General features: G+C 39.8%; 1 protein-coding gene across 7 annotated transcripts; it reads right to left on the bottom strand.

Moving 5' to 3' along the window:
* Positions 1-47,066: 47,066 nt before the first annotated feature.
* Positions 47,067-130,733, bottom strand: EYA1 (EYA transcriptional coactivator and phosphatase 1). Of its 7 annotated transcripts, XM_075141667.1 has the most exons (20): positions 130,603-130,730; positions 128,750-128,818; positions 120,560-120,571; positions 117,939-118,019; positions 115,962-116,031; positions 115,437-115,579; positions 113,786-113,806; positions 111,095-111,217; positions 104,525-104,607; positions 103,939-104,103; positions 94,573-94,579; positions 91,351-91,490; positions 90,126-90,209; positions 83,973-84,062; positions 59,286-59,344; positions 58,928-59,088; positions 58,604-58,718; positions 58,191-58,312; positions 56,097-56,197; positions 47,767-47,847 (listed from the first exon to the last, which is right to left on the bottom strand). In XM_075141667.1, the coding sequence occupies exons 1-20, from the start codon at positions 130,724-130,726 to the stop codon at positions 47,767-47,769; spliced, it is 1,851 nt and encodes a 616-aa protein (XP_074997768.1). In that variant the 5' UTR covers positions 130,727-130,730. The 7 variants fall into 7 exon arrangements, with proteins under 7 accessions (XP_074997767.1, XP_074997766.1, XP_074997769.1 ...); XM_075141666.1 differs by lacking the exon at positions 94,573-94,579 and having other exon boundaries at positions 47,067-47,847; positions 91,351-91,493; positions 103,917-104,103; XM_075141665.1 differs by lacking the exons at positions 94,573-94,579; positions 113,786-113,806 and having other exon boundaries at positions 47,067-47,847; positions 91,351-91,493; positions 103,917-104,103; positions 111,095-111,256; positions 130,603-130,733.
* Between the last annotated feature and the right edge of the window lie 13,446 nt (positions 130,734-144,179).

Below are 144,179 nucleotides of genomic sequence, written 5' to 3'. Positions count from 1 at the left end.
TGCTTCCATCAGCCTTGATTGCCCCTGAGCTCGGCTGCCCTGGCAGCACGGGCAAGCCTTTGGGTGCCGACCACATTGCACACCTGCGTCATCCTCCCTGCATGTCAAACAGGAGCAGCTGCCGGGGAGGGCAAGGGGAAGAGTACAGTCACCACATCCTTGGACCATGGAGCTGCCTCTCTATACAGCACTGGCTGAATTTGTGCTGTACCTGTGGCCATAGCTGGCTCACTCCAGTCAAGCTGTCAGAGGACCCATCCATGGTCTTGGAAAACAGGGGTCGCCTATACATCTCTTTAGGAGAGTGTGGAGTTGCATGACCTTAAACAAAAAACATGAGCATAACTTCTGCCCATCTACATCTCTTGATACTCATCCTAAACAAAAACAATATTCTAACAGCGGTCTGAGCATTGGCTTAGGTACCAGCAAATCCTGTACTTTAATGCTACTATCCTGGTCATTTGTTATGTGACTCTGGTACACTCCATTCATAAAATACAGAAAATACATTTTTTATTTTCCTAACTAGTAAGATCACAAGGACTATTTTCTAAAGTTTATAAATTGATTTGAGCATATTATATACTAGTAATTAAGCACTTACTTACATTTTGCCTCTCTTGGAAGTCAGTTGTGTTGCTAACTCAGATGAACAATTAGGCCATAATGAAACTTTATTTTCTGTATTTAGATTATCACCAGACATACAATAGTGTCCATTTGGACTTTTCATATATTTTACTATTTTTAAATATTAAAATATGAAGGTTAGAAAATGGTCTTTCTTTTGAAGCCTTCGCTATCTCTGTTGTCATAGGTCTCTCTTGCTATTAATTATGTAGCAATAGCTATACTGTCACATAAAATCACACATATAGAATGCACAATATAGATTTTTCATTCTGTTAGTGTATATTATATTATCTTCATTATAACAAAACATCTCTTCCTCAGATGACTCTCAAGAGAATGTGAACTCTCTGTTGTGATCTGAAGGGCTTGCATTATACATTTGCCTGGAGCTTTCATTATTAATAGACCCTCCTTGAGCACCTCTTAGCTAACTGACATTCATTTGAGACCACTGGATTCCTAAACTTCCCTGACCTTGCAGCATTAACTCATGGTCTCAAGTAGAATGGATAAATCAAATACAATATTTTTATTACGAGGTCTCAAAAGTTGTTAAGTTGACAGCAAAATAGAAATAAAATTATATTGAAAATGTTTCTCTAGAACAATATGCTTTTATTGCCCAGTTTATGATATTTTCCTATTATTTCAATTAAAGTGAAACAATGATTTATTCACTTCTAGCATGGTGTTAGTATTTTAAAGTAGAAAATAGTACTGAATTAATTATATTGTGTTTATAGTTAAATTTGCATAGAAAGTTTTTTTTAAAATTATTTTTATGAGTATTTGAACATTCAAACTAACATCACAGGTTTTTTACAGCAGCATTAGTCTTTGCCAGCTATAATATATCAGTCAGTACAACTGTAATATGAGACTCTGGTAGGGAAAGGTATTGGATTTGTTTTATGTCAAGGCTTCCTTCAGATTTTTCCATAGACTCCCTGTTGAATGGTTTTTCTTTTTTACCTGTCCTGAACCTCTCCTGTGTTTTGAGTCATTTACTCTAAGCACTTTGTTCCTTTGTTTCTGTCACTTGGAGAAGCAGAACCCGAGAGGAGAGGACACCCACAGAAAAATCCCAGCCCCACCGCAGACAACACCGAAGCCCCCTTGGTTTTCAGGGGTCCAGAACGTGACCTGCAGCAACATGCAGCAGGCAGCTGGCAGCAACTGTGGAAACCTGCCTTTTGGTGTTCATTCCATCACTGAAGTTCATGTTTGTACTACAAGCATGCTACTAAGGGCAGCATTTCTTGAACCCTCATAAGATACCCGGGTATCTGCAGCACACAATATATATCAGAGTCCCCAGGGTTCATTCCTCCTAGCATAGCTGAATTTCCAAGTGTCTAAGACTCATCCCCTTGCCTTGATGAGCAATTTGTCCCTCACAGAGTTTCTGCTAATTCAGGAGAGCGTAAGTCCCACTCAGAGCCCCAGGAGAATTTCACTAGTGAAAGTTCAATACGTGTGTGATAAATCAGAAGAGCTGATTTAATAGCATAGATGTCTTTGCCATGTAGTTAAGAGGAGATCTGCAGAAATAGGTGGGGACAATGCAGCCTTTAGGCAAATGTAGTCCTCTGTCTAGGTGGACATACTGTTTCACAGGAGCTCTTTTTAAAAGCTTTGCGAGCAGAAGATGCTTAAACTCTAGGCCATGTCCCAGCTACACGGCTAGTCCTGAGATCCCACAGCTGTGTCATATTACACTCTCTGGGGTTTGTATTTCTGTTTGAGGGATGTGATGTAGCATGTGTTCAGAAATACAAGTCCATAATTTTATTTTCAAGACACCGTTTTTCAATAGATTATGCAAAGGGTACTGTGTTTAGACTTGTGTTTATCAAGGCACTGTAAAAAGAGAGATGATAAGCAATGCGCAAGGATATTTGTGTACATAAGCTCTCCGAATTTTCCTTTGAAAGCAAATCACCCTCCCAAAGGCAAATAAGAAGGTTGCATCTGATGTGCCAACTTAGGAACCTAATTTAAGTGATTTGAATATATGCCTGGAAGTATCTTTTTCCACTCACTATAGAAAAAGTCCAGGGTAATTGTCTGGGATAAATTATTCACTAAGGTTAGGTTCCTGAACTTAGACAGTATGAGTGTCTCTATTGCCCATCTCTTTTATCTTCGTTAGACTATTAAAGGTGGGCAGCCAGCAGCTGGGGATGCAAAAACATAAGCAACTGCATCTGGTCAAAGAGTGAAAAAATTAAGCCAAAATATTTACAAAGGGACATGTCCCTGTTTTTAATAAAAATTCTTTTGAAAATGTTTTGAAGATTTGCCCTACTGGGAACAATTTCTTCACACTCCGTAGAGAAGGACATTGCTTCTGGAAGTTGTACCTATTTCCACTTACTCAGGACATGAAAATGACTTGGGATTAACCCAAGGTAGAATGATACCTCAGAAGGTTTCATGGTTTTTTGAATGTCTGGAAACCCTTCAAAGGGCACACCAACTCGCAGAGAGTTAGGGTAATATTAAAGCAACACAGAAATACTGAGCAAGAACAATACTAGCTCCTTCCCAGAGGTGTTTGTGGGGAATGACACATCTGTGTGTGGTCACTGGTGGCCCCTCTCCCACTGAGGGTGAGACGCCGTGGTTTGGAGCTGCCACGGAGGTTCAAGCTAGGGAGTGAGGGTGCAGAGCAAACATGAGGCAGAAGCACCATTCACAGCCCTATGCACAAGAAAAAATGGGAAATATCACAGTTACTGCAAAGTGCGGGCCACGGGACAGACCTGAGGTGCCGACCGGGTGGGATATAAAGGGTTTTGCCCTCTTTTTGTTCCAGTGGAGAATAAACTACCAGGCCTGTTTGGCTGATTTTGGAGAAAAGCCAAGGGTTTAGCCCATGGGGAATAAATTACACGCATAAAATATGAGGCATCAAGTAATGTAATTAGCTCAATTTAGATGCACTATTGACATGACACTAGTGCTTATTACTAATGAATACACTGGTAGTGAATCATTAATAATGGGAGTATCCAGCTACCGTACTTATGAATGCTTTATTGTGGAAAGGTGGAAAGTTCATTTAAGCTGTTGGATTTTGTGGGCCAGTTGTTTGCTTCACTTTTCACCTTTTTGATCAGCTATTCTGAATTAGGTTTGTGAACAAAAGAAAAGAATATGAGTTGACGTTTGAAGGAATTTGGGTGTCAAGAATAATGGGAATATCTTGAATACCTTCACTACATTTTTTTGCATCACACTTCCAGTTAAGTGCCAGGGAAGGTGGGCAGAAATCTAGAAAAAAAGGCGAGTAAGAAATAAGCAGACCTAGCAGAGGATATGCTGGAAGAAGAGCATTCAAAGATTCAGAGGAGTAGGAGACATTTTCAGGGATTTGCAAAGCTACAAAGACAGCCGCAGAGGTGTGGAAATACGAAATATAATGGCTGCAGGGTTCTGCCTCGCTGCATGGGCTGTATCCCGAGCCTCACTAAGGCTCTCATCCTAAAAAATGGATCTTCTCAAACAGCTGCACTTGTGGGAACAGGGACTTTGAGTAGGGACACTCCACAGATGTGCTGCGTGACTTGGGGTGTAAGGAAGGGCTCAGGTTTTGTCCAACCCTTGTTCATTAAACTTCAGCTGCGGCTTTTGGTGCCAGAGGGTTAATAGCAATCCCTGGCTCAGCAAACTGGTGGCTTCGGGGCAGCTCTGGTTTTTAAGGCAGAGCTCAGGGAGGGCTGGAAGCCTTCACAGTGGTGGCTGGGGCTGGGCAGACAAAATAGCTCCTGCTTTTCTCAGGAGGGCACCACACCGCCAGCAAACCCCATCCATCGTAGCCTGATGTTTTGCTGCTCAGCAGAGACCAGGTAGACCCAAATAGCTGGATTCGGGGAGTGATCTGTGTTTCAGGCCTCTCTCAGGACTTGCTGCTACATCCCAGGATAGCTGCTATTTAGTGAAATAAATCAGGGACTCCAGGTGTATCAAAACTGCATGGGTAACAAGCTTTGTATTGGACACTCTAGCTGGAGCCTCACCCAAACCACAATATTTTACAACCTGTTTGGAATCCGAGCAGTAGGATGCAGAGATGTGGGGTTTTGTGACAAACTGGCTCAGCTTCTGGTTTTGAAGCAATACAGTTGATGAGATTTTGCAAGCCCTGGATTGCATACCCCTGTTATGCCCTTGCTAATTGACTGAAGCTTTGCTAATGTCAACATTTTCCCATGCAAAAAGGAACATCTTTTTGAAAAACATGTCTGCCTTATAGGAAATAAAGTTTTCAATTAAAAATTGAATTTAAAAATTCAATTCAAATAGAAAAGTATCATTTCTCTAAATTTTGGGGTATTCAATGTTACTTTATCAGTTCAAAGCCTGGGCATCTGAATAAGCACCCACAGAGACTCTCCCCATGCAACCACAGTGCAACCTCCAGCAGCAATTTTGCATTTTCAAACCAGCCCCAAAATCTATCTTGGATTTCCCAGTTCCATTCTCCTAGGTACTTCCTTAGTACTTAAGACAAAGTTTCCTGTGAAGAGGTCACATGAAGGATGTCAGATGAATAAAAATTGTATAAATACCATCTTAAAAAGAAGAGTTGTCTCTAATAGCTACTTAGTTAATGGAAGATCTCCCTTTAATGGGGATGCCCCAGGCACAAAATGAATAGCTCTGAGCAAGATGACTTGTAGAAGCTTTTGTTTTACATAGCCCCACATCTTTTGTTAAATTTCCAGCTGAAAAGCAAACAGCTCTGTCATGAAGGCAAAATTTACTCTTATGTCAGTTTGTGCATTGTTTTTTCCCCTGAGATTCACCAATTGAAAATTACATTTGTTTGGGGGTAAACATTTTACGAGTTTACAGTCACATTTTGTTCTAAATTCCTAAGTATGGATCTGATTTGTGTGAACAGGATTGTATCTCTGCTGCAAACTCACCACCCCGAAAGGACAAACAGGTCAGGATGTTTCATGACCTTGACCTTCACTTCTGAACTCACTTTATTAATCTGCAGAACCAAACCCAAAATAAATATATTCAGACTGGCTTGGCGTTTTCAGCTCACACCCTGCACCCTGCACAGCCCCTTTTGCATCAGTTTTTCTCCTCTTTCTTAATCCAGAATAGTCATGTGAGCCGTAGGAATCCACTAACCCCTGATGTACCAGATTGTATCAAACTATTTTGACAAAGGTGGCAGGTTTTTAAACACAGTGGACCCCAAAATCACACAGTATTTATGATTTATGAACTGAAACAGTTCCTCTTGTAGAGATCATTTGCTTATGAGTAAAACAACAACTTATAGAAAGACTATCCTCTGAAAAAAAGTGGAACTGTAAGTGAACATGTGGTGCATTTTTTTTCATAGATTATGTATTAGTTTAGCACACTATATGAATTTGTAAAGGAAAATAAATAGACTTTAGGAAGCAAGCATTACTTGTAAACTAGATGATTTCTGTGTGTGCTCTCCTGGGTTCTCTTTTTTTCTTGACTTACAATATCTTAGAGGAGACTGCAAGTGATTCCCAGCTCAAAAGGCAGCCACAGAGGGTGCAGTATTTCTCCTGGAAGCCAGATTTTCAGTTTTTTCTGGCGTGCTGTACATCAGGCAGAGCGTTACAATCTGGACTGCAGCTGATAAAAATGGGAGTCTTCCTCTCCTTATAAACTCTCTGCACATTTGCTAGCACTTGCTATGATTTTCCCCAGCAGACTATTCCTGTGTGAACATGCAATAAAAGGTCCCAAATCTCCAATCAGATATGGGTGTATGGAGCCTGAAACCCAACAAGGCTCTGCACAAACTACAGCCCTGTATCCACCCCACGATGGCTCAGATTTCAGGATCAATGCTCTAATTATCCCAAACTTGAAAAGTATGCTAAAAAAATGGTTTTTGCCAAATAGAGGAGAAGGAAATGGAAAAGCCATTTCCAGTGTGAACAGACATGTCTATGCCATAAAGACAATTGGCGTTAGTTTCAACAGAGTTGTCAACTGTCACTGTCAACCCTGGGAGTGTTTAATCATTGCAGTAGTGATATATCCTTTAGTATGGGAGGTGCTATTAAGGTGTTGTATTTCCTTCTAAAAGCTTCCAAGAATCTCCTTTCTTAGAATGACTGCCCTGGCGTTACACTCGGTAGTTAGGAGCAAGCAGACTACTTATCATCCAGCATTCAGATTTTCAGTGAGTATTTTCTGCCACTTCGGTCATGGAAAGGTTTGACACAGGAGGGCTGTGTGTCCCCAATTTTGCCCTTGTTTTTCTTCCAGACTTCTTGCCTTCCTAGTCTCAGTTCTTGTTTATCCAAGTTCTGCTGCCCAAATGCCAAATATTTCCACTCCATGCACACAGATGAGCTTTACAGCATGTGCACAGTAAATCCAATACTTCTATGTTACATTAGACCTACTGCACATGTGCACATACTATATGTATGGTAAACGTGCAGAGAGTCTGATGCTTATTTAAAACAGTATGCTCCTGCATGCAGCACTTCACAGCCCATGCACACGTATTTCTTCACGGCCAATTCTTGACTACAGCATGCCTTCCCCTTTCTCCCATCCTGCTATCCACAGGGGGACAATTTTCATAAAAACCGTTTCCATTCTGGACCCCTGTGGAAGACGGTGTGTTGTACGCTGAGTTGCTGTGACAGCCCAGTTGCAAACACGGTATGGCAGGGCTGTAGGCTATTTTGAGCTTTTATAAAGACTTGGGTGCCTGAACATGAGCTTCAGAAAAATCTGGGCCCAACAGCAGATCCTGAAACATTTGAAAATCTGGATCGCAGTGTGTGTCTTCCGTCTGCTCAGCAATATGCTTTGAACAGAAAATTAAACAGCAATATTGGAAAGAAGATTGATTTCAGCTCTTCAGTAGCACCAGCTGAGTGGCCGGCTGGCATGGCCAGGGTCTCCCTCCCGGGGAAAGCGACTCCCCTCCGCCCCCACCCTGCTCTGCCGCAGCTGCTCGGGGGCCGGCAGAGCCCCGCGGGGGCTGCATGCCCGACCGCTGTGATGCCGCATAACTGGAGATCCTCCAGCGCACCCCACCCTGCCACGTCCCCGCGCTGCCACCCTGCCACGGCCGGGGCTTGTGGCATGGCATCGGCGGCTTCGTCGAAAGCCCTACAGTAGTGCTTGATTCATCTTTGCAGACCTGCTTATCTCTGGCAATTTATCTGTAATGCCTCAAAAAACTACGTATTTAAATAATTTGTATATATATTACTCACTCTGTTCAGTAACTACGTAGAGGATCTGAGAAATATCCACTAAACTGACAAGTGCAACAACCCTTAAATCTCAGTTTAATGAATTTGGAAAAGAATTGGCTACAGGGTGATTTCAGACCTGCGTTCACCACGTTACGTTTCAGCACAAGGCACATAAAGGTTCACACTTCTGCATAAAATTATTGGGGTTTTGTAATCACGTGCTGAAAGGTGGGCCAGGCTACTGACAGCAGAGTTTGGTTGCAGCCATAAATAGTCCTATATGGTTTCCTACAGGAGACAGTTTACTACCCAAAACACCTGTACAAATCACAGACATGCATATTTTTCAATCATTCTCTGAATATCTCACATACTACACAAACCAGCATCTGTACTGAGGATACTGTAAATTGTAAACTACTACTTAATAATCTTGTGAAAAGAGAAAGACTTCTCCCTCTCCCCCATTTTTCAAGGGTCTTTGTAGCTAGTTACTGTGGTCTGATAATATAGAATTCTGTGTATGTTATGAATATATTCATATATTTTGAGGGACAGCTGCAATTATTCAGTAGCTTTCTCATTTAGATTTTCATTGGTGAATATTGTTAATATTAATTTATGTGCATGTGAATGGTGAATATTAAGGTAAGTCAAGTATCCTGGAGTTTTATATTTGAGAACTTTAATATATTTCTTCATAATTCCAAAAAGCTAGAAAGTTTTACGAACCTTCCATCCTCCTACTGCCCCCCAGATTTGCCAACATTTTGCGCTCTTCATTACTGATGATAATTCACTTCCAGTGAAGAAGATGGATTTCTAACTAAGAGGAAGCCTATGCCATGGTTTTGTGATAGAATAACATTCTTCCAATCTTCAGAAAAACACAGGTAAGCTCACAGGTGAGCTATACTTCCGTAGTGGCTGTTTAATAATGCAATGGCTCTCCACCTCATTTTTCTTGTGGCATAGCTTAGCTCCATTGAAAGCACACTTTTCAGTCAAATGAAAATTTGACAGCCTAATTTATTTTTATTTTATTTACTTTTATTTATTTTATTTTATTTATTTAATATTCCCTCTGTTTTTCTTTGTCTCTTCTTCTTTTAATCGTTCCTCAGCAACTGAAAAATGGGATAATATTTATGTTTAAGCTAAACTCTCAAACCCATCGTGTTCAAATGGTTTTGAATTTGGGGAAAATTATTTCGCACAGGCCAGCAAACATGGCTGCCCTACAGAAGTGCCTGAAATTACCCATGATAATTGTTTTCATATTATCTCTACTCTAACTCTACAGTGATATATTTACTGCCTGTTCTGGCAGAGATACAGCAGCGCTATGCGGGCAAGTACATGGCAGACATTCCTGTGTTTGTAATTATGGTTCCTTGCACATACCAGATGAACTGAAGCATGGCACAAGTGCCTGTCTGTTTCTTCAGTCTAAATCCGTACACTTGCTCTAAGCTTTCACCAGTTTGGCAGAGGAATCTCTTGTATTCAGCCTTTCGTCTTTAGCATATAGAAATTTTTATTAAATTACAAGAGTGATGAAATGTTGAGACCATCTTCTGCACATCTGATACAAATCAAGAGGCCAAATTTTTACTCATATGAGCAGTTCAATTAATTTCAATGAGATCATTTTTATGGGCATAGTGGATAAATATTAGCAAAAATTGAGACTTGACGTTTTTGTTACATTTGTTATGACTGAATGTGACATAGTTGCAAAACTGGGAAGTGAACCTAGTGAAACTGTAAAGTACCACAAAGGGTACTACCAGGGAAATCCTGGTTCCAATGAAATTAATGGGAAACCTGATGTATAGGACAAGCATCAGAAATATGGTGTATAACCACAAGAATTCTCAGGCATATGCTCTTAGTTAAACAGTTTAGAAATTTTACTTCTTACATAAAATCTAATATTAAGAATATTTGTGTTAGTTTAGAACTCAAATAATTTGAAGAGCTCTTCATTTCAACAGATCACCTTTCACATGGTGGGTTTTCTTATTTGTGGTAGAGGACTAAAATTTGTTTCCACTGAAGAACATAATTGTGTTCTGTGTGAAGTATTGTAGGTGAATTGGGAGTACGTGATATTTTTTCTAATTAAAGCCAGGCTTTTGCCTAATTACATCTGAGTAAGGATTTCAAAACTTGGGTCTGACAGATTTTGTGTGTGTGTGATAATTTTATTGTGGCAAATAAATTAGATTCAGTCTTATGAAGCTACATTCATTGCAAGATGGGAAAACAGGACCAGGCCAAGACAACTTCATCTTTACAACAGCTGGAAACTCCTTGTGAAACTTAGTAGTCTCAGAAATATTTTGAAATAACCTCTGAGTGCCTGTGTCCAGGCTGAGCTGGAAGCTGGAATGGTGGATCAGAGTTGCTCCCAGATTTTCCAGCTATATCCCTTGTCTTCAGCTGGGGCTTCTGCAGAAAAACCTTGGGGATTGGGTTTAGGAAAAACATGTGATATTCATATATGTTGGAGCCTATAGGAAAAAAAAAAAGACTGCTGTGCTTGTTATATATCAATGCATTCTGAAAAGTATTTGAGTTCTCCTTTCAATAACCAGCCAGAAAATATTTACAATTATTTTAAGTTCCCCATAGTCTAAACAAATTTACTCATTAAAAACAACTGAGTAATAAAAACAAACATACCCAACCATGTAAACCAAATGCAAAAATCTGCCAGTCATTTGTGAAAATGGTTTTGATTTGACTATAGCTAAATTGGTGGGGGTATTATTTTCCCTCAGTATCACTGATGTGGTTTTACATAAAGGGTTTAATAAAATAGGTGGCATCAGTGAAATGCAAAAAAATGTGTCAAGGATGTTATTTTCACCTAACAATACTGAGAGGAAAAAGCAATAGGCACTGTGGATTTTTTTTAATCAAATATACTCTGTGCCGTCTCTTGTGAGAGAAAATCCAGAGCTACAGTGATAAATGCTCAATTACTTACAGAAATAAGTAACATAAATTGTACTCTAATATTCTGCTTTTCCCATAGTACACATACAGCTCTCTCTGAGCCTGAGCACACCATGGCAATACTATGAGGGTTTCCAGCGATCTTGATTCTGTAAAGCACAAATTTTATCAGCAGTAGAAAATACAACTCCCACAGGAATCTCTCCAGGAATAAATAATTGGTTTTTTTTCTTACACTTTGTCAATAATTTTATCTGTGTGTGAATTGCAATATAGTTCTCTGATTCATGGCAGAGAGAGAATTTTGTTGTTACAACAGGTTCATTAAGTGATATCTCATTATTTGTTGCTGGACCAGAAGTAAGAATAGCTGAAGTATTTAATGGTATGAAAAGTGCTGGGCAACTTGGGCTCCTGACTGTTTTGTCCACCAGAAAGGTGGACATTTTTGGTAATTGTTTCCTAAATACGAATATCACATCTCAAATTTATATCAAAACCTCATTTTGGGTAACATCAATTCAAAATGTTGCAATTCAAACCTTTAGTTCAAAAAAAACCCATATGGTTTCCAATTTGCTCAGCAAAAATACCATTTAAACATAATGAGTTTCAATATTTCCTAGCAAATATTTTTCATGTCAGCAAAACACCGTATTCTGTGGTGCAAATGTATTGGCGAAAATCTTTGTATTTAGCACATTTCCCACAAAATGAAATGCCAATTTGGGCTTATTCTGTGCCTAGCAACAGCATTTCTATAACTTTGTGGCTTTCATTATACTTTTCCAGCACAGTATGTTACTCAAATTAGAACAATACTTAATTAAGTACATTAACAAACATAGTGGGGCAAGTCTGCACAAATCTGGAACAAGATTCACTGACTTCCAGGGAGTTCATAAGGATTTACACTATTACTAACAGAGAGCAACATTTGGCTCTGCTTCTTTGCTTTACCTGCATATATAATTTGTAAGTCTCAAATTTGGACTCTCCCAGCCTCTCCACACATTAATTCCTTTATCTGATCATGTAAAACCTCCTCACTTAGGACACAGGGAGATTTCTGCTGCCACAGGTGCAAAGCCCTATTGGGTTGTGCTTACACCCGCACCCTTCAGAGCTCGGGAGGAGCGTTGTTGCCGCTTTGCAGCCGCCGTCCATCTGCAATGGGCCTGAAAACCGATGTCTGCTCCACTCTGCAGGCTCTTTGTGTAACCATCGCTTGGACAAAACCTTCACCTCCTCTTCATCCCCACGCCATCCCCTTGGGGTGATTTGTGCAAGCAGCCAGCAGCCCGCTCAGCAGCTCTCCTGCACCTCCGAGACACGCATGGGACAACGGGAAGGCAGTTGCATGTGGATCGCAAGGCACTTTGTTGTCCTCATTTGTTCATTTTCAGTGCTAAATTATTGACTACAGATAAGGGACCGCTTTTCTTCCCTGCACCTCCCCTGCACAGAGCAGTGCGGGGAACCTCCTAAGGAACTGGCTATGGTGACGCCGAAACTCTGGCACGACTTCATAGAGTTAGAGAAGAGCTGCCCATTCACGGAATTTTGCCCTCCCTGGCCAAACACATGTCCTCCCTTTCCAAAGTAGCTTCTCTCCCAGGGACAGAGGGAAAGCACCAGGGCGCAGGATTTGCTCCAATTCTGCCATCTTGATCCAAATTAAAATCATGAGTGAGGGGATAGCCTCTAACTGCCCCTTTTTAGGCTAGAACGGATTTAGCTGCAATTATGTTTACCGTGTTTTTAAGGAGATTTACATGTGGTTTTCTGCCATGAAAAAGTGCGTTGGAAAATGTGTAAAATACCACAGCCTGTGAGACAAGCAAATCCTTTCTCCTTCCGAGGCATCAATGACTTCCAGCCAAGTTAATGCCTGGTTGCATATGTCTGCAGTAAATCTTCACCTTCTTCAACACCTCCGCATGATTTGCTCTCTCTAGGTATACTGACACCTTTTCTCATGTGAGAACTTTATGGCTTGATAACCATAAAGGGACAGCTGGCTCAGCAGAGTGGTTACTGCTTACTCTCACCTCCTAGTTAGTAGGAATTTAAATATATAGAAATGCATGTACAATTCTCGCTTGTAACCTGATCTACAGGAAATGTTCCTTTATGTATAAACTTATTACTGTGGGGATACGTGCCTTATATCAGCAGTGGCTTTGTAAGTCCCTTTGTAATAATATAGCTGTTAGCAATGGGCTCAGTCTGAACACCCCTGAACTCTGAAAGAGACTGGATCCAGTCCTCAATCTGAGCCAATGGGTCAGGCCTATTTCCAGCTTCAACTGCCTCTGTGCACGCTGTACAGAAAAATAAAAGGCATAGGTAGGTATTATTTAGAAAAAAAGACCTGTGCTGAAAGTACTTTTGTGGCTGCTTTTATAAATAAGTAAAAGATCAAGGCATTAAAAAGATTCTCTTCATTTCTCCCTTTTCCTTTCTCAGTGTTGTGCTGATGATGTTTAATTTTGGAGGTGATGTGCTAAGAGCCCCACTTGCGTGGGGCTGGCATTCCCTGTGATTTCCCATCTGCAGGAGCAGCAGACTGTCTCGTGCTTTACCAGACCAGGCAGACCTGCAAGGACAGTGACTAATTACCTTCATTTATCATGCTTCCAGGCACTCTTTCAGGTAATCTGATTGAAATCTCCTACTTGTCAGTGGCTCAGGAGTCATTAGTTCACAGGATCACCACAGAAAAGTACTGAGGTTTTGGTATCTATTATTGCTGTGGCTGCTAAGGCACTTTATTACTCTAACACAGAGGGGATAAACTGCACATGTCAGTTGCTAATAAAACTTAAGTCTTCAGTATTGCCTTTAAAAATCCTAAATACAACAATAATTTCAGCTTTGCGGTTCCTGTTCCCTCATCTCTGGGATGGGAAAGAATAGACAGTACAGGAGAACTGGTTCCAGGTGGCCAGGAAAGGAAGGATAAGGGAGCAAGTAGCAGCATCACCATGTCTGACCTGGGCAACCTGTTGCTATTGAACTGTTTTCCTTTAGCTTCCCAGCAGCGTTATGGCATCCCTGTGTATGGCCTTTTCCACAGGGGAAGAGGTGGGGACCAGACACCCCCTCTCACCCGTGAGCCGCTGCCAGAGCTTTTCCTCCCCTCACGTTGCTGAAGAGAGGACCTGGCCACGAGGAAGGTGTTTAGTAGAGCCATAAAAATTGCCCTTCCTCTCCCGGGTGAGGAAAGGCACATGCACGGGAGGGGGACAGTGGCTGGAGCGCGTCCACCATGGCTCCCTCAGCACGAGAAAAGCTTTTCACTGTCACTACCTTTCGGCTGGCTGAACCCTGGGGAATCTTTTAGGAAAAAAAGTTGGAGGTAATGAGATGGAATAGCTAGAAGCAGCAGCTGTCATGTTTCTCAGAAGTCAGAAAGCCCACCACCTCTCCCAGCAATTGCAAGGACACCTCATAGTACGGTAACAAAAAGCTGTCTTTGCTTGATGGTTTCTATAGCGAAAATTCCTACAGCTGGGCTGCCCTGACGTTTTGAGAAGTTTCTTAAAAATTACCTTTTTCTGCCAAATTAGTGGTACCTGTTCTCAAACTTGTCATTTGCCAGCATGTTTTCTTTTCAGTTCAAGATGTGAAAAATATTCTTCCTTACTTTTATACACCGCTTTATTAAATTCTTCCCAATTCATGGGATGTGCCTTAAGTTCTGCAATATGAAATTCCCAATTATTTCATTAAAATTTTAATGCTCATGCTCCTCCCTTGGTAAAAGTCACAATGCTCTACCCAGACCCCGGGACTCCTTATCAGTTTTTTTTTCCCTAACTGAACAAAATGTTACCTTGCAATTCCAAGCACTTAAGAAAAGTGTTTGTGCACTTCGTGGGAGACTAGATTAATTTGTGCAGAAGGCACCTTCCTTTCCTCTGTTCCTAACTCTTTTCCTAACCTTTTTCAAAATTGATCCAAGACAAGAATTAATCTTTAGTTAGGGAGAGTTGTATTTTATTATGCTCGTTCTCTATACCATTAATTTGTACTTTAATCCCATGATTTGAGCACAAAAATCTTATGCATAGAAAGATGTCAGTTTTCAGGCAGTAAAAATTTTTTTTTTCCAATTTCAATACTCCGCAAGAGAAAAAAGCTCAATAAAATTAATTATTGTTTAGACAGAGATTTTATTTTCCTACTTGGTACATTCTTGGAATGGAAAATGTTGAATTGGTCCATTGACTTAAGATCTGAAATTTCCTTTATTCAATGTTCTAGAGCTCTGCTAAATATTTTTCAGCCAGATCAGTAGCAGTGTAAGTCTATGGTTTTGCTAGTCATATGCTGTATGGTATTGTGTTACCTCAATGATATATTTTGAATCCCACACACGTCCATTACTGTACAATGGGCGAGCACTTTCCTTTTGGCTGTGCTCGCTTAGATATTTCCTTACACTTGACTGACATCCTCAAATACTTATTCTGTTTGTTAAATACGTATTTATGATTTAAGAATACATTCCAAGAATGATTGCTTAAAGCATCAGGTACTTGGGAAGTTTGCAGAGCAAAGCCAGTGCATACTTGTACCCATTTCATGACTGTTTGCCAATATATACTGTATTTTCCTTGACCCATTCCTTGCTTTTACAGTTTAAAGCAGAGTTTTCCTGAAATAATTGTTTCTTTTTAGGGTCACTTCATAATTTGGAATGTAATCACTCGGACTACAGCTATTGGCTCTGTCTTATTCAAGTTCTGTACCTACAATCAAAACCTGAGTCCAGTCAAGTATCAGAGCTCATGACTGTCTACCAAACTCCTTGGGTCTCACACCTTGCTGATTTTCCATTCACTGAGTGGGCAGGAAGTGTTTGTGTCAATACTGTCCTACATTCCCTAGTGATTATTCTAATGCAATACAATTTATATTAAGGCTCTATAGTTCCCAAGCTTTTATATAGGAAAGAAAAATTGCAGCATTATTCACACTACTGATATGCCTTAGAATGGTGATAGGAATACAAGATCAACAGAAGCCAATGAAAAAATTCCACTTCCTGGGCCGAGAGAGGGAAAAAGCCTATGGTATGTAATTATTTCTATAATTCATTTTGAAAGATATTTTTCTATGATCTGACCTGTTTTCTTTTTGATACAGATGAAACTCCTAAAAAAAGCTGAAGTGAGATTACTAGTGACAAGGAAAAAAAATCAGTATGTGCAACATGAGGCTGTAGTAAAAGTCTTTTCCAAATCTGTATTTTACCTAACTTAATGAACTTTTCTTGAATGTCACTGGAATGTCTACAGTCACTGGACTGTGCATTCATAATAGTTTGCAGCAAGAAACAGAAGGTAGAAGGCTTTTTGTGTGATTTTATGGACTAGTCAAAGTTTCACCTATTTTGGAAGGCACTGACATCCTGCTACCCCCCCTGCTATTCCAGAAACTGTCCCACACAATTGCGTGACGTCTCACGCACAGTGTTATGCCAGATGTTCAGTGGGGCAAGAGGGCCTTTGCCTATCCGGCTATGCAGGAAAGTTCAGCTCTGAAGGGGAAAGGAGAGATGTCTCTTTTGGCCATTTAATCATCCTTGTACATGAAAAAGGTTGTTTGAAATGTCTCAGAGTGGTTCCAGTTGTTAGAAGGAGTTTTAGGAAAGATGGATTAGTGATATAACCAAGGTAATAACTGATCCAAACTGTACTTTATCCCTGAGGTAGGTCTACAACTTATCAAAGCAAGTGTATGTTTACAGGTGATAACACCTTAAAACCGAATCACTTTTTCTGCATGTAGACATGACTCTAAAAGTGAATACATTTGGCCTGATTCCAGAATCCTGACAGGTGGAAAGGGAAGGCAAACTCGTGGCTTTCACGTAAGTAGTAGTGCTACTCAGGGTTTGGGTGGAGGTGTGGAGGGGCAGGTTTTGTTTTTATTTTTGTAACAGAGGCCCAGGGTAATTGTCCTGAAGGATGTTCAGCAAGAAGAAGTGTGTCCGTTCCAGCTGGACTGAGCCAGGCGGACACTGCATTTTGTTTTCCTGGCGAGAAGCGGTGATGGCTCGCCACATCTGCTGCCCAAGGAAGGGTAAGAGACACAGGTCGTGCTGCGGAAAGGCGGGAGGCAGCGTGTGCTCAGGACTGGGATGCAGCCAGGGAATCCCACCCAGGGACCGCCGACTACACAGCTCTGGCTGGCAGCAAGGTCAAAGATCCTGGAGACACAGACCGTCACTGACGGTTTGATTTAAATTCATCTGTCTGGGCAACTTCTTAGGCAATTAGCTGTGCCTCATGGGTAATCCACAGATACATCCCTATGACCCACGGGGCTGAGATTGAGAAGTATAAATGATTTCTTCAGGCTGGAAAACAAAAGCCTGAAGCCATGTGAATATCTGCAGAGATTGTGTTTCAGGGCACAGATCATGTCAGTAATCATTAATGTGCTACCTTTAGGTATTGGAAGAAAATTTTCCAGTGTAGAGAAGAATTAGCTAGGTTAACTTTTTAGTGCTGGGAAATTATCAAGAAAAAAATAAATCAGCAAATACCTGTAAACACTCCTAATCTGCAGGTGAGATATCCCAAAACCACCTGTTGGATGAAAAAAAGCACAGCTATCAGAGACCTCCACTCAAGTTACAGTGTAAAAAATAAAGAATGAGTCTGTGTGACTGACTGTACCCTTTTTAGCATTGCAAACCCCAGAAAATTAAATTGATTTGACCTGACTCTATGATTTGTGTTATTTTTCAAACACATCTTTTTCTTGCTAAGAACGTTTTTTTCAGGAGTTTTGTTCATCAAATTGCAATTATTTTTATGTTATGAACCACTAGAGCCATCACAGATTTATTACTGTGATATGCGAATAAAGCAAGTGCAGCAGCTTCCAGTGGGTTCTGCTATCCCTGGAACTGGTTTGCAGCTGGGATGCTCCCTTCACTGCAGTGGAGTAATGCTGGAGCAGACTTTCACCACCACCTCCTGTTGCTCGGTGTCTGCGGCTACGCGGGTCCCCACTGATGTAGTAGGGCTCTGTGACGGTGGGTCACACCTCACCTGGAGAGGTACTGCTGCAGGATGGAGACCTCCTAGTACAGCAAGCACGGTCTGGGCAATTCCTTGGGAGAGTTTCTTAGCATTGCTTTAGCTTCTTGTAGGTTTTTTTTTAAATGTTCACAAAAGAGCTGAGGTTGGAAGGGACCTCTCTGGAGATTGCCAAGTCCAACCCCCTCCTATAAATGGTGTAGTCAGACTTTGCTGTCCCTTTCCGTAAATATCTGCTTTGAGATGCTTTTAATTAAATCATATAGAAGAAATCTACAAAAGCTGTTACAATCAACCAAAGCTGTTAAATACCTTCTTTGAGATGCTTTGGTTCACCAGCTGAACAGCTCACCGGCTGTAAACAAATGACATTTTGGGAACTCGGGATGATCTGAACGACTTGACTTTTGGCTTGTGCAGGCATGAAGAACATATTTACTCAAAAAGGGGAAGACTGGCTTCTCTCATGGAAGAAGGTCATTGAGGCCTGAGGCAAAGGTACATCAAAGCATGGGCAGGACATCAAGTACACAAGCACTGCCATTGACTTCAGTGGGACTGCTCCCGAGCTGAGGGTGAAACCAACAGTTAAATGCTTTCCCGGGTTTGTGCTTTACCTTGCACAGATTTTAAGCTATGATTTCAGAGATATGGTTCATTTTTTTAAGCATTAAACAATACTTCATGCTATTGCAGGCTAATGTAACAAGACGGGTTCACTTTATACACTAAATTAAAAAATAAATGTGTCCTCAGTTTTCACCTGAAGTTGACATTTCCCTTGCTCTCTTTGTGTATAAATTGCAAAGCGGTAGCCTAAGGGAAGGCATTTGAAGAATTCTGTGTTTATAAATGGTCTATATTATATTTTATATATGTAGGCAGCAGCTATAGTCTCCACTTCTAGGCTGGAGGGGAAGGCAATGGTTTCCTGCGTCACGGAGCCGCAGCTCCTGTCGGTAAGCAGGTACACAAAGCTCCCTTTAACTGGCTCGAAAGAAGCGGTGAGATGAAACGTGCCCACTGATGGTTAACAGATCTGTCCCTCAAGACTGCTTTTTGCAGAACATGGCATTTGTTTACACTCAGCTAAAGCTTTTAGTATTTTCGGGCCTATAAGAGGATTTGGCTGGTAGCCCTGCTGTTGATTGTCATATTCCCTAGCTAGAAATGTCAGTTACCACTTCTCTTTCTTCTTCCGTTCATTAAACTTTTTGTATATTTTCTCTATCGTTCCCAGGAATTAGTGATGACATGTGCCATTTGCATATTACTGTAGTTCTTCCAGGGGATGTGAGTGCACGCAGAGCTTGCAGCTTTTAACCCACTAGGGATTTGGGGGACCAGGAGCGACATAATATCATCTGAATATTATTTGTAGCATCTTGTCTCTAGAAAAAACTAGTGAAAAAATAAGAGCTGTTCAGCTGGAACTGAATATGCACACATATTGCTTTTCTTCCATGACCCACCACTGAGCATTTTCTCTGCAGATGACAGGAAGATATTTCTGGAAATCTATCACAGTATAACTAACTGGAAGGATCTCACAGCTAAAATTACCACCTTTTTATTACCGTGTGGCACCGAGTCGTCAGTGAGGCCACACAGCTGATTTCTCAGATTTGCCATTGAAGAACCCTCGCGGGTCATTGCTTCGCTATCACGGGCTTTCTCTCCTTCTCTCCTGTGCTAACGTACAGAGGAGAAACACTCTTCCCCTTTCCTTAGGAAAGAAGACCTTCATAGTATACAGAATACTCCACCGTGCAGGGCCGAGGCTCAGCCCACAGAATTAAAGCTTCAGTCATGGTCTGATGATGTAGCCCAGCTGCTGCTGATTCACTTTTGGTGGTTTCCACCCCAGATCTGTCCAGCCATTTTTTGCCCCTGGTTCATTCACAAACCCAAAGTAAAGTTCACTGGCACTAGTTACACCAGCAGAACTGAGGAAGCAATAGCCTCGGGGAGGAGGGTAGGAGCAAGCAGCTGGGCATCAGTGGCAGTTGACTTAATTTGCCTACCACCGCTGTCTTTGGCTTGTTGCCTCAATGAACTGGAGGGGCTTAACTACACTGGAGTCATTTCACACACATCTACCTAGCTAAAAGTTATGAGCTTGTCCTAGCTCATGAGCTAAAGTCCCTTTGGTGTCTAGAAAAGAGACAAGGACCTCCAGAAGGAAGTTCATCTGTCTTAGGTGCTTTCAGCGCAACTCATCTGACTCTGTCTCCCTGGGTGATGGTGAAAGCACAAATTAGAGCAACCAGACTGTATGGATTGGTCTGAGACATCCAGGGATCCAAGAGAGCTTTCAAGCCATTACCTTGTCCAGATTTTAGTAACACCAGTGAATACCCTGCAAGGGATTCATCTAGGATGTGTCTTCCTCCTTAATATGAGTCTTAGACCCCCCTTATTCATTTCAAACCTGCAGTGGGACAGAAGGAGAGTTTCTGCCTGTCATGCTCCCTCACATGTTTGCCATTCCCATTATAGCCATTAATCCTGTGTTTAGAGCCAAGCTGCCTTATCCCAGATGGCTAGATTAGACTATCTTTCTAACCTCAGATGGTTAAAATCTAGAGAAATTAATTGCATTTTTAAAGGATAAATATGGCCACACTGTCTTTAAACTAGTTAGCTCAGAGAATGTTAACAAGTAACTACAGCAGCAGGGAGCTCAGCCCAGGCTGCAAAACCTGCTTTTATAAAAAATGTTGTCAAATACTCAAGCCAGCACTCCCTTCAAGCAGGGTTGCATCCGCAGCAGTATCCAATAGTTACTCAAAACCTCAGGCTGTATCACACAAGTTACCTATGTGTGTAATGAAATGTGCATGATCCTACTCCCTGCCAGCCCCAAATGAGACTCCAGATACTCTTTGGCAAAGACTCTGCCCTAGAAAGGCTGTCGTTTATTAAAAGACCCACAGTAATCCCACCTCAATTTGTGGCCAGCGCTTGCCTTTTATGTATGATGAATTAGAAAGTGGGATGGTTCCTCCTCACACTACAGGTTTCATTTTACTCTTCTTTGTGAAAATTCCTTCCTTTCAACCTACAGACCTGGAAAGCATTTCAAAGCCTGTCCTATTCATGTGATAGTTTGGTAACTCCTCAAGAACTGGTGAATTCAAAAAGTGACACTGTTCCCCACTTTCAATTCCTGAAGCCTATCTCAGAGCCACTCAGGTTGTTTCCATTTTGTACCTCTTCTGGAATTTCAGAGATAACTGACTTGATCTTAGCTGGTAAAACAATGTAACTACGTTTCTAATAATTCAAGCGGAGCAGCTGAACATTTTCTGTGTCAGCATGAATACTGCAAAGGGAAGAACCTTCTGACAAAATCTTTATTGAAAATGCCCTACAGGAACTTGCACAAATTGCAAGTAGATGCTTACTTTTTTCAAACACACCTTGTTTATTTTGGTTTTTTTTTTCAGTGAAATAGTCCCTTTAAAAAACAGTTCTGTAACTCTTTTTAATTGCAAACTGTAATGTGTCAGGCTCTACATCCTCCTGTTATCCTCTGGACAATCCAGTGAAATCTCTGCTAGACACCGAATGCAACACAGCACAGCTGCTGTGGGATTCGGTTTCATTAGCCACTTCCTGCGGCTCTGTGCTGTTGCTGGGACTCTCAGCCATCCTCCTTCCCTTCCTTCAGTTCACGCCCCCCTCCTTTATTCTCAATAGAGTCATATACTGTAAGGTTCATCAGCTCCGGTGTCTTTTCTGAACAGTTTTCTAAAAAACCGGTACTCTTAAAGCATGCACAGATGAATGTATCCAGTTTCACAAAAGTGTACATTGGTTGGAAAGAGGGAAAATTCAGACAATGGCTTCGGGGCCAGCAGGTAGCAGGGCTGCATTTGTAGCTTGCACATCAGCAAATTATTTACATGGCCTGAAAGTGCAGTGAGAACATTGATGGAGAAGGGAAGGCACTGCCATAATTTTGAAGCACGGACGCAATTTCTGTGAAAATTCAGAAATGAGGGCATATGCTGAAACTGGCCACATTCTGGTCTCCGAGATGCTCTGCAAAGATAATAAATTGTTCTGGTTTCGTAGAGTGCAGTTTGGCTTGCTGTACATCCTACAGTAAGTTGTTTGCTGATATTTGCTAACTTTGGATAAGGATGTTGTACTTGATCTGTTTAGAACATAGGCTCTTCAGTGCAGGTGGTCTTTCTTCATGATTGTACAATATTAACCCAATGGAAATCGGTGGCTTGTCAGTGCTGTATGATAAGGACAGTAATGCTACTGATTTAACGGGAGCTTACAGCTGCCCAGGAATTTTCTCCTTTTATATTATTACTATTGTTCTTAAAATTTCACCTTTCAAGCTGGATTAGATTCCTGAAGGAGTGTTTTTTTTTGTTTTGCAGTCGTTCATTTGTCCTTTTTCTGTTAGTTTACAAAACACGATCTATTCGTTTTTAAGTGCACAAAATAATTTTTGATTTTATAACAAATATTAACATTTCTTTTTTTAAATAGCTGTAGCTTCTAAGTATTTTTTGGATAACGATTTGAATTTGGCACACAAATAGTTCCATGGTCTGAAATGTTCCAGCATTTCAACAGCCTGGTGAAAGTCCATTTTCTTTTGTCCAGATTATCACAGTTAAGTATATGCAGCTTTTGCAGAAAGCACAAAGTGATTGTTTTCCTAACTATCTGCCTCTCAATTTTCTCCTGCCTCTGTGCATGGTTGTGTAAGTAACCTGAGATGAGTGCTCAGTCTCTGAGGCTACAACTATTCTAGTAAATTAAAAAGTGGCAAAGAATGTTCCCAGGCACTGGGCTTCAATTGCCTGTACTCCTAAATTTTTAAAAAGGTCCCAGGGATGGTTTTGGCTCACGTCAAATAGCACTCTCCTGGGCAATACCCAGGCATGGTCTGAGGGCTAGCAAGGGACAGAAAGTCTTCCCAGTGGGCAACCTGAATGCAGGGACCCTGCTTTGGAGGGCAAGAGTGTGAACCCAAGTGCCAGTTGCACTCCCTGCCAGAGAGTGGTTCCAAGCATGTTTAGTTTATTAGTTCAGACACAATTTGAGTGGTATTAGGGGACCTCTACCTCTTTGATATTTGAAGGACCTATAAAATACCCCTCTCATTTCAAAGGAACTGTTAATGGACCCACAGAAACTTTGATGTACCAAGACACTTAACCAAGTAAGTAGTTCTGTGACAGTCAGCAGCGTAACTCATACTGAGGTCAGCTCCATCCTCGTCACATCTCTGGGTGGGAGCCTAAAGTATGTGAGCTTTGAGCTAAATGGCCTCACTGAATTTGGATCTTCACAGGACAGTCTCTTGTTACATCGTGAAAAGTATCTGAGGAGAAACAAGACAAATTCAGCCCAAATTCAGGAAGGAGGCCTTTTTTAGTACAACCGCTCTCTTTCTGTACTGAAATATTCAGTTTCTGGCCACTTGTACAGTTACTCTAGATCTAACTTGCATAGTGTAGAAACAGAAAAAAGGCATCAGATGACGCTTCATGTCACCTGTCTCAGCAGACTGATGACAGCACCCATGTTGTCATCCAGATTAGCATTTTCAAAATTGCACAGCTTAGGGACAAGGCCCATATGGATGAAGGCTAACATGGCTGACTCAAAACTGGCAAGTGTCATTCACATCTTAAATGATGTGAAAACTTATTATATTTGTCACTGGTGAAAAGAGAGAAAGTTTGTTTCACTTAATTTTAACCATCTGAAAGCTAGATCTCTGATTTAACTTAGCTTAGGTTTCCTTTGGGAGAGAAACTAGACTAAAGGGAATTTTTAGTAGCTCAAAGAGTGGTCTTGAAATGAAAGGCTTCTGAATGTACCTTGAAGTTGTTGTACACTAAGGACCTGACTTTTACATAGCTAGAAGTGAATCCTACTTTAAATCCTTACATGAGGATTTGGATATCTTTTGCAAAAATAGATGCTGTTCAGTTAGATATAATGGGTCTGGAGTTATTCAGTGAAATTGTGTGGTCTATGTTCATATTAGAATCATAGAATCATAGAATCATTAAGGTTGGAAAAGACCTCTAAGATCATCGAGTCCAACCGTCAACCCAACACCACCATGCCCACTACACCATGTCCCTAAGCACCACATCTACATGTCTTTTAAATACTTCCAGGGATGGTGACTCTACCACTTCCCTGGGCAGCCTGTTCCAAGGCCTGACCACTCTTTCAGTAACGAAATTTTTCCTAATGTCCAATCTAAACCTCCCTTGGTGCAACTTGAGGCCATTTCCTCTCGTCCTATCGCTTGTTACTTGGGAGAAGAGACCAACACCCACCTCGCTACAACCCCCTTTCAGGTAGTTGTAGAGCGCGATGCACAGAAGTTGCTGGGGGTACCTATCAGAGTAACAGGATAATCAGTCCAACCTGATATAGTAACAAGTAGACAGCAAATAGTCTGGGTGTGAAAGAACAGCCCTGCCAGTGCTGTAGAGCTTGATTATAAAAAGCTGGGCACATGGACTTAAAGACATTTTACCTCTCCTTCTGCTTTGGATTAAAAACCAGCAACTTTTTAGAAAAAAAGCCAGCAACTCAGTCAGACGAGGATTTTCTAAGTCCAGAGAGCACAACAGCCTCGAAGTGGGAAACACAAAAGTTAATTGCTGCTTCTCTTCTCCTACCCCTTCCCCTTGAACAATTTGTCATATCTGATTGAGGCTGGATGATTTTATAGTGCAGATGACAGGTCTAGGCAGGCAGCGCTGCTTGTACAGTAGGACTAGGAGGGAAGCCCAGGCAAATCTGTGCCAGCTCATGAAGTTAAAACAATTTTGCATATAAAAAGGAAACCATAACTAATTAACACCAGGCAGGTGGTCTAGCTGGAAAACTAAAATCCAAACTAGGTCACAAGGGAATACGGGACTTGGCAGATGAAACTGTAACTGAAATCATCTCCCAAGACCAGCCAAGTAAGAGCAGAGCCAACTACCCTTATGAAAAAAATGCCTGTGCCAGTCATTTCTGGGAAAAACAAGCCAAGGACAAATGACTGCAGCTCTCAGAATGAGCATGATTGCATTTAGTCTTCAGGGCTTTGTTTCTGAAAGGGTTTTTTGTTAAATGCCAACATTATTTGGTCAGATTCACAGCGAGATCAAAATCAGCCTTCATGGTGTTTTAAGAAAATCAGCAGGGAAGACGATTGGGAGGGTATCAAATATTAAAACAAAGAGGAGGGTGTGAAAATTTATGTTAAATTTAGGTGGAGCTTGGAGGAAGCAATAGACCCTGCTGAGTTACAAAAGCAAACGCAGATACCAGCAAAGTACAGAGCTGGCTATATATCAAGTACAGTATTGGGGATTGCGGCTGTTACCAAAAACGGGGGGGGGGGAGGTTTTGTTTGGAGAAAAGAAATAGAGAAAGTGAGATTTGTGAAGTGAAAGGCTCTGCTTTTATACTGAAAATAAGGACTGATCAGATACAAGTACAGTGTCTTAAAACTTACCGTGAGTAGCGTATGGGCTTTGGGAAACTGAACACCCAGATCACATTTTCAATTGGTGGCCCTTAGGGATACAGAAATTATTCCCTCCCCTCAAACTCCTGAAATGTAATCTTATGACATACCTAAATGTGAGAGCAGGCTGATGGGGACTTACCCGCATGCTAGAGAAATAGTTGATGGATTTGGACTCTTAAAAGCTTATGAAAGCTTACAAATGTGTAACGTAACAGCATGTACAAAGCCCCAGCGTTTTCTGCTGTTGCAGGTAGATTATTCCACTCACCTCGCTATACTCATGGTCAGAGTATGAGTAGTTCTCCATGTGAAAAACTTCAGCTATGCACTTAATGCATACTGAAAATACAGCCTGTAAGGTCAATTGACTGTAGTTTAATGGAGTCCTTTGGCAAGCAATTCAATGAAGAGCTAATTGTAATCAGCGAGCAGGAAAAGTAGCTCTTTAGCTTTAATCAGCCTCATGGTACCATTTATACCTACTACTATAAACACTATTATGGTAATTCTGTAACAATTCATGTTCATACTTTACTAAGATTATGATTGTTCTCCTTTACACTGCAATGCTCACATGCAGTCACTCACATATGTATAGCATTATACACACGCCTAAAATACAAAAGGCTAAGCTCTTAGCTGGTCAATACTGGTGTAACCTACCGATGCCAGGTGGAGCCCATATACTTGCATGAAATCCCTGCCTTGCAAATATTTTTCTGTTCTCTTTAAATATGTATAAGGCAAGGCATAAAATACTAAGGGATCAGGGTTTGCCTGTAAAGAAAGTTTGGGGCATGGAACAGTGTCTTCTGCCAGATCAAACTGGAGTACTTAAAGACCTAACTGTCCTCATTTCTCCATTGCAGGCTCACTGGACATTCTCCCAGCCTTCAGCTCCACATTATGCAGGCTGCTCAGGGTAAATGCAGCCAGATAAACTTCAAAACTCATCAATGTGGTTTGAGCTAACCCACTAACCCTGTGCTGAAGCCGATTAGGAAACATTTGCCGGAGACTGTATTGGCATAGCAAACATCTGTCAGGGTGAGTAACATCTTCTGGTACCACAAGGTTTGCAAGGTGAATGTGTCATGCATAAGAGAAATGTGCCCAGTCGTAACAACTAGTTCTTCCCTTAGGGAGACAGAAAGGAGAAGTGATTTGTCACAAAAGGCATAGGAAACTATTTCAGCTAGAAAACAGCACCATGGAGGGGAAGAAAAGCTAAGATTGGGAGGACATGAAAAGGATAAAGTTAATGCCAGAAGTTGGAGCAGCAGCATGAGAACACATTTTATAGCACTTAATGCATGAGAAGAGCTGTCAAGCTTCTGCACCAGGCTGGGAATAGACCATGCAGGAGTTAGCATCCATTTCATCGAGACAAAAGGAGAGTTTAATCCCCCTTTCATATCATGTTCTCACTAATTAACTGCTCCCAAGACATTGCCCGGCTAACTGCTTTTCTTGTGTCCCTTCAAAAGTCCTCAGTTCTTAAAAAATAACCTATTAAAAAAAAAAGAGCAATCTGACAACTGTGCAGCCGGCATCTCTTTTCTTTCCATGTTCTACTTTAAGCAAAATACTGTCCTTCCAATAGGCAAAACCCCTCTCCGAATGGGAGCTAAAGCAGCTGAGTACCATTGTTTCACAGCTCCATATCATCACTGACCTGCTGCAGGAAGCTACTCAAATCATTTGAGAGTCTTCTATAGTTTGTGCAGAGAGGAGTGGTGGACTAATTTATACAGTCATCATAATCTCTATAGAAACACTTCTCATTGTCTTGAGGGAAACATATCTGAATCTGTAGGAACCTTTATTGTTTATATTAAAATTATTCTCTTGGACAATTATCATATCTGTTGACTTGGGCATTCAGTTGAAACCGAACTATTAAAAAACACCCTTAGGTGATCTTTGTAAAACTTTTAATTATTGAGTTAAATAAAACATCAGTTACCTTTTAATGAAATATGTCACTGCATTCAGCCTTTCCCTTGGGTTTACCAAGTGTGTTCAAATAAACACTTAGAGACAGCTCTGTTATTATCATTATTACATTTATAGTGCCAGATAAGTGCCTGTTGTATTCTAGAGAGGGACAGATAGTAGTCTAAGTATGCTTGGGCTATTTAGCAATGTAAATGAAAATCACAGGAAAAGAGGCTCTCGGAGAATGAAACAGAAGAAGGCCAGTGTTTGGCTCCATAGAGCAAAGCTGATAGTCTGTATTACAAACTAACATTGCATGGCTACAGAAAAAGCTAGGCGCTTTAATAAGACCGCTAATTAACGTGTTCAGCATGGGTGACATAGCCAAATGATATTCTCTGACCAATTTCATAGAGGTGCCAGACCTGAAATACTCCCAAAGTACAGGAAAGCAATGCCCGGGGCCGGGCTATTCCTCTGCCAGGGTACAACTGCTGTCCGTATGGCACTGAGCCCAGGCATGCTGAGAATCCCATTATGACTTTGTTGTGCATGAAGTCCAAGGGAAGAAAGTGTCCAAAATGGCCTGGGAATCACATTATGGAACTTCATGAGGTTTGCCTGGAGGCCTTAGATGCTCCCATCCCTGTCAGGGCATATGCCGGCTGCATACGTTCATGGCTGTGACCCCTGGCAGGGGCAGAGGCAGCACTGGAGACAGCCCCTGCTTTGCGAAGCAGGAGTGGTCCTTGACAGGATGAAGTGTTTCACTGACGTAAAGCATCTTCTTTCTCTTTAACTAGCAGCATAGTGACAGGGTAACGTCTTTGCTATCAGAGTGCTGCTGTTTTGTAACCACTTAAAGTTAAAACAATGGTTATCCTGCGAGGGAAGCAATATACGCTTAGATGATACATATCCTACTGCTGGACTCGACCCAAAGCACACTTTGGGTGAAATCAGAGTCATCCCATTGGCCTCCCTGGGATTTGGATGATGCCAGTTTGGCTCCCTGACCACCAGGCACAGTTTGTACTGTTCATGCAGATTATATTGTTCCCTTTTTCAACTTGGTTAGCTATGCTAAAAAACTGGAGGCTTGAAGGTTATTTAAGAGGAGAAATTGATGATGGAGTCAGGTAGCTTGTATGCAGTTCTTTCTGGCTACAAGCCCTGTGTTCTTGAGGTAGTATTAAGCAATGGGAGACAACTTTGCGTTTAGCAGCAAAAATTTTAGGCCAGCTTCCCCACACAAGCTCTTTTTCCTCTTGATGACTGAACTGGATCAGGCCATTCTTCAACTTCCTTTCTGCCTTTGAGCTTCTAGCCACTGTATCTGCACAGCCTTTTCTACAAGGAGCAAAAGCACACACACACACACACACAAATGCACATACACACATCCAACTACATCTCACTTAATGTAGGGCCAAAGCCCTTCTGCCCAAATTGCTCACATTTTGTAGCAGGATCTTACACCCCTTTGAGTGGAGGCATAGGTTTGTGTTCTGGTTTGGGAGGCTGCTATCATTTCAGCTACATACTTCCACAGAGGCACTTAATGGTTTTTTCTGGCCTTTTTAAATGAAGGGTGGCAGCTTAGTCCACTTCCTTTGGTGAACTCATGCCCACCCTGTTTCAGACTGCCTGTTTCACTGTAGCCGTTCCTCAGACTGCATGATTCTCTCTATACATTGCTCTTTCATTTGGCAGTTTTTTCTGCACGTTTTGTGTATTTTATGCACTATGAAAATCAATAAAACAGATTGAACAATGAAATGTTAATGAATAACAACTGAGAGACTGCAGCTGTTTCATTTTAAGATGCTTTTAATCTCCATTACCATAGCCAACAGCATGCTCTTGAACGACAATAGTTACCAAGACAGACGTACTGCCCTCGTCACTAACGATAAATTGCTGAAAAACCTACTCAGCTGCAGCATTGCTATGAGTGATGCAAGTCCGTTCAGTGAAGCTCCTCCACCAAAATCAGGGAGTCTTTTGCGCAGGATCGGTTTCAAACACCCAGATCCGTGGAATCGTTCCATGAAGGGACTGAACCAGCGCAGCCCAGGCTCTTTCCATGTCTGTTTATCTGCCTAGGGACACACAGGAAAGTTAAGGCAAACCAGCTCAAGGTGGGAAGCCAGTGCACATAAATTACAGCATGCTAATCCCTTCCACAGATGCTCTCATTTAGGTGTAAAATGGTTTAAGGTTATTGAAGTTCCATGCCACCCTTGGTAGGATTTATTTACGTTTCCTGTAGGAGGCTGTGGTTTGATGTTACAAAACGGTCAACAGTGATAGCAGCTTAAGAGAAATTTCTCCAGTTAAAAAAACAAAACAAAACAATACATGGTCAAAAAAGATTTTTTAACTAATTTTGCATCCAGATCAGTTCACCAATCTTATTCACAATGAAGTCACACAAACAGCATGCTAAAAGCTCTCCTTTTTTCAGATAAATTTGTTCTGGATACAGTGAGGTTTTATGTCCATGTTTTACTCTAAGCAGTTAAAGGTAGTTCCATTGTAATCAATCTCGTTCAGTTCTGCCCTACTTACTAGCACAGTAATTGCAAAAGTAATTTCTAATGAATGTCCTAATTGGCTAAATATGTACAGGCATAATTAAGGCAGAAACAAAACAATGTCTATTCACAAGTTTTCCTCATCAACCTGTACTTCTGCAAACCCTTTAGGTTTGCACAGTTGCAGTGAAGCCTAAAGCAGAATCAGTGAATAACATGAAGCTGGTGCAGTCTCCCTGGTTAGTGAGGTATAATTCAAGAAGTATAAAGCTCATCTTACTGAGATTGGTGTATTAAGTCAGTAGGTACCTTGGACTCATAGCATCTCAGAAAACACCTGGGATTGCAAGTATCTCTAATCAGTCCTCCAGCTCAGAGACCTATGTGGAGATAAGAAAGTTAGGGACAAGACACGGTTTGGAACCAGAGTGTGAGTGAGTGTGTACGAAGTGGAAGGAAAGTGTGTGAGTTCGGAGTGGTAGCACTTGAACCCCCTCTAGGAGCTCCAGGAAACAGGCCAGGGTTTGACAATCTCAGGAATTAGACCTGGAGTTGATCCCCTGACGTAGGGATGGACTGGAGCTTCTTCCTGTTGTAGAGAAAACCTCATTAACCCTACAACAACACAGCAGGAACTACTGAGCTGGTACTGCCTGACCAAACAAGAGGCGATGGCCTTTATTCTGCACTTTGCTGTGGTTGGACACACTGCATAAACACTGGGTGATCTGCCATTTAAGGTACATGGGACTATTCAGGAATATTAATCTCCATTGCTAAAGAATGGGTCAACACAATTCCAGTGCATTTGAAAATGTTTGAAACTATTTAAAAATTCTCTTTCACTAAACCTATTATCTGTTTAGGATTATTTCAACATTAGTCAGTAACATTCTTTGAATAATACACTAGTGTCCAGCTCCCTGGCAAAACTCACCTTGATCTGTATTATCATTTAGACTCCACCTGAAAACATCATTAATTTAAATAAGCAATAGAGACTGAAATAAAATTCCATTCATGCTTAACTCTCCAATGTGGTTTTGAAAAACCTTTCTTCTTTAGCCAGTCTTATGTTACATGCTGGATGGTCTTTGCTTTGACCACCTCATAAAAAAAGGCTCATAAATACTTTTCATGTGTTATTTAAACTAGCGGTACTCCCTGAGGCACCATGCTTTTATTTTTAAAAATCCTTTGTGTATTCCTAAAGCATTTCTAAACCAGTAGCAGAGGTAAATGTGTATTTTAACCCAGGAAAGCCATGTTCTGTCAGTATCAGACCACAAATTTTCTTACTCCATGCTGATAAGACTAAAACATTTCTAGCAACTTCCACCTGATTTATGTGCTTTCCTTCTAAAAATCATCAATTTTTGAGTATGAGTGAAAATAACTGAAATGATTTTGCCTGACTAGATGCTTTCCAAAACCAAGAATGCATTCCTAGTATGCTACCATAGGCATAAGCAAGAGATCAAGAGCCTCTCCCCCTGCTGCTGTCTGGGAATCATAGAATCATTTAGGTTGGAAAAGACCCTTAAGATCATCGAGTCCAACCGTAAACCTAACACTGCCAAGTCCACCGCTAAACCATGTCCCTAAGTGCCACGTCTACACGTCTTTTAAATACCTCCAGGGATGGTGACTCAACCGCTTCCCTGGGCAGCCTGTTCCATGCTTGACAACCCTTTCAGTGAAGACATTTCCCCTAATATCCAACCTAAACCTCCCTTGGTGCAACTTGAGGCCGTTTCCTCTCATCCTATTGCTGGTTACTTGGAAAGAGATGGATGCCCACCTCCCTACAACCTCCTTTCAGGTAGTTGCAGAGAGTGGTAAGGTCTCCCCTGAGCCTCCTTTTCTCCAGGCTAAACAACCCCAGTTCCCTCAGCCGCTCCTCATAAGACTTGTGCTCTAGACCCTTCACCAGCTTCGTTGCCCTTCTCTGGACACGCTCCAGCACCTCAATGTCTTTCTCGTAGTGAGGGGCCCAAAACTGAACACAGGATTCAAGGTGCGGCCTCACCAGTGCCGAGTAACGGGGCACGGTCACCTCCCTAGTCCTGCTGGCCACACTATTTCTGATACAGGCCAGGATGCCATTGGCCTTCTTGGCCACCTGGGCACACTGCCGGCTCATGTTCAGCCGGCTGTCAATCAGCACCCCCAGCTCCTTTTCCTCTGGGCAGCTTTCCAGCCACTCTTCCCCAAGCCTGTAGCGTTGCATGGGGTTGTTGTGGCCGAAGTGCAGGACCTGGCACTCGGCCTCGTTGAACCTCATACAATTGGTCTTGGCCCATCGATCCAGCCTGTCCAGGTCCCTCTGCAGAGCCTTCCTACCCTCGAGCAGATCAACACTCCTGCCCAACTTGGCGTTGTCTGCAAACTTACTGAGGGAGCACTCATTCCCCTCGTTCAGATCATTGATAAAGATATTAAACAGAACTGGCCCCAGTGCTGAGCCCTGGGGAACACTGCTCATGACTGGCCACCCACTAGAGTTAACTCCATTCACCACAACTCTTTGGGCCAGGCTATCCATCCAGTTTTTCACCCAGTGAAGACTACGCCCGTCCAAGCCATGAGCAGCCAGTTTCTCCAGGAGAATGCTGTGGGAAATGGTGTCAAAGGCTTTACTAAAGTCCAGGTAAACAACATCCACAGCCTTTCCCTCATCCACTAAGCGGGTCACCTGGTCATAGAAGGAGATCAGGTTAGTCAAGCAGGACTTGCCTTTCATAAACCCGTGCTGACTGGGCCTGATCGCCTGGTTGTCCTGTACATGCCATGTGATGGCACTCAAGGTGATCTGCTCCATAACCTTCCCTGGCCCCAAGGTCAGATTGACAGGCCTGTAGTTCCCCAGATCCTCCGTCCGGCCCTTCTTGTAGATGGGTGTCCATTTGCTAACCTCCAGTCAACTGGGACCTCCCTGGTTAGCCAGGACTGCTGATAAATGATGGGAAGTGGCTGGGTGAGCACTTCCACCAACTCCCTCAGTACCCTTGGGTGGATTCCATCTGGCCCCATAGACCTGTGTGTCTAAGTGGTGTAGCAGGTCGCTAATCATTTCCCCTTGGACTATGGGGGCTTCATTCTGCTCCCTGTCCCTGTCTTCCAGCTCAGGGGGCTGGGTACCCGAAGAACAACTGGTCTTACTATTAAAGACTGAGGCAAAGAAGGCATTAAGTACCTCAGCCTTTTCCTCATCCTTTGTCACTATGTTTCCCCCCACATCCAATAAAGGATGGAGATTCATCTTAGCCCTCCTTTTGTTGCTAATGTATTTATAGAAACATTTGTTATTGTCTTTCACCACAGTAGCCAGATTAAGTTCTAGTTGGGCTTTGGCCCTTCTAATTTTCTCCCTGCATAACCTCATGACATCCTTGTAGTCCTCCTGAGTGACCTGCCCCTTCTTCCAAAGGTCATAAACTTTCATTTTTTTCCTGAGTTCCAGCCAAAGTTCTCTGTGCAGCCAGGCCGGTCTTCTTCCCCACCGGCTCATCTTTCGGCACATGGAGACAGCCTGCTCCTGCACCTTTAAAATTTCCTTCTTGAAGAATGTCCAGTCTTCCTGGACTCCTTTGCCCTTCAGGACTGCCTCCCAAGGGATTCTGTCAACCAGGCTCCTAAACAGGCCAAAGTCTGCCCTCCGCAAGTCCAAGGTAGTCCAAGGGAATGCTCTGAAGGAAGGAGGGATGCATGAAAGCAGCACCTGGGATGGGTGAGATCTTGCCTGGAGAAGAGTGTGACTAGTACAGGTGTGGTGGGCAGTGACCATAGGTGCGTAGAGCAGGTGGGTAGATGGGAATGCAAAATTTCACCTGGCATAAGAGACTTTCAGTGTTCCCCAGCTGACAAGCATAGATACCAGTAGAATTAAGTTGTACTGCAAGCAGAAGAACCTAGACTCACAAAGCATAGGAAACAAAAAATATACAGCAATATTGATGGAATATTACACTTAACAAAATCAAACGTAAAGTAGGATTTAAACCAAAATGATTAGAAACCAGACAGGCAGAATAGGCATTAGGCAATTGGATAAACCCAGATATTCCAGAAAATCTAGAGTAGTTCTTCCATGTTCCAGTCCTGCTCCTCATTTACCTTTCAGCAGGGAAAAAAGCCCCAACAAAACCGTTTTTGGATCACAGCCTGAGCATATTCTTCTTGGCAATTTATAACACGTGAGCTGATTGTATTATCATGAATTAAGGCAGAAATGACATCATCCTGAGTGAGATGGGTGTTCTCATCCCAACCTCCTTGAAAGACCCAGGCTGTGGTGCCCACACAAAATGCTGACAATAAAGCCAAGAGAGAGAAGGCAGGATTTCTAAGCTAAATCTTTTCCCTAGACACTGCTGCTGCGGCAGTGTCTCCTTCGACACGTGGAAGTCAGCTGGTAGAAGGGGTAATGTCTTCTCTTTTGCTCATGGAGTTTGTAATCTATGCCAGCACCTGACAGGCCTTTAAAGGTTCACATTTCTTTAATGGATAAATCCCTATTAAACAATTTTACATCCTTCAGAAGAATCTGCAAAGCACTAGCTCTTGCTAAGATAAATCACTAAGACCTGCTTACAGCTTTAGATGTAGCTGACTTGCTAGATACTACATTTTAGAACAAATGTTACAGAAAACTGTTTACATATTATTTTTAACAGTTGTTTAATCAAATGCTCATATTGTCAAGACTTCCTTTCCATTTATCCTCACAGTTTTAGAAAAACAAATACTGAGGAAAACAAAATAATCAACTCCTCCACTCCTTGCCCAGCCAGCCCAATTACTGGGTAACCAATCAGGCATGAAAAACATGAGGAAGAAAAAGAGATTTATGAACAGTTTAGGATTATATTTGGTAAGGGAGAGAGAAAAGTGGCTTCAGAACTGGTCTAATAACACTGGAATTGAAGCAGCTTTTTCTGTATAATTATTTTTTCTTCCCTCTCTCACACTTAGATCGTTCCTTTCAGACAAAAGCAAGCCTTTCACAACATCCTTACTATTTAGCTGACACTGTAGCTCTAGGATTCAATTCCAGTTCAAATGTCATGAAATGTGAAAGGCTGCTGGGCTGTAAGTATCTGGCACACACCTTGACAGTAGCCAACGTGGGAGCCGTGGCCCAGGGCAGAAGTGGAGTTATAAGCTCTGCTTGTAGGAGGATTTCTCCTCCCAATATCTTACCAAATTCAACAAGAGATGAGGTTCCTCCCTGCAGAGCCACCAGCCTCGAATTTAGAGTGGTGGGAGAGCAGAAAGTGTCATCTTCATGACTTTTGCTGTGTGGCCAACAAGGATGACTGTATGCTCTATCTTTTATTGCACCCTGCACACCACATGGAAAGCCAGAGGTGGGCCACAAGGGACATGGAAATTCAGCAGCAGGAGGAGGAAGAGGAGGATAAGAAGAAGAAGGTGGACTATTTCACAAACATCAGGACATCTGATTGATCCACTGGGATCTGTGGGGAGTAAAGAAAATAAAACAATTGAAATAATAGAAATAACACACAATTAAAATGGAAATGTACATACAATGAAATACTGACACCACCGAAAACATTTGACCTTTTTTGTATGTCTGAGAAGCACCCAATGCTTCACAACTGTAATCATACCAGTGTCCCAGCAGCTGTTTTGTGTACGATATTTTCTTTACTAAGAGATAAGAGACATTAGATAGAGTCGATAAGTCACTTCTTTAGCATGACATGGCGAATCAGAAGACACAACCCAGCCATCCTGGATACTGGAGCTGCACTGTTCTCCTTCCATACTGTTGACTCGCAAAAGGTATCAGCTTGAACTGAAAAGTGTTTTCCCATGATGTGCATTGGTTGGAGGGCAACGGTTGATAAGGATAGGGGCTTTTTGCCACTGGCCGTATTCATGCTTTACCTTCCTACGGGAGCTAAGGCAGTGTCTGGGGGATACACAAGCTGTACAACTCTGCACAGTGTCCAGAGTTTTAGCTCTAGCTCTGAAGGGGCTCAGGTGTCCCTGCAAGTGCAGCAGAGGAGCAAGCTGCAAGGAGATCCCTGATTCAGGAGAGGGTCATACATGGCCGCACTGCAGTCAGATGAGCCCGTCTTCTCCCGCTGTGGAGCACTGCCTGCTCTCCTTCCCACTCTGGAGAGAGATGGGTTAAGCCCCAGCCAAACTGTTACAAGATATTTCAGCTAACATTGACTCTAAACTTAACCACAGGTGCTGGCATGGCACACAACGTGTTCTCTAAGCCAAATTATTTATCCTAGCCTGGCTGACCCTTTCTCTCAAACTGCTGCCCTTAGTTTCTGGGAGTTAAGTAATGATTGTTGTCTTTCCATCAGTTATGTTATTCAACCAAAACCATTTATTTATTTTGCTGCTTTTAATCCTATCTTATCCTGTCCTGTCCTGTCCTATCCTATCCTATGCTTTTATTTTATTTTTAAAGATCCAGAATGGTTGTTATTTACCAAGCAACCTCAACAACTCTTAAATGAAGGAATAGTAGAATATTTGCAGACTGATGTAGTCAGCATCTGGCATGCTGAAATGCTGTGGCAAAGTTGCAGAGACCACAAGCTAGGTTTGTGGGCAGAGGCTTTTAGCATTATCCTATTTGGTTTTTTGGGTCTTTGGTCTTTTTCAGCAGCTGTGCCACTTACTGTTACTAAAACATGGTTCTTTAGGATTTACTGTCTGTGCTACAGAGTTGAGGGTTTGGGGAGTTCTGGCAGAACAAAACATTGGTGCTGATGGATAAATAAAATGACACAGTTGTATGGGTTCAACTTTTGGCTGAGTAATTTCAAATCATAGCTGTGCCTTTCGATTTATATTTGTTTGTCTTCCTTTTTGCAGCAAAGAAAACTACAAACCACTGTAGTTTTACAAGAATATATGAGGATGTCAGAGTTGGTTACACTCTGACAGCTAGGGCTCCGTAGTTTATTTTTTCATGGGTTATATCACTAACAGCATGCTTAATCTATGTTTCGGAGAACCAATGATTAATTGTATTTCTACACTTAATGCAATTGTTTCCTCCTAGCATTGTTTAGACAGGCTAAAATTTTACATACTGTTGTTAAGGAGTATTGTAATGAGTTTGAAACAAAGGCTTTCTTCTAGCCATAGACATAAATACATGGTATTTTGTTTATTTTACCCAGGCCACCTTTGGAAAACACTGAACATGAAGATGAAACAGAAAATTCTCTTTCAAGTGAAGATATAAAATGAATGAGACATGAGGACCTGACATGTGACTCAGTGACTTGACTTGAATTTAATAAACAGGAATCCAACCTGCGTAGAAGAGCCAATATGCCATGACAACAAGCCACAGCTCTGCCATTTCACAGTTCATATTCTTGCAGCATTACTACACTGACTGTGAATGTAGGGAATTAATATTATGCAATACCAAAAGACCAAGACCAATGGAGTTGAGGAATGTACTCTGTAGATACATGAAATATGGCTGTATATGGAATAACTTGAACCCAGCTATGGCAGAGCACTCACTGCCTATATGGGGTAGAGGCTGTTAATGAGAAAGATGAGCATGGACACATACACTGCTGCCTCTGCTTCCTGACTTATTGTGTCATTGTGAGTGATATGATAGAAGATGAAGGTGATTGGTGGCTAAAATACCGATTTCTGCATAAAAGTAGGTTCACGACTGTCTATGTGAAGATGGGTGGGAAGGACACGTGGTGGCCCTGGGTCCGTTTGGGAACTCCTCATACCCTCACTGATACTAACTGTGCAACTGATTCTGGAAGTGAAATCCGAGTGACTGGGAATGGAAACACAGGGGTTAGAGATCTAGGGCATACTTGTTACACGTGTTTTAGGATGTTCATGTACCAGTTCAGCCACAAACATACTGCATCTTGGTTAGCTTTTCTTACTTAGTTACCCTCTCGTAGACAAAAAGCAATGTCATTTGGTTATTTAGGTGGATTAGTAAAACAAAGGGCCAAAATCCAAATCTCAATCTCTTTACTGAATTGTGGGAATAATTGGATTTAACCTCAGACTGCAGCTGTCCCTCATTTTTGATTCAAAGTATGATTGAAGGGAGTCTACTTTTCATTTCCAGTTAGAAAGGAGTAGATTAAATTTTTTTCCATCTATGAGAGCCAAAATCTCTCTATGCTTTATGCCTCTGAATGAACACAAACCCCTGAATCTCACCTACAAGTCTAATAAAGTCTAATTAACAGACTGATTTGAAAGCAGCATTCATAGCTCATCTTCAGATTTATGTTACACAATGAAGCATTTACAATAGTCTATTCTTTTACATAACAATTAGGTCACGATTTCAAATAAGATTTTTATTTCTACAAAATTATTGGCAATTAGTTTGTCATCTGGATAGTAAAACCATCTGTCCAGAACTATTCCCACCAGGAAACTGAGGGTTTAGAAATCCCATGTACTTCCACACTTCAGAACGATACCACAAATATTCAGCAGAAAGCCACTGTCTAAGAATTAAACCGGTGTCTTGTGGAACAGACTCCTTTTGCCAGCATGTTTTCAGAATTACTAGAATGGTTTTTAGAAACCTGACCAGAGGCAACATAACCGTTCAAAGTCCTGCCAGAGACCTACACAAGGTTTGAACATCACTCTATATTTGGTAGAGATGAAAGAGTAATTAGAAGTCTGTGGAAAATATTAGTATCTGAACTGTAACTTTTTCTGCACATTTCAGGTACAGTATTCTCCATCTCAGAACAGAAGGAAATGTATTATATACTATTATGGAAGTATTAAATATCTTCTGTCTCAGATGTCAATGTTTAAAACATTGGGGTATCATTGAATGTGGAGGAGGACATTGCACCCAGTAGGAAGAAGTTAAAATGGCAAGAACAGGATCATAGAAGATCAGTTCTTCACAGACAAATGTGGGTGAAAAGGTGTCAAAAAAAAAAAACCACCTAACCAAGGAGCATGAGGTCAGTATCTTCTCTCATTACCCAGCAGCCCAGCTCAGGACTTGGACTGCTCAGCCTGAAGGGGGAAATAACAACAAACCACATTCCCAAGCAAAACAAGGTTCAAGAATCCAATGAAAGTCTTCAGAAAAAGCTCTGACTTCGGGTCACCATAGCAATCATCAGGTTTGTCTCGTTTCTATTCCTAGTGGAAAAAAAGCGCAAATATTAAGCAAAAATGCCAATAAGCTTTCAGGCTCTGCTACATTTACAGATCTGCACAGATGCCCATAACTTTTATAGAAACCGATGGGTGACCCAATGTCTGGGATTTGTAATAGACAGTTTACGTTCAGGTTTTGATGGAAATTCAGTGTTTGTCTTCAATGGAAGTACAGTTACGGCCACCGTAAATAAATTCCAATTCTGGTTATCTGTAAGAAAGAAAATTACAAAAAATAGTTCAGAAACTGAACTTCTCAGCTGTCATTTAACATGCAAATATATTAGTCTGTTTCCAATGTTAAGCAAGAACAGCCAATGGTAACAAGAGCACCTTCACGCCCAAGAAGATATTAACATTGGCTCTGTTACCTACTCTGCGCACCCACCTCTTGGTTTGGGCCTTTGCAGGGAAATGCCCAAGGACCCTCAGCAAAATCCTCAGACCTGCTGGTTCACACAGCAACTGGAGCAATGGGGAGAGGAATCAAGTGGCATAACAGCAAGTATTTAAGAAATGCTGGACCAAAGGATTACAGAAGGATGGATTTCGGCTGGATTGTAAGAACACAAAAAAGGATTGCTAACATTCACAAGAATTTATTTTTTTCCACTCAATTGCCATTTAAAAGGGATATTGCAACCTTGATTACCTCTGTTTTCATTTTAGTTTGCTGAGCTTTCCCTGTCTTCTAGACAACTAAATATATAGTTTAAGGGGTTTTTCAATTCCTGTTCAAATACTTTCTGTCTTAAAACAAAGAGCTCCAGGAAGGCTGTTTCTGGGGATAAATCTGAGCCTTTTTAATTGAATTTCAAACTCTCATTTTATAAGAAGATAGCAGGAGCAGTCCTAGAGGATTTACCTGCTGTGTAGTGGAGATATTAGTGGACTAACCTCCTGTGACCCCAAATTAATGACAAGTACCAAATGGCATGTAAGTAGACCTCTGATATCTATGACAGAGATGCTCTACTGAATCTTTAGTGAGTCACATATAAATAATGACTACATAGATAGATTCAGGAGCTGGAAGATGAATTTAATGCAAGGTTAATAATCCCTTCTGGAATTATAGCATTTATTGAGGTAAAAGGGAATGTCATGATTTTGTTTCTATTCAGTTCCTCATCTTTGTACCGAGAACTGCATTTGTTTACTCTGGAGAGGAGGGAAAACAGGTATCGTCACTGTCTCCTGCTGAATCTGTTTCAGCCCACCCAGTGAATTTTGCTGAAGAGAGCAAAGGGCACGACTGTAACTCGGCGGTGTGAGTGCATGCCTCAGAGGTGGGAGCCCCGAGCTAAGTGCCAGCTCCCAGGACCTTCTGGTTTTTGCATTAAGCAGCTATACGGAGGCAAAGCATTCTTGCTCTGCAAACACCATCCTCGTCTGTTTCTCTGCGAGTCTGCATGCTCACTCGCTCCCTCTCTCCTGTCATCTTCCGCTCCCACAAAAATCCTCTGACTCTCCGAGAACATTAACAGCAGGCAGCCTCCTAGGAGTACAACACATAGATCTGGATAGGGTTGAAAGCGGACTTGGATTAAAGACACCTGTATCCTGTGCGAGTGGTCACTAATCACTAAGGTTCTGCAGAGAGGGTGAGCAGCAGGAGCCGCGCAGGACGCGGGGCACCTCCTGCCATGTGCCTCAGCCCGGGCAGCCTCCGCTCCTGCACGGGAAAGGGCTCCCAGCCGTCAGTCAAAGGGCGAGATGTAGTCCCCAAGCTCCCAGTGAGGGCACGATTTCGTGCACAGCTCTGGTGCTGGTAGCTGGCTTCAGCAGCTCCTCACCGAGGCTCCCAGCTCTCTCCATGGAGAGCACGCATGCCCAGCTGAAGCTCTGGATGCCCCGTTGGTGGCCAGCCACAGCAACACTTAGCTTTGCTGAGTCCGAGCCTTTTTTGGGCTGAGACCCAAACAACATGCCTGGGTCGTTTTGTGGCAGAGCCAAGAAATGAAACTTGCTTTCCTAAACGTAAAGTTAATTCACTCCATGCTGGGCAACTCATCATTCTTTCCCACTCCTTGCTTTGGATTATTTTTCCCCAGATTTATTATCTCACATTTTTCAAATCAAATTACTTTTTTTTCTTTCTCTTTCTAACCACTCTCCACCGCCTCTGCATTATATCTCCTGTCTCTGCAGTCCCAGCTACTCAGTTTAATGCAATCTCTAGATCACTTCCATGTAAAATCTGACATCAGTTGGCAATGAAGAAAATGAAGCAGACTGGGGCTTCCTTTGCAAACGCTTTAGTTCTCACTTTGGAAAATAATGCTGCATCTATACATAAGACTGGAAACAGCACAGTGTCAAAGGCCAGCCCTTCGGGGAGTAGTAGTCAGCAGTCCACGCAAAAGATTTCAAATTGCGGGTGAGAAACAAACCCCAAGCCACAAATACCTCTTCCCAGCAAAATAACTGCCAGTGGTGGTGAAGCAATGGAAAGGGCAGATCGCTAATAACATACTTACTTGTGCCTTGGGCCGACTTCCACAAGGTGTTAGTTGGCAACGTCGTGTGGCTTCCATGAGAGCTGGCAGAGCTGTATTTTCCTTTGGATAAATCCAAATCTTTTGTTTTCCTTCCACTGTTATTCTAACACCATTAGTAGGAATTAATAGCCACTTAAAAACCAGAAATGGCAATGTAGAATATTAGTACAGAATGAAAAATATATTTTTCCCCAGTGTGTGAGAATGTGAAAGTTTATTTGCACTAATAAAAAATGAAATGCCGACAAACAGCTATAAAGAAGGATGATTTGGATAGGCAAAAGTAATCTCTCAAAGTACTGATGGAGAATGAGAATAAGGGGTGTTTCTGTTGCAAACCATTTGCTTTAAAGTCGGTCAGTCAACAAGCTCAATGACACACCATTTTAATTTTAACCAAGCTTGACAACACAGTTCACACAAGCTGTGGAGGGACTCCAGGACACATACCCCACAGATTTCCATGTCCTACTGTGGCCTTCTCACCAGTCCCTTGTCCCATCACATCCCTGGGCAGAGCACTGGGCAGCTGCTGGGAGGCCACCTGGGAGTGCTGGGTGCTCCACTCAGTGACCCTCCCTGGTTACCTACAGACCCTCTTTGGAGCCTTGCAACCCTCACACTTCTCCCTTTTTTTCCAACCTGGGAGCTGACTGTTTTCCCTTGCTTTTCCCTTTTTCTTCTAGCCCTTTGCCGGCACAAGAGAACTGGGTGGTTTTGTTACAGACAGCCCCTGGCTAAAAGGAGAACGACAAAAAAACGCCATTGACAAAGAACAGAGGAAGGCCAGTGCAGGACTGTGCCTCTCCCTTAGCATATGACACAAACCAACATGTCTCTTGACACCCATCCTCTACTCATGTTGCAGGGCAGAATTTAAGAATCACAACACTGAGAGAAGCAGAAATTTGAAGGAAAAGGCAAAAGAGAATTTCTAACAATATTTTATTGGCTTGCATTGCAAGCATTTTTGAGGCAAAGATACCACTCACTGAGCATGCTTTCCAGTCATGAAAGACATAAATAATCATTACTATTATTAGTTTTACTTTCTTAGCACTACCTCAAAGTTACATAGCTCTAATGATTTTGATGCGTTTTATTCTTAGAACTAAAGCTATTACAGCTGAACATTGTTATCAGTGAGCATCTAAGAAATGGAAAATTCAAGCAGTACTGACATGTTTCAAAAAGCAGACACCAAACTTATGAGCCACCTACACCATAACATGATGCCCTTCAATCTACAGGAATCCCTGCTTTCTTACAAGATTTTGATTTAAGTAGAGTCTTCATATGAAGTTCCTTAAAAAAGAATTAATTTTTCTCGGCATTGAGAGGCTCAGAAAAGAAAGCCATTGACTTCGGAGGGGATTTAGGTGCCTATTGCAGTGGACTGGCGCCACTTGTGCTGCACTGAAAACAGATAGACACAATTTAACTCTGAGCATCCAACTTCCATGGCGGTGCCAAATACGTAGAAGCAGTTCCTTGGTTGGTCTTGGTTTTGCTTTCATTTGTTACATTGTCAGCTTTAAAAGAAAGGGATGGAAATATAAACAAAAAGCTCAATTTCATCTTCACATTATAAGTAAAAGTTTGTAAAGCTGTAATTGTGATTTGCCACTGTAAACTCAATGCTCTAATGGATTACAGCAGAATAATATATTGCATCTGGCTTCTTTTGCCTCAAAAACAATAGTACTGTACATATAATCATTTTAAGATGCAAAAGTTTAAAATAAACGAGGGACCTGAGGCAACATTTTTTAATACGAGTATGTGTATTCATGTATCAAAGGAGCTGATTCACATTGTAGAATATTTAGACTACATAGCCTCCACTGGTAATGTCAGATAATGTTTAGCTACAGGCCTTCCAGGGTTCTGGCAGCAAATGTTTGGAGCTAAGCAACACTTGCAATTTCATGTTCTTGGTTTAAGACTAATCTGAGATCAAAAGAAATGATGAAGGAGGATGTCTTTAAAACATTGTGATCATCCACCAACCTAAACACCAAAACCTCCAAAACGAGTTCAATAGAACAGTCAGTGCATTTTCATGGGCAGCGCAGGAGCACACCTCAGCATTGCATTCAGTGCACCGAGGGGAGGTGACAGCTGTAGAGCTGACCGGCTGGAAAGGGGATTTCAGTCTCCAAAAGACCTCTATCCTAGTAATCACAAGAAACAGCAAACCTCAGAGGCTTTGTTTATCATTTGCAGAAGCAAACTGCAAAACCTCATGGAATTACAGCCACTATGCTTGTTCCAGAGTTCTACTGTTTGGAAGAATTTGTTCAATTTTTCTGTAGCAGAGAAAACTCCACTTTGAGCCTTTTGAGGGTAAGCCACTTCCTAAGGGAATTTCTGGCACCTGGTAGCATAGTGGAATGGAGTCCTTCACACATAGTGGGACTGGAAATCTTGCAACAAGCACTGCCAAAGAACAAGCTACACTGCAGCAAACCCCAAGTAAACATTTGTTGGAGGAAAAGCAAAAGATATACAAGAAAGGAAAGGTGTTTGGTACATGGAGGTTGATAATACTACAGCTTAGTTTGTTGCCCATAACCTTTTATTCAGGTTATTTACTTCTTCCACGGGACTGAGGGACATGCTAAAAGGCTAGATACAGAAAGAATTCAAGTTACCTAAAGTGAGACTCAGGCAGACTCTACACTGAAACTATCATCCTGTTCCTTACCTAAAATTATCAGATACTGCAGTGTGAAGTTAAGAGATGTTTGCATTTAGTTGTTTCACCTCTTTACATATGCCCAGTCTTGGTTCCCAGCTCACTGCCAGGGCCATCAGAAAATTGGAAAGTAGACATTTCTTCTCCTAAATCTCCTAAGGACCTGACTTGCCAGGCACTTCCAGCACCTCAGACACCAGTAAGATCAAGTTGCTTAGAAAACATGGCAGACATCAGTTAATTCTACGCCATGCAGGGAATGGGTGCAATGCACTCCTTTTGGTCACTACTGTTATAATTGGACAAAAAGAAGTTATGCTGACTTAATTCCTTTTCCCTCTGAGAAGACACAAACCCATACTTGACTAAGCCATGCCTTTCTTAGCTTGCGGCACTCCATCTCTCCTTTTGAAGCTGTACCACAACATAGCAACAAAACCCAGGTCTCACTAGACCAGAAAGTGAGGACAAGTGCCCACCAGCCTCCATTCAAGGCTCTCACTCATGGGCAGAGGAGCAAAGAGGGCTCTTCACCAGCCACTGCAAAACAACCACACATGGTTGATGGAGACATTTTCTCCTCCCGGCTGATCCTGCTTTTCCCTTCAGTGCAGCCATACTCACTTTTTGGTTCACTGACTTCTTTTCTGCAGTCTCTGGCTCAACTAATCCCTTCGTGCAGGGTGGCACAGCAGTACCAGGAGGAGTGGAGGATGTTTCTTGGGCAGATTAGTCTAAAAGTTGATTAGGATAAACTCGTGGAAGGCGAGATGTGGGTTTGGGTATGTCCCCTCCCTCTCCTTAGAAGAGTGAATCAAACCCACACTCTGGACCAATACTTCATGGGTCTACAACAAAACGTCTGCTATAAAATGGTGGACACTGCCACTCTTCCTCTGATTTAAAGGGTGGCCCTGCTCCGTGCTTGCAAAAGACAAATTCCCAGAGATGTTCAGGCCTGTAGATCCTCAGGGGATGGGAGACTTGCTGTAGCCCTGAGTGAGATGTCTGAACAATGGGACTCATCCATTCAGCACATGGCATGGATTGCTTCGGATGACATTCAGAGGCACTGCGGCACCTAATGTTCAGGCATGTACTTCTATGAGTCACTTAGGCACACACTTCCAGGACACCATGCACCAAGTCCCTATTCTGTACTGACCTTCTCTAGCTCCTGCTGATAAGCAAAACAACTGCTGTCCATCTAACTGAGCCTTTTGTAAACTAGATGCAAATATTTTTTATCCTATTTAACGTCTCAGCTGGGCACAAGCAGGTGAAAAACTTCTGCCTTGTGACAGCAAAGAGATGAGAGAAGTCTCCTTGTTCCCGATCTAGAGGGCAGAAATATCATAGACTTGCATACGAGACAATTGTTTAATACGTTCACAAATCAATTTTATTAATTTAAAACAAAATTAATGAAGAAAAATTCTGTACACAATTGTGGACACAACACACTTTTTGTACAATAAGGCCCAGATAAACTGTTTGTTTCTTTCAGTCCGCGAATGACTAAAAATTGAAAAGAGCCAAAAAAAAAAAAAAAAAGACAACCAACCTCCCATCACTGTCTACTTTGCTTGAGGAAAAAAAAGGCTAATTATAGTCTCAATTCTAAAAACTACTCACAACGTGCTTTATGTACGTATGTGAGTACTGTGTGAATTCCAGCACTCATATTGGGTAAAGTAAAGCACATGTGCAAGTCTTGGTAGGATAAAAACCTCTCTGTTGGTAATAAAGCAATCCACAAACATTGAATTCTAGCAGCAATATGATTCCTCCAATAGAGAAGGATGTTGTTGTGTAGCTACATTGGTGCTTTGTAGCTTTGCAGGAAGCTGTTTCAAGGCTGGTGTTTTTAGCAAAAGAAAACAAGAAGAAAAGCTGGAGAATGAACCAACAAAGCCGAGGCTTCTTTTTAATGAAGAGATTTAAATGGGGTAAAGGGAATTGGTACAATTCAAGCCGAAAAGTCAGACTAACAGTTTATCTGACCAAGTAGCTCATGGCCTTCAAGATTAGAAAAGTCACAAGTCACAGACAGACACAGTCTAGGTTTGTCCTGTAAATGGGTATAGACAAAAGCAAATTTAACTCCTTGGTGATAACTATTTCAGTATTTCCATTGCCGGCAATGGATGTTATATCTTAGGAAAATCTGACTCCTGGTGGAAGAGGATTAAAAAACTTAAATGTATATGAGTATTCTTGTTCAATTTCTCCGAAATATTCCCATTTCTAATTTCTAAAAATAACGATGATGATAGTTTCCTTCATTTTTGGATGAGACAAAAATTATTCGGTACCAAGATTCCAGTTTAAGTCATGTCTTAAAATATATTTGTGTTCTCTCTTTATTTCTTTATGGAACGAATCTCCTAATGCATTTTTCAATACTTTAAAAAAGGGTTAATATGTTAACTTTAAAAGAGGAAACAGAAGACAGCAAAGGACTCCTCTTCAGTTGTGTTTTATCTATATCTCCTTCGTGGGGGGAAAGAAATCAATCTTTTCATAACCAGAGAAGGTGAGAGAAGAAAAAGGTAGAGAAACAGCTGAGAAGAACAAAACCCAATTCTTATTGACACTTGACATCCATGCTTTTGGTCTTGACAAATTTATCTAAAAAAATCCATTATCTACATATTTATATCCAACACATTGATAAGGCACTGCACAACAGTTTGTGCACATGTGGCCTCATTCTTCACCAACAAGGCATTACTATCTTTCAATAGCATTTACCTTAACAATATGTAAAAGAATCATTCATTATTACAAATTTACACAAAAAATTCTTCCTGTACATGATTGTCTCAGTGATGTACCTATTAGTTTAAATTAGACATATTTTAAACTACTCTGTAATGTGCTAAAATCAAAAGTAGTTGCTGTACCATAAGGCAAAGGCTTATAATAGCCTTTAATCCTATTATACATATCCTCAGTTATATGATGTCAAAATATAGTCTGTTCATAAATAAGTAAAGATGTACAGAGTACCCTGGGTATGAGAAACCAAAAAGTAAACCTTCTTTACAAGAAAATTACTCCACTGGTATTTTGAAAAATCTCAGTCTTCATTGTGCAATCAAGTTTGCTGTGTTGAAGAAACGGTGTGTGTCACATTGAAGAGTCTAAAAACTACAAAGCATTTGCAGGTCCTTTTTTTTCTTCACAGGTATGAACCTTTTATTTCCTTTTTTAATTTTCCTTCTCTATTTCTTTTTGGTAGCAAATACGGTACAGATGAGCTGTTCAAACATTTGCATGGCTTATTTTCATTGGACTCGCAGTACCAGAGTCAACAGCTGTTCTGAAGAAAAAGACATGCTCCTCCGTTTACTGAAAGGGCAAGGGTTAAGACCAATTGCAGCTGTACGTCAACATGTTGAAATCACAAAGTTCTGTAGTCCAATGCTGACACAAGACACAGGCATCCCGTCCACGGGCAGAAGGAGGCTCTGGGGTTTCAAAGTGCTGCTGAGCTGCTACAAGTACTCCAGTTCCAAGGCATGGTGAAGGGCCATAAGGTCAGAGTGGCTCGAGATCCTCCAAAATGGCATAGCATGCTGTGAACAGCACAGACAACATGTAAAAATAACCCCAAGCATTCTGGTATTTAGACCCACCCATTGTCTTTCGCAAGGATAAGGGAACACTGCGAGGAGAGAAAAAGAGCTCCTAAAACCTTGAGCCCTTCATGTTTATCTCTGGTTTCTCTGACCCACCCCCTCAGCATCAATTCTCAAGAATAGCAAATCTATTTACCAACAGGAACAACAGCAAACATGCCAGAAGATCATAAGGAAGGGAGGGGTTTCTCATCTCTTTATAAGAAAAACAGATTTCAGCACGTTGCAGAAGAAAATATTATTTCTAGAAAAAAATTAAGAAAAATAACCTATACATGAAGCATGTGGGTAGGTTGAGGAAGGGACAGAACTTGATTAAAAAAAACCAAAAAATAAAGGAAGTGAAAGTATTATTTACTATCAAAACGTGTTTGTTCCTTGTGGAACTATCCCTGGCAGGTGAGTTAAGAATATAGCCACGGTGATTCAGAATAGCTCATGTGTTGCTCACATCACTTTGAAAGGAATTTTATCCCAGTGGTTTGTATAACATTGCTCATTGTTAGCACTGGTCTTAAAATACCTTTCCCATATGGGACAATTTTAAAATAAATATATATTTTTTTTCTATTAGCTGTAATAAAATCTGTCTGGAGCACAAATACACTTGCAAAGAACATGAATAAACCAAAAACACAAATACCAGGAAAAAGCACACATTACCTCATCCATGAAGGGTAAAATCTGATTAAGAACTATCTTTATACTCTAAACCAGGGATTATAGTGTCAGCAAGAACTTTTGCATAAATAAAAAAAGATAACCATCAGGAAAATATTCTATAAATCCCATGGGAAAATAGTTTCAATTCAACAATGTTCTGAAGGCTAACATAATCATGTTCACCTTTTCATTGGGTCAGCTTGTGTCCTGGCATCTTTAGGAGGCAAACCACAAAGCAATTTATTACCACAATAGCTTCTGAGTTCCCCAAGCATTTTATCTATAACTTCTCAGAGAGGCTTTCTTCATCCTCCTTCAGCACTTCCTGAGTGAATTCCTAATTCTACTGAAATCGGTGGCAAAACTCCATCTCTTTTGATTACCACTTCTACACTGACCTCCTTTTTTCATTCAGGTCTTCTTAAATTTTAAGTTAGAGAACAATTTTGAAAACGATGTAAAACTCTCTGTTTCCAGATGGACATTTACTGTAAGCCCTATAATTTCACCTTATACCTATCTCAGAAGACAAACACCTTAGCACAGAGCCTATCATAAATTTGTCTTTAGAAGCTCAGGTAAACATCTGTCAATGTATAAATAATTATTATTTTTAGAAGAATGCTGCTTCAATCCAGATAATGATGTGATGATGAATTGGGTTGAATTTACAGAATAAAGCAGAGATTTTTAAAAGAAACGTAACCATGTAAGCAGCAGCAAGTATCTCTGAAATCAAATAGCAACTGTTAAGGAACAATCAACTGCTTGATTGCTCTTGCGAGGGTCAGAGAAAATTATACTGAATTAATTAATATTAATAAGCAAGACTAAAGAGTTGCACATGATCAGCAAGGGAACACTGTAAGGAATCTGGAAAATGCGCACCCAACGAAGGACAAGTGTTAGCAAGTTGAGTTGCACAATGAGAGGGATTGCAGAGTGAAGGAGGTGGTGCTGAGTACCCCTGCCCATGTTTCAGGGTTTTCACTTCAGAATAGCTCTAATCTGCCATCATGGAAAAAGTGCCCATTAGCAGTTGGAGAGCATTTGGTGAGCACCTGGACAATATATTGTTCTTAAGTTCTATCCAAAAGAAATCTGTTTTTTTTTTCTCCCCTAAAACCAGTCCAGGATGTTAAGCAAAGCATAGTGAGGGGGAATGACTGGAAGGTCTGCTTCGATATGTCACTCCTGATCTGAATTAAAAGGTAATATGGATGCAACAACATTCAGAGTATGCCTAGCTTTTAGAGCAAAGAGATTTCTTCAGGAAGAAAATAAAATGACCCACAAGGAAGCACCATTGGAAGAGTTTCTGTTCTGCTTCGCTTTACTCTAGATTGTTACAAAGTCTTGAGAAACAGCTGACTACATCTCAGCTTGAAGATAAATGCATGAGCAATAGCTGCTTATGGAGAGAACAAAACAAAAAAACAAACAAATTCAGAGACAACTGAGATGTTGTTGGAAAAAACGCTTATGATATTTCCAAAACACTTTTATAGATTAATCCTTTCCTTAAGAAGGAAGTGTTAAACACTGACTATGACACCTACTATTTCTACATCTTCAATCTAGACTTCCACTGTACTGTCTCTATGCTTCCACCAGCAACAGAAGCTAAATGCAATTAGCTCTCTCAGTTACAACTCCACATTCCAATGTCTCCCCTGTTACATTATACAGATAGTCTGTCCTCTGCACTGTCAGGTCAGACACTGCTGCTTTCCAACTCAGATCTTTCCTAAAGATTCATTTCTTGCATGATGTTCAGGAAATGAGCCACCAAGAGCAAAACAAAATAAAAATTCCTAATCATGCTGTTCTCCGGACTCTACAAAAGCCTCTGTGCACTTATCTCTTATTTAGGCTGCGAGATCTTCCTGGCAGAATTTATAACATCTGATAGGGGTATTACATCAAGGACAAAGGGGCACAGGTTTGTGCTTGCAGCAGGTCCGTGCAGTGTTTGCCAGCCGACTGCACTTGGCCGAAGGTGCTCAGCAGTGCTGCCTTCCTTTCTTGGCTCGCTGCAGTTTCCCTCCTCTCTCACAAGCCCCCTGCCAGGTGGGACCTACCTGCTCTCCCTGCCAGCCAGCCATAGCTCCCTGCTTCTCTCAGTCAACTTGGCACCAGCTCTGCCTCAACCACCAAGCCAGGGAGATGTAAAGAGCATAGCTAAGATGTGGTGTGGCGAAGAGTTTGGTGGACACCTGCCTTTGCATAGTGTCTCTGCAGAAGCCAAGAGTCAATGACATGGACGCCCTCCAAAGTCACACAGCAAACTAATGAATACGGAGAATTGCAGTAATAAATTCTTGGCTTCCAGCTCCCACTTCATGCAGCTCCAGCATTATACTGCTTCCCTAGTAACAACCTCAGCATCACAGAGCGTACACACACCAGGCAGCTAGGGCAGTTAAAGACCCTGATTGATTTAACAGAAGGTTTAGCTTCTGCTAAATCAAATCACAGCAATTCTTGCTAGATGCCCATATGCAATATCGAGTTTTGGATTACTCTCAGCTGTTTATGGTCAGATTTTAAACCAAAACTTTAAGTGGTCATTATTGTGGCTATATCTTTCTATTTCAAATTCACTTAAGTGTCCTCTGCTTTATTTATGTCTGTCTGTGAAAGGAGTATACCTCCATTTACTCCATGTAGTTACAGGAGTGAGGTGTGGAATGATTCTGGAGAGTCCCATGAAAACAAAGAGGTTGTGTAAACTTCAGGATTATAATTATTTTCAGTTCTCCTGCATATAGGTCAAAAGACCAGCAGCACACTCCCAAGAAATAAAGCACGCCAGGAACGCGGCGGCTGCACGGGGCTGGAATCTGCGCTGGCACTCTCTGCACGGCCGAACGCGGCAGATTCAGATCTCTATCAGTCTGACCCTACGGCTATAAAGGCTGCTAGGAGGAGGGGAAACAAACCCGATACATATCTATATATATCTATATGTATACGTTTGTGTATGTATATACAGTCTCACGCATATGTGTCCATATATACGCATGTGTGTTCACAGGGCATGTACAGTGATTTTCATCTTATCTAAGATAACAACAGATTGTACAAAACTAAAACATTTAAAGTAACAAAATTATCATACAAAACCTTATACACTATTCCTGTATTAACATGCCCCATTTATCCACAGCTATTCAGCCCTGTCAAAAGTGGCACACACCCATGAGACAGAAGTACATTTTTTCTTACCGAATGACCGGCAAGAGTATATTTACTAAATATTGCCTTTAGAAAGCCATCCCTGCCAACACTTAGCACACGTGTCATGTACAACATGTGTCTTCTATTCTGAGCACACTGAAAAATGCTAATATCTCATTTGCTGTTGTGGGAGAATGGATGACAAATGCTAACTGTTAATAAATAAGCGGTGTAATTGGATGCATTAGTATCTAATGAAACTACAGGAAAGCTTTTCTTATTGCATATTGGAGGAATACGCATCTAGACTGGTAGTAAAACAATGATTTTGTGTAATATTTCAATATCTTCCAAGTAAATATGAAGCTTTTGTCTTTTAAAAAACATTAATTGTTCTGTAGATGATACTTGGTAATAAATACATTTATGAACTTTTAAATTATTTAATTGTGACGACATTTTGAAATGAAATATGATGTCAAAAGTTTGAATTTTGTTTGTAAAAAGCATGTAAAAAGCACGAAAAGTGAAATTATGAATTTAGTAAATCTAATAATTATAATATTATTAAACAACCTAAAATATTAAGGTATTTTATTTCTGAAAGAGAAGCAATATTATTTTTCAGTGCGTATTTACTAAAAGAACAGAACTTCCACTATTTTATTCAACAAAATAAGGTGTTTCTATTAATAAATGTGCAAAACAAAGCCATTTTTTGACGGCAACACCGAAAAGTGCAGACTATCCTCTTTCCCTTATATATTTATACAAAAATCTTGCTCCTGAGATTTGCCATGGATTTGAATAGAAAACTCATCAGTTTCTGTCATCTTTCACAGTATTTTTATTGTGTTCCTGCCAGATTTGCTAAGCGGTCGTCTTTACTTCCTACCCCAAACCTGACCAGCACAGTGTGACTGTGAGCTTAAAAGCAGTGGCATATTGGATACCCATTTATATTCTATTTATTGCTCCGCAAAGATTTATGATTTTTCCTCCCAATTCCCCTCCGAGGCAGCATGACCATTCTGGAGACAAAGGGAGAAGCCAATTTGCCCAGGCTCTCCCGAATCACCTGATGTAAAATCCAGCTCCTCAGTGCAGAGAGCCTCCTCCTTTGTCTCCTCTCGCAAATTAGAAATCCTTTGGAGGATTCTCCTAAGTAGAAAAACTCAGGAGTTGTTTTTTTTCCTGCCTTATAAGTATTTCGCAACCGTGTCTCCAAAGGCAAAGGCAAAAGATGAGCTCAAACAAAACAAAACAAAACACAACACAACTAAACAAAACAAAACAAAACAAACACAAAACACAAAACAAAACAAAGCAAAGCAAAACAGAATGCCAAGACAATGGAGCGTCTGGCAGAAAACCCCAGAAACTTATTCTGCGAATAGCTGTGTCACTGCCGTGGCACTCGGAGGCGGCGGCTCGGACCCACACGGCACCCGCACGGATGCCGGCAGCCGTCCCGAGCACCCCTCGGCGCTCACACCCGTTTCTCTCTCCCCTCCTCTCCCTCTTTTCCCGGGGAAGCTGATCCGAAGGTAGCAACCTCCGCGTGAACCCTGGCGTTACAGCCACGCTGGCTGTGGGCTGAACTGATTCAGAAGGGTGCGATTATTCCTCAGTCTGCAACGCAAACGTCCTGAGAATTTTAATTGCCTTATAAAATATTTTGCTGGAAGAGACGGCTAAACAAAGGTGTTGATACCATGGCTTCTCCCGTGCTACATGAAACGTAAGAGCGTGCGGTTTCCTCAGTGTATTGTATTTATTTTCATCAATCAAAAGAAGCATTTTATGAAAAAACAGTCTATCCTAAAAATGTTTCTCAAAAGAGCAACGATCTTTTAAATGGCATTAAAAAATTTCTATTATTGAATTTTTACAATAATGACAATAATGAAAAGATTTTAAATGTGTCCTTTATTTTTTCTATTGTTGTATTGACTCAGGATGTTCCATGAATGAAGGACATAAATGAAAATCTTGTTTTATGATGAACCAATTGATAAATTATTGGTAAATTATTTTTAGTAACAAACCTTAACTTTCTTACCTCCTAAGCTGGAAGTTCAGCTCTTTTCACTAAATGAACACAGAATAAAAAATCCTTCAAACTAAATAGGTTTGAATTTATACGTTCTCTTAAAAATACTCATTACAGCTTACATGTAATCAATTAAGTGCTATTTAAAGAAGGGTGTACTGCTTACACTCTAAATAGTGTAAAGAAACGTACATATACTAAGGGCTTCACCACAGGCCAAGCCCCTTCAGCAAAGTGCTGTGCAAAGGGATAACACAAAAGCTGTCCCTGCCCTGAGAATATCACAAAACCCAATGTGCTGATGGGAAGGAAGGGAGAAAGGAACCAGCTAACAAGGTTCAGGGGATAAGCAAGGCAAGGGGTGGCATCATGGGATAGTTACGCCACTTTGGATTGATGGGCTTTGGGTGTTTTTGTGGGGGTACATCTTCTCCTGTTTTGTTTGCACACTCTCCAGGTGAGGTCTGGGCTTTTACTGTTTTCGAATACAGCGATACCATTTATTCCTTAGACAGGGCACATGTCTTTAAGCTGAAGCACAGAATACACTAGAGCATTCCCATGCTCACCCCTCCTAATAACCCTGAAAACAACCCGAGGAGCAGATAACCAAAAAGGCATCGCCTGAGTTGGGAGCAGCTCCTCGTACCGCAAGGCACTGTGTGGTTCTTGCTCTTGCAGGATGCGAGGGCCAAAACTTAAGAGGCAAATCCTGCTTTCACCGTGTGAAATGGTGACTTCTTTTTTGGTGGAGTAAGAATCAGGACAAGAGTCACAGAAGCATTTTCCTTAATCAAATTAATAGTTTCTGCAGAAAGGCAGGGCTGCTGGTCTACTTATTGACTTCCCTGGCATTGCTGCAGCAGATAATTTAATCCAGAGCATCTAACATGCTTTGAATCTGAAAATTCCTTCCACCAAGAAAGAATACGCAGAAGTAATGGCACAAAGGAACTTTCTATACTGCTACTCCTCTTAGCGACTGGAAAGGTTTTTTCTTATGCTTTTCTGAATCATGTTTCCTGTTGAAAAAAGCATTGAATTAGATAATGTTACCGAAAGGACTACTCCTGCCATTATCATATACAACACTATTTCACCAAGCAACAGAAAACGAACAAAGAGAAGAATTTTTTTTTTATCCTGCTCTTAAATGCAGCTTTTAAAATGTAATCGTTTACAGTGGGAAAACATTTCTCCGCAAAGATGAAAGGCATTTCTGCAGGAGAAAGGAGCAAACTGTTCCCGTCAGTCCGCCAACGGGATATATGAAACTGAGACTCTGCGAAGTGCTGGGACGAGCCGGGAACCCACCCGCAATGCTTTGGGGGCACAAAAACTGGATTTCATGAAGCAAAAGCAGTCGATGGTTGCTAAAACGCCATGGGGACTAGTTAGTTTCACTTCTCCAATTTAGAAAGTTACAGGGAAACAGATATAGAAGTACCACAGAGAGTTTCGTGGTAAAAAAGCAGCTGTGTAAAAGCAATTTACCTTTAAAGGGAAGGAAGAACAGAAATGCCCATTTTCCTACTCTTTCTCCTATTGTTCAAATAGCCAATATTATGCCTCATTCCTCCAAGCAAAGACCCTGTATTTGCTGTACTTGGGTAGAATAGCAAGGCTAGGAATACTGCCTATAATTTGCCAGTGGGAAGTATTGCTTTTTATGGAGCTTACTCCAGACTGGGGAAAAAAAAAAAGTAAATTTTTCCCTTCTTCCCAAAGGAAAGCAAAAAATAATAAAGACATAGTCAAATAGTATCCTCCGCTCAGTTAACTGAGGTTATGAATGCAGGACAAGCCACAAGTAGTTACCTGAATGCAGAATCCAAATTATGCACGCACAAGAAATTTATGTATACCTACTCCAGCCCTACATACCTTTCCAAGGTGTGACATATACATATTTCATATAGTCAAATAGCACACTGCCTTTGATCAGCAAGAATTGCCATTTTTTGCTTGTATTCATAACATCCTATGTGGTATTTTGGGATGCCAATGAAAACAGAACTATTAGTTCTTGGCACAAAAGCCGGGGTCCATTTTCTGGCTCCTTTTTGAAATACATCAAACATACATAGCTAGCTTAATGTGTCTTTTGGAGAACAGCAGGGCACATTATTATCTAGAGTTTTATGCAGCTTTCTACCAGATATGGTCAAAACATATTTCATAAAGCAAAGATGTAAAACCCAAATGTCAATGCATGCTGTCCCATGTTGAAGAAAAGACAATTTTGCTTTTTGACTCTTGAAATCAACCCGCACTGAAAAAGGGCCATTACCTTTTTTGCGCCTTGTTCTTCTTCGACACCATCCCCTATAACAACATACACTACTTTTCTTCCAAATCTTTGAATTATTCGCTCAAAACAACTTTCCTTTCCTGAAAGAAAAAGATCAGACTGTTCAGGATAGGCGGTGATGGGATGACATAAAAAAAACCACTTTTTAGCCCAGATCTCCCCAACACTTCGAATACATAATTAGAGCTATTGGGAGAGAAGAGCCTCTCCCGCAGGATGGCGTATCAAGGCCGATTGCAGCTTTACTCCCGCCACAGCAGCTGACAGGCAACCTTAAAATCTGCTCCACGAGGTCCGTTAGTACACACGCCATGGTAGACATAGCGGACTAGAGGTCTGCAATATCACCTTTCTTGTCTCCTTCCCTAATCTGAGACAGGTTTCAGGGGGAATTTCCCTACCAGGAGAATTCTCTACTGGCTGTTTACGGCCAGTATCCTGAACTGAGCAAATTGATTGAATCTGAGTTGAAATTCTAGCTTTTTCTCCACAACCTGTGACAAGATTAATCACAGCTCCTGAAACAGTAGTATCCTGACTTAGAAGGTCACCCAAAAGATTTAGATTTAAATGCCTGTAATCCAATACACGGGCAAGGTCCTTGATCCTGCACTGGGATCCATTAACGTGGCTCATTACTTCACTGCACAGACCTAGGGACATGATCCCAGTGCTCCAGTCCTACATGTAGCTACTGATACTGGGAAGCTTCAGGTACTGGTACTGGGAAGCCAGAAAGAATGCTTACAGTTGAGTGTTCTCAAATGTCCCCATTCTGAAAGATCACTTAGTCTGGTCATGGTACATGGTTACCTGTGTGTCTACAGCAGCCGACGGGAAAAATCGTGTTTTTCAAAATAGTTATTTCAGCTACAGAACAATACCAGCGTAACAACAAATAGGTTGGAAATTTAAAAAAGGTTTCTAGCCAGCAGAGAAGCCAAAACTACTCAATGCAATGACACCCTTTAACAATAGCGCCAGGCATAAGAAACCTCCAACACCAACTAGGTTGAAACAGTGCTTGAAAATTATGAATCGTGTCATGTTACAAAAATCTCGCTATTTCCTGTGACAGCCAGTGACTGAACACATTTTTCCAAAGATACCCTCTGTCCTGTGTACGTGAAGTCACAAATAAATATCAATTAAAAGATGTCTTAATTAAAATGTGTATTTAAAGCATTATAATTCAAAGTTTTAGTTTACTTTAAAGTTTTGACAGATGGTACCATAACATTTCTATCCAGAAAACAGTTTTAAATCTTTTATGGTAGTGCTTTCAAATTTTTACATTAAACTCTCAACCAAGTTTTTTTAAAAAAACAAAACCAAACAAAAATAACCCACCATTTTTTCTTGGCCATTTGAGCTTCCTGTATTATAGATACTTAAGAACACATGAAAAATGTTTTCATGTAGCCCACAATTTTGAGGGAATCTGAGACAGAACAGATATGTCATAATCACGTTAAAAACTACAAGCACCGTTGCCATCTGGTCCTATGTACTTCTACATACTCAGAATAACATCCTTTATATTGAACCAGAAAACAGAAATAAACATTTGCCCGGCTGAAGCTTATTACAGTCAGTATGAATGAACTTAAATAATTACATTCTGCAGAAAAACATTCTTGCTTCTGGTAAATTGTTTACCAAATTTGCTCCAGAGCCCATGAAAACAAATGGAGCCAGGGCTTACCTTTACAGAATTTCTTCCGCTAATCTGGGGAGACTTCAGCGTTCTGTACTCACAGCCTACTAAAAAGCCTTCTCAGCTGCTACATAGCCTCACAGTTTTGAGAAATGATGACAAAAAAGCAATTATATTTCCTCCTAACAGTGGCTGCAGCAGTGTTAATAGAGCTATATGAAGCTTTCTGTGCTGGATCGTGACAAACATTTGAAAAGCACTTTTAGGATGCTTTAGCATGAAAAGTGTTTCATAAGATCAGGTATTACTAATCTCTATATGAGATGAATGCATGTAAGAAATGAATACAGACTACAATACCTTTTTATTTAGAATTACAGCTTCAAATATATCACAACATTATAAAAATAGCTCACCTATTTTAGTTGCACTGTAAATATTCTCTATGGGAAATACAACCCCTAGTCCATATAACAAGACTTTTGCCAGAGCTGGAATTAGCTGAGTAGTTGTTACGAGAATGTTCACACAGTTTGTCCTATGGAAGAAAAAATGCAAACATCCTTTTTTTAAAAAAAACAAAACAGAACAAGGAAAACCTTATCCTCCCATCAGAACCCCTCACCATTATTATTGCCACTTACAAAGAAAGGGTTTTTCTTCTGCCTTACGGGAGAGCAAGGTACAGAGTGGCATGGACAGACCAGAACAAGGAATGAGAAGGTGGTCCTCCAGGTTCAGCATTTTGCCCACCAGACCAGGCAGCCTCTTCTAGATCACCAGCAGACATCCTAAAGTTTCCTAACTACCCCCTACTCTTCGTACTCACCTCGAATGAATAAGGGTGAGTGCTTTCAGTGCAAGTGTTAACCAAGAATCTGTCAAAGCTTCAATTTCTGCTCTTAGTTGTAACCAAGCCTCTCTTTTTGCTGGACCAAGAAGACCTGTGGAGTAGATAAGGGCATGTCTGCACTGAAATTAAGTAACGTTCTGTCATTTTCCTTTGCTTTCATTAGCTCAGAGACAATTTTCCACAGACCACAAACTAAGCAGCTCACTGAACACTACCATGTTAAAAAAGGAACAGAAACCAAAAGTTCTTCCTTTTTACTACTTCTTGTCTGTACTTGTTATATACTTCAGAGTTACTTGCCTCCAACATTATTTTTGTAAGTATTGTATATTTCTTTTACTCGTCTGTAGCGGAAAGCCAATTTTCGCATCCAGTCCACTCCTCCGCGCACCCCTGTCGCGAGGCACAAATTCGCACTGGTGGCGGCCGCGGGAAAGCCGTCTGTTCCGAAGTTATAGGTGCTAGTCAGAGATATGAAAACCCCCAGATTAACAAAAGGCAACAGGCTACATTCAACCAACAGCTACTCACTTTGCCGGGTTGCAAAGGCTAAGACAGCTAAAAAGACAGCGGGCTACTGTAAGCGTTACAGCAGTTCATTGCTTTCCCAGGAAGGAACTTGCAAAGCAACGTTTTATCTTGTTCAGTTCTCTTGTACCTTAAATCTTGACCGTTGTCGTCTGAAGACACGTCGTCAATGTGAACCTGGTCGCATTCCTAAGGTGACAGAAAGACTTTATAATTTTCTTGATCTTGCAAATCTCAAAAATAAAGCTATAGAAAACTATGAACAATCTACTCATCAGGGATATTTTTATTTGTGGAAATCAGTAGATGGCAGTCTTGTTAAAACAACTATTTTACCTATTCCTTGTGCTCATTTCTTAAAATAAATGCACACCATCATTAGCTACTACTGTTAAATGGCTTTCCAAAAACACATTTTCGTGTTTAGAAAGGAAAGTGGTTAAAAACAATTAGCATATGTGTTCCATAAACGTTCTTGTAGCCTTTCAGGTACCTTAAAACTTCATGCTGCTCAAAGCTGATTCAGTCAGTGCATAAGTGTAACTGAAACCAGACATTTTGGTAAATGTAACATATTAGAAAAATTAAACCTGATGCTAACCGCCAATGAAATTATGACCTCTGATTGCTGTTGAGCCACACACCAACACAGCCTGAGGCCAGTGTTTCAGAGGAGCGCAGACGAAAAATCTGTTCCTAGTTTGCCATTCATTTGAGAGTTGTGAGTTTCCTTCTCTCTCTTTGGTCTTAGTGCATGAAAGCAGCATGCAAAGATGAAGAAAATCTGAACAGAAATAGCCAAATCAAACCATCTTTCTTTGGTGACTTGTATGCAAACTAACACGGCACATTCATAATTAGCTTTGTCCATCACTAAATTAAAAATCATAATGCATATTGTTTATCCACCAAAAAAAAATTAGAACATTACTATTAACAATTTAACTTTTGGCAGGAAAACATATAAAGCTCTGGCACTCTAGACCAGTCTAATTCAATGCTTGAAACAATAATGGATTTCAATTATTTTAATAATTTCCTCTTCTCTCTCTTAATGTAAAGTCCTATAACAAACATGATCTATTTTAAACATGAAAATACTGCAAGCCTTTATTTTTGTGTTACTGCTTTCCTCTGAACAAATTTTTCTCTCTCCATGGATTTGTGAGGAAGGGAGGGAAGATAGAAGTGGAAAGAAACTCAAACCAGCTGTTCCCTAACAGAATTAAAATCATGACCCTCAACCCTTTTTCTAAAACATCTATTTTCCAGCCAACCCTCTCCCAGCAAGCAGCAAGCTCCAAGGAGGAAAAGACTTTGACCCTGTAACCTTCTCCTCCTCTCCTGAGGTCAACAACCTCAGATAAGAAAAAAGCTGAAGAAGTCTATTTGGCCTCACATGATGGCTGTGGATTCTAGATTTTTAAAAACATAGGTCTATGAAAAATACCTCAGAAACTTTTCAAATGCTTTGAAGAACAAGGTGTGGTCTTTTGCACTTGTACAACATATATTTAGTCTTACTGTAATACGTACTCTTTCATATTTTACGCATAGGTAGCTTGTGCTAGAGAGAGAGGTAAGAGCAACCAGTACAGGAAAGACAATACTACATTTGCTCATATTTAACCATCATACAGTGAATTTCCTCCTCAGGCAGACAAAATGTATTAGATGTACAGACAGAGCTGAAACTACAAGTGTGAACCAGGCTTTGAAAATCAACCTGGCTATAAAAAAGCCAGAAGCTTTTTCAGCAAGTTATCAAATTCACAGAAATTAAGGTTTTTTGTTTAAAACTGAAAGGAACTGTCCATCCAAATGCCTACAAAGTTAACAATTCAAATACGAATTGAGTGTAAGCTAATGAAGGGACACCCTCCTGAATCCACGAGTTTCCCATTGTAGTTACTTTTCCACTGCTCAGTGACTTCTCAAAGTCTCCATGGATAGAAAACTTAAGCTTGAGTTATCAATGTAGCAGTGAAAATTATCAAGTCAATAGCCTCCTCCCCCAGCTTGGAAACTTTGAATGACAACTGGAACAAGTTGCTGGAGAAGAGGATTCAAAATAGAAATCTGGGAAAAAGAAACAATTTTTTTAGTAACCACAAAACTAAAGGAAAGAGAAGATCAGCTTCTCACAGGAGCGGCTGAAAGAAGGAGTAACTCAACAGACTTCCAAATTCAGCTCTCTCAGGTAAAAGATAGAGGCAGGAAAGATGACACCACTACATCTTAGATCCCACAGTTAGAGAGGACATGAGGACTTGGAATTTTAATTTAAGCTGCAAGGCCTTGGGACCATCACAAGCCCTGGGACATCACAGCCATTCTCCCCTTTTGTCTAACCATCTGCTTGGTAGGTAGAAAGTGAGAACTGAAATGATACATTTCAGATATAGAAATCACGGTATCGAAAGAAAGAGGGGTTTTAGAGAAGAAAACCTAGAAAAGAAATCAGAGACTAAAAATTGGTGGGTAAGGGTATAGAAACAGTGTCAAGAAAGTAAGCAAAATGAAGAAAAGGTCACAAACATCACAAATTTCAGGTGAAATACTGAATATAATGGAGAGAGATAGTGTTCCCTTTTGTCAGGAATAAAAGAAGAAAAAAGTAAAGTCAGGAAGGGAATGAAACAAAATTAAAGCACAAGAGATACATGTTATAATTTGGAAAGGATTAAAGACCAATGTGATTGACACTATGTTACAAGTAAAGGAAGGTCACAAACAGTGCACGACTGTTTTGTTCCTGTTGAGTGGCAGGACACAGCTTTGAGGCTAAATGTGAGCTTTGAGTGCCAGGTATTTTTTCACGCTGTCTAGCCGACTCGGACTTTGGGCTAGTGAGTGATGGGTGCATTTTTCAACCCCTGAGCATGGGAAGGAAAAACACTCGTTTAGCAATTGCTCTTTTAGCAGTAAAGTTATTTAGGAATACTTCTTCACAGAAACCAATTACCTGCCCACCATTAATTGATCTGGTCCAACCTTCCTTCAGAACACCTTGTGTTTGTTTTCACCTGCTTGCTTTGTGTGGAGCATTGTGTTTGTGAGCAAAGACTGCCTGAGACACTGTTCAGTCCCCCGATTAGTTATAAGCAAGCACCCACACATTCAACATTTTAAAATAGCAGTTTACTCAATATTATGCTAAAATGAAGTTTGACACTGACCAACAAATAAAGTATGCACTTCCAACCAGTACATTTTTGCAAAGACATATTTTAATAAAAATACAAAGACTCATAAAATCCTCAAACACTACCCAAAAAAAGCTTCCGTGACGGGAGCCAACTTAGAGCTAAACAGCCATTCAGAAAAAAAAAACAAAAACAAACAACCTGGTTTGTTTGCAGGCTTACCATTTCAAACTTTTACAGATATATTTGACACTTTTGTAAAATTTTCATAGGAAATACAGTACTAGTATTCTCCCCCTAATTTCTCTGGCAAAGTGATATTAGTAGTATCAAAATTAGTATTGAAAGTCCCTGTAGAAACACTATAAATACATATTATTTATGCAGATGCATTTTATTATGATAGAATCAGTTTAGCAGTCAGCTCCAAAGCAGAACATGAAAACTGTTCGATTCTCTTTTAAAATAGGCTGAATTGGCAAGTAAGGAGCAAAATATCCTGTGGCTTATGTATAAAGATTATGCAGCAAGCTGTGTTTTGCTCTTAAAGGTGTTGACCTTGCAACTTCAGTGTATCCAGTTTGAAATCTTCATGAGGGACTACAAGTGATGACATGTTTGCACTGAAGGTTTGGATTTCAGTCAGACAGGCTGAGATGCAGCTCTGCACTTTGGGATCAATCCCTGGAAAGCAAAATGCACTTGGTATAGTTCAGGGATAATACTTTCAGAAGGGCAAAGCATCTTAGGCATCTAAACCCTATTCTCACATAGGTCTTCTAAACTGCACTGATTTTAATGCAACCCTTGCCCAAAGTGCTTAATTCACATTAGAAAATGAGATTTGGGCTAATAAAACATACAGAAACTTTAAAAGACCTTATTCATGGTGCCGCATGCATGTTCTGTGTATGAGGCGCAGACACGGGATAGGACAGGTATTCGCAAAGGGTAATTTAGTTTAGGGAAGCGACACTGCTCTGATTCAGATCTCTGCTGCAGATCCCTTGCAGCCATGGCCAGCAGTCATAGGGCAAGTTGGTCAGAAACCCGGAGCGGTTGTTTTTTCTTGGTTGGTTTCCTGTGTGATCAGCACACTAGCTTGACGGCTGCTGTGGGAAACAGCAGGAGAGCGGGGCTGGGCGGTGGGAGTGGGACTGGTTCTCCTGGCAGCAGCCTGGCAGCTGCCCAAGGCAGCGCCCCCAGAGCTACGTCAAATAAGTGCCGGCTGGAAGCTGGGGAGGTTTGTTCAAAAGGCTTCACGGAGAATTACATTTTAAGAAAGAATTCGAGGCAGAGAGAAAATTCATCTTCTGCAAAGGGAGAGAGCAGTTCAGGAATGGCAGCATGAAAGACAGCAAGCTGTGAAATGCAGGAGGATTTAAAAGCCTGTAGGAGGGAGACCCCAGCAAAAGCTACTGTTAAGGGAGAGAAAGGAGACATTTCTTATATACCTTTAAAGTGCAAGTTTGGATGAGGGAGGACGCTAGATAGGTGATATAAAACATTAGTAACATGCTCAAAGCATGTTCAAAGCTACGATGTTAATGGTGATATTGGGGGTTGTCTGTGGACTTACCAATTAGCCTAAGGGAAAATGGGAGTGTCAGCATGTGTACTCAGCAAATCTACCTATAGTAGTTTAAGAAGTTACGGTCCATGCTGTCCTTTGCTGTCTTCTCACACAGCTGGCTTGCATGGATCCCTGTGTTTGTGTCCCTCAGACCTTCCAGTGCCACAACTGGCAGCTTAGATTGAAACAAATCTCCTGCAGCAGCTCAATTAAACCAACAGACATTGCATGGAGTAACTGAGACTTGTTTCTACATTCCCTTCCATCAGCTCAGCTTTGGGGCTTGAAGCAGCAGCAGATATGTGCTTGCAGGAGCTCTGTAAAACTGCTGCAATCATTTGGTAGGTGAAAATATGTCTCCAGTGAAATGCAGTAAGCCAAAGAAAAACAACAATCGAAAATGAATGACGAGATGAGTCTAGCCTAAGACTTGTACATGGAAAGCTTGTGTCTTCTCCCTCCTCCATTCCCAAAGCATTCGCTAACTCCTTCCTGCTAATTTTTCCTCCTTCTCTTTTTTGTTTTTGTATGATGAGCCAAAAACTCCCAGAGATGCTCCACAGTCATCATTCACAGCTCTTAAAATGCCTGGACCTATGTAGTCTTCTGGAATCATTCTTTTAAACTAACTTAGGATCTTCACAAAGATTCATATGCAAAGCATTAAGTTATGGCAGAAATGTTCTGCAAATATTTATATTACTTTGCTCCTTCGCTACCACCCGTCATTGTGCACTTCTGCCATAATTACATAAAATATGCCTCACTACTCAATTTACTGTAGGAAAATTAATAATAATAAAAAAAAGAGATTAAGGTTGTTACAAGAGTTCCTCTTATCTGTGCCAATACTACATGCCAAGTGGAGTGACGTAACGGCTAGCATGCTGATCATCTACATTTCTGTGTTACAAAACTAACAAAAATAAATCTAATAATTCTGCTGTCTTTGAATAAACACTGAGTGTAAGACAACTCTGGACAAGTTTGCACATTATGAAAAGGAATAATGTGAATAACATTATGAACATAACCTCAGAGGATGCCGAAGTATTACAGTTCCAAATCTGCTGATTATAGCTAAAATATATTTCCACATTTGGTTAATCTTCTTAATTTACCGTGAGAAAACTAACACCACGCTGGCAACTAATTGTTTCAATACCTTAGTCTGCAAAGTCAAATGAGAGAGGGGAAAAAACCAAACCAACAACCACCCTTCAGAACAAGCTATTTTCATTTTGCCTTTACATCAGTGTGCCCATTGAGACAGCCTGGAAGCTGGCCAGCTCACAGGAAATGATTGCTGGGATTCTCTGTTCCTCTCATATCTGTCATTACGCAATTATATCCACTGCTTTCATTTTCCCTACTGAACAGTAGAGAAATTTGGTCATGTACATGTGAGAACAGATCTGGCAAAACAAGTTAAAGCTGCAATCCTTTATAAATGTGATGTATCTGAAAAAAACTTAATTTAAAAAAAAAAATCCTCTAGTGTACGCTGCTGTGTTTTTTTATGCAGCTTTTTATGACAGCAGTATTTCTGTTTATGTCTTTTCCAGAAATAAGATATATACTCTTTAAGATACATACCCTTTCAGATTATTATATGCTCCACAAATACTCATCACTTCTATAAGCTATCATGACGTGCTTCTTTGGGAAACATAGGCTTACAGATTGTCAAGGAATGTTTTTCCAAGCAACAATTGCATATTCCAAAGCTAGTTTGTGAATGACCATTTTTCTTTATAAATCTGCTGGTTTCTACACCTTTTTACTTATAGCTGTGATTATCTTCCTGCAAAATAAAAAGCAGATTGCTCCAACTAGTCTCTATTCTAATTTTAGAAAAATAACTGCAAGGATCCCAACATTATTTAATAGTAGTCATTAAACTTGACAAATAAATCTCTGTTTTTTACTTGACTAGAAGGATAGCAAAATCTCTAGTATGCATACAGGTTAGAAAATTGACATTACATAGAACAACACACCTATATCCCATATATATGTGCATGACCTGTGCCAAATGCTCCTCTACTGTACTTGCTAAATACACAAAAACCTCTGCACTTCCTTTCAAGCTGAGGCAATAAAGGCTGAAGTGCTGAACTTCCTAACCCATCATCGCGGAGTGCCTGTTAACATACAGCACAAATCCATGTGAAAAAGCAGAGACTACGGTTCGCAGGTTCTCAATACTGGCACTCAATTGGCAGGACCTGTCATCTCTGTCTAGCCTGCACTTTGTGACCCTAACATTTTCTCTTCTTTCCCACCACAATTATTCGGCGCTGAAGAAAAAAGGTGCAGATTACCTGTGGGTCGGGCACAGGATATGAAGAACAAAGAGAGTTCTTGAAATCCACTTCATTCAGTCTGACAATTTGTGGATGAACAGTCAAGGAATTAAATCAGGCTGTGAAGGCTTTCAAAACACTCCCATTTTAAACTTAAGCTTATAAAGAGAAGCTTATAGTGTAAAAAAAAAAAATCACAACAAAAACCCAAACCCCACCTTTTACTGTTAAAATAGCACATCAAAACAAAAAAATAAATTTAAGGCTATTAGCTATATAAACTATTAGCTATTATAAACACTGAGGACTAAGGACTAAAATTATTTAACGAACTAATTTTCGTAGCCAATAACTTAGAAGCGCTTTCCTGCACTGAACACATAACCCTTTTAGAACACACAATGGATGTCATTCTTTTCTAATAGAAAAAGTGATTAAAATCCTATTTTGCTTGCTCACACAAACAAGTGCATTTGGATTAAATACGATACTCCTAAAGTAAACAGTGTTTGTTCCAAAATAAATACAGATCTTATTCTGCAACTTGTGTTTACTGAAGTAGCTACACTAAAATCAAGGTTTACATTTTCATTTCAGCTGCACCTTATAACTGGAAGAATCCAATTTAAAATAAAACATGACCTAGAGAAGTATCTATATAGCAACTGTAACATGACAGTTACATTCCCACAGCAAAAGAAAACGCTATTTTGCTAGTTCTCTTTACCTCATACGCGTCATGAAGCAGGTATTTCAAGAACTGATAGTGTTTCGGTATATATTACTCGATACATTGAAATCTTTCTATTGAAAAGAAAGACCAAAATGTAAAATCATACCTTTAGTACAGGGTCAGCAGAGCTCAGGACAATCACAATAAGTGCAGTCCTCCACACCCCAGAGCTTTCTCACTTGCTTTAAGGTGTAGATTTGTTGATCGGGTTCCAGTTCAGAGATACTTCCTATCGTTCCGAATATGCTCATTACATTTCGGTTGTTCAGACAAGATAAAACATAAAACTATTCTATTTCTGTAATGCATGATCTTACTCAGGGAATTGTTTTGGAGTGCCTCTCTAACAATCAATTCTTGCTACAACTCTGGCAAAATAATTTGTTATTCTATTTCTGTATATTTTGCAGGAAAAAAGAAGGGAAGAGGAGGGTGTCAGAAAAAGAATTTTACCCATAGATAGAAACAGCTAAATACAACTCAAATTTATTTGTTTAAAGAGTCTGTGTCACTCCTGGAAAGGACAGTGTTAAGTTCAAAATGTCAAATTCACTTTATTTGAAAAGTTCAGCACTTCACATTGTAAATACCTTCTTTACAACGTGATTCATGTTATCTGTGGATATATACTTTTATAAAAAGAAAAAAATTCTATGACTAATGAAAGCCAGTGAAAATAAAATATGAATGTGTTTAAAGAAGTAACAAAAGCCATGAACCTGGTCAGCATGTCATGAATTATTCCCAAACGTATTAACTTGACAGTATACTTTTAGGAACATATACATTTTATTGAAACTATACACTAAAGGTTGTTCAAATATATTTAAATTTTAAACAATTTCAAAATTAGACTTATGAAAAGAATGATTTTTCCGTAAAAGCCTGAAAACAATGTCTCATATCTTAGGAAATGACAATGCTCTTGTGGTTCACATGGAAATTTTCACAAAAAGATGTATAAGGTCTCTCTTTCAGTCCTGCACAACCAATTCATTTAAACTTGCTGTGCCTTGGTGCTGTTGATCATCTCCTAAATGCATGTGTTTGAACGAAAGCTACAATGCTTTGGGCTAGCAAGTCTCCTATCCTTGTAATTATCTGCTAATGGGACAAAGACTAAGATTAAAATTCTCTCTGCTAACCTTGCCGGTACAGACAGCTAAAACTTTTGCTCCTGTGGGCAGACTGAAGACCATTGCACAACACTTTGCATTCTTCTCCTTCCTTTTCTTTCCCCCTTCAATGTTGTGGGCAGATGTTGACCCCTATGCCGCTGCTCAGTAGCAGAAGTAGGGAGTGAGCGGAGGCACTGCTGCCTTGCCCAGCTGGAGCAGAGGACAACTATCTGCTTCACCAGAGCTCTAGGAGTGCCAGCTGGATAGGCAAGAGTTTTTGTGCCATTTTACAGCCTTATATTTAGAGAAAGGGAGACACAACAGGAAGGTAAATAAAGTGATAAAGTGATGCTACAAGCTTGGTAGGTTCCTGTATATTTCAGCTGAGCTGTATGTGTGCAAGAACTGATTTTCTTGAGAAAGGAAATCATATAGGGTCTATTTTCAGTGGCACCTAGTATGAAGGTACTCATCACTGGCCACATGAAAGAAGTTAAATGGTTAATAAGTTGCATAAGCCTATAGGAATGATCTTCTCAATTAAGCTAAGAAGGTATTTATTATTCTATGTAGCTCTTACACTCACAAACCACAGCAGCACATTCCACAACAGCCAGGCATCATGCATTTTGGATGCATCGAAGCTTTTAGCTGGGTTTTGCACACACCAGCAAAGCCACAGTTCTGCCTATGAATAAACACTTTGTTTTGCATTTGTGTTCATTTACCTACAGCTACATGTGCAGTGTAATTTAGTCCCACATTCATGAAGTGGAACTTCATGAGCTTTCTGCAAGTCACCCATGGTTGTAGTACCATGTAGACGAGAAACTATTTCCAATCATTCCCTCATATACACATCAGGGAAAACTCCTTAACAAGGTTTGTATTTCCTTTCCTTTCTTTCCTTCCTTCCTGCAGCGAAACTGAGCTGTTCCTGGATTGCTACTGTGGAAAACTAAATGCAAATAGATGGGCTTTGTGTCTCAGTCCCAATGTGCTAAGATAACTGCTGCGATGCCTGCTCTGAGGGAGTCTACAATTGTTGACGGGTTCATTAGAAAGTGAACCCTCCTACTCTTTATAGAACTTAAAGGACCTTAAAAATTAGGTTTACATCTACAAATATATGTACTGCTGTTAAAAAAAAAAGCTCTACTGAAGCTTTTGGAATAATCACATTCGGCTTTCCCAGAACTCTCTGTTGCTGAAGGTTAACTATCAGAAGTTGAATCACGGGCTCCTCATAAAGCATACCTAACCACAGTCTGGTTGGGAGGTTCCCGTTACAGACATTACAAACATCAGGGGGAGGTGCACTCTTATTTCAGCCAAATGAGAAAAGGCATTTTTGAATAGATATTCCTCTGTACGGCCTTGGATGACTCTACTCTGGTGACCAGGGATTAGTTCAGCTGCCATCCTTATGGTATTTGGGGGTGGGAGGGAGATAATTCAGCCAGCTCTGTCTGAAGTTTTCCTCTCCCTGCAACCATCCCTTATATCTCACCAGGAATAAGGCTTATTCAACAGCCTTTCCTGTAATTGCTTATTTTTTTTAGTTTGATGGCCCAAAAATCTATTTTCAGTATGTTCCACAGTGCTTTCTACCTGTTTTTGTAATAAGTGACTACAGTTGTTTCTCATTCAACCTCCAGCTAACCAATTAGGAAGTAAAGGGCCAAAGGTCCACTAAGACTTTCCAGGATCCATCCTCCAGTCACAGCCAAATCAGACTAACTCTGCCCAAATCAGATAGGGGCCTCAAGGAAAACAGCTATTTCTCACAGCAGTAGAACCAGACCTGAACCAGCAGTAGAACCAGCAGTCTGAACATGAACTTCTGTCCATTGTTCATTGCTAAATGAAGGTCATCTGGTAAAACCCATCACTTTATGAAAAGCTGGACTGTTACATTCTCAATTTTTGTATTACCAGCAATAAATATTCACATGACCAACATGAACAATTACATTCAACAATCACCAAGAGCGGATTCTGCTTTCAGCTGCATCTTTAACTATCACACTCTTTTGAAAACTATTTTCAAACAAAAATTGTTTCTTTCATAGATTGGTTTTTAAATATTTCTAGTGAAGAAATATTTCTTAGAATATTAAAGAATGCACATGCTATTTTTCTGGTTGGAGAGGATGTGAAATGTAATGTTCTTAAGAAATTTATTTTCACTGGCGTCATCTTAGTCAATATTTACTTTTGGGTCAGTAAACCCACCCCTTTACCTCAAGAGAGGTTAACCTCCACCTATCAACAACACTGTTGCTCCGTAGTGCACAAATATTTTTTTTTTCCTGACATGGACACAGCTAGCTTGATTTTCTTCCTTGCTGGTACATCATCAGTGATCCCAGCACAACAAAGGAAATTCATGCCATAACGCTACACCGAGGTCTTGCAATGCTCTGAGACCAGTTCGCAAATGAAATGTTTTAAATAGAACTGGGGTAATTGTGCATGAGGGAAACAAAGAGCAGGAAGCACTCAAAGCTGCCGTGTTTACCTCTTAAACAGCTGCTACCTATTGCTTTAAAAAAAAATCCCAACCAAAATAGTTACAAACCCCTCCATCCTCCAACAACTTTCTTTATGAATGATCGAACAATTAAAACCCATAAAGTTGCTGTATGGTTTGGAAAGAATCATTAAATTCTATGTAACTTTACTCCTCATCTTGAATGGAAGATAATACCGGCTCTAACGGCGGTGCCGCAGACTTAATCAATGGTTTAATCTTCTAAGCATTTTGAAAGCTTATCACAAACCGACTCTAAATGCAGTAACTGTTAATATCAACTAAGTTCATTAATATATTAATGCATTCTCCATCACACTTTCCTTCCAATAATATTATTTCAAAAAACATAAAGTAAAAAATAGACAAGTGATACTAAGAAATAATAAAAATTACAAATTTACAATTATAACTAATAATTATTAAATAATATTAAAATCTAATCAAAGGAGAAAATTTTTCCCCTTTCTCCTGAATTATTTTAATTCATACCTACCAATATTTTATGTTATCTCAAGGACAATGGTATAACTTTGCAGTGATTTTACTGATTTCTGAAGCATTATTTCACACCCCTGCAACTGAAAGCCTAGAAGTCTCACTTGCTTTATGGACAAGAGAAATGGGAGCCATTAAACAATACACGCAATCACAAGTAACTTGTTTTGGAACAGCAGTACTCAGAGGAGCAAGACTCTGATTTACTGTTGTTCTGATTTCTTCTTTTTCAATGGGTTACCCCATCATTTTGTAAACATAATTTGTCACCAACACCAGCCAGAGTTCTCTGTAACTACTTTTTGCCTTTCTTTCAGATCTGTTATCCCTGCTGAGAGAATCTACTAAAGAAGAATTTTTCATACTGACACCAACTGTAGTCTTGCTGTGAATAACCACATTCCCATAAAAATCATTCCATTTATTGCAAAGTTGTTGGCAGACCATAGGAATAATAGTCAACTCAGGAAACCTTTTATCCTGAAATCACATAGCTTAACCCTTTGCATGACCATATGAAGTTTATACATAAAAGCTATATTACCACACTGCTGATTTAATGCTTTAGTAAAAGCATTTTTGTTGTTGGCAAGTTTTTAAAATTATTTTTTCACAGAACTTCTTTTAACTAAAAAGAAAAGAAAAAAAAAGAAGCCTGAATTGGAATCAACCAAGCAGTATTTGGCTTTTTTTGTTAATATACAATGTTGTATTTAAAATTACAGACTCTTTCACAATACATGAAATAACACATTAGCTTGAGTGTGGTTTTGATTATAAACTAAAAATTTAGTCATATGAAACTTTTTTCCTCCCTACTTTTCCTACCTTCCTATGGTATGTATGAATTTACAATATAATGGAACAATTAGAAAAAAACCCTGTTTGCTTTATCATTTTTTGTGGAAGATACTTCTGTAAGTCATTATATTTGCTTTGTTAAACACCAAACTAGTGGAGATTAGATTCAGGAAAGAGACATTAGTTTTGTTAGTCAGCCCTCTTGACAGTTTGGGAGTCAGAGGTTGCTTGTATTCAAATTTCTGTCTGAATTTATTAAAGTGATGGAACACAAAAAGTCGGTGTACTTTTTTGTTCTGTTCATCAACCCTTATTTGTAGGTAATTATGGCTTGATTTATGCTTTATTCATTTGACGAAGACCATAATGGGAGTTTTGGACTTGTAAACACATCTTTAAGAAAAATATACACATTTTGTTCCAATAAATTAATTGAAATATTTGACTTGTATTTTTAAACTTTTCAGTCAGAGAAAATTCTTAGAAAACCTCTTACTTGAGTTATAGCTGCTGCTACAATTGGCTCTCCCCCTTGCCTACCAGTGTTAGGGAAGGCGTTTTTCCCCTGTGTATCCATACTTGACATTCGCAATGCGAGTTATACAAATATGCAGAAGAAAAAGAGGAGACCTTTCAACTGATTGAAGTGATTTTCTACAGTTCAGAAAGGATCATTTGCTTAGATATAGCTGATCTTTCTTGTGGCAATAATATTTCAGCTGAGCTCAGTACTCATGTCAGCAGACTGTACTCTGCTGTCAGCGAACATGTAAGAACTATCGTCTCCCAACTGCGTATAGTACTGCAGGTAACGTTCAGAAAGTGCCCGCGCTGCCCTGTTCCGACTGGACAAGGATCTTGGAAAAAAAATAAAACAAATACTCCATTCCTTCAATACCTCATTGTTTCTTTTGTCAAGCTTTTCATTTACATTTTTTAAAATTCTCATTAAATCCTCATGCTTTAACAGCACACATTAAGATCGCTTTAGTCCACTACAGAATCACCCAGCTTCTTGACCATATCTAAAGACAAATTTTAAAAATACAATTAACAGCAGTCAAATTTTACTTTAAAACACAGAAAAATAAAAGTGATACTGCAACGAGTAAAGGGAATAATCCCCTCCCCCTTTCTTTAAAGTTTCATTAGACCATTGAACTGGATGAAATTCACATAGAGGCCTTATTGTAACCACACTGAAACAGTAGAAATCTCCTGAGACTGTGAAACTCAAACATTTTGGGAACCAACTTCAAGCACTCCTTTCGTGCTTTTAAAACAAAATGAATGAAAGACACTTCTTAATTTTTCTCCCTGTAGCCACATTTTAATATGATTCCTACAAAAACCCCAGCACACAGAGATCTGTTTAAAATACATGTGCATGCATATTTTCTTAAAATTTAAACTACATAGCAGTCACATGTAACGACACCAGCACAAACTGCATGATGGCTCTCAAGATACCAGACAACTGCACTGATAACATTGTAAATTCGTGATAAAATTAAACCTAGGCTGAAGAGGTTGACAGAAACTACCTACCATGCATACCACTAAGATGCTTACGCTGTGGTTTCAAATCTTTGTACTTATGTGAGGATTGGCTAACATGCTCTCACCCTGCAAAATGACACATAAGGATGACACTTAGTTTCTTCTAGCTTTCCTAAAATAAAAGGTACATGATTTTCAGAGACTAATCCACTTAAAACACCAACCTGAATAACGCAAATCTGAGATTTGTGGTTTAAGATGGTACCCAAATCAACAAGGAGAGAATTTTTTTAAAGAAGGTGACTATTATGTTCTCTTCAGTTTATCTTCTGGGTTTTGCATTGGAAGAGTCCAGTGAGGAAAAAAAATGTTTTGCCTCAAAGTGGTGGAATCAGCACAAAATAACTGCATTACATGAACAGAAAGGGTGGGCTGGGAAAGATATTTGAGTGTAAATTAATGTTGATCTTAGCTGGAATAATTTGCACTCTTCAGCATTTACAGCTGACCAGGGACATAACTGGCTGTATGAGATTTTACACATCTGTCAGCTTAATCAGAGACCAAAACACAAAATCCGCTGCTCAGGAATGTTGTTTGAATTTGTGAAACTTTTCAGATTTTTAGGTTACAAATTAATAATGGATTACTTTGGAAACTTATGAATGAGTCATAACTACAGTATTTACATCTGTAGTAGTAGATAGGCTTTTGTTCAGTGGTATCCATAATATTTAAAGAAAATGTAAAAAACATTTTGTTCAGATCAGCTCCATGAAATATTAAAAGCCAAAGAGAAGCCTCTCTACGCAAGAATAAATGGAAAGCAATACATTAATTGATAGCAACATTAACTGCTTTTACCATTAGTATCAACTATTTACTCATTCATTTGGCATCACTGTTCTATTATTTCAGACTTCTGGGATAATTTAAATAATAAAAAGAGCCTATTCAAATCTGAAATGACAATTCTGGCACTAAGAGGCCTTCAGGATGAATCATACCATTACCTAGTTTTGAATCTAAATGCCGAACCATCAAGCAGTGTATCGCAGCTGTGCTTAGGGCATGATCTGCATTGGCAGAAGAGCTCTGTGGTGCGTATCAGGGATTTTGCAACCCCTCAAAAGTAAAAATTCAGTAAGGGCACGTGTTTATATGTGTCAGCAATATAACATAAGCCAGTGTTCTGAAATCTGCTGATGGATTGACAGCAGAAGCATGAAAATAGACTGCAAACTTCTCAGTCTGTTAAATTTCTCACAGTGAGTTTTGCATCTCTTAATTTCCATCAAGCCTTAGACAGGTTTTTAGAACAACTATATTGTTTCAGTATTGGTTATAAGAGAATTTTCACAGCGCTGTCTCATGTCATTCATTATATAGCAATTTTTATGTTACCCTTCAGAGCCTGCCACTGCAGCACAACACTAAGGTTTCTGTTGCAATTAAAGCTGCCATACCTGGGGTAGATCTGTAATTCCAGTTACAGACCCTGTCTATATACTACTTTGATGCAGATATTACAATGACTTCCAGGTACCTTACCGCTGCCCTTCAATACACTACCTCCTGTACTGGCCGATCCTGAAATCTGATATTTCAGGCTCTGCAGAACCGAGCTGTAACGGGCAGGTACAATTGTTACCATGAAAAGTATGTCAGCATTTGGTATTTTATTTCCTGGGAAGGGGACAAGAACATTAATTCTTTGACAGAATGGATTGGTGACTGGAAGGAACACCTCTGAATGTGCAATTTGGGAGAGTATGTACAAAAAACATGTTTTGTTATCAGATAGAAATTATTTTAGGGTACCATCTTAGAGATGGATTTAATACCACTAAAAGTTAGCTTGCTGTCTATCACAAATCTTCTTTCACTAGCATGTATGCCACTGACAAATGGGATGCCATCCAGAGGGACCTTGACACGCTTGAAGAATGGGCCAATGTGAACCTCATGAAGTTCCACAAAGCCAAGTGCAAGGTCCTGCACCTGGGTTAGGACAATCACCATTATCAGTACAGGCTGACACTGATCAGTACAGTGGTGAACTGATTTAGAGCAGCCCTGCAGAGAAAGACTTGGGGATACTGGTGGATAAAAAATTGGACATGAGCCAGCAATTTGCACTTGCAGCCCAGAAAGCCAGTCCTATCCTGGGCTGCATAAAAAGCATGGCCAGCAGGTTGAAGGAGGTGATTCTCCCCCTCTGGTCTGCTCTGGTGAGACCCCACCTGGAGTACTGCGTCCAGCTCTGGGGTCCCCAGCACAAGAAGGACATAGACCTGTTGGAGCGGGTCCAGAGGAGGGCTACAAAAATGATCAGAGGGATGGAACACCTCTCCTATGAAGAAACGCTGAAAGAGTTGGGGTTTTTCAACCTGAAGAAGGCAAGTCTCTGGGGCTTATTGTGGCTTTTCAATATATAAAGGGGGCTTATAAGAAAAATGGAGGGAGACTTTTTACCAAGGCCTGTAGCGATAGGACAAGGGATAAGGGGTAGTGGTTTTAAACTGAAAGAGGGTAGGTTTAGATTGGACATAAGGAAGAAATTCTTTACGATGAGGGTGGTGAGACATTGGAACAGGTTGCCCAGAGAAGTTGTGGATGCCCCATCCCTGGAAGTGTTCAAAGTCAGGTTGGACGGGGCTTTGACCAACCTGATCTAGTGAAAAATGTCTCTGCCCATGGCAGTGTGGTTGGACTAGATGATCTTTAAAGGTCCCTTGCAACCCAAACCATTCTATGATTCCAGGAAATGCTCTTTACTATACTGGGTGATTTGCGTGTCAATGTACTTCTTCACAAATCATGCTCATTTGTACTACAGCAAAATCTAGGCATCACAAAAAGAAGCCCTAGTACCAAGCAGTAAACTACATGGAGTTCATACTGGTTACTAGCTCATAAGTACAGACACCTGAAACACTGCAATGATTAGTGATGACCAATGGCCTTCTGCTCTAAGTGTTGTTTTTGTTTTTATTTTCTGTGCTTTTAAGAAACGGACTTTACTTGAAATGTATGAATAACTCAAACTAGAACAATTACAACTTACAAAATTCATCCAAAATAAAAAAACAGTAGAAAACAAATTAGCAAATACAATGGAAAACTGGAAAGTTTTCTTGGATGACTATTTGCAATGGTTTTTTGTCCTTTTTTTTTTTAAAGTTGTTTGAAGACACTAATTTTCTAATTGTGCCAGCAGAGTAGAGCATTCATGTCAGGATGTTCCTGAGGACCAAGACATTAAAGAGACCAAGCTGAAGCATTGGTAGAAAGCCAGCTACAACTGTACACAATAAAAACTACTACAATCACCAGACTTGGCTGTCTCTTTTCCCTCTTGAGTACTTTATGACAGAATTATCATCCTTGTATCTGTAGATACCATCCTTATCACCACCATCATCCTTATCTGTAGATGAGGAGACTAAGGCACACTGACCAGGAATCATAAAGTAGTGGCAACCTTGTGTCACTTCATTCTACACAAATATATATGTCAATGGACCTCATGTCACTTCATGCTACACAAATATATATGTAAAATACGTGCACCAGACAACTGATTAGTACATAATGCCAGCAAAGCCTTATCCTGTAAATGTTCTGAGCTTAGAGCATGGCTTGAGACACAAAATGATCTTGATATGATTTTTTCTATGTAGAGAAGTTGAGCAAGCTTTTCTCTCCAGTGATCATGTTTTCACAATCCTCCTTCTCCACTTCCCTGGTCTGCCTGGCTATGCCTCTGCAGCTCCCCCAACTGCCATCATTGACTGGACCTCCATACAACTTAGTTAAGTTTAAATCTAGGCACCATCATACCTGTCACACCTGACCAAAGCTGGCTTTTCCACAAGGTGTGAGAGAATAAATGATGGACTTCCACACTGCTAACAGTGGCCAACCTGCTCTCTCAGCTTGCTCTGGAGCTTGCTCAAAGCCTGCACTTATGGGCTGGCTTGCATCCAAGCAGTTCACTTGTTAGGTTACTTGACTCTAGGACCAGATGTGCTAAAATGCTTTCAGAAAGAGGAGCATTTTATCCTACAGTGGTCATGGTTCTTTGAGATGTGCAGTAACCTGCACACAATAAGTCTGCTGAATGTTATTATTCAATAATGTGTATTATCATAATGCTCACGATCCCAAATCATGCTTCAGAGTGCTACCGTGCTAAAAGTTACCAGCCTAAGTCTGTGGCATATTAAAATATCAAGGTCTGAGGGGAAATAGTTTCCCTTTCTCCTTCAGATTAAAGAAACAGAACATATGGCTGTATTGCTTCAAAGGCATTCCTACAGGGCACTGCGTGGTACGCTGGGGACAGCTGTGTGCACGGTCACTGAAGGACCTGGGAGGAAAGTCACTTAGTCTCCTGCGGTGTTACCGAGACCTACAAAGGAGAAAATTCTCAGGCTGATGAAAAGAAGAATATATGTCCCTGTCATGAAGAAAAGGTCTCCTTGAGGCCTAGAAGTGATTTATATGGTGCATTTGCTTCCAGCAGCAGGGAGGCAGCCTAGTTTCACCTGTAAGAATTGAAGGCAAAAGCCAAAGAGGAACTAATGCTGGAGAAGTTTTGCTCTGTGATCAGGCTTCACGGTTGCTGTGCTGGGGTTTTGTTGTTCCCTTTCTTAGGCCTGAACTCTCACTACCATCCCCCTGGAGCACCTTTTCTTGGAGCAATCCCTTTAGTGGCGGTGTTAGTACAGAAGGTATCACCATCTGCTTTAGTGCCATGAAAGTCTGCATTCCAACGTGGGCCTTAGAGGTCCCTTACATTTGTTCAGGAAACAGAAGGGCTCTCCATACTGCTGGGTATCCCAGTCACATTTCAAGTAGGAAAGCTGCCCTCCACACAGCCTTGCACTTGCAAAGGAATACGAGGGAGAGGTAGTGTTGATAAATACTGATAGTCCGATGACTGGGAGCTACAACCAAGGAAAGCAGGCATATCCACACAGTCAATTATGCAGGAAACAATCCACAACGGGCAGTTTTCATAAAAAATACCTGGCAGTTAATTTCTATCAACTTCTAGATCTGAGTAAATCCAAGCTAGCAGTTACAGACTAGTAGGAGTCCTGGAAGGATTGATTGCCATATGGGTGGAGGGAGGAGGTTTACAGGGCAAACACAGAGCGTGAGAGTGCAAGGATGTAAATGAGGTTTATTCTTTGCTTTAAACTGAGAGAAGATGCATCTATGTAAGTCAGTATCTCGATTTTTCATGAGAGCCGGGTATGTTCCCATATGTGTAAAGTGTAGGATTTGTAAAATGTTTCTGTATTAATCTAACATTATTTAACGGAGTGAAGAGGCAGGAGAGTTAGAGCAACGCAGACGGCTGCTCTTGTGCTGCTCCTCGGCGTGGGAGGACCGGCCAACCCTGCCGGCAGCAGGCAGGCAGGACAGAGGAGCAAAGGTGCTGCCCGGTAGCCGGGGGTGGGAAGCGACCACCGCGGCCCCCGCCTGCCCGGGCTGCCGCTCCAGCCAGCCGTGGTTACAGACAGAGCTGCATCTTACGGAAATTGCATGCAACTCTAACGCTGGCAGCTTTCCAGAGGGGTCCGTGCATAGTAATATGCTAATGCGAAGCCTTAAAGGTTCATTAATCTGAAGTAACACCATACTTGTAATCATAAAGGAGTTATGCAGCTCTTTTTGACACACAGAACAGACTATGCTCTGAATTTTCATCAGGAACACATTGATATACATCCAGGTGGATTTTAAGTAAGAATCTGAGGAGAAATTAATCAAGGTCAGCATTCCTAATTGTTAGAACTAACTATTTTTCTTTTTTCTTCCCAAAGAACCAAAGTTACTTCCTTATGCTAATACCTGATAGCATTTATCGTTAAGAGAAATACATCAACTAACATAGCTGAAAAACTCATACCCCACTGCTATTCATTATAAATGACTCCCATACACATATCATCACTTTGCATATAGAGACTCCACAAACAGAAGTGAATTGTGAAGCCATATTCTTCACTGATGGAAGAAAATTTAATACTACCCATCATTACTGTGCCCTTATGCATTATTCCATTTCTAGGAGGTGTCAAAATTATTTTTTTTTATATATCATAATAACCTTATTTTGAAGCCCTCTGCCAAAGCCCACGCCAAAAACCTGAAATGAATAAACACAAATAAAAAGTCTAAAAGAAAAAAATAATAATAATGAAATAAAAGTACAAATTAATTTGATTTTAGTTACTTCAATAGAATTCAACACAGACCAAAAAAAAAAAAAAGTATCTTATTCATTAAAAAGTGTTAGGTAAGATTAAAAAAAAAAAAAAAGGCTTCATAAGTGACATTTTCACCTTCAGTAAATATATCTAAAGGAACAGATCTAATGAGATGGCACCATTTTAGAATAGAGTTTGCAAAGCACTGAACTAATTTTTTAAAATAGGATGTTCATAATCATTCACTACCAGCAATTATTCCTTTAACATACCTAGTTATAATATGCACCTGATATGCCAAAGAAATGAATAAATTAATCTTTTAAGAGGGTCAGTATAAATATGTAAATATATACAATCTTTAAAGATGCAGATAGGCAGATGTCACGTTTCAGTCCTATCATCAATTTGCTGATTTCCCTAAAACACTGGAGCATACATCCTAAAATACCTAGTATGTGTAATTGCTCCATATATACCATTAAAATATTATACCTTATTATCCCTATCACAACATAATCAGCATGTAAAATCGCACATTCTCTTCTGATGAGATAACTGGTTCTCTCAAGAGCACTACATCAATGTAGTTATTCCCTCCTGCATGCAATTAAAATTCGACTATAGAACAGAGTATGAGATATTTAAATGAAAATGTTCAATACTGAAAATCTAAACTTCCCTTCCGATAGGAAGCCCAAATGCAGGTTTTGGAATCTAAATTTTGAGAACACTGCACTATTTTCTACTGTTTGGCCTAGTATACTTCTATAATTTCATTATGAAATTACTATTAATCAAGAAAACATTGTTTATGATGGTACTTAGATCAAATTATACATTAGTAAACATTAATATTTTCCTTTCAGTATCTTAAAAAGCTTGTCATATCCCTTTAACATACTATTTAAGAAATCTTTCTTCAAGATCTGAAATTATTTGCTATTATATCAATTTGGAATTAATTACTCCAAATAAATCTGTGCAAAATGAAGGAAATAAGCCATCTCTTCTACTTTTTCCCAAAGCAATAAACTAAGAACTAGTACAAACTGAGGGTGCAGTAACTAATTGCAAATCTAAGTGCAGCTCACCCATTCATAACCGAATACTGACTTCAGAGCTAGACGGTGAGATCTAACTGAATTTTTTCATTGAGTTTGAAAAATGCCAATTACAAATACCATTATTATTATTATTACATAAAGCGCAACATATAGGAAATTAGATGATTCATTTACCTGGCTGTATTCCCTACTAAATTAGGATGGGTAAACTAGTTTGCAACTGATATGCATTGGTATTGATTCACTTTATACAGACTAAAAAATGACTGCTGAAGTTTAGAATTTAACCTAATAACATTAAATAAATCTCTAGGCTGAGCTTTGAAAAGCCTGTTTGGTCACACACAAATCAAGCAGTGCTTCGGGGATCACTGCTGCAATTCGGCCCTTTGCATTCAAAATGTTAAATCAGTCTTCAGCGGTTTATAAGAAGACAAAATACTTTCCCCCTAACTTGGATAACAAGAGAGTTGTTCTGATTAGAGCTTTCTGGAATGCATCGGATGAAAAGAAGATTTTTATTAAAAAACATTAACTTGTGGTATCTGGAAAAATGTGCATCATAGGCCAAAGTTATGACAGATGATTGCCTGCCCGTAAACCCAGCCTCTCTATATGCCAGGAAGGGTTCCCTCTGAGCCTGGGTGAGCCGGAGAGCATCAGCTTTCAGGTTCCCGCTTTGAATTATGCCTAGACCCAAAGACATGTCTACACTGCGGGTTAAACATGTTCCAAATCCAGCTTTGCCTGTCTTCATACTATTTCTGGGCAAGGATGCCCAAGCTCTGCGGCTTGCTGGCAATGTTGCCTACAAAATTCTCAATTCCTAAGAGCCCAGATGCTTATGCACATGAATTGGAAAGCTTAGGCCTGAGCAGGGTCACCACTAGATCTTCCAGACTCAGTCCTTCATCAGCAAGAACAGATGCTTTGAGCCTGAGGCACAGCCAAGCCAAATTGCCCGCAGTTTTCATGGAAGCCTGTCAAGCTGTAGGGCAGCCTGAACTTCCAAACCACCAAGCGAGGACTTTGAGTTTCTGAGATGGATGCGAGGAATCTGCTCCAAGGTCGCAGGCCTTGGGAACCAGGCAGGCCCTGCGAATAATGGTGACGCTCCCAAGAACGACAAACTGTGGCTTCAAGAGGACACGTTCCTTCAAAAGCACCACGTGTCTGCCGCACGTCTCAAAAAACCTGAAATTTCTGGTGAACTGAAAGCCTCAGTCCATGGCCAGGTCTAGTCCTTACGTGCTGCATCCCACAAAGTAGAGGCTTTCTTATACCCCCTTCCTGTGTACTTCTCTGAAGACTTCTCTGTGGCAATCCACAAGCACAAACCCACTCCCCTGCACCGCTGAACATGCTCTCCTCTCCCTTGGACAGGCCATGATCTTTCAGATCACAGCTCATGTTCCTCAGAAATAAGGTCTTAGAGCTCATGTACAAGGACATGAACACAACTGCTCACTCCTAAGTGCCTCTGTGCATGAAGAAGACAGACTAGGGTATAGACACAGACTATTACACTTGAGTTTGGAGACGCAAGATAAACTGGCTTGTTACGGGGGAAATGCAAGGAACCAAGCTCACCCAGGGAGCTCCTCTGCTTCCGTGAACCACCTGGATCAGTATTTTTTTCATATACAGCTTCAAAGTTCTTCAGTGAATAAACTGCTATGCGGTACTGTAAGGCTGTAACATGCCCATTAGCAGAAGATAATCTAGTATCCCTAAGATGCAGTTGATTAACTTCCATTACAGTCAGTGACGCTGATAATCATGTATGAAGAAGTAGCTACAAGTCTACTAAGTATCTGGCTATGCACAGCAAATGAAAACACACTGAACTTCATTGAATATGCTGTAAGATACAGTAGTACTTTCTCCTTCTGCTCCAGATAAAATGAAATATAACCAGAAATCAGAAACAGATTTGGAAAATAACTAGCATTGTTATACTTTTCTACAAAACTGAAAAATCAGTCCTATACATGCAACTCACTAATGGTGTTTCTTATATCTTTACATATCTTCTCATATCTTTACATACAGATACCTTAATGAAAGAAAACACTACTTTAGAATTTAAAGAAATCATCTATTTTATTGTAAGTATAAAAAATAAATACTCCACTAAGGAATGGAAGAAAAAATAAAGCACATTTAAATAATTTCATTACATTCTAAGATGCCAAATCATCTGTGAGTCGTTTCTTTTTAGATGAAAAGAAATCAAAATATAGGACAGATGTTGGACAAACCACATTTGAGGTCTATCACACACTGGCATTTTTCAAATGATTTTGGCTCATCTATTAAATAAGGTGTATTTTGCTTGATTTTGAAAAGGGAAACATCAGGAAATATTTAAAGGCCAATTGCTGCCAATTAACTTTGATCAGCAAAAGTTGCATTTGAATCTTTTAGATTCTTTTGCCTGTCTGGAATAACACACTATTCTAAAATCTAGCAAAACAACAACTTGATGATTAATGTGTGTTGGCAGCCCCACCACAAGCTTGCTTAACAGTTGGATTTTAAATAAACAGCTGTCTTCATTATGATGGGAAAGAAATCTGACTGTTTTCATGTTTTCATGTTATTAAAACATGATCAGAAATTGCTTTTTTCCCTTTTAAGATGAAACAGCCAGGCATTATGGTGACAGTCTCTTTCAGCAGTTCAGATAGTTTTAGAACGATCTCAAAAGCGTCGCCAAACCATAGCCTACGTAGGCTGAAAAAGCCCTTGGCATGCCGACATCAGCTCCTCGCTGCACGCCACAAGGGAGAGGCAGAGGAACCCTAGCGCGTAACAAATCGTACCTGCCGCCGGGGAAGGCAGAGGAACCCCGGTAATAGGCCACTGAGATGGACAGCGTATACAACATTAATGATTTCCCTCGGGTTTAAGGTAATGCTTGCCCACAGTGGAATGTAAGTGAGAAATCTGTACCCAGCCATTAACTGTTTATAGAAGCTGAAGTTTAATATTTAATGGCCCATGCAGACTATTGAATTCTAATGTTTATAGACGCTTTTGGTGTAGCCACTTCTAAAACTTGTCTATTGTGGTCATAAATACTAAGACCTGTGAAGACAAATCCTACCATTTAAACTATTGTAACCTTTGAATGCCAGTGCAGACATTTAGTGTAGATATTATTATATATCCTAATGACTGAATTATATAGATATTTTCTAAATGTTTCCATATTAAAACTGTGAAACCAAAAATAGTTGTCAAACCATCTGATAACACGTAAAAAGAGACAAATATTAAATCACCTCTATGTGTTTCCAAAGAATGAACACTTACTTCTAAATCGTTAAAGAATAGATGCGTGTCCGCCAAATTGAAAATCATCTCTTCCATTCGGAGTCCAAGAGACACAGAGGTGGGTGGATCCTTAAAGAAGAAATTAAGCAAGTACACCATCAATACCATGCCTAACATACATACCAGAATACAAACTGGAGGCATTGCTTTTCAGGAGAGATTATTTGATGTATTAAATGCAACATCCACTGGTTCAGTTTAACTTCAGCAACTCTCTAATCCTGTACTATAACACTTACCAGTAACACTGAAAAATATGACTTTAACTCGACTGATACCGTGATTCTGCAGCGGGACCTCTGTGGTCGCCTCGTGCATCCCTGGCATGGGCTCTCTGCCCTCTGTGCAGAAAAGGCAAATCCATTTCACCTAAAACTTCTCCAGATTTTACAACTGTTTACAAGTTTTATGATCAACCGGCGGCGCAATAATGCTATTGTTACTCAAAATAAACTCTCACTGGTCACAAGTGAAAGGATTCGGCCCTGGGAATATCTAGTGACTTTAAAGCAAATCACCGTTAATGTTTTATTTGCAAATTGCAATTATATTTAAAACCATTCCTTGATTCTCCACAAAACCATGCTTTAATTATGCTTTGAGTTTGGCCCACCCATGCAGAGTGAACAAATCTATTGTTTGTTATTAATACATAACACACTTTAACTTCTCTACAGAAATTACCATAACAACTTATTCCTTACTGAGCTAATAAACTCAAAAAGTATGTTCAGCATTGTGGTTACCAAATGCATTACAGATGTTTGTCTTGTTTTGATTTTTTTGTGTTTTATATATTTTCAATCTGAAAAATCGAAAAGAAAGTCTAATATATACATTTGATATAGAGTTGCTCATTTATAATGCCAAGTATATTCAAGTGCACAGAAGCATGAGTTTGAAAGAACTTGTTATATTATCTCATGACACCCTCTATTAACAACTTTAGTTTGTTAGGAATTATATTTTAAATAGAACTGCAGAAGTGACAACCCATATTTTACTTAAAATAAGTTAATATTCTAAACCTGATGACAACTCAAAGTTAAAAACCAAGAGATGCAGTCCCTAGTTTCTCTTTCCACCTCTCAATCAAATTAATAGGTGTTTCAACATGATCTCTGAACTTTCAAGCATTTTTCTATAACTACTGGTTAAAAGGCAAAATGTGTCAGTGGTAAAGAGCTGGAAAAGAATGGTGATTTGGCAGCTTGTTTGCCTTCTGGAAATGCCAAAATCTAAGTAAAACTGACCAGAAAGAGGATTTTGGAAAGAAGCATTTATTCTTGAACTCACATCTATTCTTGAACTCACATGCGTTACGAGTAAATAAGTTTTCTAGCATTAAAAAAATAGCCCTTATAAATGAGAAAGAAAAATTGCATCATGCTATTTTGATGAACTTTGCCCTTAAAAATAAGCCTTCTATTTAAACTGGCACTGCCAAAAAAAGAACATTTGGCTTCTTAATTCAAATGGAAAGACTTTAAAATATGAACAACAGTATTCTGTCTCTCTGTTTTAATATTGCTCTATTTGTAGACCTATGTCTTCCTTTATTTTACTTTTGTAGGTATGTGAGGTGGAAAGCAGGTGATATTTTCTCTCTAGCTAGGCCTGAGGCTACTTTTCCCTCTGACATTCCTGCTTATCTTTGTGCCCAGTTAACCACCCCACCATCCTTCAGAGCTCATTAGCTTTTTTTTTTTTAAACCAGACAAGGATTTCTGTAGTCCCTGAGCACTAACAGAAGTCACCCCACAGAACTCTCTGCTCCAGCTATTGAAAGCAGTTAGATAGACTAAGTGTCTAAGAAGCAAATGAAGATCACTAGCTACATCTTTATCAACTGCTAACATAACAGTGTAGAACTAATCCCATTCTGAGTTTCCATCCATAAATAGGAGCATCATTTCAAAAAGCAGAATAAATCAGTAGACAGAACATAATGTTGGTTATGAACCCATATGGTTAATTTTAAACAAATGGCTCTGAATATGTATTTTAAGTTCAATGTATGCATGACTTAAATTACACATTTTTATTAAACTTTTTATCATGCTTCTGAGTCTGAAAAAATGGCTTTTTGTAAATCTTTCTGTGAACCATTTCATTCCAAGGTATTTTTAAATGGCAGACAAAACAGAATGGGGATTTCTCTAAAGTAATATTAAAATAATGCCATTTATTAGGTTAATTTAATTAGGAGAAAAACAAATAAGAAAATCATTGGCACCTACTGAAAATGTCAGATTAAATACCATAAAAGCTAACAGAAGAAACGAAACAGGTTGTTCTTCAATGAAACCTTAATTCCTTGATTAAACACAATCTGTTTCTATAGAAAGTTCCACTTAGCATAAAAACTGTGTTAAGCTGCAGCTCTGGATACTCACATATTTAACAGAAGCAAAAGTGTTATCTGCATTAGGGTTTTAAATATCTGTGTAGTCACAATCTTGCAACTACTCTAGTAAAGAGCACAAGAGCCTTGGTTTAAGGCACTGCAGTAGATTAAATTCTGATGTCAGACATTACAGTGGGGGCTGAAAACTTAAAAAAAAGACAAGGCTAGAATAAGGTTTTTAAAAAAATAATCCCATACCAAAGCTTCTTTTGCAATTTTAAGCCACTAATTGCTAACTAATTATTGTGAGGTGTCACACAATGAGGAGGAAAGCTAACAATCTGTTCTTGTTGATTGGGATTTGCAGGTTCAGGTGGAGTGTCTTTTCAGGTATGGTCAAAATCAGGTACAAATCTCTGAGGGAGGTACAGTTTAGCTAAAGAAAAGAAATACCAATGTCAAACTGCTTAAGCAGGCCTCTTGTTTTGAATACTGGTATTGGAGCCAAAACATTGTCTGTATGTCATTTCTAAATTCTACCCACTTGATTTCTTTGTTTTGTGGAGAAATAAGAAGCTGAAAAACAGGAAAGTTCACTTTGGGTACAAGGCTTATTTTCCACTTAAGCCTACAGGTCACAAATGAAGGGTTAAGTGAAACCAGGCTTTGTTTTTCTCAATCTCTAAAATATATTAAACCACATTAAAATAGCTTATAATTTAAAGGAAAATTCCTTTAAAGCCTCTGAATATAAATGCTTTCACGGAGAATGGAAATGTACGTAAAGACCACAGTATTCTAGTGCCAATACTGAGATGCATTTCCACCTGCTCCAAGATACTAAAGAAGGGCTCCAACTTTTTCCAAATTCCAAAACTTAATCAGTTGACATCTGGCTCAAAACATAAGTTTTGAGGTGTTAGAAGCCCTAACGTCAGTTAAAGTAACTGATAACTTGATATTTGATCAATAGGTCTCTCTCTGTACATATTAAAAAAAAAATCCAAAAGCAAATGGAAATGTTTTGTTTTGTTTTGTTTCTTTTTCTTCTCTTCTGGAAGTACAAATCATATTCCTATACTAGTTTCATACATTTCCATGAAATTCACAAAATTCAAATCACCCTTAAATAAAAATATAGCGGTTCATACCATGACTGCGCAAACTGAAAAACAAGGGTGTTATTTTGTTCCAACAAAGCTGAAGGACAAAAGCAGGGAGAAAGCAGACCACAATAGCAGCAAAAGGAGAGCAGGTGATAAAAACAGATGAGAAAGTAAGAATATACAGAAAAGGGTGGCACAGGTAAGAAGTTATGAGGAACGAGGTAGAGAATAAGGAAAAGAAAATCAATCCCTTCAGCAGCAGGGCTGCTCATCATTCATGGTCATTCACCATGAAACTCACTCAGGCATTATGAAAAGAGCTGAATGCCAAGTTGCCAAATCCCCTGCTATTTAATTAGGATATTTTTGTTTGTTTGAAGATCCAGCTTTTGTATTTTAATGATTATGTGAGCAGCTTAGATTTAATTTTTTAAAAGGCCATTTTTAGCCCTCACCACAGTGCAGAAACATATGAGAACGTTATGTTAGATTGCTCAAAAAGCAGAATACAGGTGAAAATAACAAAAATTCCCCTCAACAATTTTTTTTTTTTCCAGGTTAACTTATGATCTGGACTTCTGATTTTAAAGGCCAGAAATCATTAGGAAACACTCTTCAAAAAAATGTGTGCCTCCCATTGCTGCAAATAAACCCTACAATTCTCATATGACAGATACATGTTTTAGCATGTTTGCTTTGAACATTTGACACTATCTTCCTCTAATGTCTATGGAAATTGCTAGCTGTTGTCTGAAGCTGTCAACAAGCCAAGAGAAATTGTGATATGAACGAAACTTTAAGAAAACAAAGAAAGAATGGCACACTTTCATGACTGCATCTGAGAGCCAAGGACATGCACATTGCTACCCCTCACCAAAAAGGGGTATTTATCCACAGCATAAGCACTAATGCCGTCATCCCTCTTAACATCAACGGTCGGTTGTTGTTTAGCAATGCAGAAGTATTCTGCCATGCAACCAGAGCCAGCCGAACAAAAGCTCCATCTCAAGTAAACAGTGCCAACAGTGATGGAGCTGCCATCAGGAGTCACCCACCTCCTTGCAGCATATGTATCTATATCTCTTCGCAGCTGAATACTAGCCACTTTCCTCAATCTCAAGCATCCAGCAAGAAAGCTGTTTATGTTCAGGCCCCAATTAATGAAACCACTATAGGGAACTAGTAACAAACGGAAAAAATATGCTTGCACAAGTACTTCTACGGCAATGACTAATTAGGCTTTTCCAGCCCTGCTCTGCTGCCCAAAAGCAAGTGCTAACATTCTGTTGGCACCGAGTTTTTTTGTGAGCACTGGGATTTGTTCTCCTCATTCTGAGCTGAACTAAACTGTCACAGATTTGGTGATTTTGGGGTGCCATGCAAAAGCTGGTTTTGGAGAGAGTTTGTCCTGTCTTCACAGAAGGCTGAAAAACGGAAAACAGCTTTTTGTAAATGTTTAATAGTCTATAATGCTACTGTCTATATGTATCCATGCAATAATTGTCGAAACATTTCAAGTTCTAGTGTCTTTTTACTACCTAAATAGAAACTATTAACACATAGGAAACCAAGGCTGCTGAATTAACTTGCTTTTCTGACACATAATGAAAAAAACTTAATTATATTCCTCAAACAGGTAAGCTGCTATTACAGCAAACACTTCTGAAAATACACCGTACCTGAACAACAAGAAAGGTTGCAAAGAAGTACTGCTTTAGATTTTTATAATGCAAAAAGCTATTAGGAGGAATTCAGAACCTGACCCAGGCATGGACTGAATCAGTAGTAGCTTCGCCCTTCACTCAACTGGGTGTAGAGTAAAACCTTTTAGTGATAAATACACGCTTTACAAGAGGACAGAGTGATTACGTGAAGCCAGACAAAACTATCTGGTTGTTCTTTATATGAAGAATTTTTAAGGTTACCAAAAAATCACTTTCTAATTATATCTCACATGAGGTGAACATGAAATGGCACAACAGATTTTAGCACAAGCTGAGACATCAACTTTTAAATACAATCCTGGAAAAACAAAGTTTTCTCACAAGGGCGTTCCATTCATAAACTGTTCTTATTCACCTAAGACCACGTTTCTCTTCTGAGAATTACTGAGGAAACCCACAGTCTGTAGACATATTCATCAGTTCAGTTATGATTTATAGACTGTGCAGAATAGAAAGATTTGACTAATAAGCAGACTTTCAAAAACATCAGTAAATATGTAGGTTAAAAAAAGCTAAAAAATTTTAGACTAATCTGTCTGTGTCCAGAAGTATTCTTCCTCTTGCCTTCTCAATACAGAGCACAGTCCACTGCTGATCGCTCAGAACTAAAATGTTATTTGAGCATTCGCTCCTGGAAGTTCTTTGCTCTCTGAGGGGAGCTAAACTTTTGCAGATTTTGATGATATCAACAGGTTTCAGACACTCTGTGCCTACAAACCAAACCTCACGAGGTCAAAGTATTACTCCCAACGCTATTTAATTATTTACTGAATATAAGAGCTGAGTAAGTGCAAAGAATGACATGTGAAACAGCTTTACTCCTTGATTTTTTATGTCTTGAAACACCAGTACCACTTTGCCTTTGGAAAATCAACTAATGTTCTGGTCTTCCTTGCGTATCAACCATAAAACAGCAAATGTTACTGAAAATTTCCATCAGTTTCTTGACACTTACCCTTCCATATCTGTTGGCATAGGACCCTGTAAGCAAGGAATGGAAAATGATGATTGTCTCATCCAAATCCCAAATGAATACTCTCTGTAAAAAGAGAATCAAATCAATGTGTTCCTCTGTGAAGCTGATACTTGAAATGGAAAGTTAAAATTTGAATCAGTAAGTGCACAAATGAGAAAATTGTATTGAAATGGTTATATATTAAAACCATAGTTTCCTTGCCATTTGTTTTCAGAACTAACAAGTTTTTTCCAGAATAGGGTAATACAATCTGTTAGCTTTTTACTACAATTGCTATTATATCAAATTATTCTATTAGAATAAAACTATAGTTATTGTCAAATACACACAGAAAATGAGATGTACGATGTATTATTTTAAAGCCAGATGTGAGATATAAACTGAAATAAATGAAGAGAAGCCTTTGAAAATTAAATCTTCTGGGTTTGAATTCTATATTTCTGCAAGTCTTACAAAACAAAGTTCATATAACTGCTCTTGAAAATGACTTCTAAAACCAAAATAAAGCAAACTGCTGCTAAGCACTTAAATCCCCTTAATCTATGTTCATTTTTAATGGATTTTAGGCACCTGAAAAATGAAAATTATGAACTTAGATGTTGCATGTGTAAGAATTTATGGCATCAGTAAATAATTCTTTCGCTTACAGCCAATGGAAAATATGTGTTTTAAATTTGTCCTCTGACCACACACAAAATGATATTTTAATGAAAAATAAAGTGTTCGAATACAAGTATTTTAAATCCTGGTGAGATTGTATTTCCCATGATGACAAATGGGCTACGCTTTTGGAAAGGAAAAGTAATGCAGTGTGGACACTCATAGCTGTGGTGTGTCACTGGAGATGTGTTCTCAACACAAAGCATGAGCCACTGAGCACATAGCATGAGAGAACAAAAACCACTATTGTGCTAGAAGTGTCTCCTGTCCAAACGCAAACTTTTCTTTGACTTAGGAAAAGCTTGCTTTTTTTCTTTTTTAATCAAAAGGAGAAAGAAACCCCCAGTATTTTTCAGAGAAAGTAGGTGCTCTTCATGAAGAAGTTTCTTTAGAAGATAAATTCTATCTTCTACAAAAATACTGTTAGGAAAAAAAAGAAAGGGAGCTCCAATGCCACTTTATTTTTGATGTGTAATACTTCTCTCTGCAAAATAATGATAAAAATAGAGTCTGTAACAGGTCAAAGACATCTAATATAATGTACCTCTAGATCAGAGTCAGGTGGTGGTGAAGGATTATTGTTTCTTCTGCCACGTCCACGCGATTTCCCATCTGAACTACGACGCAATCTATCTGAATCTGAATCTTTAATGGGTGTGGACGGACTGTGGATTGTACTGTATTCTGCTGCAGTAAAGAAATGACATTTTTACCTTTCAGTTTAAACTTCAAAATGTTCAACTTACTTGCTTTTTACATGTGACACTAAAACCAGGATGATCACTAAGGAGTCCTAACTAAAATAATTAAATCTACCATGATAAGTGGCAATACTGATACATAAATTAATTAAATCGAGTTCAAGTTATATGTAAAAAGAGATAAATTATTTCAGTAAACAAATAAAAAAGGAGTAAGTAAAAAAAAATCTCCACTCCTTCAAATCATAGAGAAGATCATATCACTTCACAGGCAAGATTAAACTCTAAATGAACAATTGTAAGGGATACCAGCTTTTTTTTAAAGAACATCATTGATTTAATTCTAAGTTTTCAACATGCTTTAAGATAACCATTATGGTGACTGGTAAGAAAAAACATCCAGGTGTGGAAAAAAATAACATACAGAAATTGAAAACTTTTCCAGATTGCTTGGTTGCAGACACTGTACTTTTAGATTGCTACATTTGAGCCAGATGAATAGAATTCTTTCTAAATATGGCATAAAATAGAGTCCTTATTCTCCCAGGGTAAGTTCAATTGATAAGTTTGTCCTGGTTTTGGCTGGGATAGAGTTAAATTACTTCCTAGTGCTGTGTTTTGGATTTAGTATGAGAAGAATGTTGATAACACACTGATGTTTTTAGGTGTTGCTAAATACCCTACTGGTCAAAGACTTTTCAGCTTCCCATGCTCTACCAAGTGCACGAGAGGCTGGGAGGCAGCATAGCCGTGACAGCTGGCCCAGCTGGCCAACGAGGTATTCCATACCATGTGACGTCATGCTCAGTATATCAATGGTAGGCGTGTCCAGGAAGTAGTAATCACTGGTTTTTGGGTATTGCTCGGCAGGTGGTGAGCAATTGCATTGTGCATCACTCATTTTGTATATTCTATTATTATTACTATTACTAATATTATTATTATTATTTATTATTATTATTATTATTTTCCCTTCCTTTTCTGTTCTATTAAACTGTCTTTATCTCAACCCACGAGTTTTCTCAGTCTTACCCTTCCGATTCTCTCCCTGTCCCGCTGTGGGGTGGGCGGGGGGGAGTGAGCAAGCAGCTGTGTTTGGCTGCCTGCCGGGTTAAACCACGACAAAGTTTTAAATATGCATCAACTTTAAGATGAAATTTATAGTATTCTTCAAAGGTCTGCTCAACACTGAACTTTTCCAGTGAGTACCTTCAAGACAGGATACAATTCTTTATAAACAGTATTGTACACTAATTATTATGCTTCAGCAAAATTTATTTACAAAAATATTTACTGTTGTTGAACAGATAGAAAAGAATGATGATTTACATATGTAAGAACAACAAAGGTTTCCTGAAAACATGCTAGGTGGAAGACGTTTTGCTATTCTTAACATCCATAGACTCAGTAACAGTGAAATGCTTGAACATTAACAAAGCAGACACCCAGTATAAATTATCCTTTCTTACTCGTTTAACTAGAAGTACCATACCCCTCAGAAATGCAGCAACACATTTTTAAGTTCTTTTCAAGACTTCCTTTCACAGTTTTAAGTTCACAAGAGAAGACTTTTATTTTGACAGTTATCGTTAATTTTTTTTCCTACAAACCCCTATTTTTGTGAAGGCAACTGGAATTTTCAGCATACGATATATTTATCAATTTCACTTCTCGGTTAACATTAACTACTCTTTAGAGTTCAGTAGATGTGGATATTTGTATCAATATTAATTTACTTTTTAATCAGCCTAGACCATGGCATTCCAGTTTGAACAGACAGGTATACTTGTCACACAAGTGATTCTTTCTCCTAAAAAAACATCCCGTTGAGGTCAAAGGTTAGATTAAGGAGGAGACTCTGGACGTCTGTGTAACACCACATATTCACAATTACTCAAAATAATAACGGCTGCTTGTGCTGAATGAAAGGAAAAGGTCTTGAAGTTCTCATGTTCAGCCTTCAAATCTACACTTAATGGAAATTAGTATATATTATATATTTCACATTATACTCTTACCTAAATATCTCAGGCTACATTAAACAAAGCAGAATAACAATTTAAGATGTAATTCAAGGTAAAAAAAAGAATCTTCAAAAAATACCTAATAGAGTAATTAAGTAGTACCTAAAAGAGTGGTTCTGTGTATGTGCCAAACAACAAAAATCATCCAGCCATGTCAGCCTACATAACTAAAGACAGAGGTTTAAATGTTGAAGATCATGTACATTCCGATAATATACATTTTTCCTATGACAATGTACACTTCAGAATATTTATTTAAACTAATACTTTGAATGCTGATTGCTCTTTCACCTACTGTATTAAAACATAAATAAGAAATCATAACTCAACTAATACAAATTTTCCCAACCTTTTAAACTTAAATGAGTTTGTCTACTATACATTATTTTTATTATTCAAATCCCTAATAAAAAAGAAAAAGAAAAGAAAGAAAACAATGCACAAAAGCTTTGAAATAAATTATAACCCAGTAAAATAATCAGACTGGAATTTCTTCAACAAAAGAAATTAGTATATTGGCCAATGATGTTCTAAATATGTGCACTAAGATTCAGATGTAAGGAAAAATTGCATTTCCTATTGACTAATTGAAATTAGGGTTGCTCTTGGTCTCTGACAGTATTTTTAGGAGTTTGGCTTTAGATCCCAGTTTTTTAAATTCTTCTCACAGATGTGATATGCCTAAAAATTTTAAGTATTAAACTTGAGGTAGTAATAATAATACTAAATAAAATAGGGAACAGATAGCATGGAAAACGTATAAACAAAACTTCATGACAAATAAAACCAAGGAAACCTAAAAGAATGAGCACACAGAGCAGAGCGTGGTGAGGGTGGGGAAGAAAGTCTGTTTGCAAGAGTCATCCAGCTTTCCATTTTTGCAAACACCTTCGTTTAAGTATGCTGCATTCAAAATTTCAAACACAGGGCTGCAAATTTGGGTGGAGGCTCATTTCCATCTCCCCTTCTCAGGTGCAAGTCATCTGTCTGAATGGGCCAGACCCTCACCTGACAGAAAGACTCCCAACCCTACCTCGGGACCCCCAGGCTGGCCGGGCACACCTTAGCACCACCCTACCTCAGGACCCCAAAGTTGGCTGGGCACACCATAGCCCACCCGCTGTACCTGCATCATTCCCAAGAGAGATTCATCTGTCTTGCTCTTACGCATCTCTCCAGGTAATCTACTCTGCTGCTTTAACAGCCACACCATTAGAAACAAAACATACAAATTCAGCATTCATCACAGCAATTTAAGTTCCGTCTGTGAAAGTGGGGAAAAAATTCTTCCCTTCGTGGTATTTGCATGCATTTGAAAACTGTTCTTAGATTCCCTTCGTTGCTAGGTTAACCCTTCCCTGACGATCCTCTTTTCTAGGCTTTGATTATTGCTCTCTATTTTCTCTCCAAACTGGACACAGTAATCCAAAGCAAAGCTGAGCAAAGCTTTACTTCCCATGTCCCGCAGGCTACCCTCCCCTGGACACCACTTGGCAGGGTACAATTTGCATTTTCTGCGATATTTTCAGTAAATGTTAGTTTCAGGAATCCTAGATCATCTTCTGAGGAAGAAGTGGCACCTAACTGGTTGTTTCTCAAAGGCCTGGCCAAATATTGCACATGAACTGAATACGCAACAATGCTAATACCTGGAGCTTCTGAGCCTACTCAGGAGACCAGTCTGTTATGAACAGTGTGACAGGTGGCAGTAACCAAGGGAGGTAACAAGACATAGTGTGCACAAAACTTATTCCATGTATGTAAAGGGAAACCATAGCATGTACTCTTTGGATTCAGGCTGCTCGACAGGGCAGCCTCCATGTGCACGGCTGGGTTACCAGCTCACTGTCCAATGGTCGCTCTCAGGTCCTCATAAGGAAACCCAGTTAAAGAATCCAGTATCCAGCTGAGCCCTGAGCCTTGACAAGCCCAAGCCCTGACAAATTCTGGAGCAAGAAAAACAACAGCGGCTGAGGGTACTCGGTGTGCCACTAATATCTGGAGTACTGAGAGTGGTCCGCAGAGAAAGGTAGAGCCTGGAAGGAGCTGCCAACATTCCCCATCCCACATTTGTGCAGTTCATCATTCCTGCCTAAATGTATACCTCACACCTGCTCCTATTCAGATCACATCTCCATTTTTTGAGTTCTCATCCTGTCTCCAAAGAACTCACAGCCCCTCTCAGCATGGTGTCATCTACATATTTAATAGGCAAACACATTCTGTTCCGTCATCTAAATGATTAATGAAAATGCTGGGCCCAAGGCAGACACTGAGGAATGTTGCTGTAGCCATCCTTCTATTTTAACAGTGAGCTCTCACTGACTTCTCTCTGTACATGGTTTCCTAAACAGCTTCATATCATTCTGCTGTAGTTTCTATAAACTGCTTTAGCCTAGTTTGCTTATAAAAGATTGTTAAGTGAAAAGATTTAACTGTCAGGGCAGGAAAAGCCTTGCTGAAGTCATGCTATATAGCCACAAAACACATTATTCTTATACCCATTATTCTACATTCGTTGATAGGAGGAGGTTAATTTGTTCAACCTCAGCTAACTTCATAGTAACACACATTCTTTAATATTAGCCAAGGGAAATTATTATGTTTCTAAAGCATTGAATTTAATTTTATCCTGTTCCTGAGCATCACAAACACAGGGAAATGCAGGAGAAAACCCAGCCCTCTACAAAATCATGAGCTGAAGAGGGGGTGAGGATCAGCTCTCCACTGCCTGTCCCAATACTAAAGCAAGATCACCAAAGGAAGCTGGCAGCAGCCAGGTTAAACACAAGAAGGAGGAGTTCAGGTAAAAGAATCATAGAATCATAGAATAGTTTGGGTTGGAAGGGACCTTTAAAGGTCATCTAGTTCAACACCCCTGCCATGGGCAGGGACATCTTCAACTAGATCAGGTTGCTCAGAGCCCCATCCAACCTGACCTTGAACGTTTCCAGGGATGGGACATCTACCACCTCTCTGCGCAACCTGTTCCAGTGTTTCACCACCCTCATTGTAAAAAATTCCTTCCTTATATCTAGTCTGAGAAAAAAAAAAGGTAGGAGATTTGTAGTACCTTTTCTCAAAAAATGCCAGGCTCCCAAAAGGTTGCAAGGGTTCAAGAGGAGCCCGGAGACATCCTTGGAAGAGAGGATTTCAGGGGTGCTATGGCCATGTCCGCGCTAGCAGTTGGGTCTGTGGGACCAAACAAGTGGTGGCAACGACCCCAGGCTTCACTGACTGTTTTTGGAAGGTCATTTCATTGTAGGTCCAGCCTGATCTGGTGTCCTGAGCATCCTCAATAGGGGTTGGAAGAATTAGGAGCTGTTCTGGAGGACACCTTCCAGGTTAGTTTTGTCTGGAAGGACTCCAGCTGGGTGCTCTAGGACCGCACTGTTAAGCCAAAGCTCTTAGCTTCAAAACAGACTCCTGCTACAAATTAAAATGCTAATGTAGGCACACCCTAAACATACAAACAACAGCAGCTTTGGAAATCCCCTGAGATGAAAATATCTGGAAGCTGGAAAAGTGCTTAGGGCGAGTTTTATACAAGCTTAGCCTGTCCTCGCTGCTGCCGGGGTGTCTGCTGATGGCCGCTGCGGCAGGCAGGGTATGGGGCCGGTTGATCCGTCGGTCTGGACCACTAAAGCCATTTCTGTGTGTTGCCTACGCCTTCACAAAATTATAATAATATTGTAGTAACAGTTATTCTTCTGCACCCATTAACAGACACGTATAATTTTAGATCTCTTTGCACAGCACCTCTCTGCATTCTGTCCCAGGCTGTCTGACACCAAATGTTGCGGCTTGTTTCTGCTTCACACACTCAGAATTCCCTCTTCTGAACCTTGACCAAGTGTAATAGACCCAATCTTGAATTCTCTAGTCAGTAAGAAAAACATTTTTAACTCAGATTCTATAAATGTATACCTCCTTTTCCAACCTACACATAATTGTGAGGAATAAAATACGTTTTCATTCTGTTTTACCTACAATATATGAACTATACTGTAGCAGACCTTCCCCTGTGCTACAGGGAACCATATTATTGCAGCTTGACATAAAATACCATAAGCATATACTTCCCCGTTTATACATCATCGTGGGCAGTTTTGATGGTTTTGTCACACAGGACAATTTTCCATCATCTCATAAATGAGAATACTTTGATTACTTATGAATAGACAATAGAGCCACAGAGATACCGTTTGCAACACTGTATTCTGTAATTCCTTTCTGTTTGTTACAGAAATCTTGCTAAGTACTTGCTGTATTTTCTTACTATTGATTTCAATGTACTATACAGCAACAATATCAAATGACAAATTTGGGGAAAACTAGCTGTCCCAGAAATCCCCAAATCAAGTCTATCTCTAGGTAAATCTGACTGGGAAGCGTGTGGGTAGAGCTCTTGCTGTTGACAAAGGCATTGCAAATTTCATCAGACTTTTTCCCTACTACACTGAAAGGGTATGCAAAAAGGAGTAAACGCACATTATCAAAGCAATCATATCTCATGTCACAATGTAAATCACATGGATGAGGTGGGTCTAGGATAGCTACTATAGTCAAATGTCTCTGCAAATAGGCACGTACAAATATTTTCCATTTAGATTGTGCCCAGATTAATGGTTTCCCCCCAAATCTTATACTTAATTTCAAATAAAGACCTTAAATCCTCAGGCCAGTGTTATTTCAACTCCTGTATACCAAAATAAGAGTATAAGATACAGGTAGTTTGAATATGTCTGTCTCGTCTTACTTTTGCATAAATAAAGCTAAACACAAAATTTCACTATACAAACTTCTTGCTTTATTGCTTACATAAAACTGGACCAGGATCAAACAATGCGGCAGAATCACATAGGTATTTGAGGATTTTTTTTTTTACTTCTCTATAAAAAATAATTACTACTATTATAGTAGTAAGTAAGTAAAAGTATTAAATAAGCATTGCAAGAAATACAATAATCCCTGCTGACAGGACCATAGAAGGATGTCTTTAGTGCTATTTTGACAACATTTCAGAATCTTCTCCCTCTGAAAAACGAATCTGATGTTTGTCTATTGAGGACTACTAGCATACTATTATGAACTTGACAGAAACCCTCAACAATATGTTAAAAATATTGGCAAAAATGCCAATTTATTTCAAGACTTAGGTGACTTTTTGATTTAGGATTGTATATCCAAAATAATTAAAAACCAGTATACATTAGGTATGTATGACAACAACTACATTAACAAGCTCTGCAGTGGTCCAGAATTTTTTCTCCAACTTTCAATGTTGAAGAAAAAAAGATGAAGCAATCCCATGATGGGCAGATAGTACCTCTCTCCATTGCAGGCATTTCTTCCTTACTCATTATTTAGGGTTTCAAACAATTTGAAATTATTGTTACTATTAATCCTACTAAAAACAATGATGAACATCCTATTTATCTACTAAAAAATCTAATGAAAAGTGCATCAAGTTCTTAGTTCTGTCACGTATCTTGTGACAGTGAGTCAGGCTATATGTTGTTGAATGCAATGCAAAAGAGTTAAAATTTGTACATTGTTAACATAAAAACAGGAGAACAACCATTATGAGAAAAGCAAAACCAGTGCCATACTTTGCCATTCATTATTGCATCCAATCTCATTTCTGTTTTTACAGAATTTTCATTGTGTTTCCTTCCTGTATAAATATATACTCTAGATTTACTCTTCATTTATATTTATGAAAAAGAGCAAACATTAGAACACAAGTAATGTACTGCAAATACGGCAGTATTTGTTTCCATACAGGTATTAGTGAAATGTTGCCTATATAATCTATTTGCTCTGTTTCATTTTCCTGTCTCTAATTTATTGTTATGAAATATGATGAGGAGAAACTGTAAAAGTAGCTTTCCCTTTTGCAATACTAAATGTGATATAGTGTTCAAGGAAAAAGAAGTTTAGTCTTTAAGAGCAAAATGGTGACCCATGGCTGAGAACAATATTTGTTGGCTAGCACAGCCCTTGTGGGGTTTTTAATCTGCATTGTGAAGTATGTGAGTAATATGAAAAAAAATTCCAGTAATATTTTAAGCATACTTATTGCAGAAACCAAGAAAACTGAGAGAGATCAAATCTCAAGAACAATGCAAGTCTCTCTTGCGAGAAACACTGTTTAATAAATTATAAATACAGCATCATATGAAATAGAAGGATAAATTCAGCTTTGTTGACTGCATTTCTAAAATTTACACAAATCAAGATTTTTTTGTTACCAGCTGTGATGATGGAGTTGAAATATTGCAAGAGAAAATTATTAAAGCTTTAGAAAAAGTAGTCATTTTCTACATTAACTCTTAGAAATACAAGTTATGAATGTTCCTCTAATTATTTTAGAATATCAGGGCAGACATAATGGATTGGGGCAAAATTCCATCCGTCCAGGATAAATTTCAACACTGGCCAACAGCAGGTGACTAGGTGAGAAAGCGTAAAAAGGACAGACATATACACAGTGCTAATTCATCCACTGTCTCCAGTGATTTTTTGTGTCAAGAATTTCTTGAATTGAATTTGGTATCTGTGTAAATCCAATCTTTGAGTTTGTTTAAGCAATGCTTGAACTGACATAAACATTTTGCACATCATCCTGCAGCAAGGAGCCGCACAGCTTACCTACATGCAACATAAAGAAATACTTCCTTTTGTTTGCTCTGAACCTACTTCAATGAATTTGAGTATTGGAAGGGAGAGTGAATTTTTGCTCACTAGTCTACTTTTATTATTTTTTATCATTTTAATTATTATTACTTACTACAGCTTACATGAAAAATCAGCAACTCGCTCTTCATACCTGGGATAATCTACTCCTGTATGGATTGAAAGCTCATCCCAGAAGGAACCTAATATTCTGTTGTTATTCTGATGAAAAACATTTTGTTCTGTAAAGCAAAAGTTAGAATTCTACAAGTGGAAAAAAACTTTCAAAATTCTTACTTTTGAACTGAAGCAAAATTTCCAATGAAATCTGAAGCAAAGCACATATTAAGAATTTGAAATGTCATACTAAGATTTATTGTTTTGTTTAATAATTTTCTGATTGTGTCGCTAGCAAAAGTACAGCCTTCTGTTCACAAGAAAATAACATTAATTTGTATGTCTGATTTATGGAGACAGGGACTATCAACCTCTGTGCAATCAAAAGGCTTTGTCATGACTGAGGTACAAGAAATTTTTCAGATCCACAAAGGAAAGAGAAAGAAGAAACACTGAGCATGGAAAATCTCAGGTTCTTCTCTGAGAATCCCTGGACGTCCTGGATTGCATGGCAGAAACTTGCATATTTAACTAGGAACTGTAGGAAACCATAAAAGGATTATTTTATATTTGGACAAGGAATTAAACATATTTTAAGTGAAATTATCTGAGCTTTCTGAGTCTGCAAAACTCTACTAAAAATGTCACAAGAGCACATAATTACTTTCTCTCTTTTCACATGTTTCTTACCAGACTCTTCTGTTTCACTTACTGGCCCAAATTCATAGGAACCACCTACGTCTGCCAAATTATTCTGGTGCCTCTGTAAAGTCTGAATGCCGTTCTGTGCTTGTCCTGGCATAGTTCAGAACCGCACAGATTACATGTTTTTTTTAAATATAGAAGATGTCTAGGGATATCAACATCCAGTAAGTACAGCTGCAATTCAGCAGCTGGAGCCCATCCTACTAAAGGGGTACAGCAGCCTCATGTGATGGCTCTGCACTGCTCCCCACCATCCCTCATATGCAGCGTTCCAGTTATGGCAGAGAATCAGCAGCCTAACTTGACCAGATGTGGCAAAACATCCTACAGAAATCTGACTAATTGTAATTAAAATTTGGTTAGTTTGCTCCTTTGTCCTGTGTTTTTGACCCAGCTGTGAATTTCCTTCTCTCTAATACGCCTTTCACTTGTCCCCACTCCACCAGAATTCCCTTCCTCCACGCTGATTCCTCTTTTCTTTTGACCCCAGCCTTGCTTTATCTTCCGAGCATACTGCGTATGAGCTCAACCGAGGCTTTGCAATAAGCTTCAGCAAGAAGAAAGTAAAAAAATGTACACTGTCCAAAGGGAAATGGCAGGCACAGCACTGGATTCACTGACTGGTCCTCACTTCCCTCCTACCAGGGTTGAAGGTTTGTGAGGCAAGCGAAAGGTTCTCACCTAATTTTAACCTGGGAACCCAACACTGGTATGTCAGCTACCTTACACTGCTCTCATATCAGTGGAGAGGCTTCGGCACCTCAGGATTAAGATTGCAGTTAAACTGAACTCTAAATAGAGGTATTCACCTCTCTCCACTCTATACAGAAGGAGCCTAAATGGGCTTGATCCTAACTTAAATGCATAAAGACAAGTGCGGAAAGATAAATGGGGAAATCTCAGTCTAGCCCTATACCTTCTGCTGACTGCGACCGTATTGGTGAAGAGGAACAGAAAGATGGCTTCCGTTAGCTCCTCCTAATAGAGAGTGGCCCACAGCAGGTACTTTCCTAAACATGTCCCTGCCTGTGGTACAGGCAGCCAGCTCAAGATAACCCCATACCTACATTAAGACTCGCTATTTGCAAACCATTTGAAAGAACTTTTTCAGAATTGTTAAATCAGTAACATAAATATCTCAGGGAAAGGGACGGCAGTCCAGCAATGCCAGAGGAGGTGTGCATATGACCAAGGAACACATCTAAGGGAGCGGTGGTAGGGCACCCACGGATGTACAGCTTTCAATACATGAAAGCATAAACTAGAAGAGGGCTTAAGTGCAGAAAAGCCCACCAACTTCTTTCAAATTTTTTGACAACACTTTCTTAACAAGAGTGTGGAAGATTTGAGGGAGAAAAGAAAACCTTCTTAAAAAGGAATTGATAGAAAAGTTCTGTCCAGGCTTACAGAGCACAGAAAACTATTTAAATAAGAAGACAGCCTTTAAACCACTCAGTTTGAGCTTGGGAAAAATGTACCTCCTCTCTCCGTGTATGTGTTTACTGTTGCTTTTAGGTAGTATCAACTACTTTAAAAAAATATATGCAAAGATTTTGCAAAAGATCAAGACCCAGATGATACAACGATTCAATTTTAGTATCTTAGAAGCTAAAACTTGATCACATTTGGTTTTTGGGGTAAGAGGAATTTACTGCTTCCAACTTAAAAAGAAAAGCAAAAAACCCACAAGAAAACAAAACCAAAAAATTAAAAACAAAGTGAAAACCAGAGTAATTATGCGTACTCCAATACACATCCATATATTCTAAAAGCCGCAGACTCCAATATGCATTCATATATTTAGAAAGATTCCTTTCTCAAATACATTGCACACACATGTGATCTTGTGTATATAAACACACACACCAGCTGTATTTTCTTCCCTACTTACTTTCAGCAAGTGTATCAAAAGAGACCACACTGCATATGTTTTCTTCAGGTACATACTCATGGAGAAAAGCAGGAGAGTCCTAGCAAATTATATTAAAGCTCACATTGCACAAGCAAGATCAGTCCCATCAAGTACTTCAAGAAAACTAAAAACAACCTCCCTCAACAAAACTGTAAAACAAAACCTCCTGATAACATTGCCAAATCATAGCTGCTTCTTACCCATTACTGAGAAACATATCGGTAACCTTGGACTTTCTCTCTGACAGATTTCAAACTTCTGCCATCTACTAACTACTGACATGCTTGAACTGTTAAAAAATGTTTGTTTGTTTTTTTTTTTAATAATGGGAAAAGTATTTTTCACCTCTCATTTCCAAAAACAGCTGGAGCAGTTTGGCATAAATGTTCAAAAAATATTTCAACTAGTAAAGGATTGCCAAATTCCAGCAAGAAAGGTAAAACGACTGGGAAGAAGGACAAGCCACTGAAAATCTTTTCTTAAAATGGAAACACTTGTGCAATTTCAACTCCCCATTACAAGCATTATTACGTCCTCCAAAAGTGAAAAACACAAAAGCTCTCTTTCAAGTGGACAGTTGGGCTATGGTCTGAAGGCCTCTCGATTTCAGTCTTACTTAGGAAAAATCAAAGGAGTTTATCTTAATGCAGATAGAGCTTAAAAGCATCAGGTTCCGGTTTAGTGTAAAGACCTTCCCATATCCTGCAATTTTTAACACAAGCATTTTATAAATAAATACAAACAACTTGTATTTCGGACAAGCTTTAAACTTTTACTGAGCCTTTTCTTCAAACTTTTTCTTTAGTCTATTTTCTGTTAGAATCTGTGCAAGATGTGCCACAGGCTCAGGATCAAGAAATTAAAAAAAAAAAAAAAAAATCAATGACTACACACACACAAAAAAAATCCAATTCAACCCCCTTTCAACTTACAAAAACGTGCTTCATAGGGACCATAAAATCCATGTAATTACCTGCTGCAGGATCTGTAACCGCTTGACTGGTGATGCCAGATGGTGGTTCCTGAAGCTGGTATGTTGCATTTGTGGAGGGTGTTGTTGGGCTGGTGTTGCTGTTTGTCATGTAATGTGAAGGATATGGTGAGCTATTATAATACTGTGCATATTGGCCCTGGCCAAAACTGGGATAAGAGGGATATTCCTGCAAGACAAAAAAGCAACTGAATAGTCCATCAAAGTGTTGCTACTTTTTAGTATAAATTCCAAAATATAACTACAAACACATGTCAGACTTTCAGCACGTATGCTTCCTGGACTGGATGCTGTAGGACCTAAAGCTGCAAGGCAGTAAAACAAAATCTAAATTACACATAATTTAGTATGTCTTCTCATACAAATAGTTTATTAGGCACACTACTGAAGATGTGTGAATAAGAACACCAAACCCAGACAATTAGTTCTGTTATTGGAAGATGATGAATTGAAGAAAAACATTTATAAACATTAGTTTAGCTTGAAATTATGTTAATTTCATTCAAAAAGCTAGTTAACTGTTACATTTTTTCAGTGGATGATAATTCTAAGTTTGCCAAAGTTTCCTTGACTCCTATTTACAAATTTACCTGCTGTGAACTATTAAATCCAGTAGAATTTGTCAGTGAATTATTTCCTGCATAAATTCCTGATGATGTTGTAAAACTGCTGCCTGAAATGAAATGAAAAATTATGTGAATTACTAAAACACAGTATCGGAAAATAACTTCCATCATGTGATCATATCATAAGGATATGGCTTATTTGTAATATTTCCCATATGTTGACTGATTTGGTTGTCATCATATCTATAACATGTTAATATAGGGAAAGTGATAATTCATTGTTCCTACACCCTGTGTTTCATTAATGCAATAAAAAGAAAAACTTGAAATTTAGACAGGAATTTGGAGCCATCTCGGGTCTAACTGAATATTAGGCTACCCCACCCCTCTGAATAATCCCCACCGTTGTGGAAGTAATAAGGGTTTCTTCATTTTCAGTTTTTGTTGAACAATAACTGCGAGCCTCGTCCCGAGAGATGCCGTCTCCCCTCACTGAAGCCCAGTGGCTCCGTTTCTCCTACCACCTTCGAGAACCAGGACCTCTCCCCTCCCTGAGCCTCAGTGCCCGAAGGAACAGCAAAAGCCATAACTCCCTGCTCCGAACAGCTCAGCCTGACTGCGAAGCTATTAGGATTTGCTAATCGATCATAGACAGCCTCAGGCCGCAAACCTTTTTCTTTTTTGATAGTCTACCAGGCATGACACAAGGGAAAAAAAGTACCTCTCTGAGAAGGGAGACCCAAGATTGAATTTAGCCCAGAGACTGAATTACCGCCTTCACCTCCCTCCTCCCCTCATGAGCCACCAAAAATAGACAGATGGGGCTCTTGTTTAATACCTAACCCGAGAAGCTATTCCACTAAAAGGGCAGCAACCCCCTTTCAGCTGTTTTGCCCTCGCTGGTTATAACCCGGGAGTGACACAGCCACCAGCTGAGACATATGGATGCACAGGGTGAAGCTACGTAAGCCACCAGAAAGTCTGTAATGAGGCAACCTATTGAACTCATCCAGCGGGAGAGCACCAGCCAGCGAAGAGCTCGCATTAAAGGCCTCCCTCGCCACTGAAATCTGCCTTAGTGCAGAGATATACCGAGACCTTGGGAGCAAAAGCTGGCAGGTGAGCAAAGGAGGCAAAGAGGGATGGAAGTCAACAGGGAGCCAGGCGTACAGATGCACCAATCCTCTGATGTACCCGACACAACTCAATTATCAACCAAATCCTGTGCAGCGGTTACTCACTGGGAAAAGCGACATTTCTTGCAAGTCCAAACAGTGAGGAATGCAGGCAGGGCTGCTTGCTTAGTACAACCCCTAAAGGGCATTTGTGAGTTATTTACTTTTTTAAACAAACAAAAAACCCCAATAGGTAACCTAGCTATAAGAAGTCAGAAGGAAAAAATATTTAAATGCTTTGATTGCAAAAGTTACTAAAAACGCACACAAGTGAAGCCTCAAAGTAGATGTGAAGTATGTCCAACAGTAATGGGAGTAAAAGATGAAGCTTAAACTTAACGTGTGATAATGACTGTAAACACTTCTCTTGTATTTGGTATTAGTGCAAAAGCTCTGTGGTTGTTGATAGATGCTACTAATCCTGTGAACTAAAATCAAATTACTTCAGCAGAAGAGTTGACATCCAAGTTTAGCAGATAGTACAGATAAACAGTACTAATGAGAAAAACATGTTGTTTTAAATTTAATTTAAAATTGGAAAACAGATGTTATTTTTTATTATAACAAACCCCAGAGCCAAAATACAGCTGAAAAATATTTTAAATTGCAAAACTTTGAAATGCTATTTTATTTCTAAGAGTGCTTTGGCTGGAAGAATGTAAGTCATTGTGTCTCTTTTTATTTCTGTAGCTATTTCTGAGTGATGCAGTAATGAATTCAAATACAAGTTTTATAGGTGCATGGTTTGAACCATTCTGAAAAGATATAAAAGACCTCTCATAGTTGTAAGAAGGAAAAAAAAACACCAAACATTTTTTTGACGAATACATTATCTTTCCACAGAAAATTTGGCAAATAATTTGCAAGAGCAAATGAGAAAAGTAATTACATGCCAGCCAGCATCTCTCCTTCTCAGACAAAGACACACACATACTAACACGCAGATCTCTCCCTTTCATCTCATGGTCAGTGCTGGCTCCTATGGAGGAGGGGTAGGGGTCTCCTAGACCGTAACAAACATGAAGCAGGTTTCTCAGAAACGGCTCTGTGGGCCACCCAGAACTACTGGCCTAAAGTTGTTTTTAAAATACTCCAATTTTGCCATTTGTTTTTTAAATAATCAGCCGCAGCACGGCATAGAGCTGCTGTTCCAGACTTAGCTGAGCAAACACAAAAATAAGAATCTTTACAAAACGCACGAGACTTACTGCCCCAAGTTCGCCCGCTACGTAGCTTTAAAATGTGATAAAAGCTGTAAATTGCAGGTCAAAGGTCTCTTTTGCAAAGAGCGCGGACCCACATTAAAGCTGGGAATCCCAGTCAGCGTCGGAAGACGGCCGGACCCTGCTGGGACCAGGGCGCGGGCTCCAGGCGCGGGGCTCGCCCCCGTGCCACCGCGAGGCGCAGGATGCGGTCCTCCCCTGTGTATTTGCCACAGAAGTCCATTTGCTTTCCTAGCTCCGTCTCCTTGCCATGGGCTATGTCTATCATCAGGGTACAATGTATGTGGCAGAAGTTTAGTGCGGCTCTCCTGGGAAAGCCTAAGACGGCCAGATGGGCTATTTAAACTCAAGGTTTCTTCCGTTTGCTTACAGTGTTTAAAAATCCTTGGCAAACTTCCCCTTGTTGTCCTAGTAACTGCTTAGCCATCCAGCACAATATTTTTATACTGTATAATAATAACCGAATACCTTAACGTTTACTTTTTTATGGATGAATTCCCAAACCAATTGGTTAGTATATTCTCAAACATCACAGTCTTGGTAACTAAAACAATGCTGGTGCTCATCACAGATCTAGTACCCTTCCAGCGGTAGGATAGTCGGGTGCAGGGTAAAAGCCAGGCTTTTATCACAATCAAAGGATACTCAAGAAGACAGTTGCAAATGGAGCTCTTCCCTTGGCGTTTCCCCCAGCCCTTCTCCACACCATTTATCCTCACTGAGCGATCCTTATAACTCTGCCAATATAGGAACAACGGCCCATTCCCACAGCCATTAGTCATGTAATGCTCTTTCAACATCTATGAAGCAACTTATATGAAAAACAGCTTAAGGAACATACTCATTAAAGTAAGGGCGGGGGGAGTGGGGAGAGGGGGCAGCAGAACCGCCTAGGTCCTCCTCCCACCCTCTCCCCTCCGCACCCCCTGTTATAGGGATGATAAATTTGTAACAAACAAAAATCCAGTTACCAGAATAACCTTAGCAAGGAGTCACAGGCAGCGATTTTCCTCATCATTTTCCAAAGTTGGCAGCCTCTCCCTCCGCTATTGTTCGGTGACTAATCACGCTGTAATTTTAGCAGGGTCAGGAAAAGCACTGGGTTTAATTGGCTGCACACGCACTGTGAGGCAGCGCCTTTACGTTGCAGGGAGACATTCACCCCAGGGAGAGGAACCAGAATAACTCCAAAGCTTTCGAGCACGAGATAACCCCAATCAGGGAGCATAAGCACGGCAACTGCAAGGCCGCTAGGAAATGCCCTTTACTGCAGGCAAGAATGCCAGCAGGGCCCCGAACACGCTGTCATGTAACGCTTGGTTGTGAAGTAGGTTGTGGGATCCATTATCTCCATTTAGCAGCTCAGCAGCCGCACACAGGAGATGAAGAACGGCTATTGCAGGCTATGACAAGGCTGAGGCTGCAGCCTGCCCATATACTGCTAGAGGGGAAAGGGAGAATAAACTCATTTCCCTCTCTGGAGGTTTCTGCACAAACAACTGAACAGCAGCAGGACTACCCCCGTCTCCTGTCAAGAGAATCAATTTTGTCCTTTAATAATAGTTGAAACTATGAATAGGTTCTCCTTCCAAAATTAAATGAGGAAAGGGAAACAAATGTTCCTGTTTACTTTTAACATCTGTTCAATCAAAAGGAAGAATTAAGCCAATTTAAAGTTGTTTCAAATTCAAAAGTTAGCCTCATGAAAACATTAAAAAGACATATATTCTCATGTATAGTATAGATATATACTGTCAACATTTAACTGCAAGAAAGACCTGTTCAGCAATGTCATTCTTTTCTACTTAGCTTCTAACAACTCCACCAATATTTTCATTTGAAATGTTCTTCTTATTTCCATTCTTATGGTCTGTAAGGTTTCTGTAGGAGACCAGTCCTTCCCTCATCCATCCATACGCCGTGCTGTTCATGAGCACAACAGAAATGACATAGACACCACAGGGACCCCAGACTCTCCTACTCTGACCTGTGGCTCTTCCACCCAAGCCAGACTGTCAGCGATCTGCTGCCTTCCAAGGGTAGGCAGCTCTCAGCCCAAGCACGGCACAGCTGGAGCACAACCCAGGCTCAGACTCCCTCCTCCCTCAGCCCTGTGGACAATACGATCATGAAATCAATGCCTCTGACCCTCCTCTTGTTAGAGCTTCATAACTGGGTCATTCTTAACACACTTCTTTTGCAGAATATTTTTAGATCCTCGGCTTTCAATGTGTACAGCTGAAATGCTTTCCAAGACCTTACTGTTCCATCTCTTGACAACTGCTACCCTTTCATGACCTTGACAATTCTGATCTTATACACATCTTGCATGTCGCAGAAAACAAAGCAATACCCTTTATGACAGACCTCTATGTAGTCCATCAACTGAGTCCTAGCCTTGCTCTACTAATGCCAGAATTCACTACTTACTCTTAGAATTTTCCAACAAGCACTCTCTCACATTATCCCATGCTGCTCCCCCTTTCCTCCCTCCATCGAATGAGTTTCCCATAGACATCTGCAAAACTACTTTGTTGTCCTCCCTAAATCCCTTTTTATTGACATCCCTGTGCTCTGTATCTTACAAAAAAACCCACCTTTAGAGCTGTTAGATAACCAATATGGGGTGACAACTGTTTATTATGCCTAAACTGGGTCAGCTTTATTGTTATATTGGGCCCTAATAAGCCTCCAACTACTATGGGGACTATATTTTCATTTGGCTGTATAAGTTAGCACAACAGGATCCTGATACATGACTGTGGCATGGAGGCACTACTGAAATAGAAATTATGGGCAACACAGGCATGATTTTTCAATAACTCTATTTCCTAGCGACCATGAATTATCAGTTCCTTAAAAGCTGGGATGTCGATCCAGGAGTTCCTCATAGCTGCTGCTGGCAAGCATTTTGAGCTCTCTCCTACAGAGAGGTAGGGTTTTTTCCAGAGGGGGGGTATGTGTGTTTGGTTTTTTTAGTATGGCTATCTGCAGAAAGCAAAACCAATAACCTGGTTATGATTGTATTTACTCCAATGAGTAGAAGATTACCTCTATTCAGCATGTAGATGAAAGTCTGCATACTACTCTTATACTATCTTCCTCTTACTTGTCAGAGAACACTACAAGTAAGCAATACTTCAGATGTCAGATGGTCGCTTCTGCCCTACGGAGCTACTCAACACACAGTTCAAAAGAGGATTTTAAAAAAACCCCAAAACCCATCTCTCTTGTGTCTGAGCGAAGGACTGGATCAATACATCCTTAAAGCCGTGGAACAAAAGCAAAACCTCGTTCACTTGGTCTCTGAAAGCACTTCTGCCTCCAGACGTTTCATGGAGCGTTTACATGATGGCACAGAGTTTAAATGGAGCATGATAATAATAAAGAGAGCTGCTAAACTTTTAAAAAATGTAGTCCAATTCTGTGAGTGATCACTTATTTCAATAATTCTAAAATCTGCAACACACCTGATTTCAACGTCAAATTCAGGGGTGAAAAGTTCTGCAGCAGACATCCAAAATTAGCTATTTGTAGTAAACAAAGTTTTTTTAAAATATCCCTTAAAGTGGTGAAAATCCCGAATCAGGCACACCCAGCGACTTCCCGATACAGAAGGGGAAAAAGGAATTGGGAGAACAAGGTGGAAAGATATTAAGTAAACTGAACAGATAAGTAAGGCTACAAAATATAATTGATAATAATAGCCCGCACATACAAAGACTTACAGCTTTTAAATAGACTTCAAAGAAACAGACTTCAATCATTACTTAGCTACCTCCACAGCTGCAGTAGGTATTTTTGTCTTCTTCTCCCTCCCCGAACACACTCAGGTGTCAAATTATATTTGGCACTTCCTAAATTCATAATCCTGACACGTTTTCCAGGACTCGCTTTGTCACATTCACTATTTGTTAAACTATTGCTATTCGGAGATACAGTTTTACTGTAATAACACTACAACACTTCACTATTTAAAAATTAATGAAGCAAGGGATATTCCAAACTGCTGAGAGCTGGCCCGTCGCTGCTCTCAGCAAAGGCGATCATCACTTCAGCTCCAACTGCAATAACATCAGAGGCAAGTGCTCGAGCAAACATTCATTTTTATCCTAGGAATGTAAAGAAATAAGGGGAAAAAAAACCCCCGTGACATTAACTATATCTAATTAAGGGTAATATCTGTTTATACAGACCTTGCATCTGGTAGCTATAGGGAGCCTGTCCAGGTTGAGGAGTGCTAAAGCCAGCACCGTAGCTTAGAAATCCTGTCTGTCCAGGTGACTGTGACTGTGCCAATCCACCTTCTGTCTTGATGCCTGCCCACAATGCACCTAAATCAGTTAGTGACAGCAAATCTATTTGTTCATATTCAAACAGGGATGGAAAATAAAATCACTTAATTAACAGCATTTATAACATATACCTACTACTGCATGCATGAGAGAACGAATATCGAGAGCATGCACAAATGAACAGGGTAAGGGCAGTCTAAAAGCACACATAAAACTGAAGTTCACCAGGGAGAGGTTAAATTCAAAACTGTGGTTCCAATAACTGCAAAAGAAATTTATACATGAACAGGAAGTTGCATTATTCCTTTTTTCCTTTCCTGCCAGAGGCTAACTTTTCCATATATTCATGACATTTCACAGAGGTAGATTAGCAACTTTATATGATTTTAATGAAGCATAGCATAGCCAAGCTCTCCTGCCATCCACCCATTAATGACATAACTGAGATTTGCATTGTATAATATTCCTACATGAAAATTACATGGCTCTGAGTGCAATGGCTTTCTAAGGAATTAGAAGTGGATAAAGAGAACTAGCAGCATTAAGTGTAATGATGATTTTCAAAGCTAATTAGACACTACAGGAGGCATTCAGTCTTTTAACAAATAAACACCTAAGAGACAGGAACTATTCCTGAAGCAATCTCCCAAACTGGGAAAAACATAGCAGAGTCATTAATCTGCACTGACAGGGAAATCCATTACACATCACATTACCCTCTCATTTCCAAATTTAGTAATAAAAGAATCCGAAGTCCAATTAAATGAATGACTTGCCTCCCAACTTCAGTGATTCTTCCCCCCAATTTGTAAGGCAACAAGCAAGTAAATATCAGCAAGTGAAACTGAGGAAATGCACACAATTCAGCCTCTGTCTCTTAGTTTTAATTATAAGGTTGTCCCAACATGAACTACCATTTAAAAATAATTATAGCCAAAGCAATGGAAAAGTAATACAATACTCTTAGGTTTCACTGTGGCATTCAGTGATACCTCATTGTTCAGAAACCACCATTATTTGAACTGAATTAACTAAGTGTGAATTAGTAACATTCCTTTGAAAATGACTGTTAATCTAAGTCCATTTCCTGGTTGGATTTTTTTTTTTAAAATATTCAACAACGTTTGAAGGTAGGAGAGGGCTGAGAAGTTACTGTGTTTGCAAAACTTCAATATCTCCCTATATATAAATGACAGTGTATTTTCTTCTGCCATTTAAATCATTATTTTTCAACTGCTGTCATTAATTACCCTTAATTCCTTCTGCCAGACCAGCTAACTGCCAGACTAACCCTGTTTGCTTGGTTTTCCCTGATGCTTACTTGCTGCTTCCGTTTCACGTTACAATTAAACAATGACAATGACGAATCTGACACCTCGTTTCCAAGGGGAAACTCCTGCTATGGATGTTTTGGTATCAGCGATTCCTACTTGTTGTCTGTTTAAGGACTTCTGAAAAGCTGATTAAATATTGCTTAGAGAAAGTTTAGCTAAATCAAGCACTACATTTCTAGTCCACCTTTAACGGCCTGATTCAACTCTCCATCTCAGACGAAGCGGGAGGAGACGATCAGGGGCAGCAGCAGGAGGATGCCACTTGAGTGAAGACAACTTGGCACTGACGTGCCCTTTTGCAAACCTCCAGGCTATGAAGAGCCTTTCATCTCCTGGGACTTACTCTTCCCACCTGCTCTCATCCAGAAGGCCTTCACTCATCAAACCTTGACGCTCCCTTCTCCTTCTCCCAAGTCTAATGTATGCAAGGAAGCGGGAAGGGACAGTGAGAAAACATAAGGGGACTGCCAGGATCTGGAAAGAGAAGAAGTCGGTAAGTGAAGCCTTTGCTAGATGCTGGTACCGGAGCAGGCAGGAGGAGGGAGCTTCAGGAAATTCTCCAGCCTCCTCAACCAGAGCCAGGAGCCCCTGGGAGGCAGCTGTCAGTGGCATTCCCCACCACCCCCCTTCCTGCCTGCACGGCTGCTCCACGGTGGAGGGGGGGGAGTGGAAAAACGAAAAGGCTAGAGGTGCATTCGAGACAGCACCTTCCCAAACTCTGCCCTAGAGAGAAAACTGGAGGGAGGTTGATATGGGAATTCACGAATACTTTTTCTTCCAGTAAGCCTCAGAGTAAAGAAACAAAAAGAAAGGGTCCAACTCAGAGTTCTTCCTTTCACATATGTCATAAGTCTCCTCTCTTTATACCTGCTGGAAGCTCTCTGCCTGGATGAGAGAAAGGCAAGGCAGACGGTACGTGGGGTCTAAGCTGCAGACCCAAGAGGAGAATTTTGGCTCTAAGCAAGGCTTCAGTTCTTGCCTGCTGTAAATGAGCATCCCAGTGTTCCCCATGTAATTTATTTTGGGAGCACGGACTATATGATGGGCCTTAAATATGCAAAAATATATATGGTGTTAGGTCCCAAAACTTTTTAATAGTTATTTGCTTTTAAATATTACTCCCATAAAGTGCATCAGCGAGGAGCACCTTAGCCCAAGTCACGAGGCACTGTCTGAAAAGAACAAAACGCGTTAAAATCCACTTGGCTTAGGACCTGGGGGTTTCAGTGGTCAAAAGCAGCTCTGCAATGTAAAATACTAGGCAAAATTATCCGAAGTCCTAGGCGTGGGGGATGGACTGGGCAAAAAAACAAAACAAAACAAAAGAGCAGGCAGGCATGTTAACCCCCAGCGAGCTGTTGCCAAGTAAAGCAACTCTCAATTATAGCTCCGACGACAGCGAGACAGCTAAACTCAAGTAGTGAAATCAAGGCCTTGCTGAAGTCAGTGGGAGTTTTATAGTTGACTTCAGTGAGGTCAGGATTTCATCCAGAGGAACCAAGCAAAAAACAAAAAAGTCACTGTTTGGGCTGCCCGAGCCTCCGCAGCCAGCCAAGTATGAACACGAGGTGTCCGCAGGAGAAACAGGTCAAGGAAAGCGCGATGGGGAAAGGGGTCGTCTGTTATCACACCACCTCATCCAGCTGGAAATGGCAGACAAGCTCTCATCAGCAACATGAGCTTGTGTGAGGGTGGTGGAGGGGGAAGAATCCCCATCTCCGTAGTCTTGAAAATGTAGTTTAAATATCCTTAAAGTATTTTGTTTGTGTAAGTTTAAAATATGTGGATTCGAACTGAAACTGAAACATCCAATTCATGTTTATAACTGTATTTTTGGCAGTAAGTAATCAAGGCTGTAGCCACAGGAAGAATGCTTCCTTGGATCATAATTATTGATGATGTATTAATGAAACACATTTTTCAAAGTAAAGGGGAATAATAATCTATTTCTTGTACCTACTGTTCACAACAATCTGCTGTAGGATATTCTTGAGACCCAGTGGATTTCAACTTGCAGATGTCAGGATGCAAGATTCACCAGTTTTGCACTTAAAAGTTGTAATGATTTTAAGGGGCACAGCTTGTACTGCGAGTTCTGTCCTTTTGGTATAAAACTTACATTACCTGAATGTATCTTTACAAAATATACTGCTAAAAGCATGTGGATTGTATATTTTTAATATATTCCCCCAGACGAATATAAGACCTATTTTCTAATAATGCATCCTCGCTGCCGAACTGCTATGTGGTCTGCCAGCAGACAGTCTGGCAGCAAAATGGTCTCACCCACAGCAGCTTGTTTTTAAATTAAATTTTTTTTTGAAATATTTGCTAGTTAGTACTATCTATCTCCTTCATCAGGCAGACAGAGCTTTAGTGGCAATTTACCTCAATTTTCACCTCCAGGAGTTTTAAAACATTGAAAGTGCGATTCTTTGGGTGGGGGTCTTTTTGAATCAGTTTTTCCCCTGCTGAAAATCAGCACAGCTTCACTAATTCACTTGGGTTCCAGTAATCTGGATCAGCTGAAATTCAGACCTTTATGTCCCAACGTATCCTACTGCATTGCTGGAGAGCAGAGCTCCTCGGCAAGTCACCAGGAGCTGTGCCTGTGTAATGGAAGTCCCTAGATCTCTTTTCCCATTTCAGTGCTATTTTTTTTATATCACCATTAAAAACCTAATGAATCTCTCTCCTTGATCCCAAAACAGAGTCATCCTCTTGAGTAGCTTCTTAGCTCTTTAATACATAAATCAAGCATCACTCGCTCCAATGGGGAAATTACCAGCCTTCCACAAGAAATGCTCGAAAGCACAGCTGTCCCACTAAGCACTGACACAAGGGTCACGTAATCTTGTTCTAAAAAATATTTACCTCTGGGATAAAATAACACGGACATGGTTTCTTACCATACGAAGGGATTCCGTAAGGTTGGCCGGGCTGGGGGTAGGTGGCATAAGCTGTAGCTTGTTGCATCCCCGTTGTAAACTGCGTCTGCCCATACGCAGCCATCGTTTGTGAAGAGGGGGTAGGAAGAATATGTGGGTATGGTCTGCTATTGATTACAAATGACAGAAAATAGGACAGACACTGCATTAGACAGACATGTGTGTACTTATTTTTAGCCTTATTATAATCCTGCCACTTCATTAACACATAATCATAGGCTATGCTACACAACAGAAACTGTAAGACAAAGACAAAACAACAATAAGAAATCAATAATAAAAGAATAAGTAAAATAAGAATTTTCCAAATATTTTTCAAATACATTCTTAGCATTAAAAAAAAATATTTTTTTTCCCTAGAAGCTGCTGTGGTTTAAATTATGACTTAACAGATGGACCCAATTATTATTTTAAATGAGGTTAAAATCTGCCTATTTCAGTTATTATTATTACTACTACTATTATTATTTTTAAAAGATATCATACTTGGAAGGGTAAATCTGTGGTGGGGAGAACTGATGTGTTTGTCTTGGGCTGAAACCACTGCTTCCAATTGCTGCACCAAGGAGAAAAGAAAGCACACAGAAGTGTAAATACACACACCAAAGATAAATATTATTTTTCCTAATAGAATTTCAGAGTATTAACAAGATTTTAATTAAATTCAAATATCATTGATACCTTAGATAGAAAATAATATTTTATCAGGAACTGTACAAGAATGCTTAACGTTAAAATCTTGATTACAAATTTCAAATACTAAATTGCCTCTTTGTACAACTCCTCAGCAATAGTTTATTCTTCGCTCGCACACAGACAACATTTTCAATGCAAACAATCTATTTCCTAATGGAAACATTTCCCTTCATATTTTCAAAGGATTATTGATATCTCAAGTGCAACATTTTATTAACTTTTAGAATTTTTAAGACCTGCATTTTATGAAGGAGCTTTATGCGTGCCTCGATTGAAAACATATGGCCAGCTTCAGAGCACGTGCCTCCTTTTTTAAAAATAATTCCATAATGCAGACGACGTATTACCATGTTACACTTCCTTCTCTTTTCCCCCATCTTATCTCCTTGCTAAAATGCTTTCAGACCTTCAAAACACTCAGTATTGCATAAAGGTGCCACGACCAACGTGCAAATTTTCTTAGCGAAACACTTAAGCCTAGGAGGCTAAACAGCAAGCTTCTCCCCCACTGCTGACACGGAGCTTTACGCCAACCCATCCCGATGGCTTTCGGTATTTTTGGGCGCTGCCGAGAGCGTGGCGGATGTGCCGGCATGCTCTGCTCCGGGCGTTATTTTGGGGAGCCCTTCCCTCCCTGGTTACCGCTTGGGTGCCATTTCTTCTCTAGGTCCCAAGGTGGGTTTTGAAGCCTTTGCCAGGAAGGGGTCAGCGGCAGGTTATGAGACTACTGTAAAATCAGACAGCCGGAGAAACAACAGGCCCTACTGCTAAGTACTTGGAAATAAACAGGCACGGATAATTACCCTTCGCCAGCTACCCCTTTCCTGGCCAACTACAGGGAAAATCCATCATCTTTACACTCCGGGAGCGCTCGCGAAGCGTGGGGGGAAGCAGGGAATCTCTTTCCGTGCCTTCCACACCTGACTGTTTTTCTTTCTGTGGCCTGCGAGGCTGCAGGTACGTCAAATGTTACGGTCCGACCTCCAGTCAGATCACCACAGATGCACGTAGCTACTATTAGAAACACTACCTTTTCTTCTGTCAGAGATTTAAAACACTCTAGAAACCTTTTTTTGGCTTTCGAGTTTGATACTTTCATGCTCAACAGCATGTGCAGAAAATGGAGGCTGTGACAAGACCAGAAATGGGTTGGCTACTTGGAGCCTGACTGGCCGCGAGACGTCAAATTTTGCTACTCTGGAAATATAATCCCACAACATAGTATTAGATCCTTTTTGATTTGATTTGCACCGAAAAACGATGTGCTAGAAATACCGCAGTTAATCCACAGGTATGCAAAACTGTGCCAACATCTTAGGATTTTCTCACAGTGTTTGTCTCCTGTATGTTGGAAGCTAAGACGCGCTTGGCTTCCAGGAAGAAAAAAAGCCTGACAAAAGAATGAATACCTTGATAATAATAAATTACAATAAATGAGGGAGACCTACCCCTCAAATACAACACTAATCACAGAGGCAGGTATGTTTACTCACAGAAAACAGAAGAGTAATTACTCTGGGCCAGAATACTCCCTAGCGAGACGCCCACCGAAGACACCGATGGACATTAATAAGCCTGATGCTGCAATGCTCCTTACTCGGGGAAAACTCCTATTGACTTACACTGTCTGAGTAAGATGAACAGAAATAGGCATAAGCTGCGAAGTGCACAAGGCTTTTTAACAGCTGTGCACAGGTTTAGACCACATGGGATAAGAAAACAGTAAATGAAAAAATGCTGAGCTTAAAACCTTTGTTTATTCCTTACCTGATCCTGAGAAATTGTCTAAAGACCCGTCTGTGGTAGTAGTAGTAGCAATCTCACTGCTGCTCATTGGTTCTGTTTTAACTATAGAAATATAAATAAAATATATTCTATATGCACCTAATATTCTTGCACATGCATGCACACACACTCACTGCAGCCACAAATTCAATAAAACAAAAATCTGCCGAAAATGCTTTAAATCATGGCTATCGATATTTTGCATTTTATGTATTTGTGTGTACAAACAATGCAAAGTACTGGCAGCTATGATTTACACATACATATAAAATGATCAAGAGGGTTATTTCTGTTCCCAAGGAATAAGAGCCACTGTAACAAACCAGAAGTCCCCATGCAACTCTCTGCACCTGTCCTGATTCCTCTTAATCCTGCAGACCCAACAATAAGGGTCCACATTTAGATCAGGTCACACAGACATTTACAGGCTTGAAAGACAGCAATTTGAATAAGACAAAAAAGGAAATAATGTTTAAATGGGTTTCTCTGAGGGCTGTTCAAATTTTTTGTCCATCCAAGTAACTTTTCAGAGGAAAAATGACAATTTCTAATGAAGTAAACCACTTTCCTCATGGTGGATTTCTCCCCTCAAAATGAAAACCACCTTTATACTCAGCAACCCTGAATAAACAAAGGGGACGCAGTCCTCACCAGATAGTTTGACGAATGCTTTTACATTTTATTCCCTCTGCACCCGCGACCCAACACCGCTGTCAGAGAGTGAAAAAGAATGAGAGTAAGAGAGGTTCTCTCCTGGCTCATGCTGCTTCACAATTAATTATTAATTAATGGCTTTTAATAAAGCCTCAAGTAAATAAGCAAATTTCTCTTTCGGTTACTCCAGCGCAATCTCAGTAACAACAGTATTCCGATCCATGGAGCAAGGATGGGGCTGACCTGGCATGGATGCAAACAGGCACAATACCTACTCCCAGGGAATTACCAAATCAGCACGGCAATCTCTCAAATCCATTTTTACATACCTAGCTTTTGGAGTTACAGGACACCAAAAGCAACTGAGGATGACATTTCAGAAAACAATGGAGCTGATCTTACTATCAACATCCCATGGCTTTCGCCCTTGTTGACACACACAGTCGCCGCTTCCCACGCACCAGCGCTGGTGCATACCTGACCTTTCAACGAAGCAGTTCAGTAACACAAGTGAATCCAAGAAAACCAAGGCAAACTGCGCCCCATTTGACATGTAAAGCCTTAGTGTCATCTTGACATAGGTGTGCATGTGTGCATGTATGTTCGTCTACACATATGTGTTCAGGAGTTGCAACCATCACTAGGAGGAACCCTTTTGGTGCCAGGTTTGCAAAGGGTGAGGGAGAGGCACTTTCCCCTTTTGACAAAGGACCCTTCCTTTCCTTGCCAATCCAAATTCTTATTTCCGCATGCCTCACTATTTCCTTCACCTGACCTCATCCAAGGGATTTACATGCAATCTCTCAAGATTTTAGTAATTGCCCACTGTTTTCTTTTGATTCTCACGCAGGATGTTTTGTCTGCACACGCTAACTTGGGAGATCAATACTAGCTCCACACAAAACTCTGCTACATCTGCATTAGCAAGCAGTGCAGCCCAGTAAGAAAAGTTTCACAGAGTGAAATGGTTGGTGCAGAGGGTCCAGTGTTCACAGTTTAGGCATATGGGGGGGGGGTTATTCATGCTAGGTTTAATCTTGTCCCAAGGAGTGAGCAGCCATCAGCAGCTGGAGAACATTAGCTGCACTCCTGCAGGGCACCTTTTTTGAAAGAAGTGAAGTCCAAAAGACTCCACAAGGTTCACTTCAAGAGTGCACTCATGATCTGAACTACAATTCTAATACAAATGTATTTCTTAAAAACACAGCATATAACACATCCAACAGCCATGTCATAACTAAATACTGAAAGTCTAACACACAGATGCCACAAAATACTTGTTGCAAAGTGTCTATCCGAAGTAATTTTCCAGAAACGACCAGATTTTTACACCAAGTTCTACACAGTTTGTTAATCTAGATACCAAGAGTTATAGCATCTGCATTATCTTCTGCTTTTTCCTAGAAGTTTATCACAGCTACATTTTACAGTCAGACTAATACTTCCCTCATAGATTACTCCAGCTTTCCCAAAACTTTGCAAGTCTTCTGAACCTAATTTCCATAATGCAATTATACTTTTGGAAATAGCAATGAGCAATGTCTAGAGCTGACAGCTGTGGGGGAGGAAAAGAGAGGAAGATGAGAGAGATCAACCTAACTTGGGGTAAAGGATGGAAGATTTCAGTAAATGCTTTCTCCAAACTCTTCCCCTCTTCTCTACTGGAGAAACAATTCTTCTGTATTCCTTATAAAATAAAGTATCATTGTCTGGACCACTGCAAACTAGCAGCCCAAGGACTACGCTGAGCCACCTCACACAATACTGAGACCTATAGCACCATTCGTTCTAGATAAAGATTTTTAGGATAATTTCTTTCTAAGTGGATGTAAATGCCTCTCTTGCCATTGGTTTAAAAGCCTACTTCACATGCACTGTTTCCCACCTACCTCGTTAAAGATACCATTTTGGGAAAAACCTCATCAAAATGGAATTTCTGTCTCTATGACTCATGAGCAATACTTCAGGGCAACCATGTTTATAACTGAATGCTCTTTACTAAACATACAACTTTTGAAGATACAGGAAAACATATATGAAATATACTGCAGTGCCTTCTTCATGGAAATGAATTCTAGTTGCTGACTGAGGTGCTCACAAATTTTTCATAATAACTGTTCCTTATGTCTCCTTTCTCAGCTGTTGTATTTCCTGAATATATGAAAAAATGGGATAAGAAAATCTGTTCATATTATTCCTGGTCTGGATACCCATCAGTAGGGTGATAATAAATAAGCCCTATCATGCTGTCTTTAGGAACAACCATGACCTTAACAGACCTTGTGCCACAGCTAGTTGGGAATTTAATAAAGATGGATAGGAACTGAAAAGTCCTCCATCCCCCGAGCATTTTAATCAAAATGCCAGAAAATGACTGCATATTTTCTTCTATCTGAGCCTAAAAATATTTCAAGAGGATGAAAGCTTGCTGTACAAAGAAATAAACTGAGAAGAAACAGCCATGGTTTTACCAGTTGGAACTATTCACCATGTAGATTCTCACTACAAAGGAAGTTCTCTCATTTGCCCAAGACAAAAACTGACCTGCAATGAGCATATTTCCCCCCAGAATCATGGGGAGAGAAGGGACTTCCTAAAGTTACAAGTCTGCCACTCTATCACAGTAGCAAGTCACTAATCCATGTCTATCATGAGAGACGTATGGAGCTGTCCAAGGAAGCAAGGCTTCGGAAGGGCACGGATCTGGCCCGGCTGCATGCTCCTTAAGCATGCTTTGGATTTCAGCTCTCCACATTTTCCATGACAATTAACATTTCTGCAACGTGTCCTAAGCTTTCACAGGATGACACTGGGCAATCAGTGGGAATATTGCCACATTTACACAGAATGCGTTGCAAGCTTGCCAGTAACTTCCAGCAGCGTGTTCAGTTGTGGTAGAGACCACAGAAAGCAAAACAGGAGAGTTCCCATTTCTGCTGTTCCTTTACAGAGGTGCAGAATTATCAGACTTGCATTATAGAGACAGACTGATTTAGCAATATTCTACTAAGTTTTAGTGCCAGCAAAATCACTTATGTAATAAACCCGACTATCAACAAGAAGTTCAAGAAGAAATCTAATGTCTTTCTAATTGCTGCAAAAATTCAACAGTTATTTAGAATTATTGACATAGATTTGATTTATATACTAAGGAGCTTAAGAAGCTAAGAGAGACGTTTTTCGTTCTTATTTTTCTTTTCTAGTAATTTATGAGATTCTAAAAAGATTTTAAAAGAAACTGTATAAGAAAACAACACAACAGGATAATAGAACAAAATAGGAGTAGCAGATAATAACACGCATGCTAGCTCTGAGAAAAAAAGCACAAAAATTCTGAGATAGCATAACTGCTGAGCTAACATTATATCGATTGTCAAGATATTTCTTCCTAAGACACTCAGAGATGGCAAGTGCCTTGTGACCTGTTTTGTCAGCCATATTACAAAAGGTGGTTAATAACGACTACATGGCAGTTTCTGAACTCCACCAAGAGAGAGAACTTCAGACCAGAACCCACAAGTTCATGTGGTTCATTGGCCAAGTAACAGCTTTCTGAGTTCACAGCTTGTCACGCAGACTGGCATATATAGCAGTAAAGACTGCTATGAGGAATGAGATGCTAGCTCTTTTAAATACTGATTTAGACACCTAACATTTGGCCATTCCTAACACAAAAGTCATATGAATACATCATAAAGATTGCACCTTCGAGCAAGCAAAAAGTATGTTTTTTAAATATCTTTTTAAAATTACTTTGATTATCTAAAATACATATAAGGTTTGCTTTACTGAACTAGTCTCTGTTACCAGTTATGCCATATACATTCAACCAGAATAGAAATACTGTAAACATGGCTGAGTTGTTAAATCAGTTTTAATTTTGCAGTTTTAAGACTGAATTAATACTATAATGTTATAGTCTGTATTATATGAATAAGTGGGCAAAATGAAATAATTCCTGTCTGACAACTCTCAATGTTCACAGGGCACAAAGAGTCTCTACAAAGTAAGTGAGGCTGTTAGTCTCTTTGTAGACGTACATATAAATACAATCTCTAGCCCTATTTTGTTCTGTCTCAAGGTGACATCTTCAAATAATGTTAGCAGCTAAACACTATGTTGATGCAAATTTTCATGACAGATACTGCCCTGCTATATCCTGATTAAATACTTTATGTATCCATTACTATTTATACACTATTTTCCTTGATACCATCTTATTTCTCTACCCACTAGAAGCACACAGCTCACCTGAAAGCTCAAAGAAAATTGTCATAAACAACAGGACAAAAATTCTACCTTGAATCTCTAAGCTGATGATATTTTCCATTATTTTATTCAAACTCTCAACTGTTTTGTACTGAAAAATCTTGCAATTATAAACAGGTTACTGAAGATTACAGGTTACTTATAAACAGGTTACTCAATTATACTAATTCCTATTCAGAACATGATTCTCTCTTTTTATCACAGACTATCAAATCATCAGCTCCTGACCATGAAGCCCGATAAACTCACTTGCTCTTGCTTCTCAAAGCAGAGGACTCTTCCTGAATCTCATTTGTCTGGAAATTACCAGAAGGTAATTACTACAAGGTAATTTCCAGCCTAAATTTATGTTCAGTTTTCAAAGAAAGTCCCTGCTCAAAGCAGCACATTCTAGTTCAAGCCCAGACGGTTTCCTGCTCTCCCCTCCTCTGATGTGAGAAGGCTTCAAAAGTTCTGCAGTATTCTGGCTGTGGCAAACACCTAGCCTTCACTGCATGCGCAGTTCCCCCACGACCCTCATCTTCCTCTTATGTTACACGTTACAACTGAAGGAGCCTTAATGTCATTGTAACCTGCTCATCTAGCAGTAAAAGCCTTAAATTGACAAAGAAATGGCGTCACTGCTACAGTGCAAAATCAGAAAGAAAATTCGAAACCATCTAGGTGGAGACAAGTTTTGATAGTGTTTGTAGCTGCTAATCCAAGATTTAATCTGGATATTCAACCGAGAAGTAGTGTCATGGGTTAAAATAGTCTCACTCACTGCAGTTAGGAGATGAGAATATCTGAGTCAAACTAATGTTCTTAACCCTTCACACTCACTTGTCAATTTATACCGAGTGATTGTATCTCTCCTGTCCAAACAGAGGCAGCATATATCCAGAAACAATCCTTTTAGAGGCGTTACGGTCTATTTCCCTTTTTTTTGCCTTCTCAAATCCTCGATTGGGAATCTGACCATGGCAACTCCCCTGCACATGTGTAACAGTTTGCACCACGGCCATGTAAAATACCTGCATTCTTTAACCAAAGCCAGATAGAACGACCAGACAGCGTCACAGCCCCAGGCATTAATGAAAAAGAAAGGTTGTCTTCAGCTACCTTCTGGGAACATGGAGGGCTTCAAGCGAACAGAGAGCATCATGGAGAAGTCAAGCCCACTCTGCCTTTCAGGTGTACAAGACTGAGACATGAAGACAGAAGCAGAATGACAAAGGAGGTGAGGCCTTTCATAAATGGGAAATAATATCCTCTACTTTTGGAGAGGGTGTGAACTCCAGGACTGCGAGACTTAAAGCCAAATTCAGCTGGACAAAGAGGGATAGCACCAGCTTGCGTTCCCCTCCACCCAGCAGCAGCAGCAAACTCCCCAGCTTGTCCCATCAAACCAGGTGGCACAGGTACTTCACTCACTGACTAGGGGTCAGATGACACCGCCAGCCCTGACGTGTAACCAAGTTTCATGCTTTTGTACCTACCTGTGATAAGCAAAAACCCCTCAGAGGACTACAAGATGCAAATGCAAGTGCTAAATCATCTGAAGGGTCACAAGCCTCTGAATTTGCTAAGGCTTTCAAATATCACCCTATTGTCTATTAAGGTGTGATCTTAGACTAGATTTAGATGTCCTGCTCCTGTTCCCTGGCATTTCTTCTGGTGCACACAGACAGCAGGGGCTGAATTTCCTTCTCTTCTGTACTGCTGGCCAGGCGTATGATATTCCTACCTTATGCTGTGCAGTCACGTGATTGCACACATGCAGATCGCACATAACAGGCTGGTCCCACTGGAGAGACGCTGCACCTAGCGCGATGTGTTGCAGTTACAGTTTTCGGTGACGTAGTGAATACCTTCACAGGTTCTTGACATCCTGCAGCCTGGCAAAGTCACTGTGCCAGCGGGGCTCTGGGACCCTCAGGCACGCTCAGAGGGTGCTCTCACACCACAAAGCTCCATCCACAGTCCAGCAGAGCATATGCTGCAAAAATGTTTATGAGAAGCTCGCAGAAATAAATATTAAAATAACGGTGCTTCCAAGATGTTCCATTCTTTTTTTTTTTTTTTTAAAGTCCTTTGTCATTTGGAGTATTTTCTTTCCCTCAAATGTCTGTGAGAACCAGTATTGCTATTGACTTTTCACTTAAACGAGGTCCTTTATTTCAGGAAAATGTTATGGGGGAAAACAAAACGGTTAAGCTTTCACAAAGAGATGCACATACATACAGAAAAGACAATAAATACGTAAATATTTATTAGCCAGTCTCCTCCTCAAGACCTTGCAACAGGAGTTGCTGGACTGAGCCAACAGAGGAGTAGACAAGTTATTTCACTGGCCAAAAACCTATGAAAGAGGAATAATAGAGCATTATGCTGCAAGTGCTCAGAACAGACGGAAGGACTCTTAGGGAAGCAGGAGAATAAAAGCACAGATAAGACAAAGAGTCTGGAAGGAAGCCAATGTAATACAGCAAGAAGAAAAAGGTGAAGGGCAGGGAAGAAAAGAAAGTCCAAGTCAGCCCTTCACCTTCACATAAACGGGCAGAGTGATGTCTATCTGGTTTTTATGCTCCAGAAGTGGCGGCAGGTTGAAGACCAGATTTCTAGCCCCTACAGCCCCCCAGGCTGCTTTTGCCAGTCTGGGGCCTGGGACCACTGCAGTCTTTGCCTCTGGCCACACAACTGTCCTCTTGCGCTCTTCTGGGGCTGAGTAAAGAAGTCAGCATCAATAGCTCTTGATACTAACACCCTACTGAAATGCAAAGATTAGATTCACCTTTACTGGGTAAATTATTTCAGAATGTCTAAATATGGAGGTATCCCTGCATCAGTTACAAGTTTCATACCATCAAGCTTATTATCACAAACACAAGTCTAGAAACTTCAGCATACATAATTGGCAGAAACTCCAGAAATGAGCAATTAAAAGATACCAGAACCCAAACATCTCCCAAAGGAGGATCATTTTGTCTGATTGCCATCACCTACCACAACTTTGTACCCCAAAGTACACAAAATTATGAATAACTATTAAAAATTATGAATAACTTACACAAAATTAAAAATTATTCACTGCCAATGTGCAGGCTTGATTGCAATACTGCAAGACTATTTTGAGTGCTACAAAGAATTACAACGAATATTCAACATATCATTTACTTACAGAAATCTACATCATGTGCCATAACAAAGACCAGCTCATACCCTCTCTATGGATTTCAACATCTTACTCCACCATTACTTCAGAAAGTACTGAAAACAATTTTTCTCCATTCTATAATACTGCAACTCAACAGCAGACATGCTACACAGCGCTGCCTTTTGAAACTCTGAAGATGGATTTACATTCACCAGACTTAAAACAGCCTAATGGCCACCCATCAGATAGTCACATAGCGGGGAGCTTTGAATGTCTTTGTGTGGGATCTCATTCTCACATTGCAGCAGGTACTTAAAGAGCGAGAACCCTCTTTTTCCAAAGGAATTTTGATGTCCAACTCCCTTTGAAGCCTCCCTTCCTATGTATCTTTGAAAATCTGATCTTCAATTTGTTATCCATTTTCCCTTCCCACTTGATATGAAAATGCCTTCTTTTCTTCCTTCTGAACACTCAAAAATGAGGACAGAAGCAACTCCATACCCCTAATGTGTATGAAGTGTAGTTGCTTGAAAAACCACGGCTCCTTCTCCCAATCTTCATCTATTCTTTTCTATTCCAGTTGCATAAACATCATCATGATGGGCCACAGGCTTCTGTTTCTCACTCTATGTAATCCATCAGAACTGATTTACATTCTTTAGATAAAAGTAAAGATCACTGTAGGCAGAAACTGGATGCAGTTGTCCGCTATGGAAAACAATTCAAATGTATTGATTACTCACAGCCTTTCCCCTCTAAAGTGTATCTACCAAAGTGGGCAATGTTGTTGGAATAGCCATGAGCTGTCTGATAAAACTTAACGAATGGCAATTTTATTAGCTTCTGTTGTTATTGTTTCTTTAACTCCTTCAGTATCAACCCACCACAGCAATTTGCTGACGAAGGAAGATTAGAGATAAGGCACGACTATGAACATTTTGATCTCTACTTCAATTCTCTTTTAGGCAAGTCATACAGGGCCAAATTTTTAATGGTGTCCAGTGTCTGCTGTTCCCTACAACAGAGGGTATTTTGTGGAAAAACACTTAAAGAGATCACCAAAAACTCAAATACTGCAGTATTTATATCATCAGCACCATCCTGGCATGCCAGAACTGATTTTTCTGAGTGTCTTTAGCCAGACATTTTAGTGTCACCCCTCTGCATTTGATCCTGGGAAATTTCTGACGGATCAAGGTCTATAATTTCCTTGTTACTTCCCCATCACTAGTTTGAAGACCGTGCTGCCTGGCCCAGAGAAGAGGAAGAAAAAAACCAAACACCAGCAAAGTAATTGCTTATTAGCTATGATTTTTTTTAATCAAGATGTTAAGGAAATGCTACTTTTCCCCTCACCACACATACATCCAGAGCTATGAAGACTGTCTCATGATCTGCAACAAACTTAAAAAAATAGTGTTTGTTCTACAGAAATCACTATGCTCTAAAAGAATCCCGTAGAGGAGTTGCTATCTGAGAAAAGAAGTAGTAAATCTGACTTGTTTAAAAATGTTTAGATAGAAGGAAATAAAAAGCAGTCACCCAAAACCCCCTGAATTTCTTCAGCTGCAGTCCTCGGCCAGCACTACCTGGTCAGTTCTGCACTACAGTAATTTTGCTCTATCAAAGTGAAATTAAGCACACAAAGAGTTATTATATCAAAGCTGCACGCAGAGATTAAACTCAGACTCAATCACACAACTAAATCCCCATTCAGTGCTTTGAAAATTTACCACTAAGTGTGAAGCTAAAAATATTAGCTAATAACAGTAAGCTATCTTCCAACCACATCCTCTTGTAGAACAACATCAATAAGAGACAAGTCTGAAAATGTGCCTTAGAGGAATTAATGAACATTTGTTTGAAACGGGGCCATTTCACTTTGGGACAGGTTTTTTTTTTCTTCTTCTTCTGTTTTTTTTTCCTCCCCCTCATCTAGCGAACATATCCTGCACTTCAGGGTATGGAAACTTGCCTAAATCACACCCATAGTCAAATCAAATTTAACATATCTTTACAACATATTTATGACATGCAAATACCTGGAGGTCCTGTTTCTCATTCACATGAAGGTCCCTTATGCCAGAAAAGGAGGGCTCTTTCATGTTAGTGAGAATGAGCGCAGAGTAGATTAGACATTGGTTTCACATATTATACTTAACATGCAAAGCTTCAGCAACCCACATCTCCACTCCATGTGCAACAAGCAAGCAAACCACACTGCAGCATTTTAAGAAAGGTGTTTGGCAAGCCCTTACGACTGCATCCTTACAATCTGCCACTTGTGTCTCAGCAAGATTCTGCTTCAAGAATCTCAGAAAAAATAATTTTACTTCACCTTTCACTAAAAAAAAAAAAAAAACAAGAAACCCTTGCTTCATTCACTCAATTTTTTTCTTAAGCCTGTTTAGCAGCTCAAGGAACCCAAACCAAACATGTTCTCAAGATAAAACAGATTAACAGCAAAAATTCCACCTTCAGATTCTTAGGCATCTGCTTCGCTCACAAATTTTGTCTCTTGGCACACATCTAATTCAGAAATAAATTATTCAATTATGTTTCTTCCACAAACTTTTCCTTATTTGTCACTTAAGAGCAATCAGAGACAGGTATTTTCAGTTTAGAAGGCTTAGACCAGAATCGCCAAGCACAAGCTATTTCTCGGGACACTTTCTGGACAGCAATCTGAAAACGCATGCTGAGTGCCCATGCCTGCGGCACCCACCGCAGCCACCCAAACCTGCGGGGGTCTGTGTGCCAGGGCTTAGCAACCAGTCTGCAGTGCTGAGGAGGGTCATGTCACCTGAGGGAAAATTGCAAACAAAAGAAAACCGTTTGGCTTTGTCTCCGAAGGTTACAGCTTTCTGGGTAGAATCCACCCGAAATGAATAAGCCTGAACTTTAAAATTCTAATGTCAGATAAATAGGTTACCACGATTTAATTTACTTTCTTTGACAAACTCTGACACCTACCTGGAAGTTGGGATATTATTTCCAAAATTATTTGCTACCTGAGGTCAGTGCATGAATAGATACAATATATAGCTAATTTCCTTTCAAAGTAATATTAAGCACCCCATTTTTCAGAGTGTATGCCTGCACCCAACACCTACTTAGAACAAAAAGTCAAGCCAGATGGTGAGTGTCTTTCAGTGTTTCAAGGAACACTCCCTATTTTTGTGCTACTAAAGAACCTTCAAGTTACATAGAAGGTACAAAAGCTGGTAAAGTTTACAGCAAAGGCTTTTGTGAGCAAGAGGAATTTTAATTTGAAAGGGTTGAGCAATTTTATCCTGTACCATTAACCGGTATATACCTGATAATACAATATAAAAATATAATAATGTACTTGGGCATTAAAAAGGAAGACTCATCTGTGGACATGAAATATTCTTCTGATTAAACTACATTAACACATGAAGCACTTCATTCATTCTTTAAAAAGCTACTTTTTTTTTTTCGAATGGTTTAAAATTTGATTGCAGCAACACTTTCACAGCGATAGCAAAAAGTAAATTATACACAACTCTGGCACAAACGCCTGTTAATCTGATAACCCACAAACCCTCCCCACTACAGAGGACTCCAATTAGAATGAATAACAGAGATGTTTGGGGAATTGAGGGGGACGATATCTGTTTGACTGACATATGCCTTTCCTGGAAGAATGCAATGCATGTCCATAATCCTAAACAGTCTGACAGCACTAATATGACCCAGTTCTTAGGGGAAAAAAAGGCATATCTTTGCTATAACAGTTGTTTAGCTATACATTTATACTGAAAAGTATTATTTGAAGATGTCTGATTCTATTTGCTAGTAATGTATTAAAATCTCTGTCCACATAGCTAGCCAAACTTCATACAGGATTTTTCCTACTATTGCCATAGAAATGTTACAGGAAAGAGTATTTTTCACTGCTTATTATATAAACCCTTCTGTGTTTCATTATATGTCCTTACTGGCAAAGCTGTTAGCTTGTTCTGCTGTTAGTATTCTACTGAGAACAAACATAACTTATCAACTGGCTGACTGCTTCTTGAAAAATAGGTATCAGTTTACCCCATTGAATTACTACACCTGTTTGAATTTTGGCCACTCCATCAGAGCAGCAAGCTAGCCTGAGGAAATTTCAACACTCGGTTTTATTAGCCTACTTGACAAAACTTTCATAGCCTTAGGAGCTTGCAAAAAGTGAGAACATAAAGAAATACCGAAATAGTGAAAAAGACGGAAAGATTGCCTTTTGCAGTACGACAATTGTAAACACCTCCTTTTTTCTCATCACTAAACTACCTTTTCGGGGGGTTGGGATTTTTTTTTTTTTTTTAAGCTCTGCACATACTACCTGCTGAGTCCATTCAAACTCCATGAAAGGAACATAAACCTGGAATGAAAGCTATTGCTGAAACTTGGTAATAGTAACTACCAATAAACGTTGAACATCGGTTCTACACACCATATTACATAAACACATAACACCTAAAATAGTAAAACATTTTCTCTATATGGCTTACAGATTGCAAGGACACCAATGCAACAAGGAGAAAAAACAAACTATGAAACACTAAAAAAATGGTGGCTCACCTTCTGTGCCATTGGGTGTCATGGAATTATTACTTATATGAGAGTTATCAAGTTTTGGACCACTGGGGGATTCACTACTACCACTTAGTCGGCTATGTGGGCTGGCTAGATCCTGCATTTCCATAGACCTGAAAACAAGATGCAACTAGTTTTAGTGACATATTCAACATGGATTACAGAGGAGTTACCTATACGAGACACAGCCTGCTATTAATCAACATCCCAAAAACACTTACTAAAAAATGAACAGCTTCTCCCAACTTGATCTTTTCTAGTGCTAAACTCATTTTGTAGCCCCACACACATGACTGACCAGCTGCCGTAATTATTTTTGCAGCTTCTAACAGAAGAAAATTTAGATACAAAGTACTGTACTTTAAACATTCATGTCACCTTGTATGTATTTTTAAGATACATACAAAGACGGAATCACCAATATACGAAGGCATATATTATCTTAACAACAAATTAACACTCTGCTTTTTCAAGATTTACCACTCAGTGGCAATATAATAGGCCTCCAAACCAAATAAAACACTTGAAGCAATTGTGGAAACCTATCTTCTACTGACAGGGAATGAGATATTCCTGATGTATGTGTTTACTCTGGCAAACTACTTAATTGTTCCTCTGTTTCCGTTGAAACAAATGCAGCATTAAAACATTATTATGTCTGCTCACTTGTTTGCTTTGTGGATTACATAAAGCGTGCCCAATTGAAAAGGGATATGACCGACATACAGTGAACCCATATAGGCGCTAGTATGCCTTAGCACTCTGCCGTATTTCAGCAGCTGTCACTTAGTCAAAATAAGAAGAGAGCAATTCCGATTCAAAGCGAAAATTAAACGTTTATACAGCACACAAGCAGCTGAATATTTCCGATTTGCCTTTTTAATAGCCTTATATAAAAAGGCCAACAGCCGTCACCACCATGACATATCCCTTGGTTGATGTTGGGGAAGCTTATGATTGAAGTGCCCCATCCTTCCGTTTCTTTATACCTAAAACTTTTGATAATGTTATTATTTGATGTACTCAGTCTAAGTAATTGCTCCCAGTAGAAATTTCATAGGTTACTGTGCCTCCAAGGCATCTGAACCAGTAATTTTTCGGTTTAAAAGAAATGCTTAGGCTCTTTTAAAGACTATTAAAATTATACAAAAAAATTCCTCCCACAGTAATGATACAAATATCCTTAAGCATAAGTGTCATTTCAGCTATGAAGTTTTCTCATTTTAACTGAGATTTTATCACAAGTTCTAAACACAAATCCTTCACTTTATATTTCATTACCTAAACCGATCTACACATAACAAAGGATGATATCCCAATGAGTTTGAAAAGCCAGTATCTAACATAAAGTCAAACCATTTAGTAAAAAAGTGTATGTGCCTGTGATTTACAGACTTGGTTGCACGCACGTAAAAGCAACGCTCCAGCACTTACTCGTCTGCTTAATGCGGAAAACAAAAATAAATATTTACTTATCACCTGAAGTTAAAAAACTGAATAAAAGGCTTGCAGAAAAATAGCAGTTTTCAATCAAATCCTTACCTGCAGCTTGAGGAAACAGCAACATCTGAACTGGTTTGGGACTTCTGCACCTGTAAACCAGGGAAACAAACAGAAGCCTCTATTACTCCGCTTTACTACGAGGCCTTAATTTAAAGAAAGGATATCACCGCGGATGACAATTCTGTCCTTTAAACCCAAAAGGAGAGGAGGAGGGTGCCGTGCTCGTGAAAGGCATATTGTCTTTAAATTGAAGGCTCGACTGTTGTTTCCTCGGCAGGTCTCTCTCCCTCCTCCCCGCGCCGGGGGACGGCGGCCAAGTGACGGGATAGTGATTCATCAGGGGCCCGTGACAGCTGCAGAGGGGCTCACTCCTCCCCCGGCACGGCACGGCACGGCCGCGCACCCCGCCAAGGTAACCCCACCGCACCGCCCCGCCAAGGGCAGCAGGAGCCGCGGGGCTGCTCCAGCCCCGAGCCCCCCAGCATCCTCCACCCCTCTCGCCTCTTCTTGTCGCCGGCCGGGTTATCTCTCCCTCCCATCCCCTTAACTCTTGACAGCATCTTGCCCTCATCACGTTGGCTTTCCTCTTCCTCCGCTCTTCGCCATCCTTCCTCTGCGCCTGGGCAGCGGGGAACCCACAAGTCAGCTCACCCCAAAGGTGAGGGGCGAAACAAGCCGGAGAGGCTGAGGCTATTTTTTGGAGGGGACAACAAGGGGCGGATCTACATATGGTAAAGATCTTCAATATAAGGCCGGCAGTATTACACAACCATCTCCAAAACGAGCCCATCTCCAACCAGGGCAAATTAAAATAAAAACCCCACACGCTATTGCACAAGGTCTTACTCGTAAAAATTCCAGTCACTAATGAGATTTCTGATAAAATGACTTAAAAGAACACTTCTGGCTAAATAAATAGGAGGAAGCTGTAGCATTTACCTCTGAGGTCACTCATCAAGAAAAGGAATCTGGTTCCACAGGGAAGCCCAGCAATCGTTTTCCAGTTTAATAGAACAACTCCTTTTATAACTCAGGTGAGTAATAGATTTTCATACCCTATTAGAAAAACACTGTTGCTTTGCTAACTGTCGTGGTTTAACCCGAAACCAGGACACTAACAGACTCTTCTCTGTAGCCCATAACAATTGTCAGCAGGTGATAAAATTCAGGTGAAAATACGCTGCTAGACACTGTTAGCTTAAAAGCACACAAATGCTTCTCCGGGCAAGGTATATATCCTCTTAATGTCTGCATTGAGAATCCTTCATGTGCGTTTCCATTCAACCTGAACCGACATCTCTTAAATGATCACAGAGCAAAGACAAGAGAGATGAGGCATTTTAAGTGCCATAAAAATCATCCAAGCAAATCCTACTTATGTGTCTGTAGGGTGTTTTTTTTGTTATTTTTAATCACAGACAGAATTACTACTAGCAAGAGTAAACAACTGCTAAGGGCAGCCAGGCAATGCAGAACATTACAAATGATGTCAAGAAGCATGCAATGATGCACGCTGAAAAACATCAATCTTTTTATAACTGGTACTTAAAGTACTGCATAATGTGCTTTTCGATACATCGTTGCACGACAAATCAAACTAGACGAGCAGATACGTTCAAAACTGTGCATTTTGTTTTAAAAAAATTTTTTTTCAGTTCTTTACCCCAGAAACTGCAGCAGAGTGCCTTAGGATATGTTTCTGCTGTTACTTCTAAACACCTGGAAAAAATTATAGGTGAGAACTAAGTTTGCTTACAGAGCTATCTTCACTCCCTCTTGCACAGGATCCTTTAAAACATATCTTTTATAATAGAAAAAACTTTCTTTTTCAAACAGATGCTTTAACTAACTGATAGTTTCCAAAGTGCCCTGCAGTATTATCCATACGTCACTAAACTCTAAAATACAATTAATACTCACTATTTTATTTACCCAAATTAAAAAAATAACTTCCGTACACTTGCAAATATATACATATACGTGCACGTGTGTGTATAGTGAGAGAGATTTCATTTAAGGATTCATGGGAGAGGGCAAAAAAAAAATCCAGCTCATTCATAGCGAATTAAATATATACCTTATATGTCCTCTAACACTCTATGATTTGTGAAAGTTCATATCCACAATCTTCATTTTCATTAGACATACTTTAGATATATTCCTTTGTGTCTCAAGGATTATTTAAACCATGTGTTGCACGTTACCATATTTAAAAATGACTCTTTAATCAAAATAACTTTAAAACAACTAATCCTCACTTAGGCTGGTCAGCTGAATCCACAGAGTGGTCCAGGAAAAATAAATCTACTCTCAAGAATGCGAATGCAGACAACAATTAGACACAGATGTGAGTGAAATTAGTTACAGTTTACAAAATGCTACACTTCACATGCTTTCAGTTTTTTATGTGTAGTACAAAATTACAACGTAGTAAGGAACCACACTTATGATGACCAATTCATAGAATAAAAACATTTCTGGGTGGCGTGTGCTTGCTCTCATACATTCTCCCATTTTGCCAACAGATTTCTGGATAATTGAAGTTCTGCAACATAACTCACATATCAAACAAAAAGTGAAAAAAAAAATGCAACGGCCTTAGCCGGCCAGCCAAAGGAGCACATTTCAAAAAAAAAAAAAAATCAAAAAGAGAAAAAAGGAGCTGTCACTCACCCTTCATACTCTGTGCTCCGCTTAAACTAAAAATGCCTTATATGAAAAATGACATACACATTATCCTTAATACCTCAAAAATATTACTGTGTATAATTTGATTGTTGCATATAACGTTCACATCTTTCTCTTTAATATGGATTGCAGATCAGGGCACTATATAGTACATCGCGAGAAAAAAAGGACAATGATAGCAAAGCTACTTAAAATTCATCCGTTTAAGAATCTTAAATCAGTAACATCAAATTCTGATTAGTTAATGAGGTCTTTTAAGTTTGCCTTTTTTCTAATTAAATTTATAATTCTTCACAGATGTAGGTTTTGTTGATGTTCAATTTGTCTCTCTCATTTTGTTAAACCTCACATAGTACTCCACCAATCCATTGAATAGCCACATTAAATCTGTTAATACCATGCTCTTCAACCCCAGAAATTATTTCCAGAAGGCAAACTTGCTTTGAGAGATCATCAAACAAGACTTAAGGTACACATTTTATCACATTTTCCCTACCACAGAGCTCAGGATGCGGAGGAAAATTCATGACTTTTGCACTGTTTATTATACTTTGCTAAATTACAAATCAAAAGCATCTGACAGAATATCATGTATGAAGCCAAAAAGTTAATAATGTTCTGTGAAAAGTAAACTGTAAATGGGAAGGGATTCTAAATTTCAGCAGCACAGAGCAAATAAAATGTAGGTACTTGTCTAAATTACAGGTTTTCCACAGTATTTTTGCTTGCTAGGAGCAATTGTTTTTTTTAAATGGCTATAATTTAAAACATTTTTCCAGCTGAAAAGAAATTTTCTAAATGAAAATAAGAAGTTAACCCAGAAAACTATAGCCAGCACATGCGCTTTTTCTTAAAACAGTTCTACTTTAAAGAAGCAAATTTCAAAGACAATGGCAATTTTCAAACCAGAGTGTTCCTCCTTAGGAAAAAAAAAATCTGTCATTTTTAGCAGGGGGTGGAGGGAAGGAGAGAAGAGGACTTTTCCCCCAGCAGCACTCTTCGCCTCCTTAAAAGCGCTATGCAATCAGTATCTACAGGCTTAATGGCTTCAACAGCCAAAATGTTACAAAACTAAAATGCAAATTGGCTACAAAAAGGCACCTTGCTGGCAACACATAAAACTTGGTAATACTTTCACTCTTCCAATAATCATATGGCTGGGCTCTAAGGGAGGAGGCAGAGCTTTTTCACTAGATACTCACATCAAAGACAAATTGCACTTATTAAACCAGAAGCAGGTAATTACAGTTATTTCATTTTTAATTACTAGTTTAAATTCTTCTAAAAATGCTATCCTGCGTGCTCATTTCATACGCTTATGAATGAAACGTCTTGAAACCCCAACACTTTCTTCCCTTTAAGAAAGAAGTACTACAATGTGACAATGCTCCTATTCTGACCAGCCGTTTAAGAATGTCCTTCTGCTTTTCCAAGATTTTTTTGGCTCCCGAGAAATATTTCATACTTATTGCGATTCAAACAAAATGATTACTCATTCTTTTTTCTCCGCTCTCCAAAGGCAAAGCGTGACTCAAGCCGCCTGTCACTGCGCGGAGCTGCTGAGAGGGGACGGCTGCTCATTCCCAGACCCTACCAGGCCTTGGGAAAACTCCGACAGCAGTGAGGTGCTTGGTTAAACACTGCGTGTCATGGGTTCGTGAGCAACACGTAAAATGCTATGTGCATATGTGTTTATACACATAAAAGTATATAACATGTATACACACACACATATACGTATTTACAGATACACATACACATTATTAATTTATTTTACACATCAAACCAGCAGTCTGTGTTCTGGCAGATGCTTTGCGAACCGTCTCAGTATGGAATGGAAAATAAAAGATTCTTTATACGTGGTATCTAACATTAAAAACTTCCAGTGATACACTACACACCATTTCCACTTCTTTCCCCAAATTTCTCCCTGTGATCATTTTAAATTTAAACAAACTACATGAAATATACTATCCTCTTTTTTTTTTCCCCGAAAGCTTTTCTCTCTTCTGCTTGCCTCGTTTTTAAATGTTTACTTACCAAAAAAAACCCACCAAAACCCAACCACCTCCTAAGAAACACTTTTAAATGCACTAACACCTTCACTTTTCCAGAATAAACCTTTCACTGCAAAGGGCAGTCCTTCCTCTTCTTGGTGTTTGTCAGAAACACCGAGAGAAATACATACTTGGGAATGTTTTGTGGGTCTCGGTTGCTCAAAAGCAAGATGTGTATTTAATGAGACTTCAAAAGGTCTTTAACTTCCTCGTCCTAAGATCACCGTTCTAAATAAGCCACCTAAAATGTCAATAAACGTCAACTATTTCAGTTGTGTAGATGTTTATTCTGTCATCTTGAAAAGTTCTCCTGTGGGGATCTGTGTGTTTTCCTTGGTGTTTGGAAAATTTAAACATATTAAGCAAAAGGATTTCCTGCTTCAGAAAGCGCTGTCAAAATCTCTGTCAGGCATTCTTCCTTCCAATTTTTTTATGATTTTTCTCACGCTCTCATGTCTCTTTCGGAAAGGGCTACGGGTTTCCTATATTACGTGCCTATTTTTCCCCCCCATTTAACATCTCACCGTCACGTTATTCCTATCTGCCGAATCATTAGAACTCTAGGAAATCAAACAGGAGAGTCCCCAAACCTGGCTGATCACAACAAACAGAACCGCCTAACATCTGCTTTGCGGGAAGCCTACAAACTCCAGCCTGAAACACGGCCAAAATTAACTGCTGCACCTAGTGATTTATAATTCAGCGCTGCTCCTCTCCGGGACGGCAGAAAGCACCCCTGCAACTCCGCGCACAGCTGATCCCCGCCGCTGCAGGACTCCGGGCTGCTCTGCAGCCAGGCTATTGCCATCGCCCTCTTCTTCTGCCCCTTTCCTCCCCCGTTCGCTTCTCCCGCTGCCCCGCGCTGCCCGCCTCGCCGCGGCCGACAGCCGCTGTCAGCGCCCGCGCCGCCCGCCTGCTACTCACGGTGCCGGGGCGCGCCGTCTCCGCGGCGCGCAGCCTCCGCGCCCGCGGGCTCAGAGCGCGGCGGCGGCGGCGGCGGCGCCTCCCATGGCGCGGGCCGGGGCCGGGGCCGGGGCCGGGGCCGGGGCCGGAGCGCGGCGGCGGCGGGCAGACAAAGCCGCGGCGCAGGCTGCCTCCAGCCCCGCCGCCTGTTTGCTCAGCCGTGTGGGTCTGCCCAGGCAGTGCCTGGGGGCACGCTGCCGCTCCCGCGCCCTCTCTCCTCCTCACCCCCCTTCGTCTTCTTTTTTTTCTCCCCCCCCCCTTTTTTTTTTCTTTGGGTTTTGTTTTTGTTTTTGTAATGCAAACCGCAGCTATTCTCTTGTCCCGACCTTATTGGTTTAAAAGCAACAACTGCAATGAGGCTTGCGCGGTCTGGAGTCAACCTTCCAGCCGCGGCTGCCGCACTCCGCCGGCGGCCGGCTGCGCGGAGCCGGCGCGGAACGGGTGCGGGGGCTGCGCGCCCCTGGCCGGTGGCCGCCTGGCCGCCCCCTCCGCGCCCAGCCCGCACGCCGCGAGCCCCTTTTTACACCTTCTTCAGCCTCACCCCAGAACAAGTAATGAATCCCCTCGGGTCCCTCCCCATTTAAAAAGTTTAATTGTGTGTAGATGCGTCCCCTCTAGTAAGCTGGGTTTAAACAAAAGCCGTACTAATAGAGTAATTGGAATTAAACCAACATTATATCAATGAGAGAAGCTAAATAAGGATACTCACAGAGGCTCTTAAGCATACAACCAGCATGCACGTCCGGACATGCCGTTTTGATTGGATATGTAACAGATTTGTTCTCAAATATCTGACATTCTTGCAACCTTGTAAAGAAAGGGTCTGCTAAAACTATTTAAGCCAGCCTTCTCCAATTTAAAGGTATTTATTAAATAAAGTATCTGGAACCTTTTAAATGGTTTAAAACATGCAGATATGTGAAATATCTGTATCCCTAAAAACAATTGTAAATATAGTCAAATTTGTATTTTAAATTATTACTACCCAGCTACTAAAGTTTTAAAATTTAAAACTGTGTAAAGGCTCTTTCCATAGACCTTACAAATATTTCCAAAGGAGAGACGGTTGCATAGAGTTAAATTTGTGCATTAAGTAACAGTAACTCTTTAAAGCTTAGCTTTTATCAATCAATAAGTAATTAAATAATTTAATTAGTAAGCCATTAAACTGAAATGGGTTTATGATACATTTCTATTACAGCACTTTTAGTTGCTCATCATTCAAAAAAAACTCTTTTAAAAATATATGCATTATGTTAAAAAACGTTATAACATACACAATAACTAAATTTGACCAGGGTTCTCTGGAGCATTTCCACTTTGAAGACAGTATCTTTCAATTCATGTAACACTTATTTTTCTACACTCTTTCAGTACACGTAATCCAAATATGATGAGGAAAACAGCGTAATGATTTGCAGTACCAAAAAAAGAAGTCTTAATACTATGCCAGGTCTACGGTACTAAATAATAAAAAAAAAAACTTTATACTGTATAAATAGATTCAAGCAGAACTTTTTTTCTTTACAAAAATCTGTGGTTATTCACTGCTAAGACATCCTTACCTTCAATTAACTAATCTGTGAATGAACGCAATACTTCTAGAGGAGAAATGTCTTCTGGCTACTACATCCCAGTAAGCGAGACATTACTTTGTAGCAAGTACATTGGGAATACTTCAGGAAAGCAGATCGGTTTGCAAAGCTACAAGTCAACCTCGAGCTGAAAAGGCACCTAGGATTTCATTTTGTTTAGCGGAGAAAAGGGATCTCGGGACAGTCACACACCATATATGGGAACCCAGGTCAAAATAAGCAGCTTTCGATTGGGCCTGTCTGCGTAGCCAGCGCAAACACAATCCCTTTACTTCTTTATAGTCACAAACCAGATCTCACGCCAAGAAAATTATTTATGATGTTCTATATTAAACTGTGAAAGAAATACAAACTACTTATTATGGAGACATGCAGTTTTGTCAGGTAAAATTCACTGAAATCCTGAAATACAAGGCTATGCAATCATTCTGAACTATGTGCTTTTTGGAACAGCCATGATCCTCTGGAAAATACTTATCACTGAAGTCTTTACCAGCGACGACAAGAGCATTTTAAAAAAACAACGTACCCAATCCTAGATAGAGTTAAAGACATGTCTTGCTTCACTGTCTCTAGGAGCTCCATCTATTACATGAAAAAGATCAGGCACATACTTTTAGGAAGCAGAAGCTCATTTTTTTCTGGAAAAAAACCTCAAAAAATATCATATTCTTGTTGTGAGGTACCATCTGACACTGGAAAATGTAACTCAAAACCCTCTCTCAAAAATAGTGATATTTCAATGATGCTATGGAAATCAAAAAATAATTTAAAAAAATATGACTGCGACTTCTAGTGATGCATGTGAATTTTTGCGTAAAACTACTTCATTCAATATTTGAAAAAAACAAATAGCACAAATATATGAAAAACTTTTACTGTTTTGAAAGTAAAGCTTACTGAAACAGGTTTACTGTTGGTTGGAGTTTGTAGTCCCTAATGGGAGTTTTGTCTAAGTAATAACTTCAGGAGTGTGCCCAGTCTCTGTATTTAATTAAACTAAGACAGATCCCCCCACACACATACGGAGCTTGATGATGTGATGATAAACACGGGATAAATTACACAGAGGCTAAGATGATCACAAAAAGGGTGCTGACGATGCATTGCAAGAAAAGAATCGGCTTTGAATTTTTCATCTCTTCTGTAGTATGGCATGTAGGCAGTATGAGAACCGAAGCCATATAAATGATCTAGATGGGGGATATAAGATAAAGTAGGGTCCTCTGTGTTTATACAGCCATTAAACAGTGCCTTAAAGTTCTTTATCTGATGTCTGAAGATTGGACTTCAGATTAGTGTGTATCATTACCCCATGGTATGGTCTAACCTATGAACTTATCCTACAGCTGATACCATGGACCAGATCCTCATTTGGTTTAAGTGAGCACAGCTTTTTTTATTTCAATAACTAATCTAATTATGCCAGCCGAGCACTGCACCTATTTGAAAGAGGTTTGTTTACTTGGCTTTTTGGTTTTGTTCTTCCAACTAACTGCATACCAAATCGGTGCAGGCTGGGTTGTTGATCACTGGCACCCAACATCAACTTTAAACCACAATTGCACTAACACTGGGTTTGGAACAGAGATTTCAGAGGGATTTGTACATGTTTACATCATGCCTGAATTTGCCCTGATTCTGCATTCCTGCTGATGCAGCTGGCATCTCAAGAGTCATAAGAAGTAAAGGACCAGGCCTATTACATAATAGCAAATGCACAACAAGCTATTGGGTATATTTTTACAACTATGACTCATGCAATATGGTTTTAACTCCATATGCAGTGTCACACGCTTGTTTTAGTACAAGTAAAGCGGGTCCATCCTGAACACAGTATTTACGGTGCGCTTAGGTGCCACAATTACAGATGTGCTGATAATTAAGAAAAAATAGATACAAGATGGACATGGAACAGTGGGATGTTTGCATGTTTGTCTCTAAGTAGGAAATGCTACTGAAATATTTAACATTAGAAATAGGCCCAGGAAGGCCACACTTCACTAAAGCAAAAGATGCATCCCATCGCTCCCGAAAGCTGCCTGGCTCTTCCCACAACAACTGCAATGCAACGTCAGAACCCTCTGAAGCAGGCAATATCCCTCCTATGTCTCCATACAAGTTTTATCTTACACATAGCAGCTGTTGCCTAGAGACGTCCCTGGCTGGAGCAGAAGTCTGCAGCGTTTGACAGGAGCCCTTATTGTCTCATGCTACTCACGTGAGCAAAAGTAGAAAGACCTTGGTAAATACAAACAAAAAAAGAGACAGAAATCAACCATTTTAACTGTTCTGTCCAAAAACTATCAGTGTGATTGAGAAGGACAATTTCATTATATTATTTCAAGATACACTGGATAAAATTAATAATGAATTAAGGTCTATTGTAACGTGTTATAAGAAAAGGTGCGTGCTGCTAACAATCGTCCTTAGTCAAAATGTGTATGAACTGCTGGCCCCAATGACATCTTTGCTAGTATGCATGCAATTGTACTTGTTTTTAATCAGCAACTTCAGTATGAAGTACAGGATCATTTTGTATAATTTAAAATAGGAAATAGTAGTCTTTATTAACCTTAAGTAGCTACTCCTTTAGCTTTTTGGATGAATGCATGACTTGATATGATTCTGAAATAGTTCTTCACAACTATGATATAAAAAAATGGAGAGATTTTCCACAGAAGAAGCGGTCAAAGTCTAGTTTGATAGCAAATACCTTAGTGTTTCTCAATTTTTCACTTTCCAAAATCAAGGTATGCACGATTGAAAAGCATTATGTAACAAGGGAAAAAATATATAGCATATATATTTACAGACACAAACAGTGTAAACTATAAATATGTTCAGTACCCTAACTGCAAAATAAGTAAGTAGTTTGGCAGGGTGAAGGGAAGGTTTCCAACATGAAGGTAAGTTTTAAATATATCTAATACTGTCATCTCTCTTTTAGTACTTTATAACACCCAAGTGATAACTGCCTACATCATTTTTCTCTTCTAGAAATCTCATGAAGGTAATTATACTGAGGATTGCCACACAAAAATACTGGTAGGTTTTGGTCTCCAGCTCATCTGAAGTAGATGTTCTACCCAAAAGTGATGGCATTGCTTTTCCCTAAAGACTGAGACACCAGGTCTGTGACACTCTGAGGGCAGCGCTCTGAGATCTACTCCTGATTTAAGAGTAATGTTGTGGCTTTCCTAACTACAACAGCCTTCACTTCAGCAATGTCTTATCTATTAAATTGAACTAATGAAAGTTACTTTCCATTTTCCAATAAAGTTCAATGGTTTTACAGGGGGATTTTTCATACTGTCTACCGTACCTAAGAATCAGTGAGAATGTCCCTTTTTTTTGCACAAAAACCTCAGCTCAAAAGATACATAAACATGTTACTAACTGTTTGTAAAAGTAGTCTCGCTGAAGGCAATGTAATTGTCTTTGAATAAAGTTATTTGGAGAATTAGCTGTTTGCAAAATAGGGGGTGAAATGAAAGGAGTAAATTGCGACCTGTGAGCATCCTTGAGAAAGAGCTAAGTTTTCTAATTTACCTTCAAGCTTTTACTCCAGCTCAGCATGGAAACATAACTGCCTAAAAAATTGAAAATAATCATCCTTCACTGTGATGTGTGAATAATAATTTGCTTACAAAAATGAACAAGTCCAATCAAATGCACCAGTGATGATGAACAGCAGCTTGCTAGCACTCTAACGGGCGATAAAAGCTAAACTCAGTAGTTCCTTAGAAGACTAAGTTGCAGTACAAATGAGAGATTACCAGCGAGCTGACAAAATAATCAAGTCCCGTTGTTCTGTAAAGACTATAAAACACATCATTTCACACACATGCCATTTTTCCGTAGTTCGTCCTCCCACAACTATTTAAGCCTTCCTCATCTTTCATTTAGTGCTACTAGAAAAAAGTTAGAATTTACAAACCATTGCAAATTTTTTTCGCAGCAATAACTTACATTTTTGCCAGTGATATAAATACAGCACACTGTATAACATGAGTCAGCTCAGTAATGCTAGACTGTCTTTTCTCCAACTATTTTCCATTAACATGAACAAAACCAGTTTTGTCAGCACCTTCTATAAGGTGAAAAGGGAGATGGAAAGTTCCACTTTGTTTTTCAGCTCTGAATTAAAGTAGTACTCGGAATTCTTAATTCTGCAAGAAAAATATGGTGGTTCACTAACCACAGAAACAATAGGTTTATTTGTTGCAAATTCCATTTTGTTATTATTTCCTAAATGCGTTTCGTATTTTTTTCCTGAAGCATTATTCATGTCACTGTTCAACAGTAGATGGAGCAGTGGATCATTACTGTATTTTAGTTATTTGTGTCAATTATTGCGTAATTTTTCAGCTGCTGACATATAAGACAAGCAAATAAAAAAAATCATATAGAGAAAATAATTGTTAATTAAAGCATTTAGAATTACGAAGAAAATTGAAAGAACAGCAATCCAAGCTCACTTTGACAAATTATTAAGACAAGCCTGCATTTATGACTAATATAAGTGATTCATAAACACACATTCAAATCACAAACCTTGCGTTAGTTGAATACAGTAAATATGTACGTCCTTAACCTTGAAACATTCAGTCACACATATTTTTCTTACGACGATCGGGAAGGGTGAAGTATCTTCTAAAAGTGAAGTTCATAAATATTCCACATTTTGGGCCTTGTAATGAAAAGGAAAAAGTGGAAGTCTAAGTTAAAATAATCATTACAAGGGCAATTTATT

This window comes from Calonectris borealis, chromosome 2 (assembly GCF_964195595.1).
Source record: "Calonectris borealis chromosome 2, bCalBor7.hap1.2, whole genome shotgun sequence".
NCBI classification, from domain to species: Eukaryota; Metazoa; Chordata; class Aves; order Procellariiformes; family Procellariidae; genus Calonectris; species Calonectris borealis.
Note: the sequence above shows the minus strand (reverse complement) of the source record. Positions and strands in the feature narration are given on the sequence as shown.

Excerpts from the sequence above, each read along its gene's own strand:
- EYA1 (XM_075141665.1), bottom strand. The coding sequence starts at position 130,726 with ATGGAAATGCAGGATCTAGCCAGCCCACATAGCCGACTAAGTGGTAGT. Across the intron at positions 116,032-117,938 it reads AGACAATTTCTCAGGATCAG|CAATTGGAAGCAGTGGTTTC; the intron begins GTAAGGAATAAA and ends TCCTTGGTGCAG. Across the intron at positions 111,257-115,436 it reads TTACGGAATCCCTTCGTATG|ATTTGCTGTCACTAACTGAT; the intron begins GTAAGAAACCAT and ends ATGAACAAATAG.